Source organism: Dysidea avara, chromosome 2 (genome assembly GCF_963678975.1).
Source record: "Dysidea avara chromosome 2, odDysAvar1.4, whole genome shotgun sequence".
NCBI lineage: Eukaryota > Metazoa > Porifera > Demospongiae > Dictyoceratida > Dysideidae > Dysidea > Dysidea avara.
The window spans coordinates 15,921,281-16,047,837 of record NC_089273.1 but is presented as its reverse complement, the minus strand read 5'-3'; the positions used below and the strand labels follow the sequence as shown (position 1 = coordinate 16,047,837).

The window sequence follows — 126,557 nt, the reverse complement described above, 5'->3', positions numbered from 1 at the left end:
TGGTCAAACAAAGGAAATTTGTGTGTGTACGTCCAGATCATGGACAAAATTTCCTGAAAATTCTTCCTACATATTATGCTAGCTTGATGTTTTCTGGTATCTGTGGGCAGTCAGGTACATAGTATAAATAGCTATATACAGTTTGACAGTTCTTTAGTAAAATCTGTATCATCCATTAATCTGCAAATATGCTGTATGTATAGCAGCTGGTGGTATGCTAGCTACAAGGAATATTAAGCAATCTCAGAATCATGATTGATGTTCTAGTTGATATTAAGACAGAGAGTTTACTGGTTAATGTAATTATTGAATGTCTTTGAATTACACCAATATAATTTTATCACAACAGCCATCTTAGTGTGAAATAAAAGTAGCCATCTTCTTACAGACAGCTATGCAGATCTTCGCTGAAAAAAATATATTTCATGCTACTCATTATGTATAATGGGCTGGTAATTAGGTTATGCCCAAAATTTTACCTATTATGCTTTTGAGCATTGCTCAAAAATTAAGCCTATTATGCTCAAAATTATGCTTTCAAAATCAAGATTATGCTCTAGAACTGACTGTTTTATTAGAGTGTATCAGCCTTTTCTGACTGCTGTATTAGAGCCAATAGTATTATTTATTATTAGTGCATTTTCATATTTAAAAACACGTAATATAACTTATTAAACCCTTTCTTTGTTGGTTATTCACACTTTGCAGAAATAAGATCGAGATACTCTAAAATGCACTAATAATACTATTGGCAGTGAATATTTGCTTTCTTTCAGGCGCGCGTAGCTAATGCGCATTTTAATTAAATTTTCAAACATCGTCCCTATTATGCTGGCATTATGCTTGATGCTTTTGGTCACCTATTATGCTTTAAATTATGCTGGCATAATCGGCCGGTGCCTACTGGTAATATTAAAGAGAAGTCCCTCATCACACAATGTGCATAGTATATGTATATAGCTAGTCAATGTCATGGAATTGCATGTGTGTTAATTATTTGTCTGTTGTTATGAGATGTTAATTGTAAAGATATGCTTCCCGTCATGTGCACATCATTTAAAATATCATGAGATAATGTAATTGACACTTGTTAGAACTATATTGAATAAAGAATTTTAGCAGTTCTATTAGAGTAGTTGACTGTCCTATTAAAGTATTTCAAAGTTTAGCAGTTTTACCCCTAAAATATGCATTTGTAGAAGAGATTAGCTCTTCTCTTTATATGTTTTCATTTCCTGTGTATGTAACTGCACCTGTACTGTAGCTTTAATTTTTTAAATTAGTTTATTAATAGAAAAATAACAATGCCAGTGGTCTCTCATTATGTCCATATCCAATTTCTGTCCAAAACATATCCCCTTCTACTATCTCTAGATCTCTAGCTAGTAAATAGTGAAGTTTTGAGAGAGGGGATGCTTCAGCCCCCATGCACCTTTAAATCTACCTTTGATCATAGTCACAAAACAATTTACAGTTTAAAGTTATTGTCATAATTTATGCCATAGCTAAATTAGAAAGCATGTATAATAAATATATGCAAGTATAAATTTGTGGATTGTATGATATCAAAATTTCATGTGTCTTGCCGATCACCAAAAATGTGCACAACAATATAATAGCCACCATGGCTACACTAGTGCTGTATCTATGACCTGCATAATTATTTTAAAGAAAAGCTATAATATCTTATAGGTAAATGCATGCACATGGCTATAGGTTGTATGGTATTTTGTCTTTTAATGTTATGACCTATAGCCGTGGCTACAAGTAATTGTCTTAATTACGTTTCTGTTTCTTTGACTGAGAAAGGTGTCACACATATTCCAGTGAGGAAATATAGCTAACATGAATTATGACAAATTAATTTCCTGAAAAATTCATTTAGTTAAAGAAACATCAGAGTTGAGGTAATTACTACTTCAGTAAAGTAACAAGTTATACTTGTTACTGTTATCACATGTAAGTTATGTAGTTGCAGTTACTATGGTAACTTAACACAGCAAAGCTTGTAATACTGAATCTTGAACAGTGATCAGTAATCTAGTTTTGCCTCAAAGTAGTTGACAGAGTGGTCATAAGATGGAGTATAATACAGAGTAGGAGTAAATACAGAGTCAGTATCAGTCAGTATTAGTATTATTATTATGAGCTTTGCTGTAATAAGTTACTAGTTACTTTCATACATTTGCTTGTTAACTTTGTAACATGTTTTCATGATTGTATGCTTTAGCAAGGAAAAAAGATCAAGAGAACTGTACATATGAAAATAGAGCAATTCTCAGGCCATACATTTAGTATAGCTCAGCTTCAACTATTGTTCTGTCTGTTACTCAAGCTGAATCAAGAACAGTACACAGAATGTGTCTACTTAATGTGGCTGTAGTATGTCTGATACAATGAGCGAGTATGATTAACAGTTGCATACTAGCTATATGTAGCTAACTACATGACTATAAGCACAATGCCATGGACATGTTTAACATACTAGATAATTTTTGTAAGTGGGATCACTTGGAGGACTTTCTACAACTGGGGAATGTATGCGATGACTGTTTTATTAGAGTGTGCAGGGTTGAGGATGGGTATATGCATTAGTGGTGCCACAATATGAAAATTTTCATATCACGATAATCATGATCATAGGACTTAAATCATGATAATCACAATAATAAATGAATTGAATTTATGAATATTTTCACAGGACAAGTTTTATTCAGTTTATATTCTATTATGCTTAAAACAATGATGGGTCATTCCATGCCAAATCACCAAGGAATCGTAAGGTCACCTCTCGGATTTTGATGAAACTCAGTGTGTTTGGAATACCTATGGTACTCATCACCCATACCAATTTTTGGCCCCATGCACCACATAGTTTCAGATTTATTACCACAAATATTTTGAATATTTCATGAAAAATTGGTCAGTCAGTTTTGAGTTACAAAATCAACTGTAGCTCATCACTGTGTTAATATTTTAAAGCAAAAATTTCAGTGATTAAAGACTGTTGATTGACCTTTCAAGTGATCCATAAATTATGGGATATCAACTTAATTAAGGTCTCTATAAAAAACTTTAATCCTTAATACACCATACTTCAAAAAGTGCTGCTTCAAATTCTTTGAATAATTATTGGGTCATGGTCTATTGTTGATAAAATTTTGTGATGGGGCCATGATGGGTTCAAGAGATATAATTAAATATGTTGTGGTATGTAGTGGCTATTATTGCTGTATGGGAGCATACACCACTAATAACCACTCTTAATAAAGCCATGCCAACTTTGTCTTACACAGTGAAGATGTCCAAGTACAGTGCAATTTGTATTAGTGACCACCTGTATTGAAAGATCACCTTTGTGCTTAGTCAGATTTACTGTTTTGTTTCCTAATGCAGCTGGCTTATATAGTGATCCTTCTTGAACAGGTGGATTTGAAAAAAAGCCTTTCGTATTAAGTAAAAATCCACACTTCACATTATTTACCGATATTGGGTATTTTATAAATGAATAAATTAGTAAACTGTCCAACATTTCCCCCCCCAAAAAACATTTGTGTGGTGCATCACCCCTGATTTGGGGTGGATGGCATGCAACGTTTAGATTTGTATGATACTATTGTTGTCACAATGCTTCACATGGGCACATCATGTGGGCAATATAATTCAAAGACCCATTTAGAGAAAGGAGTGAAGATTAATCAACCCATGCACCACTGGCACCAAGATCTACTATGCTGCATGTCCATAACAGTGGTGGATCAAGAATTTTTAAAAGGGGGTTTCTTAAAATTGGTATAGCTAAATAAGGCATCTGATGACAATTCTCCGGAAAATTTTGAGATTTTAGAAGCTCTGAGATCGGATTTTAGGCTATTTTTAGTTAGCAGTTACAATAAATTCAATACTTTAAACCGTAAATAGTTACTAAATACTATATAGCTAACTAGCTATAGGGCAAATATGGTGACTACAAACTGTAGCTTTGATTGCTCTATTAGAGTAGTTACTTGACTGCTCTATTAGAGTATCTCGATCGTTTTTAATGCAGTGGGTGATGAAAACTGAAGTGTTGCTGATGGTTTAATAGCTATAAATGGTGTTAGTTGAGTGCAACTGCATGCATGCTACTGGTATATAGTGTATGCTACTGGTATATGGTGTATGCTACTGGTATAAGGTGTATGCTACTGGTATATGGTGTATGCTACTGGTATATGGTGTATGCTACTGGTATATGGTGTATGCTACTGGTATATGGTGTATGCTACTGGTATATGGTGTATGCTACTGGTATATGGTGTATGCTACTGGTATATGGTGTATGCTACTGGTATATGGTGTATGCTACTGGTGTATAGTGTATGCTATGACAAATTATTAATACAACAATGTTTATGTAATGAGAGTGCCACTAAGCTAAATTTAGAAAGGGTTTCTTACCCATCTGGATCCGCCACTGCATTGGTATATGTCATCATTTCAAATTGAGTATACAACTCAGGGGCGGATCAAGAGTTTGGAAAGAGGGGGGCACCTTGCTGAAAAACAGTTGAAGACCAAAAAAAGAAAAAAAAGGTCACAACAATAATAGCTAGTTATCCTTTACCAAATATAGACTCTATCACGTCTGTTATGCAAAATAAAATCCTATTTATAGCAAGCTACACTGCCTCATGAACATTGTGACTACTTTATTAGAGTGATTGACTGCTCTGTTAGAGTATCTCGATCTTGTATGCAATTTCTTGAAGGGTGGGGGAGGGGGGAATTTGCCCCAAATGCCCCATCCTGGATCGCCATTGCAATTTCAGCAGTGTAGCATTTTCATTTAAAGTGAACTGTTACTATTACTTTTTTTACAGCTAAACTCCAAAATGTTTTAGTTTAAAAACAGCTGACAGTTTTGGAAGTTTTTGAAAATTACAATATGTGGTTTGCATATAGGTAGCTAGATAGCCAGGACTCTGATTAATTGCCCCAATTGACAATAGCTACCAAAAAAATTAACAATTTATTTAATGGTGCACATGCATGCACTCATACCTCTGGACAGACACTTTATGAGTTTTCTAATATGAACTATTTATCATGGTTCCATATAATCAAGACTGCTTGTACTGTCTTCAATGTGTGTACAGTAGTGAAATACATTTAAAATTCCTTAATAAATTTCACACATCTATTGTGATATGTATAAAGTAAAACCCTGGAGCCAAAATAACATTATGAGGTCAGTGCCGATGTGTGTGTACTCCATTAAAATAATGAGCTAGTGCCATAGTTCTCAAGCTGACCACGTTACAGGGTGGCTACATAATATTATGTAGTGTGGCTTTGGCCTATATAAGTGCACTGTACTACTGTGGTGGTAAATTAAGAAGATAACTAATGGATACATGGTGGTGTCCATGTTCGATAATGTTTGCTATAGTCAGGACAAGCTTAAGGTGGGACGGTGGGACTATATGGTAAATCAGACTAAAATGGAACTAAACTGAAGCACAAAGGTGGTCTTTAAATACAGGTGGTCACTAATGCAAGTTGCACTACTGGAAAGCTGGCATGGCCTTATTAGGAGTGGTTATTAGAGGTGTAGACTCCCATACAGCAATAATAAACACAAAATTCCACTACATACCACAACATATTTAATTATATCTCTTAAACCCATTGTGGCCCCACCACAAAAAAATTTAACAATAGACCATAACCCAATACTTATTCAGTAAAAAAATTAAAAGAATTTGAAGCAGTACTTTTAGAAATATTAAGGATTGAAGTTTTTAATTCAGACCTTAATCAGTTAAGTGTATATCCCATAATTTATGGACCACTTGAAAGGTCAATCAACAGTCTTCAATCACTGAAAAATTTATTAAGACAGTGATGAGCTACAGTTGATTTTGTACCTTGAGATGGACCAATTTTTCATGAAATATTTGTTGTCATAAATCAGAAACTATATGGTATATGAGGCTAAAAATTGGTATGGATGATACCAAGTTTGGTCAAAATCTGAGGGGTGACCTTACGATTCCTTGCTGATTTGACATGGAATGACCCTGATGTGACAAAGTTGACCTTGATTTGACATATTGACAATGATGTGACAAAGATGACCTTGACCTTGATGTGACAATATTGACAATGATGTGACAAAGTTGACATTACCACATGTTGACAGAGGAGTTGACTCATTTTGAAGTCACTTTCACTTAATAATTTGTGTTTTTTAATATCACTTTATTATGTTTGGTCATTGACTATCATAGGTGGTGGAAGGGGGGGGGGGGGGGGGGGGCTCTGCTGAGGGGGTCTCAAGAATGATGTCATGCCAAAATTATCCTTCTTGGAGTGGGGTTGAAAACCATAATAAAATACTCAAATACTCCAATAGAGCATTCAAGGCCTTCATAAATGTGTTCCTAAAAGTATAGCTTTAAAAAAAAAAAAAAATTTGAGTACAATGGGACTCAAACCAGCTACCTCTTACTTTAAGAGTTGGTGTCTTACAGACGTGCTTATGATGAGAGAGGTTGAGAGAAGTTGAGAGAGTTTGCTTTTTTTTTCTGCTTGTGGAGGTATGGGACTGACTGCAACCAAAATGTATAAGAAACTTGCTTCCATGTTGGCTGACAAATGGGAAATGAATTGTATTTGGTGTTTGCACTGGATGAGATGCAGACTTTGCTTCTCTTTATTTAATATAAAGATCAGCCATTATGTGTTTGAGGGGTCATCGTACATTGCCCAACATCTGCCAGTATTGATCTGGCCTATTCTGAGGGCAGGCTTAATACTGATACCCTCGATCGAATAGCTTTGTTCTTAATTGTCACTGGTGTTATCCAGTTGTCGAGCATTTGACAGCCAGTGCTGGGGAGCCTAGGATTAGCGGTAAGGGCATTCCATCTAGCCTGTCTCACCACTGTATCAAGTGTTTCCAGGTGGCTATAGGCTGTTTATATTGCCGGCTTATATATAATATTATGTTCATTAACACTGTAGTCAACAGCTAAAAGCTTTGCCAAATAAAAATTTTAACTGGCAAATAGCCTATTTTACATAGTTTTGACTAAAAGTTGGTGTTTTAGTTAAAACGCTTTAAACAGTATCTATAAAATTGCTGTACATTAATTATGGTGAACTTTGAGACATTGTGAAAGCTAAAATGGCTACAGCTTCTGGGTGGCTATGCCCCCAGACCCCCTGCTACCAGAGACTCTATACTCTGGTCAGTTCTCCCCCCTCATATCAACTACTTTCTCCGCCACTGTTGACTGTTTATTAGACAACTATATCCGCTCAGTGAGGAACCTGAATGGGGCAGTAAGCCAGTCGTGAAATAGGGACTATGACAAAAGAAAATGAAATATATGGCTGACTTATTAGGCTTGGAAAAACATCAAATGACAAAAAATTGTCTTGGTGACATCACGGCAAAAAGGTGACTGCATTACGGCAGGTACGGGCCTCCGGCATGTGGATCAAACTTTCATGACTAAGCCTTTTATGTTTTCATGGCCAAACAATTTACAATAGTTATTCCAGTAGCTATTGAGTTGTGTGGTAGGATGTCCTGCTTTCGCAGGCCTGGTCTCGTATCCAGTCGAGCCTGCGCTTGCGGCTGTTAAATGGGGCGGGCGCCATTAGTTGGCATGGTTGGCCACGTGGAACCTGTCAGATCTCCAGGTGTGTGACCTCAGCTGGACTTCCCGCTACTTGAGTCATAGAGCGAACCTCTTGTGCCTATGAAAAGAAGACTAGCGAGTGGACCTGGAACTTGTCAACAGCTCTTGTGAAACCGGCCGGGTGAAATAGAAACTGAGGACTCGACTGAGGAAGTGGTGAACGTTTTTATCAATCACCTAGCTGGCTAGGTGCGTTTTGTAAGTTGTAACATAGTTTATTGCCAACAACTGAATGTGGTTACCTTTTCGTTGATTTGTTAATTTTTGCGAACAGATTCGTGACATTAGTCTCGACCGCTTATCGAGACAAAGATATAGATTGTAAGCGGGCTAACAGAGGAGGGTTGACACGAATTAAGCGCTATCAAAAAGATTCTAAAGGTTTCGTGAAATTTGACGAAGCATAGCTACCACAAGGGATAGTCACTACCAATAATTCTTTAGAACGATTTGCGATTGGGATCAAGATTTTTGTTTGACGAAAATGCACCTTGGTTGCTTGATTTCATTATAAAGGTACCTTGACAATCTAGCATAGAAGCCTCGTAAATTCTCTGTTTACTTACAAGTTGGCTTTCTAAGGTGCTTGATTGTCCTTTTTTAGGATGTCTTGATTGCTTGATTAAGTGTAAAATAACCTCTTGATTGTTTGATTCGATTTTGATCCCGGTGACAAATGGTTCTACAGCAGTGTTGGTAGTGACTACCCCTTGTACTGTATAGCCTAAATATTTTAAGGGGCAAATTTTTCAAGTTGGCCAAAACCAAAATTTTGACTAACTGATTTGCAAACACTCCCAAAATTTATTAGACTAAATGGAGGTCTAAATATTTCAAGGATAATGTTTTCACTGGTAACCCCCAAAACTGTGAAATCAGCAAAAAGTAATGTCTCCCTTGAAATATTTAGGCTATACAGTAATGTGCCTATCAATGTAATACCCAACTACCACAGTTACTGGCTGAGGGTGGGGAAAGGTCAGGGATGGATTTTATCGCTAAATTTGCCTGATGTAGTGGGAATTTGTCTTCACTAAAGAAATTCACTCAGGTAGCAAAAGTGTGTACTTTCAGTTTTTAAAGGAGTGTCTTGGGTGCTAGCTACTGCATTCATACTAGAATCCACTCAAACTACACTTTAACTCATCGCTAGACCAACGCCACACGACCTTACAAATCCTCTCCTAGCCCCAGTATTCTCGGGGTTTGCAAGTCAAGACTTGGTCATGGTTTGCACTGCCAGTACATCCCCAATAAGTGGGGAAATGTAATTTTCAGTGATGCATATCCCCACCTGAGGTAGTTGGGGATTACATTAATAGGTGCATTTAACACTGGCTAATCAGTTTACTTTAATTTGTCAAACATCTGTAAATGTCCCTAAAAGTATTTGTTTAGATGATTGTTGATTTTTGTCAATATTTAATTTGTCAATACTGATGAAGTGCAGTCTCGCATAGCCAGACCCTATTTCTTCACATGGTGCTTACCTGCTCCTTTTGGAGCAGGCGTTTATAATTTGCAATTGATAAGTGCTGTGCAGAGAAATAGGGTCTAGCTACATGAGACTAGATAAAGTGTGGATTCATCATATTTTCCTTCTGCCAAAATTTCCTGTTGTACAGTACTGCATTGAAAACTTCTAAGTACCACCTAATCCATCCCCACTTTGCACCCTTTATAGTCGTTTGCATTCACCTGAGCCTCATTTCTTGTTAATAACTCTTGTTACTTGGGCCAGCTGTGGGCTCGTTCACTCTACGTAACATGGACAAGAGTACGATATGTGGCTGTGAAGAGTGAAAGGGTTATAAGGTTGGTTCAGTATGGATATTACAACAGAGGTTATTGTATTTGTATGGTTCGCCTACCAAAGTTGTAAAAATTCAGACTAAAGAAGATTTGTTTGAGATATGGAGCACCACCACATACTTTGGTGCGATGAATTGTTTCAAAGTAGTGAAAATAGCAAACCTTCTAGTAAATCAGTGAGGGATCAAAGTGAGAGTGACAGTGGTGTTGCTAAGGAGAAACAACAAAGTTGTGAAGAAAAGGTTCGAAAAATAGTAGATAGCCTGAAAGAAAAACGCTCTTCTAATTTTACACATATATGATTGCAGATCTGGGCTGAAATGATTGTAGGTGGCATGAACTCTAGTGTAGATGACACACCTAACACATCCATATTTGTCTGAGCTGATGGTTCCTAAAAAAAGTAAAGCCAACAGAATTCAGTTGCTTAGGCATTATCAGAAGCTGCAACTGCTATTACAGACAGTAAGTGTACCAGTGGTTTAGAGGTTATTGAGAGTGGTCATGGCTTTACAAACAATTTAGTAAACTTTGTTGTGAGCTACAAAATATGGTATGTAAACTGATGATTACAAGTTTTTGCAATTGAATTCGTCGCCTTTGCGATTGAATTCGTCCCGTTTGCAATTGAATTCGTCGGTTTTGCAATTGAATTCGTCAGTTTTGCAGTTGAATTAGTCGGTTTTGCAATAGAATTCGTCGCGTTTGCATTACTATTCGTAATAAACAAAACGGCTCCAAGAAACCAACCCGTTCATTAAGAGATGAACTATTTATGCCTTGGAGAGTTACACTTGAGACACTAGAAGGTAATTGAAGCTGGTAGTACGCGAAGTTGATAGCTGTCTGACAAGTTAATTAACTTGCTCCATTGCGAATGGCAATGGCATAGACTTTAGTAGAGTTTGGAATGTTGTTGGATAGGCTGTAGAGGAATAGTACAGTTGTTGAAGGTTAAAAAATGACTATACCCGGAATAAAATGGTATAAAGATAAATTTGGTATCATTAGATGCAGACTTTACTGGAGAACAACATATCCAAAATCCTCTAAAATCCCCTTTGGGAAAAAAAAAGTTATGGATTTTTGAAGTTTTATGCTAATATAGTGCAACAAGGCATTAACATCCAAAAATTTTAATTTCATGTTTCTGATTATAATTTGAGATGTACGTACACCACATATCTTAATTCTGTTTTTTGTACATGGTTATGCTCATGTACCTTTACTTATTTATATACAGTTACCATGACAACAACCACAACTATCTAGTGGTTTGTAGATTAATGTATGGTTATATTTCGTGAGATTTGCTGCTGTAGCACTGGTATTTCTTTCATACCACACAAAATTAATTAAAATATTTCTAGTTTCACATACTTCAAAAAAATTTTGGATATGTTTCTGGAAGAAGATAAACATGTGTTGGTCTGGCTGTTGAAGGGTGATACAAAATGATATCAAGATAAACTTGGTGTCATTAGCTGTAGAGAATGACATACTAAAATCCTTTGAAATCCTTTTTGAGAATTTTTTCTACAGTCATTTGATTTTTAATTAAAAATTACTATAGTTTATAGGAGCATGATCAGTTATTGAGTTTACAAAAAATAGCTTTTTAAACACTCTAACCTTAACATTTTATGTACATAAACAAAGCCATTTTTACTACTATTAGGTAATTCAGAACTGTGCAGCTGCATGCTTGTTTTGTTACAGTTTGTATACATATATAATTATCGTTTTCAATGTAAATAGCTACGTATGAGTAGAGCCATGCTTTCTCAGTAACAATTTCTTTAGCAATAACCTTTTAGCCTTTTACAATGTTCTTCCCTCAAGTTGCAAGTCCACAATTGACTGACTATGCTATTATGACGTAATTTAACTTTGAAACTGCCACATGTACGCCATAATATGACAGTTGGCATTTAAATTAAACTGTGCTCATGTCTATTCTTACAAATGCCTTAAAGCATGGCACAGTATAGTAGGCATTTATGAGCTCACAGGGCCGGAGGAGGGAAAATTGAGTTGGTCAGGCCATTGACTATAATGTTGAAATTACTGCTATATACATGCCAATGAGAGGAGTTGCTGCACAGTGTGCGAAGCACGAGTATTCTAGGGGGGTCTGGGGGCATGCCCCCACAGGAAATTTTTGAAAATTAGACACTCAGATATGCAATTTTAGTGATATTTCACTGCTAGCTAGCTATATAATATGCTCAAGCCTATCTGTTGTTCTTCAGATTTTCTATACTATGTATAATTGTAGACCTGACATACAGGGGACACAGCATGAAACTTGCTGTATGGTTCATTTAGTTATAGCTAGCAATTAGAAGTTCAAGGGGGGTCTGGGGGTACAACCCCCAGGAGCTGCAGATTTAAAGGTTGAAAATGCCTTAAAATTTAAAATTGATGCTAAATTTTAAAGTAAAACTAGCTAGCAACTTTCCCCCCAAATTTCACAGGGAACCCATGCAGCATGACCCCAGGATATAATTAATCGACTAGGCAGTTAGCTGTAGCTATACAGTGAGCTGTAGCTATACAGTGAATTCACACAGCTACAATAAGAAGCTACACACAGCTACTAAAATGCAGTATACAGTACTACTATACTGGTTTGTATGAAGTGAACGGATCATCATGTAAATATACTGATGGACAGTCACGAGACCAATCAGTATTCGAAAATGGCATGAAGTGGGTGAGACTGAGAGTTTGCTCAGTATATCTCGACAGGATGGGTGGGTAGTTGAAGAGGAGTGATTTCTACTCAGAATCTCATCCAGATGGCCGCCATGTAATGTATGGGTGTACAGCTTCTTGCTGCGGAATGAGTCATCTGGTTTATCTCTGCCAGCCCTTCGCCAAGTAAAAGAAGCCAAGAGAGACAAGCCAAAGAATGCTAATGATTATTTTATGAAGATTGAATTGTGATATAAGTGTGTTGGTTTAGAATCAAAGAAGGCACCTGCCTTACACGTGATAAATGCCAACTGTCAGCACACGTGATACTGTACGTAGAACCCACAATCATTTCTGTACAAAACGATACGAATGCTATGCTGTACTGTAAGGTAATTGGAGGTACTATACGTGTAGTTCTGTGCTTTAGTTAGGCTGAGAAACTAGGTAACTACTTGTGTCATGCATTTTCAATAACATCTGTAAAATGTACATAGCTACATGTAGATACGATCGTCCAAAGAATACATGAGAGTGATATAGTATTAGTTTGAGCTGGTCAGCTAGTTGGTTCAGCTCCAGGTTATCGGTCCGGCTCAGGCCTGACCAATTGGACCGTCTCCTCCGGCCTTGGCTCATTCCAGTGTGTAACCTGCAAGTGAACCTGTAATTTAAATACTTCAACATCAATGCTTTCATGCTTTCCACCAGAATACTATTTAGTGAGACCCCAGCAGCCAGCCTGCAAAATATCCACCAAAAATGTCACAGTAAACTAGAGCACAGTTCTAGTGGCAAAGGATGTGGAAATACAGATATTTAGTTTCCTAGACCTGACCTTAAAGTGGATTTATAAGTCCTGCTCTTCATTCACACTAGACATTGTTATTGTATAGTCTTGCTCATTATATCTAAGAGTGAATCATTCCTTGTCCATTATATATACCCTAATGGCAAAACATTTGCCTCTGTACCCACACATTTATATGCACTACTTTGTTCATTATGCTTTAATGTGGTGCACTGCCCATTAGTATTGCATAATTTATAGCTCTACTGTGGATATACATTTGCAGTGTCAGAGCACACTTTTATACATAAATTTTGGTTTCAACTGAAAAATTGTAACGTGAGTTCACAATGTCATTAAACAAAATACTAAAAAGAAATTTACAAAAACCTTTTAGCAATGCCTATTTTTTTTCCAGAAACATATACCAAATATTTTTGAAGCCTTATGCAAATCAGAAAAATGGCCGTATTTACTTTTAAAATATTTGTTTTGTAAATGGGCTACTGACTGACCTTAATGAAAGTTTTCATCTGCCACAAAATGATTACCAAACTCAAAACTAGCTATTATACGTAAAACTAGATATGAAAAAACTAAAAACCATAACTGAATATACAAATCACAAGATAATTGTGGTTGTTGTCATGGCAACCTATGTACAAATAAGTACATATACATGAGCATAACCATGTACACAAAACAGAATTAAGATATGTGGTGCACATCTCAGTTATGATCAGAAACATGAAATTTACAATTTTGGATGTTAATGCCTTGTTGCACTATATTAGCAACAAGGCATTTATCTCTTTATATACCAAATTTATCTTTATACCATTTTTTTCCAAGTATCACCCTTCAACAACCAGACTAGAAGAATTATTGCCTATATAAAGATACTACTGTTGTACTTGAACAAGTTCTTGTAGCAGCTGCTACATCATGTTTTCGTGTTTGCTCCTGAATTTAACTGCAAAAGCAACAGATTCAATTGCAAAACCGATGCAAACAGGATGAATTCAATTGCAAAAGCGACGAATTCAATTGCAAACGGGACGAATTCAATTGCAAAAGCGATGAACTTAATTGCAAACGGGACGAATTCAATTGCAAAGTCGCCGAATTCAATTGCAAAAACCTGTAATATAAAATAGAAAGGACTGAATCATGAAAACACTTCAGCAACTGAAGTCATAACAGTATACACTGTAGTGATAGTAACAGGGTTAATGTAATTGTATGTGTTATTGACTGATTATTGGTAGCCACTGTGTGCATTGCAGTCTTCTACAGTTAACATGTCAAATACCATTAATCAGAAGCACTCTTGATTCTGTGCATGATTGAAAAACATAGTTGTTTTTGGACTTTCCTTGGCTAAACACCTCTTCTGGGGGGTTGAGGTCAGGTGAGTAAGGGGCCAAAATAAGTATTCTGGAGCCACTATTCTGAATCAAATCTACCCCACCTTGCACATGGTGAATTGAAGCATTGTCCATGAAAACCACAGAATGGGAATAGTTGAGTGACTATAGACATTTCCACACGACAAAAATAATGCGAATTGAATGCGCATTGATTTGAATTATTCACGTCCACACGGAATGTGCATTAAGGCGATTCGAATTGAAAGTGGATTACACAAATCCACCTGCACAGGTGGTTTGAATAAGAATTGGCTGCGAATCGGGATTTGCTACGTCATAATAATGCGATGCTGGTTAGCACGTGAGGGCTTGATACGTTTGCACGTGACCTTTGTAAACAACACAGGGTAGAAATACAGAAGTGCTCGGTTTGACAAAAGCGCAGGGACGTGTCGAAGCAGTGTTTCATCATCCTAGCTAGCCCTTAGAGTTTGAAAGAACAACGGTCCCATACCCATCACGCACCATCCATACTCTACTCGTAGAAATCCTTCTGATACATTATAAACAAAAGTATAAGCGTTACCACGAACCATTCCTTTCGTTCTATCATTAAACTCACTATTCTATTGGTTGGCGCAATTGAGTGTTTTCTCAACCATTTAATTATCCGTTTACCACACTAGTAAATTCAATAATGTACGTGGACACGTTCAATTCGGATTCAATACGCAGTGCCTGAATTCGTTTTGTATCTGGTTCCTAATTCGAATTCGTGTGGACATGTTTTTAAGATTTGGCAATAAGTAATTTAAAATCCCACGTTCTTTCACCATTGATGGTTCCTTCAAAAAGGCAAACATCATGAATTTCTTCAACTGGTAAAACTGGAATAGCAGAGTGACAAGTACCTCACACCATCAATCTGATCTTGAGATGTTAGACCCATGTTTTTGAAATGATTTCCGTTTGTCACACCCACTTTTGTCAATCCATACAAGCATTTCAGGCTCTTACATTGATACTTCAACCATAAATTCAACTCTGCATTCATCAACTGTACATCAATTTCCTTTGTGAACAACCCTAAATTTCAAGGTTTCTTGGCCAATTTTTTGGTGCAAAACACAGCTGATACTTTGAGTATGAGTATTGCTAATTATGATGTAACGGTCACATGTGGTTATGTGGGTTGGCCATTGAATGGCTTCAAAAACCACTAGCATCCTTAACTGACCCTCTTTGTAACTGAGGTAGTCAGAGTCAGTTGATTTAAGGTGCTGATCACCTTATTCTTTTTGTTAATCATTACCAAAGGGTTATGGTCAAATCATCACCTTGTGACTAACGGAGGTTGGACATACTTTAAGCACCTCCTAAATAAATTGCATTGTTTTGTTTTGTATATCGCCTGACCCTCAATAGTCACAATACAAAACTGAATAATGATGTGGTTTATATGATGCTTCACTGAGATCAATGTACTACTCTTCTCAATAAAATGAATTTTACAGAATTTGTTTTAGTGGCACTCACTTAGCCTAGATACTTTAGAGTTGATACTTATAATCTGATAAGTGTTGTGGTAGAGAAACTAGAGAAACTACATGAGAGTAGTGTAACATGGAACACAATGAGGTGTCACTACAATATCTATTGTACTGGTCAAAACAAAGGTCAACAAACTAGACTGATTTTATAATGGTCAAGCTGTTTTCCAGCATGTTCAAAGCTGTGTGAGTAACTAGTGCATGAAAATATAGCACAGGAAATAAGTTGATGTTATGCTACATGTACTTCTGAAAACCAAGCGCCCATGCAGTTAAATACTATCCCATTCGGCAACCATGTAGACTATAATTTAGTTTATATTCATGCTATTGTTGTTATTAATTAATCTAGATAATTAAATTTGTAAATACTGTAATTTGGTGTATTTCATAATTCATGAATTATTTTGTGATTTGGTAATTATGTTGCTATGGACTGCTAACTATAACAAACCACTTTAAACCACAAGTTACACATAGAAGTATCTTCTCAACTGTTTTATAGTGTGTCTGCCATGTTTTATAATGTGTCTGCTGTATTTTATCAGAGAAAGCCTCAAGGCTACCCTTCATTTTCATTCACGTAAGTACAGGTAATGCCCCCCTTTTAACTCAAAGGATACTGTACCTCTGCTAGTCTAAGAGGCCTTCAACATTGTTTTAAAGTTGTTAAATGTCTATAAAACTAAAAGGGAAGAGTGTTCAAGAAGTGTAATGAAGAGTTGCCATACCCGTATTTCAGACCACTGAGAAGAAACTGCCTCAGAGCAAAGTTTATGTGTGAGGAAGTTTAATGCAAACTTACTTCAGCTTTTACTTCTTACATCCTGGCTACTTTACCATTTTTAATGCTTTTGCTCATGTGGGTACGTATGGATGAACAAACGTAGATAGGTAGGGGTAGGTACACGCACATGTGTCTTTACGAAAATAATTTCAGTATACCAGATGCAAGCTCACAGCCAGCCCCTGGCCGGCTGTGGGAGTGTGCCTGATTTAAAAATCTATAGTCAAGACAATTTCTTTGTCAGTGATCAAATTCAAAATTCAAGTTTTGCTCTGTATTAATTGATATTGTGTACATCAGTGTGATGGTGACAAACTATACTATATCATTTCTTCAAGGGCTCAAGCACTCCTATATACTGATTTGTGACAGTGTACAAACTCATAAATTACATGTAATGGTCAAGACTTTGTTGTGGTTGAGTAGAGGTTGTAGTTGTTGTAGTTGTAAGCTAAAGTAAGTTTGCATTAAACTTCTTATATGGCTATACAAGGTCTTGAATTATGTGCTTGTGGTTTTTGATCAGGATAAATTTTTTTATGTGAGACAGTACGAATGTCATGATCCCTTATATGCAGTACTACCATACTGTATTGTTCAAGAGTTTAATCCTTTGAAATGTAGCATGTTTATACAGTGAAATTCAATGGGGAAGAAAAATAAATGTATGACAGAAAAGTGGGATTAATCACTTTGCTGTTTTTGCTGAGTCGTATCAAGTCTCCTTCCCAACTTCAATTATTCATGGCTGTCTGTGTGCTCTAAACAGTATTATTGATTTGTTGTATGTGGTACAGTACATAATGTTACTGTTTGTTAACATGAAGAAAATGAAGTTGATTAGCTTGAAAGTTATTTAAATGTATGATGCAACATATACGCAATGTAGTTTGTGTGTGTGGTCAGTACAACTTCTTAACTTCATTTTTCTGTTGAGTAATGTTAACAAATTTCGTGACAAGGACATGTGTTGGAAGGGAGATATTCAACACTAGCATGCCTTGTTGCATAATAGTTTATACTCTTCTATAGTCTTTTGTTTATTGGGGCAAGCCTGAGCAAGCCCCACACTAGCGAGAGAGCTGTAAGTCATCGTCCATTACATGGCAATTTACGAACAATTGTAAGTCATCGTTCATGACACGGCAACTTCATGATTAATACGAAAAACAAATCTTACAAGTTCTTGGGTGTCACACAAGGACACAATAGTATACAGAGAAGTGTAAGTAATCGTCAATGTCACGGATGAAATTAACAGCATAGATTACTGGACTTCCTTATTTGTACTTGTCATTGACAATGCCACAGTGAATTTAAATGACATAGATTACTGAGCTTCCTTATTTGTACTGTTAGTCATCATTCATTACATGACGATAAACAGCATAGATTACTGGACTTTCTTATTTGTAATCAATGTCATGGCGATTTTTTTTGAAGACTTGTACAATGGATAGAGATTATTTCCTTTGAATGAATAGGCTGACCGCACAATTTTGGATCTTCGATAGCAGTGGAAGCATAAACACGCAACTCCAAGATAATGCGCACCTTCAAAAAGAGAGAAGAGTGTCAGTATATACAAATGTAGTCAAAAGTTGTGTGAAGTACATATGGTAGGATTATTATGCAATACTTATAGTCAAATTGATGTGTTAGATAGTCAGGTCTCTACTCAACATTACAATGACCTTTGTAGTTATGGCTTCAATAAGTAGTCAGTGATGACATTGTCAGTGATCCTTTTTATATTATTATACTAGCATTGGTACCTGCCCTACGTGCAGGGATCACTTTATGATAACAACCAAGCATTAAACATCAGTGCCATTCATGCCCTGCAGCATGCATGTTGGTAACATTTTAATACCAACATCTTGCCAAAATCATGGGAAGCACGCAGGTACCCCTGAACCTGCAGAATTGCAGTAGTTAAACTACTGTAGTAATATGTATGCTTATAACACATAGGTGTGAACAATGTGGACAGTTTTTAGTACCTATCCTATTATGCAGGCTATAGTTACATGTAGCGTCATTTGATAAAAGATTGACCACAAAAGACATTATTTATTGGTACCTACCCTATAAAGTAGAAGTTGCCATATTGCGCATTATGTTGTGGGCATGCGCATCATGTAATGGAAACCATGCATTAAAATTCATGCTACTATGTTGCATGAATAATGAATTAAAGACCATTAAATACCATTAGGCCATCCTGGAATGATGTGAGCATGCAGATAATTTTAAACAGGAAAGCTGTGTGTAGCTACATAAGCAAATACAACTGTAATACTGTACTGCGTACCTGTCCATACCTATAATATTATGTCTACCATACAGGCACAAACTACATTATTATGTGATATTAGTATAGTACCTGTCATGAAGGCCATACGCATGACATTTAACTTACTGACAATGAAAAGAAACTACATAATGGTAGGGTGCAGTACATGCCTACAGTGCAGGCTAAACTTTGTATGTTAACAATGCTACAACATTCCCTCCTGTTCCCTTTACTACACTACAACCTATTGTCATCACCTCTATCCTACATTTACAGTACTGTATGAGTAAGCTACTACTGACTATTATCACCTATTGTCATCACCATTGTGCAGTAAAATTAGCTACCACAAACTATTATCAACCAATACAGTGCAACCTGTTAATCAGGACACTTGACACCTACATAATCTGGACACTTGGTAATGCTCCTAAAGTATCCCTTAGCATGTAACTGAACTGAAAATTCAGGAAACCTTGATAATCAGGACACTTTTGGTACACTGCCTTTACTGTAGAGTGAGAAAAACCTGTTACTAAAAAGGCTGCCAAAATGAAAAAAAAAGTTGTAACAAAAAAAGGGTGTTGAAGAAAAGTTGGAACCAAAAGGTTTGAAAAAGAAAAATAAAAGTAATACAACTGGGATTTGAACTCAATGGGATTTGAACTCCCATCCTATCAATTTCCAGCCTAACACTCTACCACTTGCACTAAATGTCACTTGTGATTAAAGAGTCTTAAAAAGTTGTTTATAAAAGTATGCTAAGTTGAATGGAATAGGTGTTTACTTGCGATTTGCATGCGATTTACAAAAAAATTCGAGCGAATTTTTGTGTGCACCCTTGCACTAATCGTGCTGTAAATGACAAACGACAGCGGTTAGAAGCTTCATTTGAAAGTGAGGCAATTCTTAGATGATGAGCGCTTAATTTGGCACAAAAAATGCTTCGATACGTGCATCAGCTGGCGAAAAAATTGTTGGACGCCATCGGAATTGTAGATGGACAGATGGCTTTTCGGCTTTATATAAATAGATGTTGACATGATGTACTACAAAAACCTGTATCACTTCAATGCATGGTACAGGCTATATAGTCTGGTGTAGAAAGCATTAGTGTCCCCCATTAAGCACTGGTGCAATTAAATTCAAAATGTTCATGTCAACACATGGGTTGTGGTGTAATGGTGGCACTTGCATGACAATTAATGACCTCACTATATGCTGTGTAGTCAGTATGTATCAGTTGTATGGTGTACACAAATTAAATTGAGGCTGGCTATAGCAGAAAGTAATTCATAGAATGTTATTAATTGATGTCCGAGTGATTTTATTCAGGAGATATCACTTATCTATAGAACAATTGCATTACACAACAGTGAAGAACAGTTTACAATGCTAATCGCCAACTAGACACTCAAAGTAGTAGTGGTACTCAAATAGAGATCATGACACCAGTCACGCCAGTGCCACCAATACTGCACAGTTTCCATGGTATTATCATCCAACTGTCATTGCTAAAATGACAGAATTTCACGTACACATGGGTTCGTTGCAATTAATTAATTATGAATAAGGTGTGTCAGAAATAGCTACTAAAATGGTTTTGGTATTATTGCTGCATAAGTACATATTTTTCCCTTTTGCTACTAGCAATTTCAGTCCTTTTTTCAATTTTACACAATCTTGCTCATTTTCCACAAAATACCAAGACACAACATAAGCTTGCATAACATACGTATAGCTAGTCTTCAGCCATACACAGATGCAATTCAACACGCTCAGGCTCGCCCCACTGTTATTAATGTCTGTATAGTGCTGGACATCATAAGTTTCCAAAACTTGTATTCTGAGTTTGCGATGTCATAACTTTATGTGGGTTTGGTCTATGTCATTGATATTTGGACCGGTCGAGCATGTAACCATTGTGGTTACACAACCAGAAATTGAAGCCATATCAATATAAATTATTCTCACAATGATGTAACAACCAAGCAGATTCAACATTTACATATTTCAACTTTTCTCCCTGTAGCTTTAATCCACAAAGCTAAATCTTGGCGGGATAAGAGAACAGTTATAGCTCCAACTTTTTGTAAGACAGATTTTTGATATCTTCATTTATTTTGATGCTATTGTGAATTGAAAGCATATCACAAAGGACTCAGTGAAACAGCCAACAATACTCATGAAATTCGGTACACGTACACCCCTGTATATAATGCAGCATATGATTAAGGTTCAGGAGTTATAGCTTTTAAAACAGAGGAACCAGCTATAACTTTTAAAGCCACACAAAAATGTTTGAAGAATGATTGTTTATTCAAACAGGCTTAAGTATATGGCCAGGTAACTTGGCCTGCCTAACTCCATTAGCCTACGTAATACTGTACCAAATATCAAAAGAAAGCTTATTCGTTGGGCTACTAAGGGAAGGCTAAATACACACTGTAACAATAGAGGCTTACTTGTTATGGAGCAATGAAGAACAATGGTATTGTTGCAATGCTACATTCCACGCTTCACCCACCATGTTAATTAACATTTCTGTCACGTGAACTGTATGTATGACCTTACTCGCCATTGAATGGCGAATCAGCCAACGGTGATTTGGGATGAATAGGATCAACTGGCAATGAGTTATGGATGATTTTCTAAAGATGTGTAGAAGATTTACTTGCTTATAAACTGAAATGTATTTTCACAGTGTTGTGGTCTTCATACTTTCATTGTAGGGTAAATCCCTAGGTATCTTTTTAATCCTTATTACATCTTAAGTAAAATGACGTTGATTGTATAGTCATAGGACAAACACTATGAAAATTACAGCGCTTTGTTTATAACCATACGTAGCGGTCAATCAAATTGTATAGCACGTCATGTTTTGGGGAAGTTATGATGTCCAGCATTATAGTTATTATTTTTGTATTGTAATAATTAATTAGTGTAAGCAAGAGTCCATAATAAAGAGGAGAGTGTCCAACTCAGTATTGGTCCATCAAAATGAGCCCAGTAAGTACATAGTGGTAATTGTTCCTGTTTGACCACATTAGCCATATTCATTTTAAAGAAGTACTGAAGTTAGCCTTCTTTGTACTCAGGCAGAATTTGGGCTTTCTGCATGCTGTCACTCTTTGTAACTGCTGCGGCCAAATACTACTATAAGTGTAAAAGTTTGCTTCTGTCAACCTAAACAGATGTTGAAGCCTGATCTTAAAGTGTGATACATTTTTAGACGCTACTTTGGTAGCCATTACTTGTAGCATTTGTATGTATATAGTCAGTGTGGCTTGATCTTGTTGTGATGGTAATCTGAGCTCCGTTTTAACCTAACTTTGATACTTAAACCCAAACCTTATATGTACACTGCATGTGTGCTGGAAAGCGAAAAGTTAAACCATAATAGATAAACCCAAATATCATCTGACATTGACCAAGGCTTGAGACCTACTGTAAGTTTGTTAACAGGTGAAAGATAATCTGAGTGATGGAATGCTATTGAAGGTTCATTATCAGTGATACCAGGAGCTTATATTTCGGCGCTTATAAGCTCCTGGTGATACCAAGCAAATTTGGCATCAAAACAATATCAGTGAAGTAATTAAAGTGTAGTCACAGATCATGCAGTGTAACATACTATCATACTAACTCTTGATACTGGGAATGTGTCATTAGTCTGAGGACAATGTTGGAAACTTACTTTTAAAAAAATTAAAATTAAAAAAAAGTGATAAAGAACATTGTTTGGTAAAATGATGTTGTAGGAGGACACCCCATAGCTATAATCAGCTGTGCATACATGTAACTGTGATCATATGTGTGATACCCTTTCTGTTTACTGGTACATGTGTTAGTACTGGTATTATTAGTGTGTTGTGTTCTTTGTGTGAGTGTGTGGTAAAACAGTGCTACACCCCTGCTTCAATTGTTGTAGTGTGATGTTTCTAGCATTTCAATAACCAGATAATATTAAGAGTCTGTTTAAAGCCAGTCTGTGAGCTCAGTACAGTATATAACTACAATTGAAACATGGTGAGTTCACCAGGGTAGTGCATTAGGTACAGACATAGAAGAAGGACAATGCAAAAGTCTTGCCAGCCAGCCTGTATTTTTTTCTTTTGTCATTTGGTCGGGGGGAAAAGTTAGTCTGATAACATGTCCAATACAGTGCGGGAACCTCTCTTAAAAACTCCCCAAATTAAGTAATAATCTCCCTAATAAGGACAAATATTTTAATCCCAACAGGTCTGGTTAATACATCCTTTACCTCTGAAGGAGGAAAACTTCTATATTACAACAAAAAGTTTCCCAAACTTCTCAGTCCCAAAATGTCCATAATACTAATGCAGCAGCAGCTTTAATAATGATTGTATTCATATGATTGCTATAGACTCCATAACAAGCTTGTAAGGCTCGAGGTTGAGCTTGCAAGGTTTGAGGTTGACCAACTCAATTTCTGGTCTGTCAAAAAGTGCTGCCAGACTGGCTACTAAGTGGGGAAGTTTTGCTGGATGAAAGTTTCGTGTTTTTCATGGTTTCAAAGCAAATTGAAAGTGTTTCCCCGCTTTACCACGAATTTTCCCTGCTTCACCCCACTTTCACCGCGAATAGTCTCAGTATGCCTTAACTGTGAAACTCCCTATTTACAGTACTGACTATGTTACCAGAATGTCATTTTTCCTGATCAAATGACAAATGAAAAAAAATACAGACTGGCTGGAGAGACTACAATAGCATAGTTAGTACTAGTTTATGATATCCGCACAGAAAACAATCCTTTACTAGATTGTGTGGTAGTTATACAGGGGTAGGGTGTGATGACATGATGGTTGTGACGTGTGTACGTTTTACCATGAAGTTTATGTCTGCAGTCATGCTAGAAGCATAGTACCTTAGTTCAATCAGAAATTATTTTGATCAATCATATTTCAGCCAGGGAATGAAATAATGAGCTCTAAGCAGCAGGTATGGTTACAAGACAATACAATAAACTATTTGTATAGCATGCTGGAAAATTTTTGAGAAAGTTTGTTTGCAATGGTTTTTATTACTTTATTACCCATAATTGTTGGCTACTGTCGGTATCTTGCTTCATGATATTTTCTATATAGGCACCTTTACATCAGTCCCCCATATAAAGTGGCCATCTTGTGCTCGTGACGTCATTGTGAATAAAGTCCATTAATAACAAAGATGTTCTCCAAGCATGAAATTAATTATGTTCATCCCAGCCTCTGCAGGAACCATTTTTTGTGCATCAGTGTTGTTTTAGATTGTAAAATTTGTTTCTTGTCAGAGCTAGCTACACACTGTGTTGATCTGTTGTGTTTACGAATTGTATCAAATGAAATATGAACACTAACAAGATACATCATATGTACTGTGCTCATTACCTTAGTTAGAAAAATCAATTTGGTAACTGGTCATACTCCACCAGTAGCTACTTAATGCTTGAAAACGATGTTTAAGCCCTTATTTTCAAAAATAAATGGAGGCATAACTCCAGTGTGGCAACTATAGGTGCGGCATTTATTCAAGGAAATATGGTACTTTTTACAATGTATAGGTGTAATCAGCTAGTTAACTTGTTTATTGTTGATTTTCCATTTGGAACAGAAAATTTTTTAATATTCATTAGATGAAGTGATATTGTGTGTGTAATTGATTTTTAAAAGTATAATACAACTAGTTCTAGTTTTGCCAGGCACAAAAATGCTAAAAGAGCTGACTTTGAGGGAAATCGTACTTTATTTGATTGTAGAAAATGACAGTGGGCTTAAAAAATTTCATTTCACTATTCCACCATTTCAGTAGTCCATTTCACTGTTTATACACTCCCCCACAAGTTGTATGATATGATGTCTATCACTTGGTGTGAGGAATGTATGTCTATTTTTAGTTCTGACCATTTTTGTTTTATTACAATTTATTCATAACTGCTTGATTGGTTGTAATTTTATTCATTTTACCATAGATATGTTACTAACTATAGTATAGTGATCTGTAAATACTGTGACAAATATTACAAAGGCTAATTTACTACTAAATAAATGAAGATTTGGAAATTTCAAAAGAGGAATCACTGGACACAAAACAAGAAGGGATCGCTAGGGGTGATAATATAATTTTCTGTCACAAAATTTTAGTTACATAATCATCCTTTTAAATTAGTTGAGGAAAAATAGGAATGTCATTTGTATTACCACCCCAGGTGTTTTGTGGCTATTTTCAGTGATCCTTACTCCCCCTTTAAAATTTCTTTATCTAGTTTGTGCACTTTTTTTTAATCCAGTAATGGATTTGTTTTATTGATGATGACCATATAGATAGAGCAATTAAACGTTCTATGTACTGTCAATATTTCATTGAAGCTACACATGAAAGTGATCATACAGTGTTTCCTATTACAAGCATTACTATAGTCTTAGTGCCTTTAATAGCTTTAAAATTTAGTACAAGGTTTGGTGCTATCAGACTGTATTATGTGCCTGCTCTTTTAGAGTATTGTAATTGTGAATAGCCTGCTATATCATGGAACAACACTTCAGTTTTCATAAGGCTTCAACAGTGTTTCACATTAGTATTGAGTCTTAATTACAATCATTGTTGTGGTTGACTACCAGTTCCTGTCATTTTATTGAATATAATTATGTTGCAAAAGCACAGATCATCACAACGTTCAATGAGGCATGCTCTTAATACAAGCCTCCATACAATAATGAATTACATAGTCACTAGTTTTTTTTTTTAAATACAACTGTCGAAATTTGGATGGGCAAGCAGTATATAGTAAATAAGCAGAAGCCGATCTTTAATACTCGTCTCCACTTGGTAGTGGAGAAACTGTTTTAAATCTTGTAGCTGAATTATCGCATGAACTGAAGGCCTGACACAATGGTAGATAAGCAGGTTAATAGTGTCTAAAACTGGCCTGGTTTTGGTGAAAACAAAGTCAGTATTAAGTCATGGACACACACCATTCAGCAAGCCTTGCTACTTTTATCCTGGAATTCTTGTAAACTTTTGTTGTGCTTGTGAAATAATTTTTATGCGTAATATATGTATGAGCGGAAACACCTTTGCAGGTATAGCTAGTTTATTTCCTTTTCACTTGAGAACCACCAGAGGGTTGCTTTGATATGTGTCCCAGTGTAGTTTTTAGGTGTGCTTTCTATTAGGATTTTTCATAAACACTGGATCCCTATTGTGAACTGACTATTGTGGTTCGTGTATATGATGGAATGAATGAATGGAATGTTTGAGTGGGAATAATTTTGGAATGAATGGAATGTTTAGTTGAAAGTACTTGTCCTTCACAATTCATTAGCAAGAGCTCATAGTATATGTTATATATTAACTGTTGCTTTTTGTATGTTAATTATCTGGCATTATTAATGTGTATTGGGATTCATTCACGGAAGAAAATACTCACGAATTGGCCTTCTCATATCTTCTATAGCTGCAACTACTTGCAAAGAATCTTCAACCCTACTTGCATGATACAATGAGTGAGAATAATTATACTGAGGTTTGTGAGTGAGAATAATTATACTGAGGTTTGTAGCAATGTTTGAATTGTGCAATGATCATGTCTGACCGTATTAATCCGCAAGAGGCAAACATTTCTCTATTGTTGTGATCACAACACTTATGGCATCAGGTTTGGTGGAATCAATGTCTTCACACCACAACTTCACTTCCAACATTTTCCACCATCTCACGCACACACACACTTCCGAAACCTGGTCATAAATTTTAAATTACTGTAACTCTGTAATGGAAAGTGCTATTACTATGAAATTTGGAAGGATAATTTGTGGAATTTCCGATTAAAAAAATCCGGACAAAGAATTGTGGTTTGCATTGCACCATAGATATGTATGTATTGAATTTAATACTCACCTCCGCTGCACTGTTCGGTGCTTCCCCTGTGTGGAACATCATCATTCATAGCTACTCCCATAGTAGCTTGTCACATTCGAGCGATAAAATTTTTGAGGCACAAAATAGGCCGAGTATACAACCAGGTTTTAATTTTCTATTCACAGTGGCATGATATGGCATCAAGTAGTTCAGGCCAAATTCTGGCTGTTGTAAGCATTCTTCATTGTTAGCAGCACCTGCTAGTAAGAAGCAGTAGTGGCCCAGGTGGTAGATCAAGAGGTCCCAGGTTCAATGCTCGAGCAGGGACTTCCTACTACTGTGTTGTTTCCTTGAGCAAGAAACTTCACTCCCATAGCTCCAGCTAAAACCAGGAACATATTGTGTGTGTACCAGAGCACAGCTGAAAAACAGCCATTGGCGTATTGTTCAAAACGTAACAATTACATTATCATGGAAAGAAATATTGTTCAAATCAACATAATGTTATAGTTAGCATGGAGTTCCTTGGAATAACTGTATGGAAATAAAAAAACATGAAATATAAGTACATGCTATTAATATACAAAGTGCTCTTATATAGCTACATTGTTATAAAAGCTATGAAGTGCTATAGACAGGTAAGGGCATTGTTACATCATAAATTTTGCCCAAAATGGCATGTCAGAGCATCTAATTTTGAAATATTTCCTAGAGGGGGTCACGCCCCCCTAGTTTTAAGCATGCTTTGCACAATGTTACCTGCATAGTTCAGCTATATCTGCCATACAAATTAACTAAATTCCTGACAATTCATATGTCTGGAAATCTTCCCCGACAATTTAAAAGAATTTATTTCAAGCACTGATGGTACTGTAAAAAAGTTTTGAAACATTTTCTTTATTGCTGCTTTAGAGCGAGTTAAACTATATTGTCAGAGCATATCTATAAATACATGTGTGGCTGTGACTGCTGTATTAGAATATCTCGATTTTGCTACAGTATTACACAGTAGATTAAACTAGGTGGTGTGGTACAACACCTTTATTTTCTACTGAACTAGATCATTGAGGGGTGTGGCCTCAACAGTGACTATTAGAGATGCAGTAGTGTGTTTTGATCTTTTAAGGGGGTGTGGCCCTTTGCAATTGTTTTATAAGCCTAGCTTAGCTTCTACTCAATACTACTGTGCCTGAGATGTTGCTACAATCCGTTGAGTGCCTCTAATAGTTTTGCTGCGGCATCTTAATACGCCTTTAAAGAAAATTTCGATACAGTAAAATTAATCCCTTGGTATGGTTTCCTGGCATGAAGAAGATGACCATTTAATTGAAGATAAAAGAAATAGCAAAGCGCAAAAGGCAGATATTCATTGGAACCCCAAAAAAGGTACATTCAACTCGTGAGTTTGTTATTGTGCCGTAAAATGTTGGCCGTGTGCTGCTCTTTTTGGCCTCTAGCCTGGTAACTGATCAGCGAGGTAAGAAGACCAAAATACAGTTCTTTAATGATATTTTATTCTATATTCAGCTGCCTGTAAGCATTTTCTTGTTTTTAGTTCTATATTTGATGTTGAACAGACTACTTACTTAGTAAAGGTGACTTTTTGTCGCATATGATATTTTTATGATGGGTTTTATAAGTGGTGTGCGTCACTTTGGAGGCAAACACTACTAAACAGTATACTACCGTACTGTTGGATAATAAATGCAGTTGGTAAATTCTTTCTGAGCTTCAGTAAATGTAATTAATAAAATAATGTTGTTTTCATACTGCAGTTACACTATGTTATATTTATTGCTTGTGAGTTACAGTATCGTGTGATCGCGATGAATGTTCATGAAAAAAAATAGGTGCTTAGTTGTTTTCTTTTCTATTTTTAGAATTGCTCAATTCCTTCATGACTTGACAATGTATCAATACTACTGTTTATATTTCAGTGCGGGGAGGATCAAAGTATCGTGCTGGGTGACAACTAACTTATCACTGGGTTGTCAATCATTCAGTATGCAGGATCAAAACTTTAAACCAGCTGTGTTATGAGTAGACTGGGTATATTTTGGTTAATGTTTAGTGGCCATGATCTATACTTGGCCATATGAATGAATTAATTAGAATATGTTGCTAAAGTATCTTAATGATGGCACTGGGATAATAGTATCCCTTGATCTTGATTTTCACTCAAAAGACTTGTAGAAGTCTGCCAGGTGCACAGACTGGTAGACTACAGGAGCATAAATTGGATGGCTGCAGGTTTGAGGCTGTCCAGGTCCAGTCTAGTTACTGTGTGCACAGCTCAAAACACTGTCATGTGTGCAACTACCACCTTATCATGTGACATGATTGTATTGTTGGTTAATGTGTAAATCTTGGTTACAAATTGTATTCATAAGAAAGTAACTGGTCAGCAAATGCTGTCTTGCAATAATAGAAGTTGCTTTTTCAGTTTCTGATTTTCCCCTAAAGTTTGTCGATCAACATGTTTTGTTTATTGAATTGTCAAGCCTTTATGGTTAATTAAAGATATGAAAAGCATGCATTTTTTTCCCGGGCTGGATGGACTGCCCTTGCCACCACCCCCAGCACTAGGTGTTAAAGTGCTGGACAGCTGGAAATACCAGCAATCAAACAAGGCCGCCAGACTCCAAGTGACCCTTGGAGTAGGCCAGATCAATATTAGTAGTTGATGGACAGCATGCATGGTCACATGCATACGTACATAGATGTATTTACGTATATAAAATTTTTTTTGTATATGATTTTTTTTTTGTCGAGCTATATTGGGTGCTACCCTACTTGAAGAGCCATATTTTGTATGTTTCAAGGTAATTTCTTGTAAATTAGCAGTTGGTATTTTGTTAACGTTGCAATCTATTGGATAGCTACAAATGTGATTGAATAAATTACTAAAGGAAACTTGTACTGTATTTGGCTATTTGTGTTTAAGTAAAATAATCAATCATGTCACTGGTGTCCTAAATCACATTCAGTGTGTAGTGCCTTTACTTTGGCTGCAAAAATATGTTTCTTTTGTTGATGTATATCTATATTCTGGTATGCAATGGACTGTCTCACTGGAGTTTTTGGTGAGATGAGCGAATTTGTTGTGCCACGCCCCACTGTCTTTGAGTAGATTAGTTGGGTGGTTTCTTACTGTAATCATTCTTGCAGCAAAGATTGCAGCAGGGAGTGACTGACTAACTGGGAGGTATGTGTGCATTAGGTCGTTTGGAACTAGTAAGTTAAAAGTGGTTGGCGGTAAGCTAGCTAAGACTTGCCACGCCCCCCTTTTGATCAATATGAATAGATCGGAGTGTGGAATGATAGGATTGGGAATCATAACCGTAATAGTGTATTAAAGCCGTAATAGCTTTAATCTATTTTTTTGAAGGATAAATCGTTGCTTAACATGGAATATTTTATATATTGAAAAATGAGTATCTGCTGTATATCTGGCGAGTTGGTTGATTGAACCTCGTCACCTTGCAGCTATGTAATGTAGTAGCTAGCTGCGCGTTGGAAGGATCCTGTCTCTGGTAAAGGTCGAGACATGAGACATGATTGCTCTATGCATGATGTGGTTGTGCTGAGCCATGTTCCTGTAACATGCCCTTTATGAGGGTCGTTATGCGGGATCACTGCTTTGGCTAACTATATAATTTAGTTGACAATGTTAAACAGTAAGGATATAGAAGACTGATCGAATGCAAAAGCTTTGAATAGTTGAACAATACGATACGCCTATTTTTATTCTCTACGCACGTGTTAGGGTGGGGCTTCCGAGAAGCCGGATACTAACCCGTATATTATACGAAAAACCATCTCGCTGGAACACCCAGCGTTGGAATTTTTCTTGAAGGGTTAAGAAAAATAAGGTTGTTTCGCGAGAAATTTTCGGTGGTTTGTACTATAAATCTCGTAGTTTAAAACCACAGTCTGGAGATTCCTTATGCCATTACGCAGTACATTAGTCTCGTGCCCAGACCGCTTTTTTTCTTTTTGTGTGGGGGCGGAGAAAAAAGGATCTGGTGGGTCTCCAATACATTTTTTGTGCAGCCGGATCTACAACTTTTGGGGATCGTTGATTAGTGGTGATGAATAGCAAAGGCTTGTTAACGAAGCAACAATAGGAAATACGGCGCGCGTTTGTTGGCAAGGCTGCATCCTTGGGTACGCGCGCCGTGTTTCCTATTGTTGCTTCGTTAACAAGCCTTTGCTATTCATCACCACTAATCAACGATCCCCAAAAGTTGTTGATCCGGCTGCACAAAAAATGTATTAGAGATCCACCAGACCCTTTTTTTTCTCCGCCCCAACACAAAAAGAAAAGAAGCGGTCTGGGCACGAGACTAGCAGTACATTACTGCATTAGGATTTTTTTTTTTTGCGCAGTACATTAAGGTCTTTCACACTCATCAGCATTCTGAGCATTGACGAATTAAATGTTGACCAACAATCACAAATCTAAACACGTACTGTACTTTAAGGCGCTTTTTTATTGACGTTTGACGAATTAACTAGTTCGTTAATTTTCTTCGTCGAAGCTACGGTATAACCTGGTAAGCGCACTCTGTTTACGAATTCTGACCACTACCCAGATAGCTATCTGTTTGTCGTTGTGTTTTATCTAGTTAACTGGCTATTGTTATAAGTGTATGTGGTAGAAGTTAATTATATTCTTTAGTGTTAATTTGCGCTTTTCTTTTGTGTAGAACACGAACGCGATAGTGAAAGCTTCTAGGCCTACTACACCGGCGATAAATGGCTAGTCAGGAGTCTACCGCTCAAATTGGAATTGACGCCAATCTAACTAAGATATTTCTAAGGAAAAGTCCGGAGTCGTTGAGCCCGGCAGAGGTTGAAGCTTACCGATGTTTCATCTGTCGCCTTCTCTTGAGACAACCATCTCAGCTATCATGCTGTGGACGCCGATCGTGCCGTTCTTGCATTGACAGTAAACGCAGGTTAGTGATGACATTTGTATTGGTATAATGTACAGATTCCATACTAGTATTTTGTACTGAGGTTTTCATCAGCGTTCGAATTTGCGTTACGCCGTGCGTGAGTGCGTAGCAGTTGGCGTGGTTGCACACTCAGCCTTTTACCATCACGCTAACCGGTACACTTTCACGCACGGCGTCACGCAGATTCGAACGCTGGTGAAAACCTCAGTATCCTTGTTTCCGCCGTACGTGCAGTTATTGCATTATGGGCGAAATTTCTTGGAGAATTTTCCTGCCCACTGAAAACATTACTGAAATTGTACATGTAGTTGTCAAATTATGATGTTATAATCAAAGTTGATTGGGAGTTCTTCCCTTTCCTGTAGTGTAATAACTACCCAAACTGGTTAACATGTGGTTATTAGCAGGTGTAGTTTATCGTACACATCTAATTGTGGTGCATGGCTTGTGTAGAGAGACTTATGAACAGCTTATGGGGTAATTAATGACTGAGAAACACTGCATGCCTGGAATATATATGTAGCACATCATCTCTGAGATAAAAGGTCACTGGGACTTACAGTACCATGTTTAAAAAAAATAATAATAATTTCGAATTTAAGGTGGCTCGGAACAGTTTTTATAAGGTTTCAACAGTGTTATGCAAGCAATCACATTAGCTATGAGGCTTAAATATAATCATTACTGTGGTTGACCACCAGTTCCTGTCATTTGTAAATGAATATAATTATGTTGCATAAGCACACATCATCACAGCATTTAACAAGATCGCTGCGCGCTATTATTACAAGCCTTCATACAAAAATGAACTAGTTGCCGGTTTTTCAAGATACGACTGTCAAATTTTGGATGGTCAAGCAGTAGTAAATAAGCTGCAATTGTGCGGAAGCTGATTTTTATTATTCGCTTCGACCTGGCAGTGGCGAATTTAAAAAAAACCCGTTTCAAATCTTTGTGTAACATGAGTAGAATTAACACGTAAACTAAAGACCTGGTAGGAAAAGTAGCTCCGCACAATGATAGAGACAAAATGAAGCAACAGCGAAGTATTTAGGTGATGATACGGAAGGGCAGTCTCAAGAACAACAAAAGGACTCAAAAACAAACAGGTACATGTGCGAATGAACAGTTAACCAACTCCATAAAATTGAGAGGTTGTCACCAACACTGAAAACTTCATCATGCCTACTAACCTTACGATAACAGAGCACACAAATCCTTTAACTCTATCAACAATCTCTACTTCGATGAAAATTATGATTGTTGGTTTAAGTTTTTGGTGATTGGAATGGGTTTGGCCTTCGTAGTATAAACGGTGCAAAAAAATTGATCTGGATCGAACTGAAGTGATCTCAACCAGAGCGACTAGTGTAAACAGGCTGTAGTAGTCAGTTCACCAATCCAGCCCAGTGACTGTATACAACTGAGTTAAAAGGGGCGTATCCTTTTGGTACATGAAAATGAAGAGCTGCTTTGGGGCTAATTGTTGTAAGAAAAAGGGAGACAATTCTGTACATAATTTGTATCATGATTTGTTTGTGTGTTTGTACTATTGATTAATTGGTGTTAAGGCATAATCATAAACACCTGGTTTTACAACTGGCTCTACAAAATCTTAATTATACTTGCTGTATTAGTGTAAAGCGTTATGCATGAAAATGGCTGACTAGAAACATACAATATATACACACGAACCTTTTTTTTACTAGTGCCAGAAAGTGTGTAACTGCTAACAAATTGCATTAATTCATTTTAGACATATAATGGAACCTATAAATAATGGACACTTGGAGATTGTGCTTGTTTGTCCTTTGTATGGAGGTGTTCTTTACAGGGAGGTTCAGAATGTTTGTATCCAATGTGGTATTCATAGGTTGACCAGTAGCCATTACAAAAAAGTGTCTGTCGTATAGTAGTTAGGTGTACAACACTGCAGGAAATGAGACTATATGGCTTGTAGGTACATGCACACACATACCCTCACACCCTTTGAAACGTGCAGCTACTAGTTATAGAAACTTTTCTAAAATGGTGTATTTTTATTTGGGTGATAAATGAAGATTCATTAACTGGGAAGAAGATATTGAGCTGATATAAGCATAGTGTAATTTTAGAATGTTTTAGACTGGTTAAAAATTTTTGGGTGTTTGCTACGGGTAGTGCTAAAAGCCGGAACGGAATCAGATTGTACACCGTTTCTTACCATTACGTAGTGACTAGAATTGTGCTAAAGTTAGTTTTCTTCTGCTTGTAGGCATGCTAGAAATCGCTCGCTCGAAGTTTCTATTTAATACCCACTGTAGGAAAGCGTTTTGCAATTACCTACGCTGAAAAAACTATCATTTAACCTGCTAAACTATTATTTTGTAAGCACTATAAGCATATGATTCACAGCCACTAACATGCACTGTGGTTAACTCTCGTAAATTATTGCCCATGCTGGCAGACTTCAGAAAACCATCCTCGCTGTTACTAAAGAGCTGGACACGACTATAACATGAAAATACTACAGTGGTTTACCTTTTACAATGATAAGGAAGCAATTCTACATCAGGATTAAACAGAATTTGATGGATTGGTAAGAGCACAACATGCCACGTGGCGGGCATTAAATAGAGACTTCGAGAGCGCGATTTCTAGCTTGCATATAAGTAGAAGGAAATGAACTCTAGCACAATTCTAGTCACTGTGTGGCAGTTGGAAACGATGCAAAATCCGTCTCAAATGATTTTTCTACTTGGCGCGCGCCCTAATTGATTCCGTTCCGTTCCATTCCATTCCGGCTTTTAGCACTACCCGTTTGCTACAATATCCAATCAAAATTATGTCTATGAGAAATGATACAAATTTTAAGGGTTCACTTAGACCCAGTGCTTTCCAAATAGAGGTAGCCATTTTCAAGAGTGATGTTATGAAGAAATTTAAAGACTGACCCTTAACCAGATTACCACAGGGAATTTTTGTGGACTGTTATAGAATTCATGTTGCATTTAAATATACCCACAATAAAATTTAAAGATGTACCATTATTTAGAATTTACTTTGCATGATTTTCAGTAGACAATTACATCAAATATGTGCATTTGTAACTGTTTACAAATGTTTTTACCACTGTTAATTATGCTTTTAGTCCATCCCATCTTTATTTTGTCGCTTCACAGGCTTGACCAACTCACCTTTTTGTACACTGAAAATGTTCATATTAATTACTAAATTATCACTATGAACTCTGAGTACAATTTAGCCTCATATTCTTAACAGTACATTTGTAATCAAGTTGAAGTGCATGCTCCACCCTTGGAACTTAGGACCTCCCTCTGTATAACAAACTAGTGGGTAATGGGATGTAATTTTCACCTACTGGAATTTTCTTTGCTACACAAACACTATCCATACATGATAATAGAAAGGATGTTTGTCTGTTTGAATTGTCTCATGCTAAGAAACATGTGTATGTTTGATATGCATCACAAAACCTTTTATGGTATGTGTTTTAACCAAACCTTAACACCTCAGGCTTCTCTTAGAAGCAAGACTTGACCTACATATCAGCAGTTCTTTGTCATCAATAGAGATGTGCATGTCATCAAAAGTGAACTTGCAGCAGTGTGTTTGTACAGGCTAGACACTCTCCCCCATACAATATTATGATAATTTATTATGACCTATGCATTAACAGAAGCCTGCCCCTCTTGGCATTAAGTATCCATTACAATGAAAATGTTTTGTAAACCTTCAGTATGACTTGGAAGTGTGAAAGTGAAAATGTGACTTGCCCACGCACACAATGTTCCCTTATTGATTCATTGTGGTGGACAGTGGGGGTCAACCTGAGTTTATGTATGTAATTTAATACATATGGATCATTTGTCATGTCCATTGTAACACAATGGGAACAAGGAAACTTGTTGACACCTGTATACTCAATTTGTACTGCAGGATTACTATTACATGTAACTATCCTGTAACATTAGCAATCACAAAAGACATTTAGATTATGCTTTGTGTCCAAGGAGATATAGTCCATTCTCAATAAGCAACCAAGGTATGCAATTAAGTTTATGGCTTCTGTGGATGCCTGCTTTTAACCACAAAACCATGTTTTCCAATGGCTACAATGTATTTTAGCCTTCTCTTTCTGCACATGGAACTCAGGCATACTGGATTGTGTTGGAGGCTACTACGAAGCCTTTTAAACTATTGACACTGCTCTTTAAAAGAGTCCCATGTTGGTAGTTCATACCATGAAACATGACATTAATATGTAGCAGTAGAAATAGTTGCTCACAAATGACATAATTTGTGTGCACAATCTAGAAAGCACAAAAGACAGAGGTTAGAACAGTAAGGAACACTACCAGAACAATAGTACAAAGAAAACATCAATTACAACAATTACACTTTTAAGCCTTGATGGTTGGATTAAGGGAAACACCACTATCAACGCTACACAGTTTACTTAGATGGTGAAGCAATATAACACTTGCTAATAGCTACAAGACCAGAAATCATTTTAAAATGTCACCACAAAGTGCCTACCTCACAAAAGAGCTCTGATTTTAGCTGTTTTAACTCCTCAAGACCAGGGGGGTAGGACATGATGTCATAACGTGTACAATTTTGCGTAATTTAATTGAATTTCAATGATAATTACAAGATGAAAAACTAAATGTATCAGCTAGTTGCATCATTGTAGACGCCAAAGTCGATTGCATTTACTACTAACAACTAAGAATACAGCGAACAAATACTGTACCTGAAACTAAGATCAGAATTTATTCTAAATAATGCTCTATTACAAAATTCACCATAATATTGCTGGGGCTTAGTGGGGTTTAGTAGATAAAACGATTTCTTCACTATTGAATTACTATTTCTGACTATAAATACAACACTAATCTTCACGGTTTACTAGAACTCAACCCTATGGCAAAATTTACATTAAGCATACATCATGCAATTATTGTGACCTCTGCCTCAAGACAACTTGCACACAAATGATGTCATAATTAACAGGCATATTAACTTCATTAGAGGTCACAGCTCTATCCAACAAGGATCAATTAATAGGGTGGTTCCAGAACCTTCTGAAGTAAGTATGCATAGGCTCCAATGTATTTTGACATCATTTATGATTAGCTGTTGATCTCATATACTTTGGTGTAGTAATTAGTGCAGCAACCAGTTATTGTTGTTAATGTGGCCACACAATAATAATAGTGGTTACCCAAAAATAAACTTTATGGTTAATGAACACATCAGTGGTGAGTGATCAACTTTGTAGGTTATGTACACTGTTGTTTACATCACATCTAGAGTATTAAAATTTTTCAAGTGATCCTGACTGACCTTCACAGTAGTCTTGCTGTAATCAGCGCCTCGCCTGCTCTATCAAATATGTCACACACCATTCACATTTCTCTAAGTTCCTTCAAATTTGTACTACGTACATTTGACTATCGTAATCATTTGATGTCTTGACGATCCCATTGAAAGTCCACACTTTGCAAAAATTTATGATGTATTTGATGCTATAATTTTTATTTGCAGTTAGTACTACAATGGTTTAACAGCCAAATAAGATCTTACCAATACCACAGTATCTTAACACAAGTACACAAAAATAGTTTCAACTAGAGTAGGGACCATATACTGTAACATATATCAATAAAAAGTACTGAAACAAGTTGGAGTAGTGCACAATGTTAAATCACATTAAAACAATAAGAAGTGCTATATCCCTACTGTACATTTCCATTAAGGTATCTTGAGCACAGTAGGGATATAACACTTCTTATTGTTTTACTGTGATTTAACATTGTGCACTACTCCAACTTGTTTCAGTACTTTTTATTGCTATGTTACAGTATATGGTCCCTACTCTAGTTGAAAATTCAATTTTTGTGTACTTTTTTGTTAACTTTTTTTGTAAATAATTAATATGACTGGTGAACCCACGCATACTGCATCTGAAATGGCGCCGCATGCCCCAGTTTTATCAATTATCGTCTTAAATTTGAAGTATCCATTACACTTCGTTGTTGGTTATGTTCAACCCGTTACACAGCAGTACGAATTAAGAAATGTTCAAAAAGCACCTCTGCTATCAAAGTAGCCACTATGAAAAATATGGACGATTTCCATAAGGGAAGCCATCACGTGCTACCATGAATTGACACTTTTCGCTGTCACTAAAGATGAATGGGACACAAAGGAGGACACTGGTAAGTCCGTGAAGAATGCATTGTACGTACTGCGGTATGCCAAAAGCCACCTCTCGGGCCAAAGCGACATCGAACAGTGAAAAAATCAAGCCCTTAGCCTTAACCGTTATCGCGTTACGCTTGTCTGACGGCATCAGTCAGTCAGTCAGTTACTTACTCAGTCAGAAGAAAATTCTGTTCAATTTTAAAATTATGTAGCAACTTGTTGAAAGTGTTTTGGGTCGATCTGAAGACTTTTGGGGCTTAGTTTTACCTAACCAATACTGCCTCATCGTCGTCTGGGAAAATTGAGGCTGGTTTTTGAGTGATGTAATTTTATGGGCCACGCCCATTCCTTTGTAGTACTATTGTACTGTGTGATGAAAATAATTTAAAGCATAGCAAAGCTGTTCAAGAGTGCATGTGCACATGGTGTCCAGTGAAAAAGAAAATCTATAAGAAAAAATCATCCACAGATTTTATTCTATAGCTGTAAAAGAAATAACAAGCAACTGGGACACTACACAACATCTTGTGTGTGGGTATCACAGCCAGGCTTGTTATAGTAACCAGAAGTGATGTTATAGTCATTGAAACAGAGTGGTTCTTGGAACAGAATAACCATGCCTCCTACTATAATGTATCGCCTTTGTTACAATGTTTGACAGTCAGGGGCTATTCTATGACAAGAGTGCAAATATCTCAATAAACATGGTAACTAATATATATTACTGGAATTTACTGCTTTCCCTTTCCTCTAATACATGAAATAACAATGTCAGTAGATTATATTTTTGTGGAAATTGTGTTGTAAGATTTGTGATAAAATTATAGGCACAGTAAAAACCTGCTGAACATTATTCTGATTTTGTTTATGCGTGTATATACACTGTATAGTTTGGTTGACGATAATGTCAGTTGGGTGACAATAATACAGTAAGTGACTGTCTCAGCAGAAACCTGACTTGGTTGCATAAGCATGGGTATTGAGAAAAATGAAATTTAAATTTAAAAAAAAAGTAAACTACGCATGCCACAAAGAAAACATGAGTTTTTATTGGGCCATTACTCAGAGAAGGAAGACTCAAATCAGTTAAAACTATACAGCATCTTATTTGCCTGCTCATGTAAAGTTCAAAAATCTTTTGTTTCGTTTCTGTAGCCCCAACAGTATGTGTGTCACATGTGTTTGTTTATGATGTGGTAAACAAACAAGATCGTCCTCATTTCTTCAACTAAACCGCCTTCATATCCATATGCACAAGTGACTACAGGGCAAACACTATACCTTGGTTGATGTGCTGATCCATGGTGAACATTTTAAGCCAAATTGCAATGTAGACTAATCCAAACGGAAGTTATGGCTGCGAATGTAAGTGGCTGTAGTATAGTCGCTGTACAAATCGATTACCTTGCTCTTCCTACTGTCTTGTGCTATAATTTCAAAACTACTCACTACAGAAGGCTGAAACTTTGGTGATCCTTTCCTTGGACACTGCAGATAATGCTGAGAAAATGAAAAAAAATTCAGAGGTTGTGTGAACAAGTCAGGTTTTTGCTGAGACGGTCAGGATTGTTAGAATGTGGTTGAGAATTTATTTGTTTGTTTATTACTGTGTAGAAACTCTACAGAACATGACGCACAGATACTTAATGCTAAATCTGTGTCTTATTACACCATTGCTAAGAATTCCACAGTTGTTTGACACAAATTGATGTAGTGCTACGCCAACATCTCAGTGGAAGAATAGTGGATTAAACAACTTATCAGCTCTTTACAAAGACCACCACCTTACAAAGTCCATACCAATATAATATTCCATATCGTATCACAGCATAACGCATAGTCACCAAGTTATCAGTACTGTCAAATACTTTCATAATGTAACTGTACTGCAGAAACAATGGAGGTAGGTATATTGTAATGGGAACCACGATGCTAGCTATCATATAGTGGTTGGTGGTATTCAAAAGCTTGTTAGGCTAGTGAATTGCTTCATCATACAGTATAGTAAGGACCACAAAGAAGTAGGTGTGGTCCATGAAATAATATCACCCAAAAATCAGCTGCAATTTTCCCTAATTTTCCCTGACGATGATGAGGCAGTATTGGTTAGGTAAAACTAAGCCCAAACAAGCTTTCAGATAGACCCAAAATACTTTCAACAAGTTGCTATGGAATTTTAACAAAAAAATTATGTAATGGAATTTTCTACTGACTGAGTAACTGACTGATGCCTTCAGACAAACATAACTTGATAACGGCTACAGCTAAGACATAACTCGATAACGGCTAAGGTTACAGGCTTGAGTTTTTCACTGTTCGACGTCACTTCAGCCTGAGAGGTGCCTTTTGACATACCGCAGTATGTACAATGGATTCTTGATGGACTTACCAGTGTCCTTCTTTGTGTTCCATTCATCTTTGCTGACAGCGAAAAGTGTTGATTTTGCAATAGCACATGATGGCTTCCCTTCGTAACAGAAATGTCCGTATTCTTCATAGTGGTTTTATTGTGTTAGCAGAGGCACTTTTCGAACAGTTCTTGATTTGTACTGCTGTGTAACGGGTTGAACATAGCCAACAACAAAGTGTAATGGATACTTCATTTTTCAGACGCTAATTGATATAACTGGGGCGCGGCACCATTTCAGATGCGGTATGTGTAAATTCACCAGTGCTAAACACTTACTGTGATTTAATATCATGCACAACTCCAACTTGTTTCAGTACTTTTTATCGATGTGCTATGGCCCCTACTCTAGTTCCAGAATCTTCTGTGTACTTTTTTAAGTGTGAATTGACACAAAGTTGAAAATATAGATCAACAAAGATGTGAGTAATAACCTGAGGTTATTGGATACAACATTCATCATTTACACTATACTGTGTTCAATTTCATTTTCTATAGTTCAGTGTAATGTTGTACTTGAGTGTTACATATGCTGTGTGCATGCTGTACACATGTGAAAGTGGATATCTAAAATGTGCTTTCTGTATTATTACAACCAGTCCTCTGTTAAATAATAATGTGGTTGTGTACAATTGTAAATGATTTCTGAAAAGAATTTGTATGTGTCTGCATGTAGTATGTGTATGTCAGTACAACCAGGTGGTTCTGGTATTGTGATTTGACCTAGCTAGTGTACCGTATTTACTTTGTTGCAGGCTTTGATTACTTTAGTTGTCTGTCTGTCTATGGATACTCTAACAAGACCACTGCACATTGAACACTTTTCAGGTCCTAAAGGCTCCTTAAAAATGTGTGCATGTATGCACGTGCCTATCTGTCTGTCTGTTCGTTTGTCCATCTATCTATAAATCTATCTGTATGTCTGTCTCTACCTATCTATTAAATTGCATTGAAGAAGATGACCAAAAAAATACTGCATTATTAGACAGGGTGCTTGTGAACAAGTTATCACCAATAAAACTGTATTCTCCAATCTTAGCATTAGTGCTCTGCGATATATCGGTAATACCGTTTATTGTGATAAATTATGATAACCGATCATCATACCATGACAGCGTTTGATAATTGATATATCAAAATACTGGTATACCGATGAATACAGTACCAGTAAAGGATTGCTTTTATCCCAGCCTTTGGTGTTTAATTACCCAATTTGTTAATGGTTTAGCAGACACGCCCTAAACAAACTCTTGAGGTTGTCACATTACAACACATGCTTACTTGTACTGGACTATATATACCCCACAATATTTTCCTGTTACTAATACTGTGTATTCAAATTTCAATACCGCCGAGCTCTACTTACCGTACATATCATTGTTTACAAGATATCATACAGTATGATAGTACTGTATGGTAGGGACCACAAAGATGTAGGCGTGGTCCATGAATAAAAATACCCAAAACCAGCCTCAATTTTCTCTGATGATGATGAGGCAGTATTGGTTAGGTAAAACTAAGCCTAAACAAGCTTTCAGATCAACCCGAGATGCTTTCAACAAGTTGCTAAGGAATTTTTGAAATACAATTATTAAACGAAATTTCTATTGACTGGTTAGTTGGTTGGCTGGCTGACTGACTGATTGACTATTGCCTTGAGACAAACATAACTCGATTACAGCTAAAGCTACAGGCTTGATATTTTCACTGTTTGATATTGCTTCAACCCGAGATGTGCCTATACCGCAGTACATACAATGCATTCTTCATGAACTTACCGGTGTCCTCCTTTGTCAGCGAAAAGTGTCAATTTGGCGGTAACATGTGATGGCTTCCCTTTGTAACAGAAATCATCCGTATTTTTCATTGTGGCTACTTTGATTGAAGAGGTGCTTTTTGAACAGTTCTTGATTTGTAATGCTGTGTAATGGGGTTGAACATAGCATAATGGATGGGGCAATTCACTTTTCAAACAATAATTGGTAACTGGTGCGTGGCGCCATCTCTTTTGTTTGATGCGCAGTCATAATAATTTTATTTCAGAATAAAGTTAACAAATAAGTGCACAAAAATTTGGAATTTTCAACTAGAGTAGGGACTATAGCACATCGATAAAAAGTACTGAAACAAGCTGGAGTAGTGCACGATATTAAATCACAGTAAAACAATAAGAAGTGTTATATCCCTACTGTGCTCAAGATACCATAATGGAAATGCACAGTAGGGATATAACACTTCTTATTATTTTACTGTGATTTAATATCGTACACTACTCCAACTTGTTTCAGTACTTTTTATTGATATGTTACAGTATATGGTCCCTACTCTAGTATTTTTTATGTACTTGTCATAACAGTAGTAATACTTTTATTGTGTACATATTACTACATATACGGTGTTTGTTGTGGCGTAATGTATTTCGCGGACTGGACTCACGGACTGGACTCGCAGACCAGACTCACGCACTGAGCTGGAAACAGTTTTTAAACAATAATCCAGTCATTATCCATCTCTTGCAACATTGGAGACACCACTATCGAGCTACAACTGCTAATACTGCTCTTCCTTACAAGTCAACAAACTAGCACGTGCACTAATTAATTAGAATACACTTACGATACATGAATACTAGCAGTGATAAAACGTGATAGAGGCCATTGTTGTAGCTTAGATGTTTTTCTTTTGTTGCTCCAGTACTTATAGCACTAGTGTTAGGGCTGTAGTGATGAGCCAGTTTATTTGCATAGCCCCATCACCTCGCCGGGTGGTGCCATCTACAGCTACCCTGCTAAGAATTGTTACTGGCTCATCTCTACAACCCTAGCACTAGTGTCAAAACAATAAAGGAAAACATCTACGCTACAATAATAGCCTCTATCACGCTTTATCACTGCCAGAACTCGTGTATCGTAAGTGCATTCTAATTAATTAGTGCATGCGCTAGTTTGTTGACTTGTAAGGAAGAGCAGTATCAGCAGTTGTAGCTCAATGGTGGGGTCTCCAGTGTTGCAAGAGATGGATAATGTCTGGATTATTGTTTAAAAGCTGTTTCCAGCTCAGTGCGTGAGTCCAGTCCGCGAAATACATTAGACCATTTGTTGTATCCTAAAAGTCAAAAATATGATGTGCAATTGTTCTATTATTGTTATTATCAATTTATTCATTATTTTTTTAGAAATAGGAAGATATTTCATTGCCCCAAGTGTAATGAAGAAATTGGGGATGGAGGTGATGAGGTGTGTACATACATTAAGGTGTTTATGGTATACTGAGTTATGCTGAATTATGTATTGTATCCATACATTTTAGTATACAACATAGTGTGAGGTATTATTTCAATATATATTGTCTTGTCTAATGTATGTGTGTCTGTCCGTCATGTGACCAAAACTAAAAACAGCCAGTGAGTGAGAAAAGAATCCCTTTGAGTTGAAAGGGAGAGTGTCTATCTCATAAAAAATGAAAGAAAAATGCAAGAAAATTTTCGGGGTTTAGAAAACCCGGACCGGGCCGGACTAGGTCAACTTCTTCAAGTAAGCCAATTCACAAAATAGCTGTAACATACAATTCACGCAATAGCTACCTATATCATACACTCTTCACCTTGTAGCCACTCTGCCAAGAACATAATTAGCTAGCTACGATGGCTCAGACTGCAACAGCGATTGCGCACGAAACTTCATCCATGATAAAACAACCTAACTAAGCTATTAAAATACTTTCTACTACATTTCACTACACAATCGCTACAAAGCTACAAGCTCTTTCTGCTGTACTCAACTGTTACACACACTAGTGACCGCCCGAATTTATTAGTATCGTGATATTCAAAGTGAAAGGAACTAAGATAACAGCAAACGTCTGAATTTATTTTGGTAGTGATGAATAGGGCTGAGTGATACTACCATTTTAGTATCACGATCGATACTATAGCCACTATTCACGATACTGAATAGTTCACGATACTTACAAACAAGTCAATCATAGTTGGTGCCACATAGCATATTACTCAGCATTCCTGTAGGAAGCCCTTATAGGTGATAGCAAACTAGCCACTATCATCCTTGTTTACAGTAACAGTTATTGTAACACATGCTTTGAGGTTATGTTGTGGTGTTCACACCTCTCTGCAGGGGAAACCAGATGGGTGGACTTAATCATTTACAAGGATTCTTAGCCTAGTACTGCATAACAAATGGATTTTCAATGACAATAATGTACAGGCATGGTATCACGATAGTTAATAACAAAATATCGCGATATCGATACTTTCAAAATATCGCGATATATCGCTAAAACGGTAGTATCGCTCAGCCCTAATGAGTAATGAAGTGTTTGCTACATGTCAAGGTAAGCTTTAAATAGAACAAAACCTTACTACTCCAGAAATCTGTATAAAGCTACCCTGCATGGTCACTAGCTTACCTTTCTTAGTTTAGCCAGTCATCCATGACTATTCCTTTACATAAGTTCGAAGGTTTGTTAGTTCCTTTCACTTTGTATATCACGATTCTAATAAATTCGGGTGGTCACTAGTGCGTGTAACAGTTGAGTACAACAGAAAGAGCTTGTAGCTTTGTAGCGATTGTGTAGTGAAATGTAGTAGAAAGTATTTTAATAGCTTAGTTAGGTTGTTTTATCGTGGATGAAGTTTCGTGCACGATCGCTGTTGCAGTCTGAGCCATCATAGCTAGCTAATTATGCTCTTGGCAGAGTGGCTACAAGGTGAAGAGTGTATGTTATAGCTATTGTGTAAATTGGCTTACTTGAAGAAGTTGACCTGGTCCGGTCCGGTCGAGGTCCGGATTTTCTAAACCCCAAAAAATTTCTTAGAAAGGAAAAAATTATGAAACTGTTGAGAAGATAGTTCTCTTTATGTTGTTTGTTCTAGCTGCGCTCCATATCAACCAAAAGATTTAATGAATTACTATTAGCTAATTTGACTGGCTGATAGTCTTTATACCACATTTTGTGGACATCAAAGTGATGAGCAGAACTCTTTAAACACAGGACTAGCCCAGTACTGTATGTATAGATTGAACGAAACGTCTTAAAGGCACCACTTACTAACATGTGATCCTCTTCATGTGTGTATGGATTTGGTACTTTAATGCTTGTGCTATACAGCCACTTTGATTTGAGTGTTCTTGAATTGTGAGTTAAGTAATTTGTGCTCACTGTCTCCTTTGCTTGTTCAATTCCGTATGTATATAGCCAGCTTGTGAAGAATACAGTTTGTATCGCTAACTTTTTCACGTGTATAATGGTGAGGGGATGTCATCTTGTGAGATGTTATTAGTATTCATACTCTTTGTGGTACATGTCCATGTAGACTGTTGGATCATGGGTAGGTAATGATATTCATTTCATCCAGCTAATCTTGCAGTATATAATGCAATCTCAGGATACTGTATGCTCACGCCTTTGGAGTGTAGTATGTATATACAGTATTTGAGAGGTCAGACACATGAATTGGTTCTTCAGGAAAGCACTTCCTTATCAATCTTGAATAATAATATACAGTGGAACCTGTCTATAATGGTCACCTTGGGACCAAATATATCTGGCCTTTATATACAGGTGGCTGTTATAGAGAAAACCTGTATAAGGTGGTCAGCAGCATTTTAGTGGCTATGGCTGTTATAAATGAGTGATTATTATTAAGAGGCTCGCGCCAACCGCAATACAGTAATATTTTTAGTACAGAAAGGACAAGGTGAGCTTGTTATGAATGTTGGTTAAAGCTATTGAATACATTTAAGTAATGAAGCCTGATAGATTATATAGTATTCATTGAAAGGCAGGAAGTGTGATAATTGTGCATTAATTGAAATGGTGCCGTGGTGCCAGACAGTTGGCTTAACAAGCCACCATAAAAGGTAGCGACCGCTATATGAAGGAGAAAGTTATGTATACAGTGATTCATATGCGAATTCTTGGTTGGCCGTTATTCGCGTTAGACAGGTGACCACTTAATGCAGACAACAATGCATACATTTGTATGGGAAAATATTTGGGACCTCGTGTCCATGGCCGTTAAGCAGAGGTGACCGCTTAATCCAGGTGACCGCTTAATCCAGGTGACCGTAACACAGGTTCCACTGTACTACCATCGTGTATGAGATACTGTAAATGAGAAAATTCTCAACTCTTAAAAATACACAGTTGGCTTGTAAAATTTTTGTTGCAATGTATGTACAAGTATTTTGTAAAAATGATGAAATTGCAATACAACATATTTAACCCTTAAACCTGCATAATCCAGAAAACTGGATTTAAACTTAATAATATGCATGCCTTGCACAAAGTTATGTAACTTTCATAGTGTCCATCCTATGACTATGCAGTTTACGTCATTCATTCTACTTGTGATGTAACAAGGGATTAAAATGATACCTAGGGTTTTACCGTAATGCTAAATGGTGAGGCCAGAACTAGCCGTGTTAATAACTTTTCGGTAAGGAAACATGCAATCTCATTACATACCTTAATAAAGTAGTCGATAACTCGATGGTGGTTGCTCCTATCACCTTACAACAACTTCCATTCGATTCTCCATTAATTTTCTATCAGGCCATGTGACTCATGTGAGTAAATCCACAATCAAAATTAAACACATGGCAAGAATTTTGAAACACGGAGACGCGACTTGTTGCTGTTCATCACTTCATAACAAGTAAGCCACTGTAGTCACAGTGTTCATTTAACCTTCTCCAAGTAGCCCAGTGAACAAACTTTTAATTGATGTATATTTGTAGGCTGTAAGAATTAAGTTACCCCACCTAGTTGCCATGCGTGCCCATATTGTTTACACACACACACACACACACACACACACACACACACACACACACACACACACACACACACACACACACACACACACACACACACACACATTTCCAAAAAATTTAAGGGTTAAAAGCACAGCATAGCTATAGCAGAAGGGAAATGATGGCAGTTGGCGTACTAAAAAAAATATTGGCTAGTTATGAAATTCCTGATCAGAATTCTATACCCATTAGTTTTATAACATGATTCTTGTAACCTACTGAACAGGAGTTTTTAACACATTGCATCCAGCAGTATCTTCAGTCTAGCATGTTAGATAATTTTTGTTCAGTAGTAGCAGTGTCCTATTTAGAAGTGGATGGCAGCAGTAAATGGTGATTCTATCGCCACTTTGTGCGTGTCTGTAGCCCTAGTAGTTTTGCGTACATTTATTCATTATTTATGACGTACTTTTGATCGGATTTCTTGGTTGTATAATAACACTTTACAGTGACCAGCACTGAAGAATGATGGTATTACAGCATAGCTTAATGGGAAAATCCCTACATTGGCATATTTATAAATATTAAATATCAATGATTTTGATCAATGCTAAAGTAGGGATTTTCCCACTGAGCTATGCTGTAATACCATCATTCATCTCTTGTTTCACTACTTTTTATCACTTGAATCTCTAAAATTAATATACTAGTTTGTTTTGCTTATAGCATACAGCTATAAACATGTGACTGTTCTATTAGGGTGACTGCTGCATTAGAGTATCTCAAGTCAGCCTTTACCTACCGGGGGGGGGGTGTCACTGTGCTAGCATTGTGAATACAGCTAGGCCAATAGTAACAAGCAGTAGCTTTTGGCAATTGAGGATAGTGTCATTGTGACATTGTGATCAAGTAAATAGATTGTTAAGAGGCATGATCTCAGTGCTTGATCATTATTAACCAAGATCACATTAATAGGCAGGGTCTTGAACCTATCATGAAGTTAAGGTATCTATGGGGCAAAAACACTTAAATAAGTTTGTGCGCCTATATATGCTGTTGAAGGATAGTGTTGATAGGGGAAATTAACACCTCATTATGGTTTAATTGCATGAAGAAGAATGAAGACAAGTCTGATTGAAGATAAAAGGAAAGAATAGGCACAGAAGGTACAAACTCATCAGAACCCCAAAAAGCACATCTCACTGGTGAGTTTGTTATTGTGGCGTAAAATGGTTGCCATGCCCTGCTTTGTTTGGCCTCCAGCCTTGCGACTGTGGTCAGGCAGGCGGGTGGGTGGGCGGGCAGGCAGGCAGACGAAAATTCGAGTATTGGTGATGTTTTAAACATTCGATACCCAGCTGCCTGTAAGTGTTTTCTTGTTTTAATGCTGTATTTGATGTTTGATAGACTATTATGTATATGTTAAGGTATTAGCCTTCTCTTTGCTGAGTGCTTTATTAGCATCTCGGCTGCATGCCTCATGCTTTATTTTTCATATAGCATGAGCAAGGCAATGCTTTAAATGATTTGTGGAACTTTCTAGTCATAGCTTGCAGCCATACACTAGGGCTCATAATTAACACGCTTGTAGGAATTATTAGCAGCCTGAATGCACACAAACTAGTTTAGCAAAGTAACTCACGCATAGTTCATCATAGTTTGGCATGGTAGATGTTCATTGCGTATTTTGCTAGGTTTCGGTCACAACCCACAATCGATTCTGTTGTGAAGTATTTTTGTGATATCTCTAGGACTTGTCCACATACATTAACAAACGTATCAGCAATGTTACCTTCTCCCACCCATCATTGAAGTATTTAGATAAGTTTATAAAAGCAATCCAGTGGTAGAATTAGTGGTGATTGACCACTCAGCGTGGGCTATCAGCCTGCACCTGCTTGGGTGATTAGTCATACTGGTGTGAGCCAATAAAGCATGTGGGCAACTGTACTTCATTTCCCACAAAGTGCTTTAATTGCACATTGAAGTACTTTGTGTTGGCGAGATCAAAGCAAAAAGTGTGCTTTATTTTCCGTAACACATTCTAGTGTGCTATATTTTCTATTTGCATAACAATGAAGCACAGTTATGCGTTGGTTTGGAAAATAAAGAACAGTTACGCATTGATTGGAAAATGTTTACGAAAACAAGATCACGTGCGTAACATTTCTAATGACCAAAAGTAGCCAAAAAGATACTATTTATTTGTTTTACTATCACATCTGAACACTTACCGATTGTCTGATGACTGAAAACCAATGTGGTTTGAGTTCACAATATGAATGCTCCGAGCAAGATGACAAGACAGCACTTTAAACCAGTTAAAGCACCGCTACGCTTGTACAATATGAAACTAAAACACTTGGGCATGGTCTCGAGCCTAATATAGTACTCGCTTTGCCTCATGCTATATTAGTCTCTTGCCCACGCCCTCATGCTTTTACGAACCAGTATATAAAGCATTCTTTGGGCAATAAAGCACTGTTTACCCTAAAGTGTATTAAATGACATTTAAAGTATACTTTTCCTTTAATTTCGCCCACGCAAAGCTCTATAATATTCCGTAAAGGTGATTTTCATTGCATAAGATGTCTCTAGGATGATTTTTTTAAAGGTGGCATTTTAGGTGGCATGCATCATTTTTGGGGAATCCCTACTTAAATAGTGCTACTGTACCCTTCTTTAAGGTTTTATGTCACATGTAATAATGGTTGTTTATTTACAGAGGAATTATGTGTTTACTGATGCCAGCTGTGTCAATGATATGAAAAACATGGAGACTTTGTGCAACACCAAGCCAAGCCCATGTAAGTGGAGAGGAAAAGTCTCAATGTTGGAAGTGAGTACAGCTGAATATACTGTTTGGTGTTTGTAAATTAAAAACCTTGTGTGATCCGTTTTACCTGTAATTTACTGCATAACCGGACATATTGTACAATGTCAGATTACAGAGGTGACTTGATAATCCAACAACCTCCTTAATCCAGCTAAATTTATAGCTCCCAATTAGTGCCGGATTAGAGAGGTTTGACTGAATATGTGGCGCAAGCATTCCATCAGAGCGATTGTTTTAGTAAGGGAGGAAATATTGTTAACACCCAGCGTAACAGACTCTCAGCAGATAACGTGAACATGTTTATCTTTTTATCTACTAACATGTCTTAGACTTGATATTGTACCCATTGTAAACCTTGATTATAAATATAGACAATATGTTTTACATTTCTGAGCAAATATGTTTTGCAGTGTACTGGCTGTACTTTATCTATTATCATAATTTCAGTAGTTTCATTCTAAAATAATAGTACACAAAGTAATAATAGTACATACGGGTGTGCTACTATGATGGCATATATATATCCTCTGTGTTGATCACTTATCATGCTATTTACTCATTGAACTATCAAACTAAGTATATATAGTACTAAACTGTATGGTAAATTCGTGGTATCTGCAATAACCATTATATTTTGCTTCACAATATCTATCTGCAATAACCGTTATATTTTATTTCACAATAATCGTGGAGTTGCTTTGTTGATACTGTCCCACCCTACATTATGTTTCTACCTACAGCACCCCATTGTGGGATCTACCGTATAGAAGGAAATTTTCGAAAGGTTAAATTTTCGAAAAATTCAGAAATAACTGTGTTTTTGAAAATATTTTTTCAAAAATAGTACATCATGGCTTTGAAGTGACAATCAAAGAAAGTATAGCTAGGTATACGTAGCTATATATAAATGATTTTTGTGAGTGCTTGCATGCATAGTTTCTACTAATGTCAGTTAGCTATAGGCCTAATGTATTATAGCTAGGCACTGGGCCACACACAAGTAGCTAGCCATATAGACGATTTCCACTTGACACGGAATAAAGTAGGATATTGCGGAAATTGTAACACTGGTAGGCAACTTGTGTGGTTGCGTTAACAATGCCAACAACTTGTGCGGTTGTTGGATGTAAAACCAGACAAAGGAAGGGCATTCCCCGTAGTTTTTATTGAATTCCTCCCGACTCTGAACGTCGCTGCCGTTGGTTAGCGTTTATTAACAGGAAGAAGAAAGATGGAACACCATGGCGCCCTGGCACAGGAGACCGTGTTTGTTCAGACCATTTTATTTCGGGGAAGAAATCAAATGTATCTACTCATCCAGACTTTGTTCTATCAGTGTCAGTCCGGAAAAGACAACAACGTAGGCAAGGGCCAGGCCCAGCTTGTGCAAGGTTTGAACGCGCTAAGAATAGAGCCAAGAAGAAGAGAAAGCAAGAGAGGGAAGCAGAAGAACGTGTGCGAGAACAGCAGCACAACCTACATGCGTTACTACACGACCGCAACTACGGTACTAGAAGAGAAGAAGTGGTAATAGAAGAGCAGCCAAGATTATTGTGTACCACAGCAGCTAGTGCCGGTGAAGATGAAATCCCAGCTGAAGGTAGTTGTGTCGTGTGTGTCACATTTTATTATGGAAATGTATATAACAGAATGCCAAACAGAAAACACTATAACCTACTCTGTACAGTGTGAGTGCTTATGTGCACATGCACAACTACAGTTAAGTCCAGAGTTTAGTGTCAGAATGATGTTGGAAGGCAATGATAAGTTGACACGCTACTACACTGGCTTGCCTACCTACAATAGTTTTGTTGCATTTGTAGAGTACTTAACACCAAAAGCAGTAGCATTAACTCCGTGGAATTGTAGTAACACAAGAGATGTTGTACCACAGTCTAGTGTTCCCATTAGTCAACCATTTGCTGGCCTAACAATTGCAGACCAACTTTTCTCAATATTGATTCTGCTTAGGCGTGGACTTGAAGCTTTTGATGTTTCAATCAGATTTCAGATCAGCGAAGCCACTTACAGCAGGCTGTTTGCCACATGGATTTTGTTTCTGTCAAAGGAACTTAAACTGTTGTTCCCTTTTCCTACCAGAGACCAAGTATTGCAGTGAATGCCTGCATCATTTAAACGTCATTTTCCCAACACGGATTATCATTGATTGTTACGAAATTGAGTGCCAGCGTCCGTCAGGATTAATGAACGCATCAATAACTTATTCTCAGTACAAGAGCCGCAACACCTGTAAGATATTGGTGGGATGCACCCCTTCTGGATTTATCAGCTTTGTTTCAGAGGCATGGGGTGGCCGTGTGTCAGATCAGGAGATTACAATGCAGTCTGGTCTTGTTGACTTACTAGAACCTGGAGATATGATCATGGCAGACAAAGGGTTTAACATTCAGGAGTTGGTTGCCAAAAGAGGAATACTTGTAAATGTTCCACCAAAGCTAGAATCAAAGAAAAAGCAGATGCCAGCATTAGATGTAGATAGAACAAGTAGAATAGCTGAACTACGTATCCATGTTGAGCTGGCTATTGGCTGTGGAAGAAGGTTTGACATTTTAAATAAAACCTTTCTCAATACAATGTTTGACCTAGTCAGTGATATAAATTGTATTTGTATGTACTTGACTAATTTTGATGTACCATTAGTTCAGTAGGATTGGTTGTGTGTGTGTAAAACTTGTATGTACCCTGTGTGTAGTTAGTTAGTCATGATGTTGTGTACTCTTTATAGTATTATAGCATGGCCAATAATAAATACTTGACCTTACAACCTCACAACAAGGATAGATTACAGTGATTACAACTCCGTTCCATTTTCTTCTTGAGGTAACTTTGCAGATAGTATTTCAGGAATTACGTGCTGAGCATAAAATTCATCAAGCTTCATACACAGATTGTTCCAGTATTCTACTTCAGCTAGGATACAATCAACAACAATTTCACCTCCACTATATACAACAAAATCACACCACTCCACTCCTAAAATAGCCATCTGCCCTTGTACTTGAGCATAGTACACATGACCACGTGGTAAATACAGGCTTCCATCCACCCTACTTCTCATGAAAAACTTGTTGCCAAACTACTCTGCAATGGTCTTAGGAGCAAACTCAACTGTTACACATCCTTCTATGCTGTATGGGCATTTAATTTCCAAGCAGCTATTACACAAAGTGTCAACACTAGAACATTGTACCAGTCCATCAGGGGAAGCATCCAAGTAACTCTTCTCCGCCAATAAATGTAATCCACTTCATGTAACAATCATATTTTCACCTTCAGCTGCTCTATTGTCAACATAAATTTTGTGGACAGTTTCCTCATTATCCTTTCCCCACCTCATTGCAGGAGTTGAACATTTGATAGGCCCACCATACCCCATGATATCCTTGACAAGTCGTCTTGAATTAGTTGTTGGTCGTCGGTGCAAGATTTCACCAAACCTTGAACTGGTCACTCTACCATTCCGCAAGGCATACCAAAGCTCACAGTCTGACTGGTCACGTGTTGCAATTTCTATGTCTTCCACTGTTGACATGGGCAGTCTCGTGCTATCTAAATACTTGTGGCAATCATCAGTAGATGGGGAGAAACGGTGTAATGTCATGGGATGAATCTGACTATAAATGACATGGCTCCACAATGACTTGGTGAGTGTAGCAACTTTTGAAGTATTGCAACTTCTCCAGAACTGCTGTAGCCCTGTAGATGGAACAGAGTCTTGAACAGAGTATAAAAGTTTATCTACTGCATTTGTATCTAAAATCCTGTGTTGGTGCTGGCGAGGATCAAATGTGCTCAGTTTGATTCGTTGTGATTTATGTTCAGGATCATCCCCATGACTAGGCTTGACAAATGTCATGGAAGTGGCACGGGCTGGAGTGACAACCTTCTTAGGTGGCTGGTTCCATGTCATAGCTATGGAAGTTTTGGACTTATCTGTAGGCAAATCAGCATCATTTGAATGGTAGTCAATATAAAAAAGCAGAGCAGCAATGTGGTTGCAAGCTTGACCTAACCTGCAAGCATATGACAAATCAGAACATTGAGTTAGCATTCATCAATATAATTTAATATTAGGCCACTCCAAAAAAATTCCTTGTTTCCCATTTCATTGATCTCAAAAATACATCCAGGCAAGTGGTTCAGTATCCATTATTTATTATAGATATTTCCATTCAAAATTCATAACTAACTTACAGGTAGAAAGAATACAGTAGAAATATTTAAACTAAGAACCTGAACAGTGAACGGCTAGCTAAATGGGCTTACTGAATGCTAAACTTGTACTGTTCCTTGCTCCATTCTGTCACCCTGGAAAATAGTGGAAGCGTCCTCAGCACACTTTTAACCTCGTCTGTTATGTACGATATCCCTGTTGCTTCATCATCGTCCTCATCATGCTTTCCTCGAATCGCACTAATCCTTGCCATAGCCAGTATTCTGTCCATCACTTCACCTTTCTTTGAAGATCCAGTGAGGCGTATGTTGCAGTCTTTCGCCAGTACCTTCAACTGTTTAAGCGTCATTCCTGATAAAATACCAGTTAATTCTTCTGCCTCGTCATGACCCAGTCCCTGGCTGTTAAGAAGAAGCATTTTCGCTTTGCTTTCCTGAGTTTCAGGCTGACGTAGCCGACTGAGCGCCATTCCTAAGCACGTTGATTCCTTGCCTACCAGCGTATCCGAATTCCGTAATATCCTACGTCTCCGTGTCACATGGAAATCGTCTATAGCTATAGCCACCACACACGCGCATATGAGCAAGCACGAATGACACCATGAGTCTTGAAGTCTATAAGAACTGCAGAGACCAGAAATTACTAGGAAAGACTATAATTATCAGCAAACATCTAGCTATATGGGCTGAAAAACGCCATGTATGTACTTAGCTATGGCTCAATGCTACCGAGGCGAAATCTGCCAAACAACATAGTTCAACCTACAAAGGATAGCTAGGTGAGATTCTGTCAAAGCCAGATTGAGCGTTTATATAACTATACTGAACAATCAAAGCAGCAAATTCTAGCTATGTACTAATGTGATCAACGCAACCACTGTTAGCTTCCTCCATGAATTAATTATCTACGGTGCGGCACGGTAAAGAGGCATTGTTTCGAAAATATTTTTTTGAATTTCCAATTAAGCACTCTTTCAAAAATTTCCCACTATATGGTAGTTTTAGTTTTTGTACTCCATTATGCCTATCAACTTGTCTATCGGGACAGGCCTACTTTATTCCATGGACTGAACTGGCCTCGCGGACTGGACTCGTGGACTGAGCTGGAAACAGCTTTTAAACAATAATCCATGAATTATCCATCTCATGCAACACTGGAGACAACATTATCGAGTTACAACTGCTGTTGCTGGCTCTTCTTACAAGTCATGACACTAGCGCATGCACTAATTAATTAGATTACACCTAAATACATGTGTACTAGTAGTGATGCAGCGTGATAGAGGCTATTCTTGTAGTGTAGATGTTTTCCTTTGTTGCTTTAGCACTAGTGTTACAGCTGTAGAGCTATGCAAATAATCTGGCTCATCACTACAGCCCTAATGCTAGTGTTAAGTACTGAAGCAACAAAGGAAAACATGTACGCTACAACAATAGCCTCTGTCATGCTTTATCACTGCGAGTACTAGTCTCGTGCCCAGACCCCACCCACTGCGTTGAATAGGGTCTGGTGACATTTGCAGGAGTTTTGGGCCCTACGCCATTTTTCTTTTTCTGACCAATCGGACGCCTTGATTCAGGTACAACGCGATTTGATAGGCTGGAACTAGGAAAATGGCTGACTATAGCTATGGATACAAATGCGTAAACAATATGGCGGCTGGCCCAAAAACATAGTGTAAGTCACCAGACCCTACTCAAACGCAGTGGGTGGGGTCTGGGCACGAGACTATGCGAGTACATGTGTATCGTAAGTGTATTCTAATTGATTAGTGCATGCACTAGTGTTATCTGACTTGTAAGGAAGAGCAGTACCAGCAGTTATAGCTCGATACTGGTGTCTCCAGTATTGCAAGAAATGGATAATGCCTGGATTATTGTTTAAAAGCTGTATCCAGCTCTCAGTCCACAAGTCCAGTCCGCGAGTCCAGTCAGTCTGTGTGTGGAATAAAGTAGGCCATTGGGACAGAAAGTAAGTTAACATATTAAGTTATGAAGTTAGGGCTATTAAGTTAATCACCTATTTTAACCTAGTTGTTGTTTTTGTGTTGTTCTGTGTTAATGGCTAATGAATGGTAGGTAGGAATCCGCATCTGTGCATTGCCTAAATAATAGTTTTAGTCTTAAAATATAGTTTTGTAACTATCAACTAGTCAAAATTTGACTACAATAAGCCTAGCCTAACCTTAACTCAACCCGTAATTTATATGCTCCATGTCACTCAATATAATGTGTCATAGTGTACAGTATCTTTGAACTTAGTTGATATCAAAGCCACAAGCAAACCATGTATGATATTAACCATGTATGATATTAACCATGTATGATATTAACCATGTATGATATTAACCATGTATGATATTAACCATGTATGATATTAACCATGTATGATATTAACCATGTATGATATTAACCATGTATGATATTTTACAATGGAAGCAATAAACAACAACCTTGAGATGCAAGCCTAGCAATTAAGGTTGTGGTATTTCTGAAGTCATTTAAAATCATTTACAAACATCTTCTGCCAACTACTGTTCTTACCCTGCATGTTACACATACTGTACAGTTAAGTTTGATAGCAATTGAAAGAGCAAGGTATCCTCTACTGACTTAGCTATAAATTCAGATAAGCAAGCTCTTTATTTGCTGAGTTACATTGCAAGTTACCAACACTTAAAGTTACCACTCGATAAAAGCATCAATTTGTGATAAACAGAACATGGATTAAGCCACCATCACAACACTGGATGTCAGTACAGACTACTACAGTTACTAACACAGAAGTCATCCATGAAGTTGTGAAGCATTGCCTCAAACAGAAATTGTTTCTTTACAGGAATGGTCACTGCGCATATGTATATTACACAATTTAGTGAGGTCTAGCTCACTATTATGCAAGCGCAGAGGTGTTCTGCTCATAGTTCAGGATAACCACAAATTAGTCTTGCAACCAACAATTATTAAAGAAACATTCTTTGCCACTCACTTTTTACAAGTTTCTTATTACAAAATCACCCACATATACCCACACATTGTGGTCATATTGTTATTATGTAAACCTAATTTGTGTGATACAATAAAAAATTTTTGTGGTAGCATTATGGCTTCTTCCATTAACAATCACCAGCTGGCTATTAACCAAATATGTTAGTTATGTAGGAACACCTTGTACCATGCTAGTGCTGTTAATCCTTGTTTGGTTGTTTCATGTTAAGGCATGTCCACATGACAAGAATAATGCGAATTGAATCCGCATTGATTCGAATTATTTGCGTCCACACGGAATGCACATTAGGGTGATTTGAATTGAAAGTGGATTACACGAATCCACCTCCTCAGGTGGTTTGAATACGAATTGGCTACGAATCGGGATTTGCTACGTCATAATAATGCAACATGCGAGGGCTTGACACGTTTGCACGTGACCTTTGTAAACAACACAGTATAAAAATACAGAAGCGCTCGGTGTGATAAAAGCGCAGGGACGTATGGAAGCAGTAATTCATCATCGTATCTCACCCTTAGAGTTTGAAAGAACAACGGTCCCATACCCATCACGCACCATCAGCAGTTTTTCGTATTCTATTCGTAGAAATCGTTCCGGTACGTTATAAACAAAAGTATAAGCGTTACTACGAGCTATTCCTTTCAGTCTATCGTTAAACTCACTGTTCTCTTGGTTGGCGCAAATGAGTGTTTTCTCAACCGTTTATTTATCACACTAGTAAATTCAATAATGCGCATTACGCGATAATGCGTGTGGACACGTTCAATTCGGATTTAATACGCATTGCCTGAATTCGTTTTGCATCCGGTTCCTAATTCGAATTCGTGTGGACATGCCTTTAAGAGAATACATTGTAACAATCCACTCTTGTAGATTAGAAACTCTCACAGAATGTTGTGGTGAACACACCATTAAAATCTGCATTCATTATGCAATTTAGCACATGTTCTACCACTACACCTGGTGAGCAGGTTCTTTCCACAATGGTTGATCGTAACAGGACAAGATTTTGAATGCTAGTCATAGACAGTTCCCTCATGTTATGTTAGTTGTAGTTTTGTGCTTTCTGTAGTGCTGATTTTGATGGCAATACATAAGAGCATGAACACCAAAAGTAGGGATGATTATTACTTTACATTGTTTATAATTTTGCGTAGCCCTTAAGCCTGCATAATCCAGAAAACTGGATCTAAACTTTACAAATATGTGTGTGTTGCACAATGCGCTGTAATTTTTGAAGTCTCCGTCCTATGATTATGCAGTTTATGTAGAGGCTAAACCTGGCCGTGCAAGTTAACTTTTTCAATAAGGAAACACACAAACCCTTTACATACCTTTACAAAATGATCCATATCTTGATGGTGGTTGCTTCTATCAGCTCGCAACAAGATCCGTTTTGAGTGAACCCACTATCGAATTTATACATATGGCTAGAATTTTGAAACATGGGGACATGACTCACTATTGTTCATCGCTTCATAACAAGTAAGTTGCTATAGTTACAGTGCTCATTTGACCTTCTCCAAGTAACCCAGTGAACAGACTTTTTAATCTACGTGTAGTTGTAGGCTATAATAATTAAGTTACCCCACCTAGTGTCCCATGCATGCCCATATTGTTTAAACATGCATTGTTATAACTTGAACTAGAATTATGTAATGTATTATTAGGCCATTTTGATATGATGTAATTCATGTGATGCAATATTGTTGTAAGTTTTCTTTTGATTGTTAGAGATTAGTAGAAATTGTATTAAAGTTAGCAGCTTGTTTCTGTCGCTCGTGTCAATTCGACCGTATCTCCACAATAACTGGCGCCCAACGTGGGGCTCGAGCGACTCACCCTGTGATGACAAGCTACCGATTCTCCTGCAGCGAGTAATTGTTGTAGCGGGGTTCGAAGGGTCCACGACGATCGAGTATCGGACTAACTGCTGGCCACGCGGTATTACACATACGCCATCTTAATTATTCATAATGCCAATTACACGCATGCGCGTACCCAAAAACCTAATACAACAAAATGGCCTGAGTATTAACTATATACAATTACTTATAATGTCTAGTTCTCGACATCCTCCGGGGGGCGGCTTAATGTAGTTGTCCACTCCAATAGACGGGTTCTTGCCCTTTTGGCTGCTGCTCGCTGTGGTCGATCCCTTACATCACCTTCCATGTTGCTAGTTGTGGTCTCAGTCACATCATTCAGTTCTGCCCGGTCATCGGGTGGAAGTGAGACTTCCAGAGGATACAATCGGCTGATTGGCCTGGACGTAACACGGTTGTTGTTTCTGATATTTACTGCACGAACTAAACCATCGTTCCCCTCAATGAGGCCTTCTATGACACCGAGTCTCCAGCGCAGTCTTGGACCATCGTCATGAATTAAAACAACGTCTCCCACCTTAACATTCTGAACATTTGTACCTGATGCCTTGTGAAATTCCCTCAAACTAGTCAGATACTCCTTCTTCCACCTAGTTTGAAAATGTTGCTGTAGTCTGGCATGGTTGGTGAGACGTTTCCTCATCTGGGTGTCTGATATCACGTATTCTGGATCCTCAGGATCCTCATTATGGGAATGGGGTAGAGATGTCATCTGTCTGCCATACAGCAGGTGTGCCAGGGTTAGAGGACCAACATCGTTCACATCGGAGGATACATAGGTCAAAGGACGATTGTTAAGGGTCGCCTCAACCTCCACAACAATTGTTTCAAGAACTGGCAAGGTAACGAAGCTTCTGCCCAAGGTCTTCTTGAGTGCCTGCTTAGTTAAGCCTATTAGCCGCTCCCAAAATCCACCAAACCAGGGCGCCCTCTTAGGAATAAATTTCCAGGTGACGCTGTGGCCTTCCAGAGCCTGCTTGAGGGAGGTGGAGTTGAGAAGTTGCTCTAATTCATCTGCTGCCGCCAAGTACGTTGAGGCATTGTCGGACATCATTGTCCTTGGTAACGACCTTCTGCTCACAAACTTCCGAAATACCAACATGAAACTATCCACAGTTAGGTCCAACACCACTTCTAGGTATACTGCTCTCGTTGTTGCACATGTGAAGAGGCAGACATACACCTTTCTCTCCCTCTCTCCTTCACGAATGTACATAGCTCCCGTAAAGTCAACACCGCAGACTGAAAATGGGGTTGGATCTTCAATCCGAGACTTCGGCAGAGGTGGAGGATCAGGCAGTCTGTAGGGTTTACCTGTCACTCTTAGGCATGTGACGCACCTCCTCAATAATTTCTTAACATACATTCTAATTGCTGGAATCCAGTACAATTGGCGTATCGCTGTTACTGTACAACTCACTCCGGCATGGTGAATCTTCTCATGAATGGCATATACAAGAAGCTTAGTAATCTGGTGTTTTGGAGACAACAAATACGGAAACTTCGCCAATTCACTAATGGGCGCATTGTGGATCCTCCCCCCGCAGCGCAAAAATCCTTTGTTGTCCAGAAATAACCTCAGTTGACGCACAAGTCTAGTACGTTTGAGTGACTTCGATTGTGTGTTCACAATCTCTTCAAAGTAGTCTAATTGTTGGGAGGTCTTAATCCAGAGCATAGTGGCATCTGACGTTTCCTTAGCAGTGATGGGGCCAGTAATCTTATCTTCGTGGTGCTTCAAATTGTGGCAGAAACGACGAACATACACAGAGACTGATAATAGTCTGGTGAGTCTGCTATAACGGGAGGCATTAATGACAAGGTGGATACCACAGGTCTCAGTAGGGTTAATGGTGGCTTCCTGAATGGTCTCTTCTTCAGGAGCATCAGTACTCTGTATGTGGAGCACATTAGCTGGTGACCATGTAGGCCACTGGTCAGTAGACGTCAGCCAGGAAGGGCCACGAACCCACAGTTGAGAGGACTTCAATTGTTCTGCAGAAATACCCCTTGTCAAGAGATCGGCTGGATTGTCGCTAGTTGGCACATATGTCCAGACAGAAGCATGGAATGATTCTGTGATTTCCATTACCCGGTTTGCAATGAATGGCTTTCTTGTGGCTGTCTGTTTGATGTCATAGATCCAGTGTAGTGCAATCTGACTGTCGCTCCACAGATGTACAGTGGCATCATCAGCTGTCAAGTGTAGCAACTGTATGACAAACTTAGCAAGACGAGTGGCGATGACAGCTGCCATTAGTTCCAATTTGGGAAGGGTGATAGACTTCACTGGTGCAACCCTGGACCTTGACATGACCAAAGTAGCTTGGTCGTTCTGTAGGAGGTAAGCCACTGCACCATAAGCACATAAACTCGCATCTGAAAAAACATGAACTTGTTTGGTGGCAACAGGGAAGTCCTGCGTGAAGTAGCGTCTTGGATAAACGTGGGTTGTTGCGCTCTGAATGTCAGAGGCTATGCGTTGCCATTCTTCTTGAGTCTCCTGGGCAATCGGTTCATCCCAGTCTACCTTCTGCTTCCATAAAGCTTGTAGCAATAGCTTGTCCTTGACTGTAATCGGAGTCAGCAGACCCAGTGGGTCATAGATCTGAGCCGAGTCACGCAGTATCTCTCTCTTGGTTGTTAATGGTGAAGATGTTAAGGAAGAAAATGGTTTAGCTATAAACCCTAGTGAGTCATTAAGGGTATTCCATCGTAAGCCCAATAAATTGACAGATGTGCTGGAGTCATTCGTTTGGTCACGTTCAGTGGTGCCTCGGAGTTTGCTGTTGTTCGATGCCCATGAGCGCAAGTTGAAACTTGCCTGATTCATAATAGATCTCGATTGGATATAATAATCCATAAGTTGCTGCTCCGAGTCACAACCAGAAATAAGGTTGTCAACATAGAGGTTAGACTCCATATCCCTAGCCACTGATAAGGGGAACTTCTTGAGATGCAGGTCAAGCGTGGCGTTCAACATAAATGGTGAACTGGACGTTCCAAAGGGTACCACCTTGAAGCGATAGGTTGTTAGAGTACCAGACGGGTTACTAACATCCGAAACCCATAAAAAGCGAGTTGAGTCCCGGTCTGATTCGTGAAGCTTGACATGTAGAAATGCCTTCTCAATATCAGTGGCAAAGGCAAAGGTGTGGGTCCTAAATCGTAGCACAACTGAGCAAAGATCATTCAAGAAAGGTGGGCCTACCAAAAGACAGTCGTTCAAACTTGCATTGTCCTTACTTTGACGAGAGCTGCAGTCATAAACGATTCTTATCGGTGTAGTTGCAGACTCCTTCTTGACTGGGTGGTGTGGCAAGTAATGAACATTAGCTGGATGGTCAGTAGGCTCAACCTTCTCTATGAAGCCACGTGCTTCCTGATCAGTGATGATACTATGATACAACTGTAAAAGAGATGGTGTTTCTGATAGACGAGATACTAGCTGCCGTGTTCGTCTCATGCAGGTTGTGAAATTGGATGGCAGCGGGAGATGATCGGGTTTCCATGGAAACCGCGCTGTGTAAGTGCCATCGGCAGCTTGACTAATGCTGGTGGCCTGATAGTGATGCATGAAAGTGTCTCCCTGTTCAGAGATAGATGGGGAAGTGCCAGCTTCTTCTATAGACCAAAATCTGTCAAGGTCAGGTTCCTCACTGGTGGCTATGGCCATAGAGGCAACATTCAGCTGTACACGTGTCATTGGGAAGGATATGGGTCCTGACAGAAGGAACCCCAGTTTGGACTGCTGGGCAGTTGGCCCGTCACCTCGCACAATCTTGTCCTCCACAAAGGTCCAGTAGTAATCGGCCCCTATCAAAATAGATATGTGGAAACTGTGTTCACTTGTGATAGGGTGTGCTAGCCTCAATCCACACAAGTGAGGAAAACTCTCAATGGATGCCCGTACTGACATCTTCAAAGGCGCATCAATAAATGGTACTATAAGTACGGATATGGGTATTCTGTCCCCAGCCTCAGTCTCAACACTGACTTGGCCCACTGCTATGGGTTGGGGTGAGGAATATTCAGCTCCAAACGGTGCTATGGCAATATTTTCAGTGCCAACTGGTATTAGTCTAAGCTTGGTGGCTGTCTCCTCGGTGATGAAGGAGCGTTGAGAACCTTCATCGAATAAGATGTTACCCTGTATGCGTATACCCTCACCAACAACAGGGGCAATGGCTGTCTTCAACAGGCTGACAGTTGGGGGAGAAGCTTCCTTGTTATTGTGTGCACTACGTAAAACGGGAGCTGTGATGGTATTAACCTGTTGGCTGGGTGGCTGTGCCTGTTTATCTGTGTTCTGTGCAGTAGTAGTAGGCTTGGGGACATCACCATCAGAGGGTTTACATAAACTAGTGTGGTGCTTGTGTTTGCACTGCTTGCACCGAAACTTCGAGTTACACTGTGAGATCTTGTGGTTCCCCAAGCAGTTAAAGCAAAGATTAGCCTTGCGAACTATTTCTAGCCGCTGTTGATAGTCTGTAACGTGTGTGCATGTAGTAGGAGAGTGTTCGCCCTTGCAATAGGCACATAGTGTCTTCTTCTTACCACCACCACCACTTGGGTGTCGTCCTCCCTTAATGCCAGCATAGAAGGATGCAGTGGAACGTGTTCCGGGTTCACTTGACAAGTCTGTGGTGTACAATCCACTCTCTAATACCTGTATCTCCTTCAACAGGGCAGCTTGCAGGTCATCAAGAGTCCATCTCGGTTGATCGTGACCTCTAGCTAAGTTTCTGCGTACAGGGGCAGGAAGTTTACCGCGGATTATGGATACTAGGATCTGGCTATACGATTCCTTGGGTACCCCGAGAGATGCAAGGCCTCTGATATGGTTCTCAGTGACATCGTAGAACAGTTGCAAGCTAGACAATTCATTTGTCGGACCTGGTAGCTCTATGAGAGCACGAGTGTGTGCGTCAATGAGCTTCTCTGGCTGGCCAAAGCGTTGCTTCAAAAAGGCAACTGACTGGACATAATTTGCCTCTGTCAATGGGAGGCCAGCTATGACACGTGCTGCATCTCCTTGGAGTTGAGTCTTAAGGTAATTGAACTTGTGTATCGTACTCAGTGTGGGGTTGGAGTTGACCACAGCATCGAAAGAGTCCCAGAAGGATTGCCAACTAAGGGGGTTTCCTGAGAATGTTGGCAGCTCAAGTTTGGGTAAACGACTTGTATTGTAGAGTTGGGGACTCGTTAACGGTGTTGTCATGTGAGTTGTAGGTATAGTGTTTTCACGTTCTATAGCACTGGAACTAGCTGTGAAAATGTGTGAGGGAGGTTCAACAGTGCTAGGAGTGGATGCTGGGTCTATTGACGAGGGTGTGACTGTACTAGGTTGAGTAGATACAGGGGGCGTAGGGCGAACTGATGGCTCCGACAAGGAGGTTGGTATGGATGGGGAGGTTACCGATAAGCCAGTGGGTTGGGATCTTGTATGCATTCTTATAAATGTATCAATATGATTCACCTTCTCCAAGATCCTGTCTTGCATGTCCTCAATGTCTAAGATCGCATCCTCAAGTGCATCACCATCTTCTATTGATTCAATTATTTGAGTGTCCAGCTGGCGGATGATCTCTCTCTTCTTTGATAGAATTTCTTTTGTGGTTTTCAACGAAGATAGAATAAGTCCATCAATTGTGTCACTGGCCATTAGCTCCTCCACCTTCTTGAATTGGCGAGATACATGGCTCTTGTAGGCGTTTCTAGATTTCTGCAGGCGAGCTGCCTGTTCCATCGCAGGTTAGGTCCGGTAAATTCTAATTAGTGCACGCTGTGTTGAAAGGGGGGCAACGACAACAGTTCTACGCGATACGGGTGCTTGCCTTAACGGGTACCGTTTTCGAATGGTTCGAATGCCACGGTACCACGACTTCTGTGTTTAGAAGTGACGATCCCGAATCGGTACACAGGTAGTGTGCAGAGAAGACGAATCCACCGTCGTAGCGACTGGTCACAGCACCAATGTTGTAACGGGGTTCGAAGGGTCCACGACGATCGAGTATCGGACTAACTGCTGGCCACGCGGTATTACACATACGCCATCTTAATTATTCATAATGCCAATTACACGCATGCGCGTACCCAAAAACCTAATACAACAAAATGGCCTGAGTATTAACTATATACAATTACTTATAATGTCTAGTTCTCGACAGTAATCGACTGGGCAACCACCGATCCTTCATTGAAGTCAGTTGATCACGTCCTGAGGAGTCCGTGCCAGGACTCCCTAAACGCTAATTCCTTGGTGCCGGGTGTTAATAGGCACCCCAGAAGGTTAAGTAAACCGTTTTCGATACTGTCGATTCTTGTCTATTTTGTTCTAGCTTGCCATTTGGAATGTCGGACGATGAGCGATTACGTGCAATTAGAGGGGACCATCGTGGAGTGGTTACCAAGCTAATAAAGGAAGCTGCTTGCTACAGGAGAAACGTTTACCGCAGAACAACGGACACTACTGCAAGTGAAACAACAGCAACTAGACTCAAAATTGAAAGTGCTAGACGACATTGACAAATAGATTCTTGACAAGTGTGAGACTTCACAGATCGAACAGGAAATAACTGAAGCTGAAGTCGTCTGCTAAGATACTTGCGTGTAAACAGCACATTTCGGAAGCCATTAAATGACCTAATGAAATTCATCCACCATCTGCCAGTCTGTCTGTCGGCTCTCCTCCAGTCCTTAATAAACCAAAGCTTCCTAAATTAACATTACCTAGATTTCGAGGCGATCTGACGTAATGGACCACATTCTGGGACCTTTTCCATTCCACTGTTCACAGCAATGCATTGATGTCCAAGATTGACAAGTTCAGCTACTTGAAGTCATTGTTGGAAGGGGCTGCTGCAAGAACTATCCAGGGGCTTACACTATCAGATGCAAACTATGATGCAGCCATAACACTGTTGGAAGAACGTTTTGGAAGATCTAAGGAAATCATTGCTGCCCATATGGATGAATTACTCAAGATACCAGGCTGTACTGTGGATCGTCCCTCTGCACTTCGTTCAGTTTATGACAAGATCATTGTTCATGTACGTGGTCTGGAGACTCTTGAGGTAACATCTGACCAATATGGAAGTATACTCACTCCAATCATCATGTCACAATTTCCACCTGATGTTCGCCTCAGAATAGCACGAGAAAGTGAAGGGAAGGTGTGGAATATTGTTAATGTGCTAAAGATAATCAAACAAGAAGTAGAAGCTAGAGAAGCAAGTGAGAACACACATGTCAATCCTCCCAAGTCTACCAATCAGTCCGGTCGTCCACCAAGTAGCCATAACTCCACTGGAAGCTCATTAGTGATAAATGGGAGCAATGTCAGCTGTGTTTACTGCCATCATAATCATTTTTCGGCTTCTTGTACTAAGGTTGTTGAGCTGAATGAGAGAAGAGATATCTTGAAGAGAAGTGGGCACTGCTTTAACTGCTTGCGCAGCAACCATAAGTCTAAGGACTGTGACAGCTCCAAAAACTGTAGATATTGTCATCGTCGACACCATCAGTCAATTTGCGAACAGTGTCCTACAATCAAACGTGAACCTGTGACATCAGACAGAGGGATTCCTTCTCAACAGAATGCTGATAAGCAGGTTTCTGTTAGCAACTTTGCTAGCCAGGTTGATGGGAAACGAATTGTACTGTTGCAAACTGCACACGTTGAAGCCATTGGAGATCAAGCTGCCGTACCAGTTAGAGTATTACTAGACAATGAAAGTCAACTGTCCTACATCACCACTTCGGTAAAGACCAGACTAAACCTTAAACCCATTCGACAAGACCTGAATACCTTTGGGAGTAATTCCTTTACTACAAGAGGCTCCGATGTAGTCAGACTGGCCTTGCAGAAACCTGGACACAGTGAGAGGGTAGAAATAACTGCACGTACTTCACCTGTTATTTGCTCAAACTTGCCTGTACTGGTTAATGCCAGTAAGTATATCCATCTGCAGGGACTTGATTTAGCTGATAGTAGTAGCAACCACCAAGGTGGCATTGACGTGTTAATTGGATCAGACTATTACTGGCAGATTGTAACTGGTGATGTTGTCAGTGGCGAATCTGGACCCGTTGCCATGAATAGTATCTTCGGTTGGCTCGTGTCAGGACCTATCAATGACTCCAGTGTTGCCAATTCAAAATATTCCTCAAATTTAGCTATTATTGGAGATCAACACACAGTGAATATGCACAATGACCAGCTTACAGGAATGCTGAGGCAGTTCTGGGATACTGAAACCATTGGAATTAGAGATGTACCTGAGGGGGGGAATCTACTACCTTCATTTCAGATATTAAATTTGAGAGAGCCAGGTATGAAGTGAAGCTACCCTGGAAGGAAGAGTGTTCAGGTGATAATATTCCGACCCATTTTAACCTATGTTTTAACCGTTTGAAGTATCTGCAGGAGAAGCTACTGAAAAGGCCCAGTACCTTGAAGGAGTACAGTAAGATCATCAAGGAACAACAGGATCGAGGAATTATTGAAGCTATTCCCAACCTTACTAGTGGTGAGAGAAATTGTGAAACCCATTTGCCAGTTCATTATCTTCCACATCATGCTATTATTCGCCAAGGCAAGGAGACCACCAAGGTCCATATTGTGTATGATGGGTCTGCAAAATCAGCTGATGATCCCTTATCCTTGAATGACTGCTTGCGGACTGGTCCAAATTTGATCCCTAAACTGTTCAATATTCTTCTCAAGTTCCGTTGGAATCCCATTGCAATCACAGCAGACATCGAAAAGGCTTTCTTGATGATTTCCATTCACCCTAGTGACCGAGACACAATACGATTTTTATGGCTTGACAACCCTGCTAACTTGAACAGTGAGCTGATTCATTTCAGATTTACTCAACTCGTATTTGGATTACGTCCATCGCCAGCCATCTTGGGCTCTGTGATCTCTCACCATTTGAGCAAGTATCGTCAACAATACCCTGATGTGGTTGGCGCAATAGAGAGCTCAATGTATGTTGATGATTTGATAGCTGGTGCAGCTAATGCTCAAGATGCATACAACCTTTATGTGAAGGCCAAGTCAATAATGGCAGAGGGTAACTTTAATTTGAGGAAGTGGAACTCAAACTCTCCACTACTTGTTGATCAAATAAGAAAGGCAGAACAACATCCCGAGATAGTGCCCAAGAAAGCCACTGACCTCAAGGTAGATGAGTCTAGTGCTAAAGTTTTCGTTACATCCGATAATTCTTGTATTGAATCTGGACTGACAAAGTTGCTTGGAATTACTTGGAACAGTGAAGAAGATGTGTTTGTGTTTTGTTCCACTGAATTAGTCACTTTTGTACAACAGCTCCCAGCTACAAAACGTTCCTTACTGAAGACTTCAGCCAAGATATTTGATCCCTTGGGCTTTCTGAGTCCATTTGTTATTAAGCTAAAGATTCTATTTCAAGTTTTATGTGTTGAAGGGTCAGATTGGGATGAGCCATTGAAGGGTAATGCCCTAGACCAGTGGAATCAATTTACCAACGAGTTTGCAATGCTTGATGAGGTTAGAATACCTAGATGTTATTTTTTGTATGGTTCAGATCCTGTTCATGTTCAAGTACATGATTTCAGTGATGCTTCTGAACATGCCTTTGCTGCTGTTGTGTATATAAGATCCAAGTATTCTGATGGTAGAGTTATAACAAGATTGATTGCTTCCAAGACAAGAGTGGCTCCCGTTAAAAGACAGTCTATTCCTCGACTAGAATTACTTGGAGCATTAATACCGGCAAGGCTCACTGAAACTATTTTGACATCTTTGGGTAAAGATATTGAAGTAGTTTACTGGTCAGATTCAATGCCTGCTCTTTGCTGGATCAGAATGAAAGACCATGGAAGCAGTATATTGTTCGCAGAGTCAGTGAAATTCGTCGTCTAACATCCAAACAAAATTGGAGACATTGCCCTGGCCCTCTGAACCCTGCTGACATGCCCTCTCGGGGATTGAATGGACAGAAGCTCTTGCAAAGCACTTCATGGTGGGAAGGACCGGCTTTTCTCCAGCTACCAGCAGATTCTTGGCCCGATGAGAACACTGCAGAAGATGATATTGTATGTAAGGAACTGGCAAAGAACCCACCACAACCAACACATGCTTTAGCTGTCCCCAGCACTGCAGTTCCACAACTTGAGGAAGTTATAGATTGTAACCGATTTGGCAACTTTAATCGTCTTATTCGTGTAACAGCATATGTTTATAGATTTGTGAATTCCCTTAGGAAAGAGGTGCCAGTCATCATTCCACTGTTCAGTTATGTCCAGATGAGCTGTGTAAGGCTGAGACATATTGGGTGAGTCATGTTCAGTCACAGAAGTTTCCCAAGGAGTTGCAGTATTTAGAGAAGAGAGGTGGTCAAGCTGCTCCAGCGTATGTGAAATAGTTTGGAACCTCCCTGGATGATAGCCATCTTATAAGATGCCGAGGAAGAATCAACAACGCTAATATTGCATTCACTCAGAAGAATCCAATATTGTTGCCAGCCAAGCATCGTTTTGTTGATCTCCTGATCAAGAACTTTCATGAAAGGGTAAAGCATAATGGAGTCAATGACACACTTGTCGCACTTAGAGAGAATTATTGGATAATACGTGGTAGGAAAGCAGTCAAACGAATTGTTAGGGCCTGTGTCATATGCAAGAAGTTTGAAGGCTCACCTTATTCAACACCCGTAAGTCCTGATTTACCTGCTTGTCGTGTGTCAGCTGATCCACCATTCACTCATGTTGGGCTGGACTTTGCTGGTCCACTGTATATTAAGGCAGGTAGAACCTCAGCAGAAGAAAGTACCCAGAAGGTATACATTTGCCTCTTTACTTGTGCCAGTACAAGGGCAATACACTTAGAGCTTACTGAAGGGCTTAATGCTGAGACATTTCTTTTGGCATTTCGACGCTTCTCTAGTAGAAGAAGGTTGCCTGCCACATTAGTTTCTGACAATGCTCGAACATTCAAGTCTGCTTCCAAGGAAATCCGTAGTATTACTCGCTCCCGTGAAGTATTCTGCTATTTGACAAACCAACAAACAGCTTGGCAATTTATAGTAGCTAAGGCCCCATGGTGGGGTGGATTTTGGGAACGTATGGTACGAAGTGTCAAGAGATGTTTACGAAAGATCATTGGTAGAAGCTCACTTGGATCAGTAGAGCTACACACATTGTTAGTCGAGATAGAATCTGTCATCAATTGCCGACCACTGACATTTGTTTATGATGATCAAGAAGGAGTTAGTTTTGCTTTGACACCTTCTCACCTGATTTATGGTCGTAGAATCACTAATGCTCCTAATGCCACACATTTTGAGATTATGAGTACTCATGTATCCCTGAACCGGAGAGTGCAGCATCACAGACGACTGTTGGAGCAGTTCACCAAGAGTTGGCAACGAGACTATCTCTTGAGCCTCAGGGAACATACAACCAACAAGCAGCGTTCCACAGGACAGAGTGTGAAGGTGGGTGATGTTGTATTACTGTCTGACGAAGGGTCAAAACGAGCATTCTGGAAGCTTGCCTTAGTCAATGAACTGTTACCAGGAGAAGATGGACATGTTCGGGCTGCCGTGATTAGAGTGGCAAATGAACAAGGACCTGCCAGACTACTAAAGAGAAGTGTTCGTCATTTGATACCAATAGAGGCATCCACTGATGATGAAGCTAGCCCACATGATCACTCCAGTAATGAGACTGACCAACCAGAACCGGAAGCACCTCAGGAAGTCATCCATCCAGTCACTCCACAGAGTTCATCACTACGACCCAGACGTCAGGCAGCTGTTGAAGGTGAAGCCTTACGAAGGAGTTGGACCAAGAGTAGTGTTTGATCAGGGATCAAACCTGGGGGAGTGTTAGAACTTGAACTAGAATTATGTAATGTATTATTAGGCCATTTTGATATGATGTAATTCACATGATGTAATATTGTTGTAAGTTTTTGATTGTTAGAGATTAGTAGAAATTGTATTAAAGTTAGCAGCTTGTTTCTGTCGCTTGTGTCAATTCGACCGTATCTCCGCAATATGCATTTCCCAAAAGTTCTTTGCGGGTTTAAAGGGTAAAGTAATATCAAACGGTATGGTCGTACCGTTTAAGTAGGGATCGTGGTGAATGTTTCGCTCGCCACCAAATTTTCCGCCTTTAAAAATCATCCTAGAGATATCTTACGAGACGAAAGCCACCTTTACGGAATAGTACTAGTCCATATAATACATAAAACAGCATTAAATACAACAAAACACTTACAGGTGGCTGGATATAAAATTTTTAAAAATCGCCAAAATCTCCAAATTTAGTACAACTGCCTCACTCACTGACCACATTCGCAAGCCTAGAGCCCAAACGAAGCAGCGCACGGTCACCATTTTACGCTACAACAACAAATTCACCGGTGGGATGTGCCTTTTGGGGTTCCGACGAGTGTACGCCCTGTGTGCCTTGTCTTTTCTTTTATTTCAATCAGGCTGCTTGTCTTCTTCATCCAACGAAACCATATCGAGGCGTTAATTTTCCATATCAACACTTTCTTTAAGCAGCATAATAGACGCCACAAAATTATTTAAGGTGCTTAGAATACGCTACTGTAGCTACGGAGGTACCAGTACTCCACGATAGGCCACAAGATCATGCCCATTCTTTATTCTACGTGTATCGATCTGTGGATCAAGACCACGCCCCTTTTACGCTAGCTGTGTGCTTGTCCAAAAAGGGCTCGGAAAAAGGTGTGTTCATCGTGGTTTCGATCGATTATTAGACTAGAGTATCTCGAATCAGCCTACTAACTTGAAGGTGTGTGGTCAAAACCATGATGAACACACCCTTTTTCGAGCCCTTTTGGACAAGCACACATCTTTTGCAAGCTGACTCGAGATACTCTAATACAACAGTCACACGTTTATAGCTAGCTGTATGCTTTAACAAAAAACTAAACAAACTAGTATATTAAAAATTTTGAATTTAAAAATGAAGTAGGGATCCAAGCGATAAAAAGTAGTGAAACAAGAGATGAACAATGGTAGTTATTACAGCATAGCTCAGTGGGAAATCCCTACTTTGGCATGGTATAATAATTATTTTGTGTTCATTGCCAAAGTAGGGATTTCCCACTGAGCTATGCTGTAATAACTACCATTGTTCATCTCTTGTTTCACTACTTTTTATCGCTTGGATCCCTACTTCATTTTTAAATTCAAAATTTTTTATATACTAGTTCTTAATCAGTCTTATGGCAGAATGCCATAGATGAAATACTCTTCTTTACACATCAAGAACATATAGGTCCATGCCTCCTAGGTATTAACACTGGTACTGAGTATGCTTCTGTATAAGTGTTTATTTGAGTCCAAATAGAAATCTCTAACATGCTGGCTTGTTTGACTCTTGTTTCTTTACTTTTTTCAGCGATCTCTATTCCCATGTTTTATTTTTTAAAGTATTTCTAGGTCCGGGGCACATAACAAGTATAATCACCAGCGGGACAACCTACCAATAAGGCAGTGTATGACCATTACAGTGTGTATGTGTGTGTGTTTTGGTACATAAATGCAATTATAATCAGATGTTTAAGCTTTGTTGGGTAATCACAACAACAGCCACGTGCATTATATACATATATAGCATGTCCTCAGAATTCATTCTGACCAAAAAACGCTTAATTAAGTCTAGGATATTAATTTATGTATCTGTACACAATTTGTGTCCTCCTCATGTGATACCAGTTGTTTAAATGAGGATGGATCATGGTGATGGTTTATGACATGGCTGGAGTTGCCAAGGGCAGACCACAGTGATATCTGGGACAAAAGAATCCACTGTGTCACACACAACCGTTATCTGACCCATCCGCTGAGTTACATTTTTAAGTATGAGATGGGCCGATATGTCAAAAAATGGTCACATGGTGTCTTGGATGCACTGCAAGATGTAATAAAATGTGTAGCAGATCGCTGTGAAGGGTGGCATGGATATGGCACATCAGTGTGCCTTCAAAGGAATACTTATTACATCTTGCAGTGTGCCTTCAAAGGAATACTTATTACATCTTGCAGTGTGCCTTCAAAGGAATACTCACGGATATGGCACATCAGTGTTCTACAGTAGTTGGCATTTCACAGCTACAGGAGATATTATTATTGTTAATGGGTAGTTAAATACAAACACAAACACTGTACAAACAAACAATGCAAGCAGTATTACAACATGAAAACATAGTATACCTCTGTTAATTATCACATTACGGCCACCTGGCAATTGTCTGAACACTTAGAAAAGGAAGATCTGGACACAAACAATTAGTAGACAAGTTAGTAGTAGACCTGGTGGTCACTAATCTTCTCCCAGCCTTTAAAATTATGGGTGTAGTACTGTGCGTTATATAGAATTACACGTTTGTTCAAGTCATTAGCATGAACAGGTGTAAGTATTATATGTTTGTGCCTTTGCGAGTTCATAGACCTTGTAGTTTTCCCAAACATTAATTATTTTATTCATTATTTATGACATAATTTTAACCACATTTGGTATTATTCTTAGTACTTGGTTGTATAGTTACACTAGTTTGTTTACTTTTTATAAATCCATTTAATAAGTGTTTCAGGTGGTGCTTGATATTACCCTGTACTAAACATGTATACCAAGTTATTCATCATGTATCAAGACACACGGTAGTGTGTCGTGCGGCCCAAGAAGCCAGCGTGCCACCCGTGAGTATATTAGCAGGAAGAAAGAAAACGCAATTTTCACACCTATGTAGCTCTGTGATCCCTTATCCGATTGGAACCAAATTTGCTACAGACGTGCCGGCCAGCTAGGGGAGTCTACACACCAAATTTGAAGAAAATCGCTCCAGCCATTTCTGAGATACGAGCGAACAAAATTTCGTTTTAATTTCTTCGTTTTTTTCTTCTTCTACTTCTTCATTTCACACACTTCGCAAAATCTGCCATAAAACACGAATGCGTGCTCGGATCAGGCTGAAATTAGGCACACTTAAAGAGCTCATTAAGGCGGATTCCTGTACCAACTTTGGTAGGAATCCGATGAACATTCACGGAGTTATGACCGATTATTTGCGTAAAATAAGGTCGAAGGTCTGTCACGCCTACAGGGTAAATTCCTTTGAGGAATCAGTTGAAAATTGATATGTAGATGGAGCAACCATCGTAGGAGTGCCTTTTTGTGGTTTGAAAGGAATCGGGATAAAGACCATGGAGATATGACACAAAACCCGACCTGTGTCAAAATTACGCGATCGATTTTTTATGAATTAAAAAACTATTAGTTTTCGTGTCTACCAGGCAAACCGCTTAGAGCAACGAGCTGAACATCAGTATGTAGCTGGAATAATCATCATAGAAAGTCCTTGCAGTAGTACAGAAGAATCGGATTACAAACCACTGAGTTATGATTCGAAGGACAACTACATGTAACAAATGCAAGATCGAGATACTCTAATAGAACAGTCACCCTAATAAAGTATTCAGCTGCATTTATAATTTACTCAATTATATTACATTGCAAGTTATTCTGTAGGGAATTCAGCTACAAACAAGTCACCCTGTAGTCAGATCAGCCAGAAGAAGGTACCTAATAGAGAGTTCAGCTACAAAGAAACCATCATGTGGAGAGTTCAGCTCAACAAAATTACCCTGTAGAGAGATCAGCTAGAAGAAGTTACCTTGTAGAGAGTTCAGTTACAAAGAAACAATCATGCAAAGAGTTCAGCTGCAAACAAATCACCCAGTAGAAAGTTCCGCTATGAACAGATCACACTGTAGAGAGTTCAGTTAGAAACAAGTCATCTTGTAGAGAGATCAGCTAGAAGAAGTCACATTGTAGAGAGTTCAGCTACAAAGAAACTACCATGTAGAGAGTTCAGCTGCAAACAAATCACCCTGTAGAGAACTCAGCTACAAACAAATATGCCCTTTAGAAAGATCAGCTAGAAGAAGTTACCTTGTAGGGAGTTCAGCTATGAACAGATCACCCTGTAGAGAATTCAGCTACAAACAAATCACCCTGTAGAGAGTTCAGTTACAAAGAAACTACCATGTAGAGAGTTCAGCTGCAAATAAATCACCTTGTAGAGAATTCAGCTACAAACAATCACCCTGTAGAAAGATCAGCTAGAAGAAGTTACCTTGTAGAGAGTTCAGCTGCAAACAAATCACCTGTAGAGAGTTCATCTAGAAACAAGTCACCCTACAGAGAGATCAGCTAGAAACAAGTCACCCTGTAGAGAGATCAGCTAGAAACAAGTCACCCTGTAGAGAGATCAGCTAGAAACAAGTCACCCTGAAGAGAGTTCGGCTAGAAGAAGTCACATTGTAGAGAGTTCAGCTACAAAGAAACTACCATGCAGAGAGTTCAGCTGCAAACAAATCACCCTGTAGAAAGTTCAGCTATGAACAGATCACCCTGTAGAGAGATCAGCTAGAAACAAGTCACCCTGTAGAGAGTTCAGCTAGAAGAAGTTACCTTGTAGAGAGTTCAGCTACAAAGAAACCACCATGTAGAGAGTTCAGCTGCAAACAAATCACCCAGTAGAAAGTTCAGCTATGAACAGATCACCCTGTAGAGAGTTCAGTTAGAAACAAGTCATCCTGTAGAGAGATCACCTAGAAGTATCACCTTTTAGAGAGTTCAGCTACAAAGAAATCATCATGTAGAGAGTTCAGCTGCAAACAAATCATCCTGTAGAGAGTTCAGCTATGAAAAGATCACCCTGTAGAGAGTTCAGCTATAAGAAGTCACCTTTTAGAGAGTTCAGCTACAAAGCAACCACCATGTAGAGAGTTCAGCTGCATACAAATCACCTTGTAGAGAATTCAGCTACAAACAGATAACCCTGCAGTGAGTTCAGCTAGAGTCAAGTCACCCTGTAGAGAGAACCCTGTAAAGAGTTCATCTACGTACAAGCAGATCACGCTGTAGAGAGTTCACCTACATTTCAAGTCACCCAGTAGAGAGATCAGCTGCAAATTATCCTGTGGAGATTAATTGACATGTAATAAATATATGCAAGAGTTCATAATAATTATAATGAACTCTTGATATATGCATTATATATATATAATTTGTACATTTACTGATAAAATCAGAATGAGTTAAAGTATTTATAAAATCTGCTTCATCTTTTTCTTTTTCCTGTGGTAAAGAAAAATATATAGGTTAAAAAGCCCCAGAGCTGGCCACAGGCCAGCTTTGGGGTATACAAATACAAAAAGAAGTGAAATCTAATCCAAAACAGCCAAGCTGTAAAAAATGTGTGCGGCCTTCAAAAAGGCTATGGTGAAAAAAGATGTGAAATCCAAGGTGGGGGCCAAGAAATGGCTGTGATGGTAGGTTAATGGTAAAAATTTTAATAACGACAATTCAGGTGAATTTTGTGCCAATTGACCAAGCGGCACCAAATTCACCTGAATTATTGTTATTAAAATTTTTACCGTTACAGCCATTTCTTGGCCCCCACCTTGGATTTCACATCTTTTTTCACCATAGCCTTTTTGAGGGCCGCACACTTTTTTTACAGCTTGGCTGTTTTGGATTAGATATATAGTAGCTGTTAAGTAGTCAGCTAACATTATCAGAGTTAGCAAACACCAGTGTATTGTTTCATTACTATTGAATGTACCTTGTACTATACAACTTCGACATATCCAACTATAGGTAGTGTATAGCATGCTGTGGTCAGCAATAGTATGGCTTCTGATTTATCATATAGGTGCATGCACACTTGTGCATCATGGACTTGGCTTTCTCCTTCTTTGTGTTCCGATTATTTTTACTAACAATGTAAGGTGTTGACTCACGATAGTGAGATGTGTCTTCCGTGTGGTTGTGTTGGCTATTATGCTCATCGCCCATGTTTTCCTCCATAGCAACTGTATTAATTGTATCGATGCTTCTTGTACTGTTCTGCTGTGTAATAGATGGAGCATAGCTGAAAACACAGTTTAATGGTCACCTTCTTTTCCTCTATGTAGTTGATTGTTCACATGTTCTGATGCATGATTACCTTTATGGTATTCCTGGCACCATTCTTCTTTATGTAGTATGTACTGGTTAATTTGTCATAATTATGTTTTAATAAAGTAAACAAACAACTAGAAGGAGAAATTAACAATTTTAAGTTGGATTAGGGATCAAAGAAAAAAAAAAGTAGTGAAACAAGGGAATAGCTAAAATTTGGTGAAATGAAGAAGGTTGCCTATACATGGACGTATGTACGTACCTGTAGGTATTCTAATCCCTAATTCAGTCATGGCAGAGCACTGACTGAAGTTCAGAGATTAAATGTCCACTAGTATTTCTGCAGGTATAGGCAGCCTCTCTTGTTTCACCGTTTTTTTAGTAATTTCCTTGTTTCACTACTTTTTTTTTTCTTTGATCCCTAATCCAACTTAAAATTTTTCTTCTACTTGTTACAATTCCTAAACGTTTATCACTGATAGCCCACAAAAAGTTTGGTAGAGATCCGATTATCGTGTATTCCATTTTACAATGTAATGTACACCTGTAGAACTCGACTTAGCCCAGGTACTTTAAAGCAGTTACTACGAGTATGTGTAATAATGACAATATGATGGGAATAGCTGTGTGGGTTGGCCCTTGAATGACTTCAATAATCTATTTTGGTGTGATCTCTATAGTGACCACTTCAAATAATACTGTTGTTTCATTTTGAAATATGCATATCTACTTATGCTTTGTTAATGATCCATTTCCTAAGAAACGGAATTAATGGTTGTTTTGTTTAGGTTGTTTAGTAGTTGGCAAGGAAGAGGTTCATTAGGATACATTTGATTATTTGAATCAAGTCAAGCACAGAGAGACCAACTATGTACTTTTTACTGTCATGCAATAGTTATTACAACAATTTCCGATAAACCACAAATGCCAACTTATCAAAACAACAAGTTATAAACACTGTTCTGAATTAAGAAAAAAACTATTATTCCTCTTTTTTTATACACTGGGACACCTTTCTGTCACATGTGAAGTCACCAAGTTACTCTTTGATAGTTAACGTCTTGATATGCACAGTCACCATCTTGTAATTGGTGATGAATCCAGCTGGAACAAGCTACCAGCATATATTATCACTCAAGTAAAGAGAGCACAGCACAATGCATATTGGCTACAACCAGCGTGCATTCACACATGTCTTCAAAACTACAGTAGTGGACAAAAAAAAAGCTCCCGTTGCACTGGCGTTTTATGTTTTTGGTGAGGCATTTCTGTTTCGTAGCATTTCCGTTTTGCTAGCATTTTAATTATTGCTGAGAATGCGTGTTTTATTTGCAGAGGAAATGGAGTGAATGATGGAGATGTGGCGATTATGCTGGTATAATTTCAGGCATAATAGGTATGTGTGGGAATCAGGAATTATGGTAGCATTTTGAGGTGATTATAAAGCTTTAACAGTAGGAAAATCTGCAGATTGCACAATTCAGTTTAAAAAGATCGAGATGCTCTAATAGAGCAGTCGCTGAATATTATTTACTCTTGTAGTCTCTAAATGATAAGTGCCTCTAGTCCTCATGGCCAGGTTGTCGATAATGCCAGTGGATATAGATGGATGTACTGAAATTCTGATGCAACCAGAGTAACAGCTATCTGCTACCTTAGATCATGTTATTACCACACCTACTGTAACCGTAAAGTGCTACATGTTACATTGCTGTGGGTTTTAAGTGACCACTGAAGTCTTATATTAGAAGTGGGTGTTCCTACTGTTTGTCTTACTTTTTAATGGTTCATTCCTTCTGACATTGTCCCTGGAATTAGGTGTGAGAGTTTCATTCTACTGCTCCATGGCAGGTGGTGGACACTTATGATAGTGTGGATGACATGTGGTCCTCTGTTAGTTGTATTCTTTATGAATGTGTAGATACATTTTACCCTAATTTGTTCTGTTCATTGTGAAAATCTCATCATCCAACTCCCTGGTATTAGTACCATCTCTCCTGTTTGCCATCAAGCAGCAAAGAGGGAAGCCGTAAGCAAACCAAAAATGGTAAAAATGTTCCAATTTATAAGCACCTCAAAAATTATTTAAAATGTCTTGTTTGTGAGGCCAAACTAAAGTATGTGATGTATTTTATCCCACAAGCTAGGCAGAGTCCATAGACTGCAGAGTTGTGGTATGGCATTAATGATGTTTGTCTCTGTGTCATTCTAATTAAAGCCCACCTCACTATGTTGATTCCTAAATTTATAATTGTGTAACTACCTGCTAACTGTCTTTCCAGTCACAACTTTTCCTTCACTGGCTATGTAGCTAGGCAGCCTAGTGATAATGTCTCCATTGAGCCCGAGTGATTAATTGATTATCAGAATAATCACGATGTTTGCAGTACAATCGATTCTACAACAAGCACCACATTTAATTATGGCACCTTTTAAATTAAATTCCCTCACTATCGTGTGTGCAAATTTCATGAATTTTGTCACCTCATTAATAAAAATGGCAACAGACAAAGTGGTTGTGTTCGAGGATGAATTGCCTAGTCTGTTGCATGACAAATCACTCAAATTGTTGAGGCTTGAAGGACTATGAGCAGAGTGTGGTTTGGCTTCCCAGCTAAAAATTGAAAGTTTCTAGAGCCAGACAAGAAGAAATGGAAGCGAGTGAATTGCAAACTTTGCCCTCAAGATTGTTCGTACGTTGGAAACACTACTAATATATGGCAACATCTTAAACAGTCCCATCCTGGTCACTTCAGAGAAGCTAAACCTGACTAGAATTCACTAAGGTGTGCTAGTGCTAGCGCTTCTAGTACCAGAGTCGCTGACACAGAGATGCCTGAAGAGACAGATGAGACTGAGACATCTTCACAATTTGTAAGTAGTTCTAGCCATCAGTTAAGATTTCCTTTGTTTTTCAAGTGTCAATTACCTCTTGCCCATACTTCGCGTTGCAAAGCCATCACTGATTCAGTGTGCTATTTCATTGCAAAAAGTATGCACCCTTTCCAAACAGTGAATGAGCTTGGTTTTCGTAAACTGTTGCATGTACTGGAACCAAAATATGAGCCTCCAGATAGGAAGACACTGGCTAGCAAGAGCAAGATGTATGAAAAGGAGAGAGAACGTGTACTGGACAATCTGGTGAATGCTGATAATTACTCTGTCACTGCAGATTTTTGGACGTCCTGTCAAAAAACTGATCTTATGGAATAGTTGCTATTCAATATATCAATTGTTTTGATTTTCAAAGCCATTTGTTAGGTACAAAAAAGTTTGTGCAATCTCACACTGGATCTCACACTGGATTGAATGTTGCTGAAGAAATTTGGAATGTACTTGATGAATAGAATATGTCATCGGAACAGGTACAGGTATCTGCAGCAACTACTGATAATGCATCTAATATGGTTCTTGCAATGGACTTGATGGAATGGGTAAGAATTCCATGTTTTTCACGTAGCCTTCAGTTAGCAGTAGAGGCTGCACTAAAGTTACCTGCAGTCTCCAATTCTTTAGTAATATGTCGATGACTAGTGAGTCATTTTCATCACTCCACAAAATCTATGTATATACTATGTCAAAAAACAAATTGACTTACATTATGAGTTGTGTTTAGTACGAGACGTTCCAACTAGATGGAACTCAGCATACTATATGGCTGAAAGAATAATGGTATTGCGAGAGCCATTAAGTGCTGCTTTATGTGCTGTTTGGAACGAAAATCTGATGCCTACTGATGGTGAATTTGTTACCCTTGAGCAATTCATTGAAATTATGAAGCCAGTTGCACAAATAACTGAAGCAGTTGGAGGTGAAAAGTGGGTGACTATATCCAAGTTAGGCCACTGTTGCACAGATTGTTAGATGATCATTTAGTGTGCTATGATCAAGATTCAAGGCTGGTGAAGGAAATGAAAACTGCTATGATTGATAACCTTCATGATCGGTACACTGAAGCTGCATTAATGTTTCTCAACGTTTCATTTCTTGACCCAAGGTTTAAATTTACATCTTATCTAGGCAATGAAGAGAAAATTCCATTGATAAAGCACCTAGAACAAGAAGTACTAGATAACACTTTTGTGAAAAAGGAGAAAGAAGATGAGAGACGAGAAGGAAGCAATCCAGCTAAGAAATTACGAGGGGGGGGGGGGGGGGTGTATCTTGCTCTTGTACTTGATTGAAATGTGTGCAGCAAACCTTCTAATTGTGATTCTACTGAAAGAGCAAAAGCAGAGATAAGAAGATATGTGGATGAAGAGGCATGACCACTTCTGTGGTGGAAGCAGAATGAGTCAAGTTTTCCTGAAATGGCAAGAAAGTGTTTATCTGTGCCAGCCATATCTACAGTACACCTAGTGAAGGAGCGTTTAGTATTAATACTACATTGATTACAATGTAGTATTGTGAACAAAAAGAGAGTGCGTTTGCTCCCTAAAATGTCAGTATGCTCATTTTTTTGTATGAAAACTTACCTTGAACTGTACCTTACCATACTTATTACACTTTTATACCTTATGTACTTGAGTTACATACTACATTGTCAAGCTTTTGTTGTACTCCAGTTATCATAAAATTACTATCGAATTAATCGATTAATCGTGATGTTTTTTTTTAAATAATCGTGATGTTATGAATGCCATAATTGCTCAGGCCTACTTTAAAGTCCAACCAGTACCTTCTTAAATCTGACTAGTACAACTCTTGCACATATCACTGACGTACATGCTATAATACTCTAGTATACACAAACACTCTAATATAACACACAGCATATCAGTTCATGTTAACTTTAGGCCACCACTTAGAAATTCCTGGGCTGAACCCTATATCTCCCAGTACAGCAGTAACTGTCTATCGCTGTTCAAGTAATCTTGAAATCATATTGTATGTGCTATTGCACCTCGTCGCCACATCCTGGATTAAAGTATGCTCATCATTTTTTGCTTATACTTTAATCCATCTAGTGCTTTTGTACTTGCTTTACTAATGCACTTGCAGCAGCAATGGAATGGTGTATGACATCATAGATAATGTATGTCATGGATTGGAAACATGTTATGGGCCATCCTCTTTTTGGTACGTGTAAACTTCGTGGTCTTGACAGGTGGTAGATTTCACTGTTCTTGTAACCAACAAATTAGTGTTTGTTGTTTACAGCTGGGTTAGTTACCACCTACACTAATTGGAGGCTGGATGCTGGAGAGTAGTAAACAACAGCTAAGAAAATTCAGGTTCAAAGGTGAAATATGGTGTTTCAAAATGGTAGTGCAAATTAGTGTTGCACCGATATGCATTTTTTCACATTTGCCAATACCGATTTTTTGCCTATTCCTGTAACCGATATGCTGATATTTTCTGATATTCTTCAATTCTTCAGAACAGAGGAGGAGCAGAAGATCACCTAAAGTTTATGTGTATAAATTTGTAATGATAATGTAATTAATTGCGTGGGCGGCCAACTTTTACAATGTTTTATACAGTTTTGCTACTATCTCCTTTCATGGAAAAGGAAGCCAAGTAGTTATAAAACAGCTAAGCCAGCTTATCAGTGTTTTTAGTGGGACTACAGACCTTTTGTGAAGAGTGATCAATTAATTGCGTGGGCGGCTGATAAATATACAATAGCCTTGCAACCATACTTGTGCAAACAAACAAGCCAAAACAGTTACAGCAAACCACTTACTGCTACATCCACCACCTTCTTTACTTTCACCCGTTCATTGCCATCAATTTAACAACTGATCGTGGGTTTCAGTTAATCGACAAATTATTTCCGCTTCGTAGCCGATACCGATACTTGTAAAATTAGCTAATATCGGTTGTTACCGATAATTCAACCGATTATTGGTACAACACTAGTGCAAATTTCCTGAAAAAAAAAACATAATAAAGTGCAGTATTGTTTCTTTGCTGCTGTTTACACCACTTGTAGCAGGTAGAGTGTAGTAGGCTAGCTAGATATTCACTGCTTCACTGTATATTTCTACTGTTTTGATAAAACTTCAAAAAAACAGGTACTATTTGTGCAATGTTTAGCTCAAGCTGAGCAGTACTGTAGCATAAAATCTGTTTCAATGCATCACACGTTTCTTTGGTTGTGTAAATGCAGTGATGAGAAGTTGGCTAATAGTACTGCTGCTGAAATATTAGCTGGTGCGTACCTGCCATTGTCACTTGTCACAAACAATATTTCTCTCCCTCTATGATGACATTGACCTCTAAAGGATTAACCAAGCACAGCTGTAGAGTGTTCCCAGCTGATATTACAGAAGTAACATTAGGGAGCTCTCCTTTGAGGTTTCTTATTGCTGCCACCATGTTAGATCCATTGTTATGAACTACTGTATAGCATACACTTTTGATTCTGCAAAGAAAAATCATAGAGGACATCAATGTTCCATTGAGCAATGTTCTCTGCCGTGTGACTACCCTCAAGAGATTTGACAGGTACAACATATGTTTGTATGTCCCATTCAACAGTGATTAGATGTGCAGTTACACCCAGTAGTGTTTGGCGATATCACATATTTAATAATCTAGATATTTGTTACCAAATAATCTAGATTTTCAATTTAATCTCGATATTTGTAACATTATGTAAATGATTGTTGTAACCAGGTAAAAACAGTAAGAGGACATAAAGTCTTATAAATTAGTAGCTTAAAAAGTTAACATGTTGACCTTCTCAGGGTTTAGTAAGGATCGTTTATCAGTAACAATGTTTCCTGAAATGCTAATTAATCGTTCAGATAGACAGCTGGTGGCACAAATGCACAGATATTTCCTTGCTAACACTGACAGGGTAGGGAAAGAAGCAAAATTTCTCCTCCACCACTTTAATGGGTTTGAATCTGCATCTGGCTTTGGGGACTGCAAGTAGGATTCAATTTCCTTCTTCACCTTGTCTTCCAAACTAGTCCTACTGCCAGTGTCAGCACTTCTGCTTTCTGTGGTTTGTTTAAGGATACTCCCCAGAGTAACCTTGTTCTTCTTTGCTGGAGGCTCATGTGTCCCATGTGTGGCAATTGTTAAGTCTACTCTAGCATCTCCATCTTCTCTTTCTTTCGTAGCTATTGTCATAGCTTCAACAGTTTTGCTATTCTTGATTGTACCCAAGTCTTTACTGTCAGTGAAATTGGTTTTGAAATGTGGGTCTACAAAGCCTGCCATATCTGTTAACCTCGGGATCAGTATACTTGTCTTCTAAGTAAGCCATGACTTTAGACTTGATATCCTTTGTAAGCTGAACATCGTCTTCTCTGACAGATAGAATATCTATACGGAAATGATCTAGTATTGGTTTAATAGCTGACACTGTGACATGCTTTTCAGCTGATAAAACAGTAAAGTTCTTTAGACCTGACAAAGCATTGTTAACACCATTCAAAACTTCTTTGTCCTGCCAGGTAGTAACTAAATGCCATGTATTTTTGTCTTTGCTAAGTACTTGACGAATAACATCTTGTTCTATTACACGCTCCACCATCATTTGGTTAGATCTCCACCTTGTTGGACAACTAGTAACAAGTGTATGCTCTGGCAGGCTTGTTTGAATGGCAGATAAGTCCTTTTTTTTTTTTTTTTTAAAGCTGTGAGAAAAAGCTGAGGCTATTTTTTTTACATAATCCGAATGCTCTTGCCACGCAATCATCCCCTTTTGTTGAATTTGTCACTGCTAAATTCAGATTGTGTCCAAAACAGGAGAGAGGTGTCCAATTCAGCATGCTAACTGCGGAAAGGATATTGGATCCATTATCAGTGGTGATGCCAACTTGCTTGGTTTCATTCAGTCCCCATGATTTTAGTGTTTCACATAAGCCCTCAGACAAGTTTTCACCTGTATGTGATTCAGGGAAGTAGAGAGTTTGAAGGCATTTACTTTGAATTTCCCAGGTCTCATTGATGTAGTGAACAGTGAAACCCAAGTAGGGATCACTAGTGTTGCTGGCTGTAGTTGAAAAAAAATTCAGTTCCATGTATACTTTTCAGTACTTTATCTTTGGTAGTATTGTATAACCCAGGTATAGCAACACGAGACATGTAGTTGCGGCTTGGTGGCTCAAAATGTGGATCAAACGTATGTAACAAGTGCTTAAATCCAGGTTTCTCGACTGAGTATATTGGCATCATGTCCTTTGTGATACAATAAGTGACAGCATCTATTAATTTCTGCCATTTTCTCCCATTATGGGGATAATGCTGAAATTTAGGTACACTTTCAAGTATTGTCATCTGCCTTGACTCTGTAGAAGCTTTCTCTTTATCATCATGGGACTTAGTTGTTGACTCATTCTGAAGATCTCTTACTGACTTGAAAATGATAGGGTGGTGTAATTTGAGATGCTGAAATAAATTAGTAGTGTTGGAGCCCTTAGTTGCTACTGTATTATAACACTTCTTGCAGACAGGCGTCTGTAGATCCTTGGGCTTACCATCACCACCAGGAACAAAACCAAAATAAGACCAGACAGGTGATCTAGTTTTCCCTGGCTTTGCAATTAAATTAACTGGATTACTAATAGATGTGGTAGTACTGTCTCTGTCACTCTCACTCTCACTACTGGCCATTTCACCTGCTGCTTGCTCACTACCTGCCATTGCACCTGACGCTCACTCGCTACTGGCTTTTACACCTGCCATGTGTACACAACACAACAGCACATTAATTGAAACACAATGTGATAACCACTAGTAGACAAATTAAGTTGTTGGCGCTCCAGCTGCACTAATCAATCAAAAGATCGATAACAAGATGTATAATTGATTAGTGACAAATATCTAGATTAATGCCCAACACTAACACCCAGGTAAACTTCCATTGGGCTGCTGGTCCATACATCTTCCGTGATACACAACTTTGAAATTTCAAACACAGCTTGCTAACAGCTGCACTATAGTCCAGCGCCTAAGCCAAATATTTGTTCACTTTTTGATAAAAGCACCAATTTTTTTACAGAGTATATGGAGCGTGCACCAAGTGTTTTAAGAAGGGGAGGGCAGTAAAAAGTCCTCAGGAACATCTCTTTTTGCACCCTGACAAGAAAACTATTTGTTACTATTAAAAATCAATCATGTTTCTATCAAGTTAACTGTTGGGCCTAGTATCATAGTAGTACAAAGCATACAGCTGGAACATAATAGCCTATTAGTAATCTATAAAAAAAAACAAATAGTTTTCTCACCTAGGCAGTAAACAAAATCACTAAAATTCCCATTTGCAGGGATTCTGTTAAAGTTTTGGACCTTCAATGCTGATGATTGTGTAGTACTATGTACAAGGATCATCCTGATGTGTATCGTTTCTTTATTAAAGGGGTATAACAAAAGTTATTTAATGCTAAAGTCACAGGTGGATATCTCAACAGAAAATCATGAACTACAGCAGTTCAATTATCAAGCACAGTGCTTGAACAAAAGGTCCCTTGTCCTTATACTGGGCACCATATGAAAGGTAATTAAATTTCTAGTTTAATGAAGGCAGTTGCAAGTTGTTTCAACATCTTGTTCTCAAGTTACAGCGCTTTCAATTTAGTGTAATCATAAGCAAGAAAAGCACAAAGATGAATATTAAGGTATTTCATAGTGCTGTGATAATGCTCAAAATAAGCATAAAGGAGCTGGGTTCCATTGAAGTGAGATTTTGATTGGCCATAAATATTATGTGAAACATTTGAACTACAAGATTTTGAAATATTTTTAGCAGGTCAAGCAGTACTATAAATGAACCAAATTTCAAGATTGTGTATAATTGAATCCATGAGTTATTATGTTTTTGAGGATCCAGCTCAATGTGAACATACTATACATGAATTTGCTATATTTTATATAACTACACTATCCACTCACTGCAATTCTGGGCCAAGAAAATCTTCTTGAGCATACAGGATATGTACATTTTAGTTGCATATAGATTTCCCATAATATTTATAGTGGTTCCCATGAAAACCGTAGCTGTCAATCAAGGGTGTAAATTATGTAGTTTCTATCAACCAATAAGTATAGCTAGTCAATTCTCAATATTATAACGCATGTGCCACTACTGACTCTGATATTTCAAGCCATTCACTTAGCTCACTTATTTTTGTACATATTAGCTATAATTATGCCACGTCATTTATGAACCAATTCTTTTTGTACAGATTATATTTAAGTCTGGTACAAAAGTTTTGGTGAATCGTCAAAACTTTGAATGGAACAAGAGCTCATTTAGTGAAGAATTTAAAGCTACCACTAGCGCCTCAGAATTTATCACTGTATGGCAACGAATCACTACCGTAGATTCAAGAACACAACAATCTGTACATCGTAGTGAAAGTAGCTACCCAGAATCCAGCCAAGCATCTAGCTGCCATAGTACACAGTCCACTGTTAGTGTTGACTCTGAGGTTGTTCCACCAGCTTCCAAGAGACTGTACCTAGAAAGGCCAAGCACAGTTACAACTGGTAGTGCAGACCATGGCCAGTCACCACTTCATTTAAACCTGATTGATGATGTGATACTATCAAAGAGAAAAGAGAATGGGTATGTTATACTTAACTAATTACAAGGCAGTTTCATGTTTCATGTAGGATTGTTTCGACTGCCTGTTAGTAACCTGATGCAGTCACAGTCTGATCTTAGGCTCATAAGAAAACTAGACACCACCTTTGTGAACAACTTGAAGAAACGCATACAGGAAGATCCAACTGGACCAGCCGTGCCACCAATTGCTGCACTGTGTGTTAATATTGACAAGGAGAATTTTACTGAACGATACAAGGATTCGTATCGGTATGAGGTGTTAGGAGGACAACATACAGTGGCTGCAAAGGCTGAGTTGCTAAGAGAAAATCCTAGTAATTCTCTCTATAACCAAGTTTTTGCTGAAGTGTACATTGATCTGAGTGAAAAGGAGTCACTGAGGCTTGCTTCAAGACACAACATCAGTGGCCATTTTATACACCGTATGAGCCACAAAGATTATGTAAGTTTCTATTTAATACTGTATATATATGGTAGAGGTATGTACATGTATCAGGGGCAGTGGAGCAGGCCAAAGAGTGGGGGCAACTTTGGTAATGACTGTTTAAGGCATACAAGATTCATGCATGCCATTTTAGGGATCTGGGGCATTCTGCCAGGAGAATTTTCAGATTTTATAAACTCTGAGTTAGCATTTTAGGTTATTCCACTGTGTTATTACTTGAGTAGTTACAATTTTAAAGAACTAGGCATAAAATGTGATTGTTTTATTAGATTATGTGAATGTTCTATTAGAGTATATTGATCTTTCATTACAAGCATTGGCCAAAAAGTGTGTGTTTGTGTGTGTGTGGGGGGGGGGTTGTATGCATGGCCCCCTCCTCCCCCATATCTATTGCCTATGTCATAGGTACTGCATGTGTAATGTAACTGAACTATTATATTTATGTATTTATTTGTCTGTAACCACAAGCTGTAATTATAACGAATGCACGTGTGTCTTTAATTGATTCTTATTAACGTTTGTAGTGTGTGTATGAGTGTGTTAATCCGTGCTGAGTAGACTTCTATTACACTGGTAGCAGAGGATGGTTAGTAAACATGTTAGTATACCGAAGTCTTTTACTGATGGTGATGCGCAAGAGTGGTTCCAACGTTTTGAAATTTGTGCCGCTGCCATTGAGTGGACTGCTGCAACAAAATTGTTGAAACTGCCCACGTTATTGGAAGGAGAGGCACTGGCGGTATGGTTGGAATTATCTACAGAGAGTACGGCAGACTACGCCACAGCGAAGAAAAGTCTGATCAGCAAGATGGCGCCTACAGAATTCGTCTCGTTAGAAGAATTTCACTCTCGGAAGCTTCGCCCCGGAGAAGCCATCGCTCTTTACCTTCACGACCTTAAGCGACTGCTAAAGCAAGCAATGCCGGAGTTGGCAGTAGCAGCGGCCAAGCCGTTATTATTACACCAGTTCCTGGCGGGTTTACCTGGACCCATTAGTAGACAGCTGCGCGCTGTCGGTGTGGCAGATGACCTTGACGCCGTTGTTGTAAGAGCAAAGCTTTTGATGGCAGTTAATGAACAAGAAATATCTACAGCAGCAGTATCCACTCGTGCAACAGAATTTGACGAACTGAGAAGTCAAATGCAACAGCTGACAGAACAGGTGGCTGCACTTACCACAAAGTCGAAGAGTGGAAGTACACAACATTGTTATTACTGCAAGCAGCCAGGGCACACTCAGCGTTATTGTCCAGTAAGAAGAGCTAATCAAAGATGCTATACTTGCGGTAGACCAGGACATTTAGCAAGAGATTGCTGGCAGGGAAACGACCAGGGGATGTCTGTATGGGGCAGCAGACATTCCCCTCGCACTTAAGCCCTATGAACACTGTTGTTATAGCTACTGTAAAGACACATGCATCTAGTATAGTAGGGAAGGTTGGTGGAATAAATAGTGAAATTTTACTTGATTCAGGTTCATCTGTGTCTCTTTTGTCACAGGCCCTTGTGCAGAAATTGCCAGCCACTGAGTCTAGACCATTACCACAAGTATTACTTCAGACCGCTTCAGGTGATACTATGTCAATTATTGATTGTGTCAGTGCTGTGATATGGCTTCCTGGTATGGAACAGGATATTGTACATACATTCATTGTTGTCAAAGATCTCATTGCTCCAGCTATTGTAGGTGTTGACTTTTTTCAACAGCACAAGTTAACTGTGGATTTTTCAAAAGGAACTATCCAGATCTTCTCAACACCCACTGCTGTTCTGACAGATGACCTGCAACGTATTTGGCAAGCTGCAGTTAAACACAAGCCACTTGTATACCATGTAGCAGCTACACAAGATGCTTTGGATGTCACTACAGACTCTGCTATTCCAGATTATGGAGCTCCAAAACAGTTTGATCTTCCCTATTGCCAAACAGCTGAGTTTTCTGGTGTTATTTCAGAATACCAAGATCTTTTCTCTACAACTCCTGGTCATACCTCACTAGCTTGCCACCACATTCCTACCCAGGGTCCTCCAATCCGTGTACCTCCCAGACGAGTACCAGCCCATTACAGAAATGAAGTGGAAAGACAAATCCAACAAATGCTTGAACAAGGAGTTATCACTGAGAGCAGCAGCCCCTGGATGGCCCCAGCTGTCTTTGTTCCTAAAAAGTCTGGTGAATTGCGTATTTGTATTGACTACCGCCAACTTAATAAGCAAACAGTAAAAGATGCATATCCCTTACCTCTTCCAGATGAAGTGCAGGATAAACTAGCAGGGTGCACAGTATTTACGACCTTGGATTTGCATAGTGGATATTGGCAGCTACCAGTGGCTCCTCACGATCAACTAAAGACAGTTCTGCCCTGGTCCAGGCATGGGTCTATATCAATTCTGCCGTATGCCTTTTGGTCTCACAGGTGCCCCAGGGTCCTTCCAACGTTTAATGGACTCAGCAACAAGAGGACTACCTTTCGTCATGACATACCTCGATGATTTATTAATTTACTCCCCAACACCACAAGTCCATCAACAACATTTACGTCAAGTTTTTCAACGTCTTCAAGATGCCGGCTTGACCCTACGTGGAAAAAAGTGTCACATAGGCTTACCACGAGTCTCTTATTTGGGTCACATTTTTGATGGCAGTGGTATGCATCCTGACCCCAGCAAAGTTGACAGTATCCATCAATGGCCACCACCTTCTAATGTTACAGAACTAAAACAATTCCTTGGCCTTGCATCCTATTACCACCGATATATCAAAGGCTTCGCTGACATTGCAGCACCTCTTCACAATTTGACCAAAAAGTCAATCTCTTTTTCATGGACTGAGGACTGCAATAAAGCCTTTTCACTACTGAAGTCTATGCTTATTCAAGCACCAATATTGGCATTTCCAGATTTCACCAATACTGCAGCTCCTTTCTTGTTGCAAACTGATGCCAGTGCTGTGGGTCTCGGTGCCGTTTTAGAACAAGGTGGCTGTGTTATAGCCTATGCCAGCCGCACATTGAACAGTGCTGAACAGCAGTATAGCACAATACAGAAAGAATGTCTTGCAACAGTTTTTGCCTTAAAACAGTTTCGGCATTACTTGCTTGGCCGCTCCTTTCAACTGCTCACAGATCATGCTCCCCTTCAATGGCTTTCAGCTCAAAAGATGGAAGGGTTATTGTGTCGCTGGGCATTAGCCATGCAGGAATATAGTTTTCAAATAGTTTATCGTAAAGGCAGTCTCAATGTGAATGCTGATGCTTTATCACGCTCTCCTATTCATAGTTCATCACAACCGGTAGCAATGACTTCTGTTCAACAACTTACCATTCAAATGAAAGATGCTCAACAGTCAGATCCTGTGTTTCAACAAATCTACCAAACATTATTGTCATCACCAGAAAAGCCACCACATGACCCTGCATGGAGGCAATCACCACTACGAAGGTATGCTCAATTGTGGCACCAAATGTGTATTGTTGAGAATGTCATTTGTCGTACTTACTGTCCCAGTCCAGCTTCAGATAGTGTCACCGTACCATTAGTACCACCTACCTTACAATCAGAGTTTTTACAAGAGGCACATGATATTCCCAGTGCAGGTCACCAAGGGTACCTCAAAACATTAAGCTGTTTGCAACAACAGGCGTATTGGGCTGGTATGGCTGGTAATGTACAACAATACTGTCAACAATGTAATACATGTCAAGCGTCCAAGTTACCATCTCCTATTCAGGCACCACTTCACAATGTTCCTATTGGCAACCCATGGGAGATGCTAGCTGTAGACATTTTGGAAGTGCCAATTTCTCGTAAGAATCACCGCTACTTACTGGTTATTATGGACTACTTTACTAAATGGGTTGATGCAGTTCCACTTCGTGACCAGACAGCAGTTTCAATCAGTGATGCTGTCATCAAGTTATGCAGTAACTTTGGGATTCAAACAGTCATACACTCTGACCAAGGTAGAAACTTTGAAAGTTGTCTTTTTTCTCAAGTGCTGCAAGCCTTTGGCATCCAGAAGTCAAGAACCATGGCCTACCATCCCCAAGGAGATGGAATGGTTGAACGCTTTAACCGTTCTATATTGCAAATGCTAAGATGTTATGTGGATCAAGAAGATGACTGGGAGCGTTACTTACCATTGGTACTGTATGCATATAGAACGGCACAGCACTCTTCAACAGGCATATCTCCATTCCAACTAATGTTTGGACGTCAGCCACAACCTTCACCATTTAAACCACCAACTGCCTTTGATCCGAACACTTACTCTGCAGAATTACAAGCTAAGCTGGCACACTTACAAGATTTAGTTCATACTAATTTGGCCTCTGCTGCACAGAAACAAAAGTTTCACTACGATAAACATTCCAAAACTAGATCATTTCAACCAGGAGATCCAGTTTGGCTGTCCATCCCAACAAGTGGTAAATTGCAACCTAAATGGGAAGGCAAGTGGACTGTTGTGGAACTTAAGACTCCCATAAATCTTAAGATTACAAATGGGACAAAGACTAAAGTAGTACACACTAACCGGGTTCAACACAGAAGTATACCACAGACTGATAACACATTACCAACACATGGACACTCATCAAACTGGTATCCCCCCCAAGTTTCACATCATGTCATAGAGTCTGCTTCTGAATCACGTTATCCACAACGCAGCAGAAGACCACCAGACTGGTTTCAACCTTAGTAACTTACCAAGCTTGGGACAAGCTTTTTAGAAGGGGGGACGATTGTAATGTAACTGAACTATTATATTTATGTATTTATTTGTCTGTAACCACAAGCTGTAATTATAACGAATGCACGTGTGTCTTTAATTGATTCTTATTAACGTTTGTAGTGTGTGTATGAGTGTGTTAATCCGTGCTGAGTAGACTTCTATTACACATGTATTCATACATGCACAGTATAATTTACTTTTGTCGTTGCTCATATGCAATGATTTTTCGCACATAACTTTTTTTGCATGTCTATATCTCACAGCTGTCCCAGCATTAACTGTGTAGTTTACTACCTTTATTACTGTAGTTGTAGCTATCAGCTTTCAGCATCAAAGTACCTGACTCACAAATTATGTTTTTTACCAGTAGCTACCAGTACCACAGCAAATGTTTCATATATACAGTATACATGTACACTTATAAGAGCACATTCCAAAAAAATATTGTTTGTCTAATTAGTTCATGTAAAATTATTTAACGTTTGCACAAAAACAAATCCATTATGATATATACATGTTTAATATCACTGTTATTTGCTTTATTGCATGCATTTGTCATAATTTGTGACCGGGCCTGTGAAAACAGTGCATGTGGGCACAAACTACATCCTGTCACTTTACTGGTCATATCTTAGCACTGGAACATAATATTTGCATTCTGTAACTTGCATCATAAAGCCATTTAAATGCTTACTAAGAGCTGAAAATTGCATTGCAATAGCATAATGGTACAAAAAGTTATGAATGATGAAAGTTTGAAAAAGTAGGAAAATATCATGTGCCCACATGCCCTATTTTCGCAGGCCCAGTCACATTTTATGATTTTATGTACATCTACTCTATCATTTCTAACAGCTTACAAAAAATTATTTTGATATGTAGGTCCAGTCTTGTCGGGCTATGTTGTATAGCATAAGCAGTGAAGACATTCCAACCCCAACAATCCATTGGAAGGAGATCTGTAAAGAATGCATTTTATCACCGGTAAGCTTGCTTTAGTATTTTAATGTATAGCTGATACCTGTAAAAACATTATAAAGTGAATGTGGGCTATTTTATTTTTGCCTACTAGAGTGATAACAGTATAGCTAGGTGTGCAGAGCAGACATGTGTCAATTAAGAGATGTAGTCTCATACAACACTGTTTATTTTATGGCTTTCCCATTGAAATTGTATGGCAAACATTTTGGTATATCATATGGATTCAAATAGTAGTAGATCTACTGACCAATTAAGTTACTGTCTCTAAGGTGTAAGCTTAAAGCTATTGCACTACAACACTGTATACACAATGTACTACTAACATAATATTATATTATCACACTATACTATATCACACTTGTTTGCTAAGTTAACGCAGCCATAGGACACAAATAATGTCCTTAGCTACCTTTACACAATAAAATAAGGACCAAGTCAACTTGTGACAAGACTTGCTTACTCACCAACTTAACAGATATATACCATGTGGCCATGCTCTGCTTTGAGTCAAGTACAGTACTAGAACTAGTTATCACACATCCATGTACCTCTTTTCTTCAGTGTTAGCCTATGTAAATATGCGAAAGTTACTGCATGTATTTCAAATGGTCATCCACATCAGTTGGTCTGTATTTGCTGCCATGTATCATAATTAATTTTACCATTCTTTTAGGATATGTCTAGAACGCAATGTGAAAATATTTTTTCACAAGCAGCGTTTGCTCCATTGGTATGGGAGAAGAATGTGATCGTGATGGAGAAGTTTGAAGATGGAAAGCCCAAGGATCAAAAATTAAGCAAAAAGAGCCTTATTTCAAAGCCTGAATTCAAACAACATCATTTCCAGTGTCTCCATAATCTGGCACCATCATTCCAAGAGCAAATTTTACAACAAGTAGCTGATTGTAAGATAACTCTAGAAGAGATGAAGAAGCAATCAAATAATTTCAGAGCTCTAGAGAATGTGAAGAAAGTGTTTGCCAGAGCCACTACCACCAACTCATCATGGGAAGAAGCAAGGGTTCGATTTCCTTGGCACACAAGTGAAGAAAATTTCAGTCAATTCCTTGGCTTAAATTTCAACAAAGGTGTCCCAGACTCTTTCCGATCATATATACAAGCTGCATTGAAAGGAGAAAAACATTATGAGAAGAACAGACATGTCTATCAGGGATCAGAAGCTGTTGTCATTGAACTGTCCATCAATAATATTACTCTGGCTAAAGTGCAGCAGTCATATCCATCATACTCAGGATCTAACCTGATCCTTACTTCAATTCCTAAGGTACATAACCAATTCACCACCACTGGTATTTGGCCAGTGTTGAAAGATTTCTTAGCCAGCAAAAAAATCCATAAATGTTAACACGAGAGCTAACACCTATTGGTGATCAGCCAGGATTCATGTTTCACCATAATTATATGACTGAATTCGACAAAACCAGGAATCCACACACATCTAGTTTTTGAGTTTAAGGACCATAACTCAAAGAAGGAGTCCACATTTTGAACTTTTTTCTCATAATACTGTCAAAGCCTTGGGTGAAAATTCTAGGTCGATAGCTTCTGAGAGGTAAAGTTGTAGTTGGTTAAAGTCAGGAAATTAGATAATCATTTACTTTAACTGTGAAACTTTGCTTTGCGAAGGTTATACACAGAGCTCAGGAAGCTGGTTTTGTCAAAACAAGTCACAAATTGTGGTGGGTTGTGCAAGCAGGAGAAACATTAATTAAAACCATCAGCATAGGTAATAATTGCATAATAGTTATACTGGCATAACGTGGAGTCTATTGAATTTACAAAACATGAAGGCCCGAGGCTGTAGTGAACAAGTACAGTGAGACCACTATTAAGGGCCTGATTATAAATTCATGTACCCTTGTAATATTACTGCATGTTAATTAGGAGTGTGTACTCATTGAGGTATTGAACATAATATTGTGCCAAAAGGCATGGAATGTAAATATTAGAAAGCCTATAAATAGACACCATTTTAACTAAATTGTTTGTAATTATGAAATACCATCTGTACATGTTGCTGTCAGACCTTCAGTGCTAGTCACTGTAAAGCACTAATATATTATGGTAGCCTAATTTGCAGCACCTCTTATTAGCTATAGCATGCATATCAGCGTTGAAACCGGGTCGGGTCAAACGGGTCACATTTTCTCCGGGTCATCCGGGTCTGACCCGGATTGGATCACGTGAGACACGAAATTGTTCGTTTGACGACATGGAAACTTATAAATGCTATCGCGTAGCTCTTTCGTGAGCCACGCCCACTTATCGCACTACCAACATACGCTCAGCCTGAGGGGTAGCTATTTTTAGTAGGTGATGACCTTTTTTTTTTTTTTTGGTCTTCAACCTACAGCTAGGCTGAAGTTGCAATATTTACTCAACACGAATCGAATGTAGTCTCATTCGCTCGCTCGAGACTAGCCGAAACATAGCTCTTATCGCAAGCCTCGGCTTTAATTAATCCGGGTCTGACCCGGATTGCTATCTGGGTCAGTGGGTCATCCGGGTCAGCAGTAGTGACCCGGTTTCAACATTGATGCATATGCAGTGATGATTTTTCTTTGGTCCTCTGACAAAGCTTAGCCCCATGGCATTCTTAAAGCCAGGTGTAATTCACATGAGCTAATAAACCCATTGAACTAGCCTAGTTGTGCGCATGTTATATTGATACTTTCATCAATCTTGCATTGGGCAATAAATTATTTACAAGTCCAATTTGGCTATACTGTTTATCATATCTGGCACCCTTTTGTTGCACTTTTGTCTTGTACTTCTTCGTAACATGCACAGGGATTAATATAACTTGGATGGATTTATCAGGCTGTACACATCATAAACTTGTATATGTTATGGTGCATGCACTTCTCTGTGTGTATATACATATAGCAGTGTACATGTTATGGTACATGCACTTCTCTGTGTGTATATACATATAGCAGTGTACATATGTTATGGTGCATGCACTTCTCTGTGTGTATATACATATAGCAGTGTACATGTTATGGTGCATGCACTTCTCTGTGTGTATATACATATAGCAGTGTACATGTTATGGTGCATGCACTTCTCTGTGTGTATATACATATAGCAGTGTACATATGTTATGGTGCATGCACTTCTCTGTGTGTATATACATATAGCAGTGTACATGTTATGGTGCATGCACTTCTCTGTGTGTATATACATATAGCAGTGTACATGTTATGGTGCATGCACTTCTCTGTGTGTATATACATATAGCAGTGTACATGTTATGGTGCATGCACTTCTCTGTGTGTATATACATATAGCAGTGTACATGTTATGGTGCATGCACTTCTCTGTGTGTATATACATATAGCAGTGTACATATGTTATGGTGCATGCACTTCTCTGTGTGTATATACATATAGCAGTGTACATATGTTATGGTGCATGCACTTCTCTGTGTGTATATACATATAGCAGTGTACATATGTTATGGTGCATGCACTTCTCTGTGTGTATATACATATAGCAGTGTACATGTTATGGTGCATGCACTTCTCTGTGTGTATATACATGCAGTGTACATACATGCTCTTCAAGAGTGCTTATCAAACTTGAGTGGTTAATGTGTTTACATACTATTTATGAATACAAAGCAAAAAAAAAATGATCATTACCACAGCACCGGATACTGTCTACATAAATATAATATACTATACACCTTATTAGGGATGCCACGATAGTCGTGACATATGACATGTCGTGACATAAAGCTCCATGATATGATATGACATAGGCTTTTGTATGTCATGACATAAATGTCTCTTAATAATGCACACTTTTCCATTCATTTTGATCAAATTTGATGCAGTAAATTGACAAAAAGTATGAGCCATGTTGGTTGTTGATGTCATAGGTAATATTGCTGATGTTTAAGTTGATATTTTTGCATGTTTGAATCAAAATATATAGCTATACAGTTCATAAGAATCAGATTCAGTTGCGGAACTTTAAGAATTGCTTATGTCGTGACATACGACATGTCGTGACATAAACCTCTATGACATGTGACATAAAAATTTCTATGTCGTGGCATCCCTACACCTTATATACTGTAGCTATACTATTATGTACTATTTCATTGTACTGTATAGGAATGGGATGATACACAGATAAGGCAAGCGGCTTTAACCTGGAGGCAGATAAATTGCTTGGAGAGTGCAACACTTCCATATTTCAACATTGCTATGATTTGCACATGCCGTGAGCAAGCAGTGATGGTGGAAGAATCCTTGAGACAATGTGTTGAAGCTGTGCAGGTTGCTTTCTTTTATGATCAAAGCATTTCTTGTACAGTAAATTACATAAATGATGTGATTGCTGTTTACAATATTAAAAAGTCTGCATGTTTTACAAACTGGTGTATACATAGTAGTAGTAGTGGAACATTATATCCTTGGCGTACATCACATTTCTAATCTTTGGCCTAAATGTAGTGTTTGGACATCAGTGCACAAACACACAGAGAAACATCTACAATATTAGTGTGTGACTAATAGATTGTAAGTGGGGGGGGGGGGGCATTACAGATACAATAATTTATTATTTTGAGATTACTAAATTTTACGAATAGAAGTTTGTCTTGAAAATGCTCATCTCTCTTACAATATTATTTGGAGCACTTGTATATCCCTCAGAATTGAATTTGGTGACTGAGTTTGAAAATGTTTCCAATTCAGAAGTTTAAGTAGCTACATAGCTACATGACTGCTAAATGAGAAAACTGATCTGGAAGGGCTCTATCTTGGATGCATGCCATGCTTAATCATATAGATCCCTGATCAACATTCTCTTTTACATCAACATTGGGGCAATGTACGTACATTTAGTTCACACTTAAATGTAACTCCACCAATTAATACACGTAGTAGTTATACAGATATGATGCAAAATCTATGGAATTTATAAGCCTAAAGGCCCAAGGCTGGAGATACTGAGTATATGTTATATTGTGCCTAAAGGCATGGAGCATACATGTATTATAAAACAAGGTGGAGTATATGATATTTACATATTACCCACACAAAACAGCCTAGTAACTAAATAGAGTCTATAGATTTTATAATGGGATAACAAATTTGACATTCTTTTATTGTATCACCTAATAAGTATGTATATATGATATGAACTAAAACTTGGAAATTGAATGGGATAACAAATTTGGCACTACATCAATAAAAATACAGCATATAGCTACAGTATAAGGGGAAACAAATTTGTGATTCCTCTTAGCTACCTAGCTGCATGTGTGTTATTACAGGGGATTTATTACTTCTTGCAACACAGAAGGCAGAATTGAAAAAGCATAAAGCGTCATATGGCTTCTTTAATTGACCAAAGAATGTTGTTCTATTATAGTCCATATTAGGAATGGTAACAGTAAACAATCACCATAATGGGAGTGAACTATACATGTTTGTGGCTATTTAACATATAAGAAGCCATACCACACTCTACACTTTTCATGTTGCAAGAAGTAATAAATCTCCTGTATGAATGTTACTTTACAGTATCAGGGGTGGATCTAGGATTTATAAAAGGGGGGGCTAACTCAAGGTACAAATTACTTGGATAGAGGTGGAACTAAGGGGGTCTTAGCATCTATTTTTCAAAATTTCCTGGTGGGGGGCATGCCCCCAGACCCCCTTAGTTGGAGGCATTTCCACATAAAATTTATAATATTTTCTGCCTGTAGATATTTTATATACTGCCTTTAGATTATAGGCATGGCTCTCTGAAGCATGTTGTTAATGGAAAAGTTTGGGTAGGCACAGACAACCAAGTACATGATGCACCCCTCTCACATTTGCACAACATTGAATAGGTGCATGTTAGAATAATAATGCTGAAAGTGGAAAATTTTGAAATTTGAACAATACAAGATTGAATCTGAGAGCATTTTCAATAGAGATTGTGTACCTGAATTAAGTATTGCCATACATATTAACTACACAAGTAGATGAATGAAGCCCTTTAAACAGACCATTGCACTTCATTGTATGTATAGGTGCAGGCAGATTTGGAAAAATTCCATAACAGAACCAACTACATGTTTCTAGTGAATGTTCTATTAGAGTAGTTAGCTGACTGCTCTATTAGAGTATCTCGATCTTGTACACCTCCAATGCTGATCCGGGTCCTTGTTGTATAAACTTTAGCATAAATCCACTGATAATACCTTGGAAAGATGTTTAGGCGGTTTTATGAGTATTTGTATTATTAGTCATCATATAATTATGCTAAGACAAAATTTCATTATAATACTCAGCATATTGATCAAGTAAAGCCTAAATATAAAGGGAGGGGGGGGGCTTCAGCCCCCCCCACCCCACCCCCCCTGGATCCGCCCCTGAGTATCTACTGGAGTCATTGCCCTAAAGAAAAGTTGAAGTTATGTGGGTGTTGTGGGGTATGCCAGGATTGCTGCAACGATTAGAAAAGAGCTAGCATGCATTGAAGGCAATGAAAATTACAAAGAAGAAACTGATGAGAGTCATGCCAACAATTCAGAATTGAATGTTACAGCTGTATAACACTTGCATTTAGTGCATTTATACATATAGTATTATAAATTATTAACTGCATGCATTATTAGAGTTTGTAAACTTTATAGGTAATGGTGAGAATATTATGTTGCTGTACAAATAAAGCATGTAATTAACCTATAAATTTGACAAATTACCAAATAACTCAGTGATTCATACACAACAGCAAATCAGAATTGGGAGGTATAAATCATAATCAGTTAGTTGTCTCTCAATATCAGTGAGACTTGCTGTTGGGCTTCCAACAGCAGGTGGAATCTCTTTAGATTGGCCTATTCAAGTGAGGGCCTTAAACAAACTACGAATACACTTAAAGTAGCTATTTCTCAATTTGCTACATGATAGTATATACCACATAAATAAACTGAATACCTCCATATAGAGGGAAATTAAACTTTGGCGAATTTAGCGATTCGCTACAAATTTGCCAATGTTTAACCCACCAATTACTCGTAGCGCCTGAGATTAACATCTTCATAGCTACAGATTATTGAGCTTGAATTTGCCAAAGTTTATCTTGCTATTCACCAAAGTTTATCCCCACCAAAGTTTCCCTCTATACGGTACCGTCTTTTCATGAACACTATATACCAGTCATCTGACCACACCATAGTAGTGTTTTTCGTTATTTGACAACTGCCCAATCCTACAGACTAAAAAGTCACTGCTCAGCCCTTCTCCATTTTGATAATGTAGGAGTGTCTTTTTAAAATTAGTTCTGTTATGCTGTGTTCAATGTAGCTATGCTTATTTGTGAGGAGTACATTTGCAGACTTGTCCATTTTGTAGCTACAACCCTTTCATCTTGCAGATAGTATACTGATGATGCTAATCACGAGTGCTTTTAAAGAGATCAACACTCTGCGGGATACTATTCAAGTAATGTATAAAATGTCTATATAGGGACCTAGAATCAGGGGTACGTGTACTTTAATATAAAGTGCTCTTTCACAGATGGTTTAATTATACACAAATATACAATTCTGGCATACATGCACCAGTATAGTACTAGCTAGTGTTTGCACTGGGAATGACTATAGACTCTGGACACTGAGGGCAATGAGGCAATCAATCAATGGATTATATTAATGATTATTGAATAGAAAATTCAACTGTTCTATCTTCGATATAATCAATTGAATTTTTCATTCAATGAATACAAAATGGACAATCAAAGATTATAATGGATAATCTTTGATTGTCCACTTTGTATTCATTGAATGTAAAATTCAATTGATTATATCGAAGATAGAATCAGTTGAATTTTCTATTCAATAATCATTAATTCCTATTGAAACTAGGAATTAATGATTAGAATGTAAAATGTGTATGATAATATCCATTTTACATTCATAATATAAAATAAATGATACGTTGGTTATTTTCTACAAATCATAAGGATATAGGTAGCTTGTATTTAGTACTAGGGGGGTATCAGGTGTGGTTGGTGTGGGGTTGAATACGGTTAGAATTATCGGGGCCGGAAACAATGCTTGGAGATTATTATTATACTGGGCAGACAGCATCAGCTGATTGTGCCCAGGGGACAAGGTCTGTCCCAAACAATTGCAAAAAATCAATAATTACAATAAAGATAAGTATCTAATTGTTCCTGAAATAAATCTAGTGAGTTAGAATCAATACCATGTTGAGGGAGATCATTCCACTCTCTTATTGTCCTAGGGAAGAAACTGTTCATGTAGGCATCTGTTCTGATATGTGTAAAATAGTGGGATTGATGATGATGAATTCTTGTGTTTGTGGAAATCGCAGTGGAATTTTTAGAGCTAAAAGGCTATTAATAGATTTGTACAGCAAGGTAAGACGCATCCTTTTACGACAGTGTTGTAATGTAGGCCAATTGAGAGACTTTGTAGCATGGTGGTAACACTGTGACTGAAATTGTAGTCATTAAATATCCATCTAAGAGCTCTCCTTTGAATTTTTTCTATAGAGGTAGTAATATTGTTATGGTGGGGATCCCACACAGAACTAGCATATTCAAGTGTTGGTCTGACGAGGCTAGTGTAGGCTCTAGATTTAGTTTGCTGGGAGCAGTTACACAAGTTCCGTTTAACAAAATTCAAAGTTCTGGTTGCTTTGGATGTGATGTTATTAATATGTGGAATAAAGGACATTGTTTGGTCAAATACTATACCCAGATATGGATGCTGCTCGATACTTTGTAGTTTTTGGGTGTTAATGAAATAGTCTGTTAGTATTGGATTCCGTATCCTGTAACACTTCAAGGTAACACACTTTGAAACATTAAATTTCATTTGCAACAATTGTGACCATTTGAACATGGTATTAAGATCACGTTGGAGTTCAGCAATGTCCTCTTCACATGAGATCACACGATACAATAGACAATCATCAGCAAACAGTCTTAAACTTGAAGATAAACCTTTTGCAATATCGTTAATATATACAAGAAATAAAAGTGGTCCCAAGACTGTCCCTTGAGGTACTCCTGATTTTACTGATAGCCAGGTAGAACATGATCCATTTACAACAACTCTTTGTATTCTCTGTGTTAACCAAGACTTGATCCAAGAATGTGTTTTATTCTGAATGCCATAAGATGACAGTTTGAGTAGTAAACAGCAATGGGGAACTGTATCGAACGCTTTACAAAAGTCAAGGAATATAAGGTCGATCTGTTTCTGTTGGTCTAAATTGTGTGAAATGTCTTCTACTACTGATGCTAATTGGGCCTCACAGGAGTAACCCTGCCTAAAGCCATACTGATATTGATTTAATATTTGATGCTGTTGAAGATGTTCCATGACTGAGCGGTAAATAACATGCTCCATAACTTTACAAACAATTGAAGTGAGGGAGATAGGTCGGTAATTAGAAGGATTGCTTCTGTCGTTCTTCTTAAAAACTGGTGTAACATTTGCAGTAAGCCAATCACCATGCAGGAACAGTTCCAGTTGACATAGATTGGGTGAAGATGACTTGGAGTATTGGTGCGATTTCTGCAGAACACTGTTTAAGTACCATTGATGGAATTTCATCTGGGCCAGGTGATTTATTTGTGTCTAGTTCGCAAAGTAATTTAAAATTCCTTCAGTAGAAAATGATATTTCAGGCATAGATGGATATGAAGATTCTGCAGTTGGGATGTCAGTAAGATTCTCATTTGTAAATACTGAGTGAAACTGGTTGTTTAAAAGTTTGGCCTTGTCAAAACTATCAGTTACTTGTTTACCACCAGAAGATAGTGTTGATACCCCTACATGATCTTTCCTTAAGCTCTTGACATATTTCCAAAACTTTTTAGAGGTATTATTGGAGTCATTCTCAAATAGCTGGCACTGATAGTTACTGTGGGCTGTTCTGATTTCCTTAGTTATCTCATTCTTGATTTTACGATAAGATGCCCAGGTACTGGGAGTTTGTGATCTTCTAGCAATATTGTAAAGCCGTTTGCGTTCTTTAATTTTGTGCTTGATTTGACGATTTAACCATGGAATGTGATTAGATGATTGTACTTGTTTTTGAGGAATAAATTCATCCATAAGTTGCTTAATAGTATTCTTGAATTCTGTCCAGTTTGTTTCAACAGATTTAGCATATGGCTCTGAGGATAAGAAATTCTGTTGAAAAATTGATATACGCTCTCTTATTCTGTCAAAATCTCCTCTGTGATATAGATATACACTGTGACTGGAGTTTTGGTACCAGAGGGGTTTTGTATCAAACCAAAAAAAATACAGCGTCATGATCAGATATCCCTGGTATGACAGAAACAGATGTAACTCTAGCTGGATTAGTACAAAAAATCAGATACAGAGTGTGATTATCATGAGTATTTTCATGTACTAATTGTTCCAAGTGAAAATCATTGACTATATCTAGCAAGGTATTATTAACTTGTAGGCCATAAGCTGGGCTGGGATTAACCTGACCACATCCATTGTCCCATGAAATATGAGGTAGATTAAAATCTCCTCCTAAGATTATAACAGGATAATTAGCTTCTTTTTCAGCTATTACCTTTAAAGCTGCATTTAATGATAGTAAAGGCTCCATTTCACAGATTGGTGGTCTATAAAAAGAACATATGAAGACAGGCTGTGATTCCTGTGTTAGTAGTTTCACCCAAATAAATTCAGCATCACTGTTAATTGGTAAGTTCTCAACCATGGCAGTGAGATGGTTCTTTACACCAATGAATACCCCTCCTCCACCTAAGGTTTTGTCCCTTCTGAATATGTTATAGGCTGATGGTAATATTTCAGAGGAGTTGAAGGTTTCGTCTAGATGAGACTCACATCCTATAACAATGTCAGTTTTGTGTTCATTTAAAAGGACCAAAAGGTTAGCTCTTTTTGATGTACTTCTGATACTATGGCAGTTAAGACTAATAATTTTGAGATTGTGTGAAGAATTAGGGTTATTATGTAAGGAAATTAAGTTAGAGTTATTCTGGGTATAAAAGTTAGTAGTTTGTGGTAGTCAATTGGAGCTAGAAGATTGGAATACCAACTTGAGATCCTTCTACTTTGCAATGGGCCTGGTTAGCAACAAAAATGCTAAAGTTCCGGAATTTTATTCACTTACGTTCAACACCCTTTTGGATTAGAGACCATCGCTCCTTCAATAATAGTGACTCCTTTGCTCGTTCATCAGCAGACAGATCGGGTTTCAAAAAGATTCCTGACTTAGGCTTTGATTTATTCCAAAGTACATTGCTGACATCAATTGAGCAGAGAAATTTAACTAATAATGGTCTTGGCTTAGTTCTGTTGTCTCTAAATTTTCCAAGACGATAGATGTCTTTGAAAGCTGAGGATTTGATTTCATCATCAATGTCTTATAAGGACTTGAGTACATGTTCTACATCGTGCTTTTGGCGAGATGGCCTATCAGTATTTGGAGGTGACTCGGGAATGCCATACACAACTACGTTAAACTTTTTATCTGGAAGACTGGTTACTGAAGGTAACCTAGTTGTAGGTGATGGTACTGGAGAGGCAGACTGAGGACCACTGGCTTTTTCATTCTTTAATTTGTCTTCTATTTCTTGTATTCTTTTATCTAGATGATCATTTATATAATGTAATAGTGATGGCGCATGCCTTAGTTATGATATTTTATTTTGTGATGCCAATTTTAATAAGGGGGTTTGGGAATTGGTTTTTGCCAACTTATATGAGTTCTCCAGATATGGCATTTCCAAGATTAAATAATATAAGTTTTTGGTTATTGTCGCCAGCAATAATGATGTTAGTAAGGTCGGCATTTGTGGAACAAGGAACGGGGACAGGATGAACATTGTATCCGCCACTTTCAAGTATTCAAGCACATTCAGGGCCTTCAGTAGATATGGCGATATTTAGTTTACATCTTGCGGGTATTTCTTCGATATTGGGGTCAATGAATTTTATTATGACGATTTTAAATATGCGGCCCCAGGAATAAGTTTTGATAGAATGCCACTATTTATTTGGGCAATTTTGATAACGGCTTTTTTTGTTATTGTTGTCTTTGCCAGTTTTAGCTGGGGGGATAACGATGTTATTAACAGATAGGAATTTTAGTACATCTTTTTTTGATCCGGCAGGTGGAGGAGACCCAATTTTGTTTCAACACTTGTTTAGGTTTTTTGGACATCCAGAAGTATATATATTTAGTATTACCCGGGTTTGGGATTGTATCTCAAGTGATACCAGTATTTAGTCAAAAAGGGATATTTGGTTATTATTTTGGGGATGGTGTATGCTTTAATTTGGGATTTATAGTTTGGGCTCATCATATGTTTACTGTAGGAATGGATGTGGATACTCGGGCGTATTTTACTGCGGCAACTATGATTATAGCTGTACCGACGAGAATAAAAATATTTAGTTGGGTCGTAACTACTTTAGGAGGAACAAAGATTTTAGATACTCCTATGGATTCAGTGTTCTGACTTTCTAGGTCAGTTTAGACACGCCGCGGCAAAGGATCCTCTGGGCGGACCATACCAAGTGTCCGGCCATACTGAGGTGTCCGCCCGGGTAGTCCTCATTTTGTACTGAAGTGAAGTGTCCTGAATACTAAACAGATTTCACTGTAACTATACTCTCATATTCCATCCCCTTCATTTCCTTCACTGGTCACACATGTGTACAGTCCACCTGACGAGCACTTGTATACATAGGCGGCGGAAAGGGGGGGGGCTAGGGGGCTAAAGCCCCCCCTAGGTCTGCTGAGGGGGGGCTTAGCCCCCCCCTCAGAATGATATCACACCGAAATTATCTTTCTTGGAGTGGGGCTGAAAACCGTGATAAAGATCGAGATACTCTAATAGAGCAGTCACTCTAATAAAGTAGTCAGTGTGTAGCGAGCTATGTAAGGATTTTTATGTTGTTTATCAGCTAGAAATGGTAGCTGGTGAGGTGGAAAGCTCTTGTCAGTTGGTTGTGACCTTTTTTTTTTTTTTTTTGGTCTCACCTTACCAAACTATAGAAAGAAGTCTGGGTCAGCTCAGCGAAGCCCCCCCTCATATCAACTACTTCCTCCGCCGCTGCTTGTATACAGTACATGCAGTACAATGTAATCCTTCACCCGACGCATAAATAATTATGATGTCATCAGAGATTTGATGAGGCTTCACATTGAATAGTGAGGGTAACTTAGCTTGTTCCTACGGCTCCTCGTTCTACATACAGTCTACTTAAATCTTCTTTGGTGATTATCAAGAAGGGACAGTTAACTATCATTGCAGCCGTGAAAGGTGCTGACTGTCGGAACTGAGGTGCGAATTCTGGCGGTGGCTGCGCTGGAGTCATCTCGGAGTCATACTCATAGAACTGTAAGTCGTGATCCTAGATAGTATATACCTCCGTTAGGGGGTAACTATGCTATCTGTGATGCGATTTATGTCTTGTTACAATTTTGATTTTGTGCGGTAAGAATGGGTGGGAGAAGCGAGTCGCATGCAAACTGAACTGCTTCTTCTCACATGGGGTTACCATGGTAAGCACACCAGGTGCATCAATAGAGAGAGATTGAAGATTATCTCACGGAATATCAGGTTTTATATTAAACGTTCTTTTATGTTCCGGCTTCCTCCACATTGTTCAACCCAGAGGCCGGCTTGCTTGCTTGTGAACAAATAACCTGCTACAAGTGTAAATGTTGCTTTAAAAGAATGCTTGGGTGGTTATAAGATGCCTTTCTACACCGGCCCTAACCTTGGTGTCTTTGTTGCGGACTTTTACCATATATGCAGTGAATTCTATGCTTGTAGATAACTATTATGTGCAGTGAATTCTATGCTTGTAGATAACTATCACAGGAAAAGTTACAGTAGAATAATGCATACGGTTCTACAATAGGTTTAGTTGCTCTGTAAAATTACTGCCAAATTGAACATAGACTTTAATTACAAGAATAATCTGGCGTAATTCTTGTTGCCATAGTCTGTTCAATTCTGCATTAATTCTAAGAGCAATAAACCTATTGTAGAATTCTATATATAATTTCATTGTGCCTTTTCCTGTGTACTCTTTGTATATACATGTACGTATCCATGGTGATGTTTTGATAAATTTATGTACTGCATATAGAGCAAGCACAAATTGAATTATCTATTGCCATTACATGGTTAGCTATATAGTACTTCTCAAGTAGTCTTATCATGAAGTATTACAGACTATTGCTGATTGTATAGGTGTGAACAACATTGCTGCATATGCTAGTGTACATGTGTATACCATATTTGTACTGATGAGAAGCACCTGTTTATCCTGTTTTCCCTAGAGTGCTGAAAACGTTAGCATCTTGTAGCCTTCAATGTATACACTCCATGTTACCAAGAGTTAATAATTAGAGAGGAGAGTGTCTAACGCTGTATAGGCCTGTAATAGATGATTGCGCAGAAGTTAAATGGCTTCCTTTCCGTGTAACGTACAGGCTTCTAGTATTTGTTCGTTTCCTTACCGCAATTAGTTTAGCCGTACCGTGATGAATCCTCGAGAATATTCGAAAACTGAACTAAAGACTGAGCTGTATGTACAGGGAACAGTGCTCCTTCAATTGAAGAATGCTCAAAGGTAGGGTAACATGGCGATGCAGTGAAAATTCGAAGTGATACTCCGCCTTTGGTTCAGTGTTTATTGGTTTCTCAGACGCTCTCCCCCAGAGTTATCTTCGAGGTTAACAGCAACACTTCTTTACGCAACAGAGCGATGCTCTTCGTGGTGAACTTGAACATAGAGTTGAACGCACGCCCTTGTGTCTGGGATAGCCTTTGTGGTTAAATGCGAAAATATACTAGCCAGTCTGTCGTTACGCGGAAAAGAAGCCGTTTAACTTCTGCGCAATCATCTGTTACAGGACTATACGGCGTTAGACACTCTCCTCTCTATATTATTAACTCTTGATGTTACAGTGTAGGTAGCTGCAAGTATATTTCTTATCAGCTTATGTTCAATTTTGTTTTAGTTACAAGTTACTGTCTTGTTGGGGGCACATTTCAGGATGTGTGACTAAACGTCGAATGGATTGTATAACAGACTTGCAAACAGACTGGCTTATATAACAAACAGACTGGCTTATATGACAAACAGTTTCTGAACTTGTCACTGTACCCACCTTGTAGTTCAATGGCTGACTGCTACAACAGAATTTATGTTTATGATGTTCACAACACTATATATACTACTTGTCACCTGTTAAAATCAGGAACTAATTGCAGCAATTGCAAATCCAAGTAACAACATCTCTTCAACAAGATTTGAAGATTGTATCTTGTGCTTTTAGTTGAGATTTAACACCGGGGGTTACTATTCAGTGGACTGGACTACTGGACTGGAACACTGGACTGGACTACTGGACTGACATATTTTTGGTTTTTGCACATTCTATGGTTGGATTTATGGAGTCTTGCTAGTAAGTACCCTTAGGGCACCTGCAGCCCACTTCTAAATGCTGAAAACGAACAGTGGAATATGCGAAAACTGTCTCTTAATATTTTCGCTGCTGTTTATTATGCCACTATACAACACTTATTCCTTACCCTGGTGTGTAGTAATTGAATGTGACAGCAATAGTTAACCAGCAATCAACTAGCCAGTAGACAATATCTTTCAAGATATCCTTAGAGCAAGCTAGTCTCGCCAGCATGGCTAGACCTCTAGACTTGCCTCTCAGTGCAGGGGCTTACCAATTAGAGATTTTTCAGTATGGCTACTTATAATCTTTAATTGATAAGCCCCTGCACTGAGACAGAAATCTGGTAGCGAGACTAGCTTGCTTGCTCCTCAAGCTTGCTCTAAGGATATAACTCGAACGATACCGTCTACTGGCTAGTTGATTGCTGATCAACTATTGCTGTCACAATCAATTGCCTGCAGCATTACTACACACCAGGGTGAGAAATAAGTGTTGTATAGTGGCATAATGAACAGTAGCAAAATTATCAAGATAAGAGACAGTTTTCGCATATTCCATTGTTCGTCTTCAGTGTTTAGAAGTGGGCTGCAGGTGCCCTAAGGGTACTTACTGGCAAGACTCCATAAATCCAACCATAGAATGTGCAAAAATCAAAAATATGTCAGTCCAGTAGTCCAGTCCAGTGTTTCAGTCCAGTAGTCCAGTCCACTGAATAGTAACCCCCTTTAACACCAGTTGTAAGTGCAGAGCTTATATTAAATATCGGCTTGAGGAAACTGCGAGATGGTGCTTAGAGGTTTACTTACTATCGTTGTCAGAGTTGATATTCTTTCCAACCAGCTATCTGTGATAAATAGATGCAAGGGCATCAGATTAAAAGTGAAAGGGGTAAGGCTCAGTCCAAAGGTATGTAGTTAGTCTATGGGGAGTCTGGAGGCTTATTGTTCTCCCAGAAAAAAATTAAATGCTATTTGGAAGCAGTTTTGGGCTGTAATACTGTGTGCAAGGTGCTAACTAGCTACCTGACAAGTATTGAGGGGATAAAACTGGACATCAACCAAAAATCACCTCCATAATACTGTTTAATCTTACATTTGAGTTTATTATTATTATTATGACTTGTGAGATAAATTGCAAGGAATGTTTTCAAAGTAGTTACAAATATATACAATGGTGATTATTTTTAGAGGCACTTAATTAGACATGTAGCTGTTCTGGGTGAATGACAGGTTTGAAAAGTGTTGTTTCTATCAACTACTGCTATTTAATGCCAAGTACTGCATGTTCACTTCTTTTAGTTTTAAATTTGAAGTTTTATTTTTTCTAGCCAAAAAGTGGTGAGGTTCTGGCCTCACTGGTTACACCTACCCCTGAATAGACGCCTGAGGCAAGTTTCTTCCAGTCCGTTAGCGAGTCCATTACCAGTCCATTCTTTGTTTTGCTCATGCCCCATATTTCATCACAAATTTGGTATTTGTAGCACCTTTAAAAGCTTCTACATGGGAATAATCACCAACAAACCAGGTGACTGTTTACTTGCTTATCATTTGTTCTCCCACAAACAGTGGAACCTCAGTTATCTGAACCCCTTGGGACCAAGGGTGGTCCATAAGTCCATATCTCTGAAACTGTGTATAAATAACCTTAAAATAGCATAAAGAACATTTTTTTAAATTTTCTATTATCAACTACCCTAATAGAACAGTCACTACTCCAACAGAGCAGTCATTTCCGTAGTTCGGATGACTGAGAATCTTGATAAGTGGGGTCCAGATAAGTGAGGTTCCACTGTATGGATCTATGTTCTTATTATAAGTGTTGTAATAATATTAGAACACTGAACATCAATAGTACTGAACAATAATATAAAATGGCTGCCTGCCCTGGTGCCTGAAATTATGTTTTGGAAATGATCTGACAAATCCTGTTATGTGGTTGGGCATACTCAATAATACTGTACAACTAAATGTGTTCAGACAGCCAGAAATGGTCAGACAATAGCAGATGTCTGACCATAAATTCAGACTGGGTCTACATAAATTCCTATCTGTTATATACTGTATAGTATGCAATATTATTTGTTATTTATTTGTAATGTACAGGACTCAGAATTGAGTATATGGTACATGTAAACATGTAAGTGATTAGTCAATAGTTATACTAATACCACTCGGGATTGCCTGATATATACAGTGGAACCTCTCTTAACAAACTACCTTTGGAAGAGGAAAACCTCTATATTATAGCAAAAGGTTGCTAAAAATTCTGGGTCCCAAAATGTCCACAATAGAGAGGTTCCATTGTATGCCCAAGTCTGAGGGCCGCAGATAATATATGGCAGTTCTCTTTCACTTAACAGTATAATTTTTGGCAGCTTAATCTGTAGTATATTTGCACTACTTGCTTAAAACTGCACTAAACATAACATGTACCATATCTGATAGGTGTTCATCACTTGATAACTAGTCTGTACTTTGTTTATGATGTCTGATAGTATTACTCTGCTACAATAATGTGGATAATGTGCTCAAAACATTTGTGAACCAATAAATTGTGATTTGAAAGCCAATATATGGGTACTATTTGTACTATTGTATTTAAAAAATAATGAAGTTAGGGTCCAAGCGATAAAACTATTGTATGAATGATGGTATTACAACATAGCTCTGGGAAAATCGCTACTTGGCATATGCCAATGCAGGGATTACACCACTGGGCTATGTTTTAATAGTTTGCTTAGTTGTTTAGTTGTATGTATAGTACTATGGTATAAATGTGTGACTGTCCTATTAGAATATTGAACATGGCTGTTGTATTAGAGTGACTGCTTTATGTACCCTTTGTCACTTTACTTAGTTTAACTGGTTGTTCCTTTGCACTTGATCACACTTGGTGTCACGACTCCGCTTTTGTCCACAACTTTAAAAGGATTTACCACCTTGTTATAAGCTTTATGCTGATTTTCCTGGCTACCAGGCAGGTATTAGTCCCCAAGTACTATTCCACCTCATACTACATCAGACCTGATTTTGTGCTAGTTTCTACAGATTCCATGGTGCTATTAGAACTCTCCATGGTCACTAATACTCAGCATCACTTTTTGTTGCAAGAAACCATAAAAAAGATTGTTATGGTTCATTACTTCTGGACCTTCAACATGCTGGATTTTCAGTGGATCTTATGACAAGTAAAGTTGGCTGTCTAGGCTATTTCATGCCAGTGACCATTACAAAATTTAGTAATGTATGGCATCTACTGAAGAGTACAATATGTTGCATACTTCAGCAGTTGTCATATCCTGTTTGTGCAGGATATTGCACTCACAGGCTTTAGCATCATGGGATGTACTTGAATTGTTGATATAATTATTTAGTTTTATCAATAGCGAGTATTGTCTGCATAACTGTACTGTATTTGCCCAATTAGCCATGCACATAACTGTGCTATATGACTCAGACAGTACAGTTATGCAGCTAATCAGTACAATACGGAAAATACAGCACTTGGTGACACTTTGATCCTCCCACACAAAGTACCATGTTGTGTAGAATAGCTAATAGAAAAAGTGTACAGTGAATAAGATTGTTTCTTAAATAACTTTGTTGTGTTTGCAGAAAAGGAAAAAAGGCAGGTAAAACAAGCCCCAAAAGCAAACCACCCTAGGCCATTAAACATCTTAAATTCCACCATTCTACAAAAATATCTGGGTGTAACTAATCACTGGACTGGACTACTGGACTGGAACACTGGACTGGAACACTGGACTGGACTACTGGACTGACATATTTTTGGTTTTTAAACATTCTGAGGTTGGTTTTATTGAGTCTTGCTAGCTAAGGGCCTACAGAAAACTTGCAATCTGCTACTAAAATGAACAGTGTGAAGAGTGGAGTAAGCAAAAACTGACTTCTAGTGATTTCACTACTTATTGTGTTCTTCTACAGTACATATACCTATACTCCTTATCAGTATGCTGCAGAGAATGTGCTAGTTATGGTTAACCAACGATAACGTCTTGAAGATAGTGGCAAGCTTGTACAATGCCAATATATTTAGTCACGTATTATAGTACGCCAACCAGCACATGTAAGAACTAATCATGACAGCAGAAAAAACCCCTACAGTTTGCAATGAGTTTGTATATTGCATGTAGGAATGAATTTAGCTACAATAGGAAGGATAGGTTGTGTCCCAGGGATCTGAGCTTATTTAGTTCAAGGATACAGTGTATCATAGGTAGCACAAATATAGTACAGTGTGATTTTGGTTAGCTATTGCTGTATATTACAATCTCCAAAACACAATATTAAGAAGTGTATAAGAAGTAATGAGAAGTCAGGTTTTGCTTACTCCACTCCTCACACTCATCATTTTAGTGGCAGACTGCAAGTTTTCTGAAGGTCCTTAGCTAGCAAGACTCAATAAAACCAACCTCAGAATGTGTAAAAACCAATAATATGTCAGTCCAGTAGTCCAGTCCAGTGTTCCAGTCCAGTAGTCCAGTCCAGTGATTAGTTACACCCAAAATATCTTTCTTCTCTGGAAAACTGGGCTACAATGTTTAATCCTGTTAAATTATTATGATTAAAGTACCTGGTAAAGGCAGAGCCTGTATACCAGAAGGCCTTATAAAGGCCTAAGATGTTTATATTACCTGCACTAAGTATGTTTGAAAAGTAGGAGAAAGAAGAAAAAATCCTTGACTGGACCTGGGCAGCCTCGAACCTGCAGCCATTCGATTAACGCTCGAACGCTTACAGGAATCTGCCAGGCGGTCAAGATATTTTCTTCTTACTATTTTCATGTATTTGTATCCATAGGAACCCTAGAGAGTGACTTATTATCTATTATCTCTAAGTATCCCAAATGGAACCAAACGGACATTGTTTTATTATGATTAAAGTACTTGGTAAAGGCAGAGCCTGTATAAATTGTACATATGGCCATAACAAGAAAAAGAATCATATTTACTACCGATATCAAATTACAGTGAACCTATCCAATGTAATACATCTGCCACATACCTATGAATTATACATGTGAGTAATGAGCATCTAACCTTCAAAGAGCACTTAATGAAATATACTGACAAAGCAATAGCTTTTTGCTTCAATCATATCTGTTATATACACCCTGTATCTCTAGTATAACCCATTTTAGTTACAGTGTGGTCTTCATACCTTCAGTACCAGATAAATCAATTAGAAAAATACAATACTTGCTTGTGACTAATCACTACCAGCATAGTCTGACCAGTATGTAAAAGAATTTCAACCCATACTTGAATGAAGTTTTTTTTGGCTGCTTTTCACAACCTGTTTTTTCACGGGTGTCTGGATTCAGTGGAATGGAATGGTGGAATGGAATGGAATAGTGGAATGGAATGGACCGGTACTTAGGTAATTTCAATTAGTGATCACCTCTTTTAAAAGACCACCTTCTAACAAAGACCACCTCTTTACAATGACCATTTTACTTTAAAACCTGAAATGTTGTTTTAGAGCCCTATAAGACAGCCTTATTGATGAATTGTGTGCCACATGTTATGTCTAGAAAAGCCAGTGATATCTGATTTATGATACAATACAGTAATAGCTATATACCCCATACAAAAAATAGCTTGGCTATACAAAAAAATTGTGTCCACGAAACTAAAAGCAACTGGCAACTAAAGGAGCTAATATCTAGAAATGAATGTCAATATATACTGGCAACTAAGTATAATTTACAATAATCTTGGTCCTTTATCATTGACTTGTGCAGTCTGACTGTATTAATTCCCTGTAAATCTAATTGGCTAGTAAATTGGTACCTTTCTCAATAGTCCGGTGTTGTAGAGGAGAAAAAAGGCAGCTAGTTCTAAGTCCTTGAATTAGGTTAGGTAATCCTAAGGCTGCAGCACATGTTGCTGTCAGACCTTCAGTGCTGGTCACTGTAAAGTGCTAATAATAATAAATTACTAGCCAATTAGAGTTACAGGGAATTAATTAGGAATGCAGCAAGACTGTACGAGTGGATGATGATGGACCAAATTTTTATGCAAGTTTTCTGTCAGTATTTCTTGGCCTCACCCAAATAATAGCTCCTTTAGTTGTCAGTTACTTTTAGTTTGATGGGGACGTCACTTTATACAGCCAAACTGTTTTTGCAGGGGGTATATTGCTGTATTACGAATCAGTTATCACTCTGATTTTTTAGGCACGTGGCGCACAAGTGATCAATAAGACCATTCTATGGGGATACACTTAAAACAACAAGATAGCAGGATTTTAAACATTAAAGTAAAACGGTCTTTATAAAGAGGCGGTCTTTATAAAGAGGTGACCACCAATTGAATTTACCAAAGTACCGTTCCATTCCACCATTCCATTCCACTGAATCCAGATGCCCTTTTTTCACAGGGTGGACGTTTTGTTTTTTGTGGGTTGTAACCATAATTGTTTCTTACCTGTTGGGAGTCTGATTGGAATGCTTGTTTGAAATATTTGTGGTTGCCACTCTGCTCCATTGTGGTAGGTCACACTACACTGCAGTAGCTGACGGGCCATATACTGCATAGAGTTTCATCACACATCACAGATACCAAGACCAGAAGAGGTTGGTCATGAATCACCAAAATAATGTACTGTATGATGATTTCAAAAAATTTGTTCAACGTAGTATTAGTATAGTATTCTAATGTGCAAATCAATGTTGCTAAATTATAGCTCCCAGCCCTTCTTTCAGCTACCTAACACATTGTGTGACTTTCCTAGCTAAGAAACAAATGTTACATTATGTAAACTTGTTGTATATATTGACAGAGGAATATATGACAGAGGAATTCATAAGAACAATGTCGTGCTTTGTAAAGCTTTCTGTTTTGGCACTTTTCTTGGTTACATGCAACAATGCATCTGTCCTGAGGGGTCGCCAACGTCCACGCAAACTTTTAAGTTGTGTATGAGAGTCCCAATATTTAATTATTTCAAAGCGTATTTCTGTATTATTTCAATAAATATTTCATGTATTTATAATTGGATCTCTCAGATAGTGCACAAGAGTCCCAAGACGTTAGCTACACCTCGATCTGTCCACAGTTGTGAAAAGACTCTCTTCAGATGGCTTTGTACTAATTTTACCTTGTGTGAAATATGATGATCACTCATTAGTCCTTTACACCATCGCATAGGCGGTGGAGACGAGGGGGCCATGGCCCCCCCACTTTTTTGGGACACTGTTTGCAAGAAAAGATCGAGATACTCTAATAGAACAGTCAGGATCTGAATACTCTAATAGAGCAGTCACAGTATTCAAAGAAGCAGCAAACAACAAATATTAGCCAAAAATAATTAACTAAAAGATTACAGTTGGCAACCTGAGGTGTTGGTGCACTTGAGGTTGTTGTGTGTGTTGTGAGCTAACAGAAGGACAAAGTGTCTGTGGTTTCTTGTGATGAAATGTCTGCCTTGTGGATTCAGTCATTGCATGTACCCACCTGGTCACTTTCCTAGTTGGGTCATCAGTGCTTTCTTGTGTGTAATGGTTCAATTAGTTTGATGATGTGGAGCATATTAACCCATCATAGTCTAGTTCTACTTCAGACCAGATTCTTGTGAGCCATACCCACTTATCAGTGTTTCTGTCTGTAGGCATACATGGAACCTTACCCATTTGCCAATGGGTATACACGAATCCATGTTTGTTGCTGTCTGCAATCTTACTTGTAGCCACTCTCACTATAGTATGTACGTGTTGAGCTGGATCCTCCAAAAAAATTAATAATTCATGGTTGCAATTACACACGATCTTGAACGTTGGCTCTTATAGTACTGCTTGATCTGCTAAAAAATCTCTTTTGATCAAATGTCTGACATAATATTTACAGCCAATCAAAAATTTTGCCATACATTTCCTATGGGAAGCCATAAAAGTACAGTGTTCATTACAGAACTTTCCCAAACTTGTTATGGAGCCAAACCATACATGTCTGTTGTTGACACCTTTGCTGTCACCACTAATCTGGTGGTCGGCTGAAATGTTAACTCTCTTCAGAAAAAATCCACTGTTAATTTTTAGTTGTTTTCATGATCCAGCTCAACTTGTACACACTATAATCAAGTACAAACTCGAGTATTACAGCAGGCAGCCACACTCACTTGTGTTGATTAATCAGTAAGATGTGTAAGTATCCATACTTGGCTTGATCTCCTTTGGAACAAATTTTAATATTTAGTGGTTTGGTGAAAATCTACCAATTCGACAAAGTTTATCACCATAAGTTGTTGTAATAAAGCTAGGGGGGGGGGGGGGGGCAATAGCTAATCCAGGGGGCCTGTGTCCCCCCCTCCTAGATTAACCCCTGGGTATGATGATTACTAATTTATTATGAGTTGCGCTATATTGGGAGTCCTTACACTTTTTGAAGCGTATGGGACAAAGATTTTGCACTATCCCAAATTATACCTATGAGAAGATGGTTTAATAGCTACCAGTGTATTGCAGTGGTCTTGTGAAAATCAAGATGATATGCTATGATGTGGCTGAGAAATCAGTGTTGACTGGTAGTGATATCTTTAGACCAATGTTTCATCACGGAATAGACATTGCTATGATTATCACTAGGCAATTATTTATCCATTTCTAGTGGGTTTAGTAGCTGTTTAGCTGCCTAGTGGTCCTCTCTATTTTTAACAGGGACAATACCTTGCTTCAGGAAAGATACACGCTTTGGAAATGTAATGCAAACCTTTTCCTACCTGAGTAGACTTTCTACATGCTGGAAACAAAGACACTTGAGTTTTCTGCCATGGTAAATGTTGAATCGTTCCATTTTGCAACACAAACTGTATGCACCATCAGGGGTGGATTTAGGATTTACAAGAGGGGGGGAGAGAGAGAGAGGAGGCTAACTCAAGGTACTAATCTCTCATGTGAAAGTGTGCAAAGCATGTTGGAACTGGCATGCCACCCCCTCCCCCCCTTCCAAGGAAATTTTTGAAAAATCGATGCTACTACAATACTGCAATTTAGAGAAATTTTCACATACATGCTTATTTGTCTATAAATATTTTATGTATTGTCCTTTAGATTAGGTATAGTTCTGCAGCATTTGTTAATGAAAAGTTTGGATAGGTTCAGACAACCAACATCCTCTCACAATTGTACTTGAATTAAGTATTGCCATGCCTAATGACTGTGCATGTAGAAGAATCAGTTATTAATGAAGGCCTTTATAATAGACCAATGGACTTCATTGTATATTAGACACATCTTAAGGTGTAGACAGATATGGATAAATTCTGTAACAGAACTAATCATTATGTATCTGCTGATTGTTCTATTAGAGTATCTTGACTCCAATGTTGATCCCAGTGATCCGGGCCCAACCTTTAGCACAATTCCAGTGATATAATGTCATGAAAAGATGGTTTAATGAGTATTAATAATTAGTGGTCATTATAACTATGCTAAATAACCTTCAACATATTGATCAAGTAAAGTATGAAAGTGAAGGGGGAGGGCCCATAGCCCTAGATCCACCCCTGACTATGATGCTTCTAACAATTAATTTTGTTCTCATACTAAAAATAAATGGAGGCTGTCATGAAGGTTTCTTACCTCATTCACTCCCATACATCTTTAAGGATATTTCAAATGTTGTGCAATCGCAATTCTGAACTGCATTTCTTGGTCCTTGTGTGAAAATGGTGGTCATTGAATGGAGCAGATGGATTACACAATATTTATTGAAAGAGAGGAAGTGTAATAATTGCATGTTAATTGCCATTTGTATTTTAGCAGCTGTTTAGTGTCCAAGGGGTAATTGTTTACTACATCTAAACACAACATATCCTGCTGAAAATTATGCAACAAGCTTTGTTACAGCCAACCAAATTAAGCTTTATTATAGCCGTGACTTGAAATGACAAAGCTTGTTATAGCCACAAAAAAGGACAAAACTGAAGCTTGTGATGGTTAGTCATGGTAGTAATGACAACCTTGCAAATGTCCAAGATGTAAAACTAGGCATCGGTCTATTACAGATGGGTTAACAGGTAGTTTTACTGGTAGACTACATGTTGTAGTTGTGAGTACAGCCTTTTGCAACAGTGTTTAAGTAGCTGTATTGTAAGAAACCCATCGAGGAGTAGTTTGGCCACTTTTCATCTCACAATTCAGTTGGCAAGCATTCTTGCTATATAGTGTTTTTTTGGCTGATGGATAGTCTCACAAGCAAAACAACAATACAGCCACTAGTTGAATCACTGATTTAGTTGCATCACTTTGAAGCAATGCCATATTTACCATAGCAGTGACAACAGATGACCTTAGAATTTCACCTTAAATTTAAGTATTTTGGTAACCATATTAGTGTGTTAACATCAATGAAAACTATTCATGCTGCTTTCTCAGTAATAGTTAGAGACCTACCATGAGGATCTTCTTGATTTTAAAAACCCGAGGCATACCATTTTCTAACTACTTTTCCAGTCCATGTGAATTTTCAGTGAACTTATAACTGTTGTGTACCTGTAGGTAGGCCAATACCAGTAACTTACAATATTATTGTGTTTTGAGCACCTGTGTTAAACCACATTGAACAAAACTACACCATTTTCTACTTGTGTTTACTGTCCTACTGGAAGTGGATGAAATCACATCTTGTGTAAACTACAGTTGTACCACATATCCCACATGTGATACGCTGTATATATAGTACAGTGTGGAATTGTGACAATTCTGGCCAAATTGTGTTTTTGATGATGAATGCATGAAACTTTATGGTCAGGTTCTTGGAAAGATTTTGGGCCATTGCAGATGACCAGATTTTACTTTTGGTGATCTTTGCAGCCATGTTTGTGAATAAGTTAACTATTAATGGTTGATACAAAATAAAAATCTCACGCTAAGAAACTGTTTGGTTTTGTTTCAAGTCATTAGCATGTTTCACAATAAAAGTTATGGATTACCTGGCCACATATTTGTATTACTAGGCTTGTTTTCAGTACTTTGCCATTGATTTAGAATAGTATGACTGGTAGACTACACTCCATCAAGAATATTCCTGTTTGTCACAATATGGACATGATTTTTAACAAATCAAACATAATGTTGGATGTATAGTGAAATCCTTTCATACTTAGAAAAAAAACACATTTATCTATCTACATAGTCATACATACTTAGATGCTGTCAGTATAGTTTTTGAAATAGTTAGGCATGTCCAGCTCTGTTAGCTATATTAGTAGCGCAAAACCAATTTATGATGAAGACTCTAGGCTGCATACTATTATAGCTGTGTGTAGTTTGAGGTCTCTACAGTGTACTTATCTCAAAGGTGTCGTGATTTCAAAAGTAACACTGAATTTCTGAATTACACCATTCTAAAGTGGAACTTGAATTGCATAGAATTCCTTGATTTTCACTATTGTTTATGTGTTTCGGGATATACTTTCATGGGCCTACATATACCTGGTTCTCATTTTTATGTGTTCACAGTTTCAGTTTTCACTGTAGTACAGTAGACACTGTATAACAGTCACCTTTGGGTCAGAATATTTGCCTTTATGTACATACGTACAAGTGGACAGTAAAAGAGCTGTTTTTTTTTTTAAATTTATTTATTTAATACAGAAGCTTCAACAAAAAGGTCTTAAGCAATAAAGCCAGATAGCATTCATTGAAAGGCAGGAAGTATGATAATTGTGAGCTTATTGAAAGTGTCAGTGATGGTGCCAGTTTACTGGCTGAACAAGCTATATACTAAATGTTCATTGTAAAGGAATATGGCTGCTATTGTGAAGGTGTATACATACAGTGATTCTTTGGTGAATTCTTTGCTGGCCATTATATGCATTAGACAATTAGCCATTACAGGATGCACACGTTAGCTTAATTCGGGGAACCATTAACACATACTCTTGTTTGATTTGATATCTTGTAGCACTGTTGGTAGAGCTGTTTCAGAATGGCCAAAGGTTCAATCCCCAAGTGAGATTTCTGTCCTTTGAATTGCAAGTCTTTACCATTCTAGTCATATTACTTTACATATATTGTAGTGTCCCTATTGAAAAATTTTAATGTCCCAAAATATCAGAATTGCTATTTCCATAGCCAATATATTAATTGTTGTTGTATATCAGAGTAAATATAATAAAAGCTGAATACAAGCTATAATTTGGATAGTAATTATGAATGTGTATATAGGAGCTCAGTTCCATTATCTGACCACTATAGTGCCAGTTCAGTTACAGAACACATAAATGAAATAAATTCTTATATACAGAGTTTGCAAAATACAAACTTATACAGCTGGAGTATAGCTCTACACTGGAGTGAGCCCTATACTGGCAGTGATAGGTGGACCATGGTGCTGTTTCACCATGGTACAGAGACTGTACATTATAATAAAGTACTTTCAATGAGCTAATTAAGTCTGTTTTGGGTGTAGAGCTGCATGGGCGACGGTATGTATCGTAGGAGAAGGTATTTTATAATGATACCGTTACAGGGCCAGATGAAGTTAGATGACAAATGATTCATATCATCATCCTGCCATTACCAATGTGAAGATACTTTGCCAATGTAAAAGATTACCTTCTAATTGCATTAAAGTCATTTTAGCATGTTTCACCAACCTTCTATCACCCTTTCTAAGAGAAAATTTACTTTATTCAATAAGCTTTTAAAAATACAATCCATACCATATCGTATGTATTTGTACTGTGATATTTTCTATAATACTGTACTGGCTTTGACAAATCTCATACCACCCAGCCAGCTCTATTTGAATGTTACACACAGGAGAATATTGGAAACTTTTTAAAGTATAGAAATAAAAAGTAGTAAAACAAGGGAGTTGCCTACATACCATGACTGAACTAGGAATTAAATGTCCACTAGTGTATCTGCAGATGTATCATGTATTATTTTGTAGTTCTATGATCCTAATCAAAAATTCCTTATGTTGCCTTGTTTAGTTTTTCATGACTGGTGAACATACCACATCAGAAGAAGGAGTGGTGTTATAGATATACATAACATTAATTTTGCATTTGAATGCACATCCCCACCATCAATTACTCAGAAATAAAGTGGCCATTTTGCTTTGTTTTCAACTAACACACAGCATTACAAATCAAGAACAGTTTGAGAAGTGTCTGCATTCAATCCAGCACTACAAAAAACACGACAATGTGCTACTGTGAATCAACACTTTTGCTGCCAAATGAAAAGAAGTGGGACACAAAGGAAGACAAAGGTAAGTCCATGAAGCATGTATTGTATGAGCTGTGCTATGTTGAAAGATCTGTCGGGCTGAATCAATATCTAGTGAAACAAAACCAAGCTTGTAGCCTTTACCATTATTGATTTTGTCTGAAAACATATGTAATTAAGTATGTAGGTAAGTCAGTCAGTCAGTCAGCAGACAATTGCCACTAAAAATGTGAAATTTTGTTTGATGTGTGTTGTTGCACTTTTAAGGGCCTTTTGGTCATGGTTATATGTAAACAATACTGCCAAGGTGACATGAACACAGCCAGCATGAACACATTGTGAGCTAGAAGAGTTCATATACTGTATGTAAACTCAATAATGTGAAGGCCTTTCATAAAGTGTTTTGCTGACTGGGATACTGGTAGCATGTTTTGTATGTTGTGCTGACAATTAAGGTAAGCAGTTTAGCTGTATATCTGCAGTCACTGGACTAGTTCAGTGTACTGAACTACTGAAGTCAATATCTATTTCTTTTCCAAAAAAAAGTATGTAGCTAATATTGCAACTCAGGTAACAATGCAGTGTCTTGACTAGGGTATGAAACAAACAACATGTCAGTAAGTTTACAAATATTATAGTGAGAGTAGCTAGGTGGCATACTCTGCATTTAGTTTTCACCCGTCAGATCAAGTGGTACAATGACATCTTTGGATGAACAGTCAGACACCTAATATTATGAGTTAGGAGACAAGATGCTTGTCTAAGCAATATTATATGGTATGATAGAACTGTGTATTAGAGATCATGCGTGGAGATTTGCACTTTCTTGCAAGAAAAAAGTTAACTAGTAACCAACCTCACAATACCTTCATGGTGCCTTGGCAGCAGCGTTGTAAATGGGCCGGGTCATCGATATCTGGATTATCCTGGTCACTCAGGTCAAATTTTGTCCGAGTCAAGTGGGTCTTATTCACTTTGTTGATTATTTGGGTCTGACCCAGATGGGATCACATGATCGTATACTATTTGCAAGTTCGATTTTATTGATGGAAATTCAATGCATATACTGAAGAAACTTACGTGGAGCCACACCCATTATTTGTGAAAGTGTTTTGGCTATGTGGAGCCACACCCACTTAGTGGGATTTGGGTGCTGCTACTTATAGGTAACTAGTCTAGTGTCAAGAAAGTCAGCACACTTATGGTTGCTGTGGCTGGCTGTCTGTAGACTTGCATTGAACTACGCCCACTTTTTAATTGTTGACAACATTTGAACATACTCTTTGGTACTTACTCATATCTTTCAGATGATCAGAGGAGCTTGAGACTTGGAGACCTTTAAAATCTAACTCTTGGCATACGCCTCTGTTTTAATTAACCTGGGTCAGATCTGGGTTTCATGATTACTACTTGGGTCAGTGGGTCTAGCAGTACTGACTCACTTACAGCGCTGCTTGGCAATGTTGTTTAGGTAGAATAAAATGAAGCTCAAAAGTGGCCAAAAAAGCTTCTGATAAGTTGCTCTACAGATTTTAAAAAAATTTAATTTTCTACTGCCTACCTGATGCCTTCAGATAAGCATAACTCATGTAATAACAGCTAAGGCTACAGGCTGTGTATCATTTCTTCTTGCTGATAGCTTAAGGTGTGTGTAGTATCTAGTGCATGATACGTAGTTTCCTTACTTTTGTAATGGATATAATCCATATTTTCTGTAGTAACCAGATTGATTGGAGAGGCACTTTTCATAACGTTCTTCATTTTTAATGTTGTGTACAGGCTGAACATAGCTGAAAATGACTAAGTGTGGTGCGGTTCTTTCTTTTGATGTAGTATGCATTGGATCACCAGTCATATTTTGTTGTGTTACAAACAAGTAAAAAGAAAAATTAGGAAGTTCAATTAGAGACCATAGTCATAAAAAGTAGTGAAACAAGGGAGGTCACCTCCACCTGCAGTTATACTAGTGAAGATTTTAATCCCTAACTCAGTCATGGGTATAGACTTAAGATCCCTAATGTTTCCTGCTACTTATACCTCAGTTTAATGTAATTATCAATTCGAGGTAGAAGCCCTACACTTTTCTGTGTGCGTAGATTATTTTTATATAATTTTGGTACTAGTGTAGCTATATACGTAGCTGCATTAAACCTACAGTATACCGCATTTAGTGTTTGAGTTCAATCACTTTGGCTCCCCTTATATTGTCATGCTTTAGCATTTGTCTAAGCACACAAGTCTCAGGTAGAACTATATGATAATGTTGAATAACAACTGGTACTGGCTTATGTCCATTAAGGGATGAAATTTTATAGTTTCTTCTGTCTGCTTTTTGTGAGATCACACCAACCTCAGCACCAACACTTTTTAAAGACTTCATGTTTAGCCATTGTCAGGGCAAGATGTACATAATTGAAGCTGCGTCTGTTAACAGAATACAGTTACTAGTATTCTACTTCAGTCAACTGGGTAATGTGGTATAATATATACCCATTATATGTTTTCTAAATGTCCCAGCCTTATAATTTCATATGGATGATATCCGCAATGACCAAAAAATTGTCATAGCATAATGTCATAATTGGAAAAACTTTGCGGGACTTCAGAGCAGAAATTAATTTTGTTCATAGTTTTTTACAGCTGGAACTAAGAAATAATTAAGGTAAGATCAAGAGTACACCGTAAAGTCGGGTTGTTAAGCGCATGCGCTTATATTTTTCAGAGAAACTTTTTGTAAAAATCATACTATCTGTTAGGCGCATATGCTTAATAAATAATTATGGTGAGTGTAACGCGGAATCACTATGTTGTAATAGAGTAGTTAATAGTTTGTGCTGGTCACCACGCCAGTATGTAAGGACAATTGACTCCATTTCTGGGTCAGGTGAAATCCTTCGTGATGAACGAGATTATCACTATCCAGATGGTTGATTTGCTGTGTACTTAGCGAAGAGAGACCTCAAGGGAGGCGTACGCGCTTGAGGAGACATTAATTTTTCAGTACTTTCAGCATTTCTTGCTGTGTGTAGCTCTATCATCGCATTTTGCTTAATTACAAGAAATGTGTATGCGCTTAACAAATAATATGCGCTTAATGGACACATGCGCTTAACAACCGGACTCTACGGTAATATACATATATGGGGGAGAGTGTCTAACTTGAAATGCATCAAACACCCTGGGTAAAGTAACAGCTTAGTGTTTTGTGAGAACAAAGGCTTTGCCCTCATCAACATATACCGATCAACAGTTCTCTATTTCCAATGAAGGTGCATGATGATTTGATGAAAGGTGAACTTTACCCAGGGTTTTTGTACAGGCCATACTGAGAGTTAGATACTCTCTCCATATAAATATTATGTACTCTTGGTAAGATGTAGTAAACATTTTGGCACAAGGGACTCACTAGATGAAAGCAAACAAATTTCTTCAAGCAGCATGCACAGATATACACAATGTATTGCAATACAGTATATATGCTGCACCTTCACCTTGTTTGATTCTATCAATGTTATCATAGCAGACCACTACCTCACACAATACCTATACCTGTACACAGTCCCCTCATTGTGGTGGCCATTTTGTTTTGTGACATCAAGAAGGACAATGTAATTGCAACACCACAAATCCAGTGCAGGTGTTCCTCATTGTAAACATTGTAAAGATAGTAACTGCTAAAAATAGATACATTATATTCCAGTGAAAGTCAACTTCAAACAAAGTGATAATATCATATCACACACCTAGGGTGGCCAGTACAAAGTAAAATAACAAACCATTAAAATGAAAGAGAAATAAGACTATGCCATCATAAGAACAAAGGAACCTTTAAAAGGTATTCATATCCTATTCTAACCATATGATTGGTTGAATGGTATACTGTCTGCTGACTGGTTGATGTATAATTTACAAAGTCTTTCAGTTACAGGAAGTTCAAGGAAAGATGAGATCACTTTTACTTGGGCCTGTAAACAAGTACAAAAAGATAATATGTATTAGTGGGGAAATTCAACATTAGTTAGACCATCATCATGTCTTTGTATATTATGGTATTTGTCTCTC

At 38.2% G+C, this 126,557-nt stretch overlaps 2 protein-coding genes across 4 annotated transcripts; one reads left to right on the top strand and one right to left on the bottom strand.

The window, feature by feature from the left end:
- The first annotated feature begins 7,667 nt into the window (after positions 1 to 7,667).
- LOC136246699 (uncharacterized) lies at positions 7,668 to 98,276 on the top strand. 3 transcript variants are annotated; one of them, XM_066038250.1, is made up of 9 exons: positions 7,668 to 7,889; positions 31,563 to 31,814; positions 43,607 to 43,667; positions 49,930 to 50,043; positions 87,270 to 87,652; positions 87,722 to 88,094; positions 93,712 to 93,813; positions 94,484 to 95,095; positions 97,953 to 98,276. In XM_066038250.1, exons 2-9 carry the CDS (start codon positions 31,612 to 31,614, stop codon positions 98,274 to 98,276), a joined length of 2,172 nt encoding a protein of 723 aa, XP_065894322.1. In that variant the 5' UTR covers positions 7,668 to 7,889; positions 31,563 to 31,611. The 3 variants fall into 3 exon arrangements, with proteins under 3 accessions (XP_065894322.1, XP_065894321.1, XP_065894320.1); XM_066038249.1 differs by lacking the exon at positions 7,668 to 7,889 and adding an exon at positions 29,950 to 30,058; XM_066038248.1 differs by lacking the exon at positions 7,668 to 7,889 and adding an exon at positions 31,419 to 31,503.
- A 5,174-nt stretch (positions 98,277 to 103,450) lies between these two features.
- LOC136247853 (uncharacterized) lies at positions 103,451 to 105,416 on the bottom strand. Its single transcript, XM_066039674.1, has 4 exons — positions 105,362 to 105,416; positions 104,976 to 105,200; positions 104,203 to 104,671; positions 103,451 to 104,054 (listed from the first exon to the last, which is right to left on the bottom strand). The coding sequence occupies exons 1-4, from the start codon at positions 105,414 to 105,416 to the stop codon at positions 103,451 to 103,453; spliced, it is 1,353 nt and encodes a 450-aa protein (XP_065895746.1).
- Positions 105,417 to 126,557: the final 21,141 nt, after the last annotated feature.

Excerpts from the sequence above, each read along its gene's own strand:
- LOC136246699 (XM_066038250.1), top strand. The coding sequence starts at position 31,612 with ATGGCTAGTCAGGAGTCTACCGCTCAAATTGGAATTGACGCCAATCTA. Across the intron at positions 43,668-49,929 it reads TTGGGGATGGAGGTGATGAG|AGGAATTATGTGTTTACTGA; the intron begins GTGTGTACATAC and ends GTTTATTTACAG. Across the intron at positions 88,095-93,711 it reads GTATGAGCCACAAAGATTAT|GTCCAGTCTTGTCGGGCTAT; the intron begins GTAAGTTTCTAT and ends TTTGATATGTAG.
- LOC136247853 (XM_066039674.1), bottom strand. The coding sequence starts at position 105,416 with ATGAAAAAGCCAGTGGTCCTCAGTCTGCCTCTCCAGTACCATCACCTA. Across the intron at positions 105,201-105,361 it reads GTACCATCACCTACAACTAG|CTTTCAAAGACATCTATCGT; the intron begins GTTACCTTCAGT and ends TCAAATCCTCAG. Across the intron at positions 104,672-104,975 it reads AATCCAAAAGGGTGTTGAAC|ACGAAACCTTCAACTCCTCT; the intron begins GTAAGTGAATAA and ends AGTCTCATCTAG.